Genomic DNA, 140,007 nt, shown 5'->3' with positions numbered 1-140,007 from the left:
CTAAAAAATTTACGTCGTATTTCAGGTCTGAGTTTGTCTAGCTTCAACTTCCAGCCATTGGACCGTGTTAGACCTTTCTTTGCTTGATTGATGAGCCCATTATTAAATATTTTCCGCCCTGTGTAAGTACTTATAGACTGGTTTCAGAATAGCAGTCGTGTTAGTCTGTATCCGTAAAAAGAAAAGGAGTACTTGTGGCATCTTAGAGACTAACCAATTTATTAGAGCATAAGCTTTCGTGAGCTACAGCTCACTTCATTGGATGCATACAATGGAAAATACAGTGGGGAGATTTTATATACACAGAGAACATGAAACAATGGGTGTTACCATACACACTGTAACGAGAGAGATCAGGTAAGGTGAGCTATTACCAGCAGGAGAAGGGAGGGCAGGGAACCTTTTGTACTGATAATCAAGGTGGGCCATTTCCAGCACTTTACAAGGACAGTAGGAGGGAAAAGAAACAAGGGGAAATAGTTTTACTTTGTGTAATGACCCATCCACTCCCAGTCTTTATTCAAGCCTAAGTTAATTGTATCCAGTTTGCAAATTAATTCCAATTCAGCAGTCTCTTGTTGGAGTCTGTTTTTGAAGTTTTTTTGTTGAAGAATTGCCACTTTTAGGTCTGTAATCCAATGACCAGAGAGATTGAAGTGTTCTCCAACTGGTTTTTGAATGTTACAATTCTTGACGTCAGATTTGTGTCCATTTATTCTTTTGCGTAGAGACCGTCCAGTCTGGCCAGTGTACGTGGCAGAGGGGCACTGCTGGCACATAACTTATAGACTGTGATCAAGTGACCCCTTAACCTGCTCTTTGTCAAGCTAAATAGATGGAGCTCCTTGAGTCTGTCACTACAAGGCCGGTTTTCTAACCCGTAATCATTCCTGAGGCTCTTCTCTGAACCCTCCCTGATTTATCACCGTCCTTTGTGCCTCGCAGGCAGCTGAGCAGGACACATTATTCCAGCAGCAGTCGCACCAGGGTCAATTCCAGAGGTAAAATCGCCTCTCTGCCCCTATTGGCGATTCCCCTGTTTGTGCCTCCCAGGATCGCATTAGTTCTTTCAAATAGCTGCACCTGTTGCCCAGTGCAGGATGCTCATGTACAGCAGCAAGTGGGAGGCTGATGTCAAAGCAGCCCAGAAGCAGCAGGGCTGTGTTAGATACATGTCCACGCTCAGTGCTAGAAAACCTTTCAAGCTTCATTGTCTTAGCCTGCTCCTAGCCGGCACGTCCCCCGATGGCCTTTCAGCTAAGGAGCGTCTGACGCTCGGGCTTTGGGCTGGGGTTGCCAACTTTCTACTCGCACAAAACCAAACACCCTTGCCCCGCCCCCTGCCCTGCCCCTTCTCTGAGGCCCTGCCCCTTCTCTGAGGGCCCCCCCTCACTCCACCTCCCCCCCTCACTCACTCTCCCCAGCCTCACTCACTTGCTTATTTTCACCGGGCTGGCTCAGGGGTTAGGGGTGCGGGAGGGGGAGGGGGTGAGGGCTCCGGCTGGGGGTGTGGGCTCTGGGGTGGGGCCAGAAATGAAGAGTTCAAGGTGTGGGAGGGGACTCCAGTTTGAGACAGTGGCTTGGGATGTGAGAGAGGGTGAGGGCTCCAGCTGGGGGTGTGGGCTCTGGGGTGGGGCTGGGGATGAGGGGTTTGGGGTGCAGGAGGGTGCTCCGGGCTGGGATCAAGGGGTTCGGAGGGCGGGAGGGGGATCAGGGCAGGGGGTTGAGGCGCAGAAGCGGGTGAAGAGAGCAGGCTCCAGGCAGCGCTGACCTCCAACAGCTCCTGGAAGCAGCGGCATGCCCCCCTCCGGCTCCTACATGGAGGTGCAGGGTGGGGGGGTACTGTCTTAGCCCCACTGCGCCGCTGATTGGACTTTTAACGGCCCGGGCAGCGGTGCTGACCGGACCTGCCAGGGTCCCTTTTTGACTGGGCGTTCCGGTCGAAAACCAGATGCCTGGCAGCCCAACGCCGGGCACAAAGTCTTCTTGAAGTGATCTCCCAGCCTCACGTTCATTTATCGATTATGCTTCATTGCGTAACTGGGCAGCTGCAAAATTTGGGGACTAGACTCGGTCTTGAGCTGCTGCAGCATTTGGCTTTGACTTTCCGGGCTCCTGGAGTTTGGCTGCGAGGCAAAAGGTGACATTTTGACGAGGCTCTGGGTTTGATTCCACTCTCCCCGCCTCTCTTGTGGCTCCCCTGGGTTTGGATTCTGGATACCCCCAATGTTTCTGGCTTCAGCAGGGACGTTTTGATTCCATCTCTGTCAGGAACAGATCAGGATCGGCCCTGGACACCGGAGCGAACCCAAGAAGCCAGTCGGGTACCTCCCGCACAGTCTGTGGAACCAGGCAGGATGATCAAAAGGCAGGGATCAGAGCCAGGGAACCAGTCCAGTTCAGAAGGCAGGGCCGGGGCAGCTGAGTTCAGCTGCTTCCAGAACCTCCACCCGCTCCTTCTTTGGGTCTTGGACCTTAGGAACATGCTTATCTTGGGCCTGATTCAGCCACACCCTGAAGCACATGTTGAAGGGAATTGCTGACTAGGAACCTGAGCTCTGTCTCCTTGTTTTTATCTTTAACTTGCAAAGCCCAGAGCTGGCTGAAAATCTGCAGCCGCTGGAGAGAAATATGTTTGTATCTTAAAAAAGAATCCTGGCATGAGTTTGTTTTGCGCTGCTGTTCCCAGCACTCGCCCGAGGAGACCCGAGACCTTGGCTGGCTCTGGCTTCATTGGACAGCTGTCAATTCAGGAGGAAGGTGGGGTATCTCCTCTGCCAATCCTCTTCTGTGCAGCGTTGTTGTAGCTGTGTGATCCTCTTCTAGTTTCTGACGCTGTGTTGAATAAACCATAAGCATCTCTCTCTCCTGCCTCCCTCCCTTCCCTCGTCCCACTGGGCATGGCTTGTGTGTGGCTAACAACTGTGCTTCAAAGAGAATGGGGCATCTCTGGGAAAATGGCTCCTAAGGCATGTGGATTTTGAAGGGAAAGAAGCAGGGAGGAAATTAATCTGTCCTTCTTTATGCAGCATCTAGGCCTGACCTCCCCTGCATCCTGGTCCTCATCTCAGCAAGAGCTAAGTAGCTCCGTTGGAGGGAAAGGATTTTTATCTTGCAGTTTTACTACTGTTACCCCATTTTGGCTTGGGAGGTTACTTAATTTTTAGGGTCTTCTGAGTTATTTCCCATTAAGAGGAGAAATTGATTACAGAGTATGACTTTGATGCAATCCTGTTTATTTACAAAGGATGAGTGCAAAGTCTGGTTTTGCTAAACACAGGAGGAATCAAGCTGCAGGAGTCCTTTTATTTTTGCTCACAGTCCCAAGTCTCTTTCTGGACAGTACTCTGCCCAAAAGCTCTCTCTTAGTTTTTCTCAGGGTCATGTCACACATGTCTCTCTGGTTGTGTCTTGGCTTCTTTGCTGCGATCTCTGTCTGATTCTGTGGTGTTTCTGCTGCTTCTCTCTCACACAGACGTGGTCCATACTTAAAATGTAGATCAACATAGGTATGTCATTTGTGAAAAATTCATACCTCTGAGTGCTGTAGCTATGCTGACCTCACCTCTGAGATAAGATGTGGCTAGATCAATACAAGAATGCTTCTGTTGACATAGCTACCACTTCTCAAAGAGTTGGATTACCTACAGCAATGGAAAAAGCCCTTCTGTTGTGGTACGAAACATATAAACAGCAGCACGATGGTGGCATAACCACAGCGCCCTAGCTGTACCAGTATAGCACCTGAAGTGTAGACATGGCCTTAGTCACACAGCTGCAATCCAAACAACACTCTGTCTCAGTGTTTGCAATCAGATGTCCTGGGAAACCCCATGGATCAGCCACTGCCCAGCCTTGCATGCGGTTTAGTCCTTGGGCGGTGGTTTTCCATTGTATCACCTCTCACTAAACAAAGGGGCAATTAATTGTTTCTGAATGGAAGGCAGTTATCACACGCAACAGCTGCAATGAGGGGGTGTGACTGCTGAACCCCCCAGCATAACTATGGTGCATGCAATCTGCTTCTTAAGAAGCTTGCATGAGGCCTGAACCCAGCCCAAGCCCAGTGAAGTCAGTGGAAAGATTCCCACAGACTTCCATAATCATTGGGACAGCCCCCTACCTTTGTAGGGCCTGATCCTCTGAGGTAAGAGCCTCCATCTTGGCTGAAGCCAGGGACCTCCAATGCAGAGACCCTGACTTGCCGGAGCTGGCGTTCTGTAGGTGGGGCTGTAACATTGGGACAGACAGGGGTGGGGACCCCACGCCGGCCAGTGGGTCACACAAAGTGCCCTCAACTCCCAATACCTTGAGAGGCTCTTTGTAAAGCACCACGTAAATTACAGTGTGGCCTCATGGTTAACCCAGGGAGCCCAGGGACCAATCCTGCCTTGGCTGGGGAGAAGAGAGGCAGCCAAAGGCACCTTCTGCTACATCCCATTCGTTCCTGGAAACTGTTTCACCTTTTCCTCTTTCTATGACGAGATAACTGGCTCTGTGGATATGGGGGTAGGGGTGGACAGGATATATCTTGACTTTAGCAAAGTTTTTGATATGGTCTCCCACAGTATTCTTGCTAGCAAGTTAAAGAAGTATGAGCTGGATGAATGGACTATAAGGTGGATAGAAAGCTGGCTAGATAATCGGGCTCAACAGGTAGTGATCAATGGCTCCATGTCTAACTGGCAGGCGGTATCAAGGGAGTGCCCCAAGGGTCAGTCCTGGGGCCGGTTTTGTTCAATATCTTCATTAATGATCTGGAGGATGGTGTGGATTGCACGATAAGCAAGTTTGCAGATGACACTAAACTGGGAAGAGAGGTAGATATGCTGGAGGGTAGGGATAGGATACAGAGGGACCTAGACAAATTAGGGTATTGGGCCAAAAGAAATCTGATGAGGTTCAACAAGGACAAGTGCAGAGTCCTGCACTTAGGACGGAAGAAATCCAATGCACCGCTACAGACTAGGGACAGAATGCCTAGGCAGCAGTTCTGCAGAAAAGGACCTAGGGGTTACAGTGGACGAGAAGCTGGATGTGAGTCAGCAGTGTGCCCTTGTTGCCAAGAAGGCCAATAGCATTTTGGGATGTATAAGTAGGGGCATTGCCAGCAGATGGAGGGACGTGATCGTTCCCCTCTATTCGACATTGCTGAGGCCTCATCTGGAGTACTGTGTCCAGTTTTGGGCCCCACACTACAAGAAGGATGTGGAAAAATTGGAAAGCGTCCAGCAGAGGGCAACAAAAATGATTAGGGGACTGGAACACATGACTTATGAGGAGAGGCTGAGGGAACTGGGATTGTTTAGTCTGCAGAAGAGAAGAATGAGGGGGGATTTGATAGCTGCTTTCAACTACCTGAAAGGGGGTTCCAAAGAGGATGGCTCTAGACTGTTCTCAGGGGTAGCAGATGACAGAACGAGGAGTAATGGTCTCAAGTTGCAGTGGGGGAGGGCTAGGTTAGATATTAGGAAAAACTTTTTCACTAGGAGGGTGGTGAAGCACTGGAATGGGTTACCTAGGGAGGTGGTGGAATCTCCTTCCTTGGAAGTTTTTAAGGTCAGGCTTGACAAAGCCCTGGCTGGGATGATTTAGTTGGGGATTGGTCCTGCTTTGAGCAGGGGGTTGGATTAGATGACCTCCTGAGGTCCCTTCCAACCCTGAGATTCTATGGTTCTATGATTCTATGGACAGGATGCTATTAAAAAAATATCAAAAGATGAGACTTTGGCCTCCCCCTTTCTCCCAGCGATTGGCCCGGAAACGCCGACGACAGCTAAAAACCTTGTTTGCAAATGCTTTTTGCCACTTCAACGGGGCGAGAACTGCTTCTTCGCCCTCCCAAGGTCTGTGCAGAGTGCCAGGGCGAGACTTTGAACTCCACGTCTGCACAGCTCTGCCCGTGGCCTCAGTCCTTTCCTACAGCCCCCTGTTATTCCAGCCCTGGGCTCCCCACTCAGCTCTGCCAATGACCTCAGTCCTGATGACAGCCCCCTGCTATTTCAGCCCAAGGACCCTAAGGGTACGTCTACACTGCAATAAAAGACCCACACCACGGCTGCAGCTGGCCCGGGTCAGCTGATGGGGGATCTTGAGGCTCAGGTGGTGGGGCTAAAAATCGCAGTGTAGACATTCCGGCTTGGGCTGGGAGCCTGGGATCTGAAACCCCGTGAGGGGGGTGGGTCTCAAGGCCTGGGCTCCAGCCCAAGCCCAAACGTCTGCACTGCAAGTTTTAGCCTCATGGCCTGAGCCAATGAACCCAGGCTCTGAGATGGTACCCGGGTTTTTCTTTGCAGTGTAGAAGTCCCCTAACATAGCTCGGCTGAGAAGTCCGGTCCAGCCCTGGGCTTTCTCCCCTGCATCAGCTCTGCCAGTGTCTCTTGCCCTTGACCTACATCCCTGCTAATCCAGTCCTAGACCCCCCTGTGATGAGATCCCCAGGGTGCAGCCTGGTATTGTGGGATCTCTGTGCCCCCTTAACTCTCCAGCCTGGGCTGTCTCTCACAGTGCTTTGCTAGTGACCAGCAGCAAACCCCTCCAGGCGCTGTGATCACTCAGCACAACCACATGTGGAGCCCCACAGCCAGCTGGATTGCATGAATGCTCCCGGAGCCACTCATGAATCACACAGAGAAAGGCACCAGCCAGATCCCCCCCAGCTCCCAGCTCTGTATCTCAGGAATATCTCGTCTTGCACTGCTCAAGGTGAGCAAGCTCCTCTCACAAGCTCCTCTCAGGCAACCTACTCTGATTGCTACTCCCTGCCCTGTGCTGCCCATCCGGTTCCCCCTGGACTTTAGCTAATGGCAGCTCAATCCCGAGCTGCAGCACCTCCTGCTGTGGATCCCAGGTCTCCCCTGGGCAGCTGCTGCCCATCCCCCAACTCTCCCCTGCAATCCAGCACCACTGATTAATGCCCCTTGGCCAGAAGCATCCATTCACACTCTGCATCCTGGTGGACCCAAGGCCAGGTGGGCTGTCTAAGCTCTCCTGTGGGCCAGATCCAGCCACCAGTGACATTAATGGAAAGATTCCCATTGGCTGCAATGGCTTTGGATCAGGTCCTGCCTTAGGAGGAACCAGAATGGGGGCTCAGGCCCATCTCTAGAAGTACACACAGCGCGTCAGCCACGGCCTCCACCGTCACCGCAATTCGCCCATGAAACCCCCCTCCCATGACTCCAGCCCGATGGGCCCTGAAGGCCACCGGACCTGGGCTCAGTGAGACCATGGGACACAGTTATCCCAGAGTGGAGACCTCTGACCAGCTCCCAGGGGCCAGGCTGTTAGCTCAGTGTCACCTGAAGAGAGGTGAGTCTCGTGTAGGTGATGCCTCTCTGGACAATGACGGCTTATGGCTGGATGGCGGCTCTGTCCTCAGACACTGGGAACAGCTTGGCCTGATATTGTCGGGCCTGATCCAAAGGCACTGGAGGTCCATGGGCTCTGGGTCAGCTCCGTAGTGAGGTGGTTGGTGGGACGGAAGGGGCAATCTCTTTCCAGGCAGGTGCTCCCCCATGCCAACTAGATGAGCACCATCCCAAAGTGACGACCAGGCATCGATGCAAGCTCAGGCTAAGGCCCATGGGGGTCCTGGGAGAGCAGAGGGACTGGGCCAAGGGGTTGCCAAGGGGCTGAGGAGCGAGTGGCTTGTGGGAGGAGAACGAGGGGTGGGGACATGGCCACAGCCTGAGTCTACCTAGGCACTTCACATCTGCCTTCAGGTTTTGTTACTGTTTTTTATTATTATGGTGAGCTCAGGTCCCCGCTGAGCCAGAGGCTGTAATACAATGTGAGTCCCTGCCGCAAAGAGCTTACAGCCTACCGCCAAAGCTTCACACTGTAGAGATGCAAGAAGCTACTTTAATGCCCTGCTAAAGCTGAGACCATAAATGCACAAACCCAGGAGATTCCAACACTGTGGTTCCCCCAGTGTTCACTGAGCCCTGTTGCAGCTATCTAGGATCCGCGTACTCTGGTTTGTGGTGTAAACAAAAGGGCAATGCTGATAATATTGTTGCCTTTCATCCTAAAGGGGTCTGAAAACTTTCACTGAAATAAGCAAAAAGAAAAGGAGTACTTGTGGCACCTTAGAGACTAACCAATTTATTTGAGCATAAGCTTTCGTGAGCTACAGCTCACTTCATCGGATGCATACCATGGAAACTGCAGCAGACTTTATATACACACAGAGAATATGAAACAATACCTCCTCCCACCCCACTGTCCTGCTGGTAATAGCTTATCTAAAGTGATCATCAGGTTGGGCCATTTCCAGCACAAATCCAGGTTTTCTCACCCTCCACCCGCTCACGAAAGCTCATGCTCAAATAAATTGGTTAGTCTCTAAGATGCCACAAGTACTCCTTTTCTTTTTGCGAATACAGACTAACATGGCTGTTACTCTGAAACTGAAATAAGCATGCACCTTTGAAATGCAGCCACCTCTGGGATGAAATGTAACAGCTCTTTAACAGTGCACATGCACGTTGCCATTTATGATGTGGAGCACGGTGTTTGAGTGACCTGTAGGCAGAATGTAACGTGTCTAAGTGAACCTTGCTGCGGGAACCTGAACAATCAAATTCCCTGACTTCGAGCACATCTTACCCTCAATGCCCTTGTTTGTACAGTTGGTCAAAATTCTTAGTTCAAAACTTATTTTGGCCAAAAAAAAAGACCCTTTTTTTTTTTTTAAAAAAAAGGCAGAATCTTTCTCAAAACACCTTTCTTTTCTATAATTTTCTGTTTATTTATTTTTGCCAAAACTAAAATCTTTCACAGTGTTTAAATGTTCTGATCATGGATATTCCCCTCCCCTTTCATAGAATCATAGACTATTGGGGTTGGAAGGGACCTGAGGAGGTCATGTAGTCCAACCCCCTGCTCAAAGCAGGACCAATCCCCAACTAAATCATCCCAGCCAGGGCTTTGTCAAGCCTGACCTTAAAAACCTCAAAGGAAGGAGATTCTACCACCTCCCTAGGTAACGCATTCCAGTGCTTCACCACCCTCCTAGTGAAAAAGTTTTTCCTAATATCCAACCTAGCCCTCCCCCACTGCAACTTGAGACCATTACTCCTTGTTCTGTCATCTGCTACCACTGAGAACAGTCTAGATCCATCCTCTTTGGAACCCCCTTTCAGGTAGTTGAAAGCCGCTATCAAATCCCCCCTCATCCTTCTCTTCCGCAGACTAAACAATCCCAGTTCCCTCAGCCTCTCCCCATAAGTCATGTGTTCCAGTCCCCTAATCATTTTTGTTGCCCTCCGCTGGACTCTGTCCAATTTTTCCACATCCTTCTTGTAGTGTGGGGCCCAAAACTGGACACAGCACTCCAGATGAGGCCTCACCAATGCTGAATAGAGGGGAACGATCACGTCCCTCGATCTGCTGGCAATGCCCCTACTTATACAGCCCAAAATGCCATTGGCCTTCTTGGCAACAAGGGCACACTGTTGACTCATATCCAGCTTCTCGTCCACTGTCACCCCTAGGCCCTTTTCTGCAGAACTGCTGCTGAGCCATTCGGTCCCTAGTCTGTAGCGGTGCATTGGATTCTTCCATCCTAAGTGCAGGACTCTGCACTTGTCCTTGTTGAACCTGATCAGATTTCTTTTAGCCCAATCCTCTAATTTGTCTAGGTCACTCTGGACCCTATCCCTACCCTCCAGCGTATCTACCTCTCCTCCCAGTTTAGTGTCATCTGCAGACTTGCTGAGGATGCAATCCACGCCATCCTCCAGATCATTAATGAATATATTGAACAAAACCGGCCCCTTTCTCCTCCTTTTTGCCACGGAATGGGATAGAATGGTGATAACTTGGCGAGGGTTCAGAGAAGAGCCACGAGAATGATCGAAGGGTTAGAAAACCTGCCTTTTTGTGATAGACTGAGGGCTTGTCTACATTTGAAATGCTTCAGCGGCACAGCTGTAGCTGCATTGCTGACATTATCACCACCACCAGGGAGGTTTCTTCCATTGGCATAGGGAATCCGTTCCCCTGACAGGCAATTGCTAGACTGATGGAAGAATTCTACACTTGGGATTAGGTCATTTTAACTACGCTGCTCAGGGAGGTAAATGTGCCCCCCCCACACACACACCAACGTAGTTGAAACGACCTCACTTTTTAGTGTCGAGCAGGTCTCACGGAGCTCAATCTATTTAGCGTAATAAAGAGATGGTTAAGGGGTGACTTGATCACAGTCAATAAGTACCTACACGGGGGACAAATATTTAATAACAGGCTCTTCAATCTAGCAGGGAAAGGTCTAACATGATCCAATGACTGGAGGTTAAAGCTAGACAAATTCAGACTGGAAATAAGGCATACATTTTTAACAGTGAGAGTAATTCACCATTAGAATAATTTACCAAGAGTCATGGTGGATACTCCGTCAGAGACAATTTTTAAATCAATTGGATTTTTTTCCCTAAAAGATCTGCTTTAGGAATTATTGCGGGGCAGTTTGCTGGCCTGCGTTATACAGGAGGTCAGGCAAGATGATCCCAATGATTGGCCCTTCAAGATTGAACCATATCTAGACCTTTTTCCCCCTGTTATTTTTCATTTTGTCACACTGCAGCTTTTCAAGACTTCCTCAACTTTGGAACAAGTCCCAAAGCAGTATTTTAAAATCAGTGACCCTGTAACTCTGCCACTCGGTGATTTGGGAGTTGGAAAGGTTTTGAGAAGTTACAGAGTAGCAAAAGAAATATGGAAAAGGGGGAAATTAAAGCATCATGAATTTTATAACAATCAGTGGCAAAAAAAAAAAAAAGTCAAGCAGCCATGGAAATTAAACATTCAAAACGTCTCCAGTAAATATGGGGCGGGGGGGATTTAAAAAAATTGTTACATGTTGAACTTTAAAAATTATGATTAGCTGTATTGTGAAAGCCAGGCATGGGCCAGGACCCCACTGCACTCAGACAAAAAGAGAGCCCTGCACCAAAGAGCTAAGTAAAATGGAAACCATTTTGAATTTTTTTGCAATTTTGTTTAGCCTGACCTAGTTGTTTTCATGGGATTTCCTTTTCTTTTTTTTAAGAAGAAAAGGGAAAATTAAAAGGCAAAAGAAAATAAAAATAGAAGCCTGGATTTAGGTACCCATTTCAGTGTGATTTGGGCTCCTGATTCCCCTAAACTCCTTCAAAAATGCCAGCCAAAGCGAAAACTCAGTTGATCTTGTCGGGACGATTGATCTGTAGTCTCAGCAGTGCACATGCCTGAAGCGAACATGCTGCCCATGTCTCTAATAATTTTCATGGCGTAATTGAACATTCTGAAAAATAAATTGCTTCTTGTTAAGCAAGGGCAGGAGTTGGGAGACAGCAAGGGTTGGCCGGGAGGAGCCAAAGGGTGGAGAGAGATTGAATGAACTGTCAGGAGATGGGAGAGTAAAATGCATATCACTGGAAATCCATTAGCAAGCAAGGGGACAGGAGCGATGGAGGGGATTGTGGGCGGATCCAAAATGTTCTGGGAATGCAACGGGGGCAACAGAATGGATCTATTTGTGTAGAATTTGTCATCCCAAAGCATTTGTAAGTGCTGATCTGCCTATCTATCCATCCTAGGGTTTTATCCTGCTGCCCATCCCTGGAGTATCTGGGCACCTTCTGTATCAAATCAAGAGCGATAGTGAAGTCCCTAGTGAACTTCATGGAGTCTCTGGCTCATCTCCCTTTTCAGGGTAAAAAGCAGGTTTGGGGGTTGGCTTTTATTCATTTCTTGTTTTTCAGATGGATAAGTTGTGCGTGGGCGCTTGGGGTTTCTTGACCAGCCCCGATGTCAGCATTGTGAGTGTCAGACCTACAATGGAAAGGCGGGAAACCTGCGTCCTATTCCTGGCTCTGCTGCTGGGCAACCTTGGCCAAGTCCCTTCATGCCTCTCTTTCTCCTGCCATCTTTGGTCTGTTTAGCTTGGAAGCTCTTTGGGGCAGGGACTGTCTCTTCTTCCGTGGTTGTGCAGTGCCTAACACAATGGGGTCCCAATCTGGGTGGAGCCTTCTAAGTGCTGCTATAATACAAATAATAGCAATAATTCCTGGCCTCCTGGTTAAATCGCATTCCAATTAAAGTCAACGGGAATTTGCCTGCCTAAGAACTATGTATAAATGTAACACCGCAGGGTCCAGCCAAGTGGGAGTTTCCCTGATTACACGCCATAAACTAGTGTAGTGTCTGGGGGGGGGGGGGGCTGACCCAGCTGCTGTCACAACCTGCTACTGATGAAGAAATGGCTCTGTTAATTCTGCCAGTGGGAGTGTGCGCTTTTGGCACTGGGCTTGACCTCTTCTGACCGAGGCGGTGACCTGATGCACACGGCCATGGTTTGTTCCCTAGGGCAACAAAAATGATTAGGGGACTGGAACACATGAGTTATGAGGAGAGGCTGAGGGAGCTGGGATTGTTTAGCCTGCAGAAGAGAAGAATGAGGGGGGATTTGATAGCTGCTTTCAACTACCTGAAAGGGGGTTCCAAAGAGGATGGCTCTAGACTGTTCTCAATGGTAGCAGATGACAGAACGAGGAGTAATGGTCTCAAGTTGCAGTGGGGGAGGTTTAGATTGGATATTAGGAAAAACTTTTTCACTAGGAGGGTGGTGAAACACTGGAATGCGTTACCTAGGGAGGTGGTAGAATCTCCTTCCTTAGAGGTTTTTAAGGTCAGGCTTGACAAAGCCCTGGCTGGGATGATTTAACTGGGAATTGGTCCTGCTTTGAACAGGGGGTAGGACTAGATGACCTTCTGGGGTCCCTTCCAACCCTGATATTCTATGATTCTATGATTCTATGATCTCAGGATCCGGCCCTATATATTCACAGCATCAATGAGCAGGTAGGCTGTGTGTGTGTGTGTGTGTGTCTGTGCATAAACACGATGGTGTGGGACATTTCAGCAAGGAGACTGGGGTACATCTCATTTCGGAACACTCCAGACCTCAGGGAAAGTGTGGCTCTGGGTCTGAGCGAAATCTTTTTGGGGTCCACCTGCCACAGCGAAGCAGGTATCCCAAGCCGACTGTGTTCCCTGACAGATCGTTGTCTTTTCCACAGCCAGGAGCTCCCCCTGCTATGTTGGGAGGGTGTAATGATTTCCGCTGCAGCGAGGAACTATCCAATAGGCAGGCTAATGCCCCAGGCAGGAAGGGAAGGGGAATCATGCTAATTGCAAGTGCTGATCTGTCTTTGTAAATATCAGCATGACCCTCATGAGGATAGCACGCAAGAGCGAGCAGGGTTAGAGGGGGTGGCAGGCTGGAGAACAAGCCAGACAGAGGATGCTGCATTCCAGGATCTTAGGCTGACATCATTGGGGTCCTGTGGCATTCATAATACAGTAATATCATAAGAGCTGACTAGGGAGGATTTGGCACCGGTGCCCTCTAGTGGATGGAATCAGAACAGCTCAGCTGTGTGTCATAAGCCCTATACTGATAATATTATTATTATTTAACATTTACATAGTGGTAATGCCTAAAGGCCACCACCAGGTGGTGTCCCATTGTGCTAGGTGCTGTACAAACACATAGTAAATGTCAGTTCCTGCCCCAACATGTTTACAGTCTGACAGAGATTCTCCTTTAGCCTAAATGATTAGGCCTTGGATTTGGAGCCAGGAGGATCTGGGCTCCAATGGAGTGACTCTGGATTACACCAGCACAAATGAGACCAGGATCGGACCCCAAACATCACTACCAAGAGAGGCCAAGTGGCCTTTCCTATCACACTGGCCCCAGCCTCCAAACGCGACAGCCGAAGAGGTGCCTATGTCCAGCAGTTCACACTGTCTGATCAGCCGAAGGAGAAGGATCGGGGGTCCCTGGACTCTATCCAACTGTGGACTGTGGGTCATTCTGACCACCTCCCCTCCCATTCATGAGCACGTCACGTCCCCAGGGAAACCGTATGGAAAACGCAGAGGACTGGGAAAGCTCATGTTGTCAAGGAACCAGCAGGCTCTGGTGACCAGCTGGCTCTCCTGGACCACCAGTAGGTGCTCCTCAGACCACAATAAATGGGCATTGGATCAGGCCTCAGTGGATGTCTTTCCTGTCTTCATCTGATGGGAAGGGAAACCTGGAAGACGTTACTTAGCTTCACCTTGGGCCCTTCATTCTGGGAGCCAGTCCCTATTGAGTGGAGGTAGGACTATTATACTGGGCCACATTTTTAAGCCAAGCCGAATACTGTCCAATTGGTCCTTCCCCCTCCCTGCCACAATCTGCACATGCCAAAGGGAGCTTTGGCAAAAATTCAAAAGTGAAATAATTCATGAAATATTCAGGCCATTTTGTGCAATGTTCAGGTTTGCTTCAGCAATGCCATGAATAATTCAAGGCAGCGCATTAAAATTGTATGGCCATGACACTTTGGCAGAGCAGACATGAGTCATGTTAGCACCCAATTTGCCAGTGGCTTGGCTACTGGAACTCCTTCTGCCCTGGGTTCAGAGGTATCATTTATGGACTGTCCGGAATAATAGCATGGAATTAAAGAGCATTGGGAATGCCTCTTCCAGGAGGAAGGCTATTCAAGGTAATCTAAGTAGGAACAATGGTCTAGTGGGGAGAGCATTGCCTGGCACTCAGAAGACCTCAGTTTAATTCCCACATCTGAGTAAGTCACTTAATCTACCCTATATATGTGCAGTACTTATCCAACGCCCATCATCAGAATATGTGAGCACTGTAGGGCAGGGCTGTTAATCCCCAGTGATGTGCCATGGGGAGTTCGTGGTGGAGCGTGGAATTGTACCTGGGTCTCCCAAGTCCCGAGCTAGTGGTCTAATGACTGAGCCTTCCTTCCTCTCTGCCCAGTGCCTCTGGTGCCGATCTGTGAAATGGGGAGAGCACTGCCCTACCTCGCCAGGGGAGATTACAAGGATACAATCCATCAATGATCTTCAGCCAGTACAGCGAGGAGGACCAGGTAAGAACCTAGATGGCTGGTGTAAATTATTGATTGCATTAATCCCTGTGCATTATTATGTGTATTCCAGTCATGGCCCAGGACCCCACTGTGCTAGGTGAGATACAAACCCTCTATGGGTGTCTCGCGCTTTTCACCCATAGAGCTCAAAGCTCTTTACAAAAGTGGGTAAGATATCGCTATGTCTGTTTCCAGGTGGAGTAACTGATGCATGCGAAAGGCCAAGTGACTTGCTCAAGGTCATACGGTGCAACCACTGACCCCCTAGCCCATCTGCTCCCCCCTCAGCCTTGGATAGAGCAAGTTTCATGCAGCTCGCTGTATCTGTCTTTTCCACCTCTGCAGACGCCATGGCGCATGGAGCAGGAGTGGAGAGGTTCATAGAATCAGAGAATGTCAGGGTGGGAAGGGACCTCAGGAGGTCACCTAGTCCAACCCCCTGCTCAAAGCAGGCCCAATTCCCAATTTTTGCCCCAAATCCCTAAATGGCCCCCTCAAGGATTGAGCTCACAACCCTGGGTTTAGCCGGCCGATGCTCAAACCACTGAGCTACCCCTCTCCCCCAAACCTCCTTGGCCAAAGTCCCCTGGCCCCCATTGCTGGGCAGCAGATCATGTGCCAGTTGCCAGCCAAGCACCCCCTGCCCCAGCGGCGCTGGCTGTATTCCGATGTGTGATTCCCGGCTCTGGGCTCCTCTGGGGCGGACAGGAGCTCTCTAAAGCGATGGTCTGATGGCTGCCCTGGCTAAGAGACGCCAGAGAGTCCTGCTCCTCGGCTCCCTGCCTGGGTGCCACATGCCAGCCAGGCCCCCCCACCCCAACTGTCAAGACGCATTAGGCCCCGCTGGCTGGCGGAGCGGAAGCACCCCTGCTGCTGTGCTGAACCACGTCAGACAAACGAGGAGGGAGCCTCTCCTCAAGCCAGCGGGCGTCAGAAGCGATCAGTTCATCCGGGGGAAACACGGAGGCCGCAGATCTGGCTGATAGATGCGGGTTGACAGCTCAGCTCAGCTCCCAAGCTCCGCTCGGTGGAGGGGAAGGGGCGTCGGGACGGGGGGCAGAGCTGGGGACAGAACTCAGCGGCCCAGCGCATACAGGCTGAGAAACCCACTCCCGCCAGTGGAGACGCTTGGGCCGGGAGAATGTTTTCCGGTGGACGGCTAGACACCCGAGCGGCCATCTTGCCGTGCGCAGGCATTTGGTCCTCGGAGGGAGGCTGGCTGCTATTTCTAAGTGCCGCTCGTTAGCCAAGAGACGAGAGGGGAAAAGCAGAGGGGATTGCAGTGGCCCTGGGGCCACTGTTCCCTCTAAGCTGTGCGCATGTGTGCGGTCACACAGATCCTAAACCCCGCGCACACGGGAAACACCGTGCGCACAAAAATTTGCACAGAAGAAATTTTTGGCGCACACGGCCTGTCAAAAATTTGCACAGAAGAAATTTTTGGCGCACACGGCCTGTCAAAAATTTGCACAGAAGAAATTTTTTGCGCACACGGCCTGTCAAAAGTTAGAGGGAACGTTGCCTGGGGCAGGCCCGCTTGGCCTAGCCGTATCACCGGGTCACCCCACCGCTGTGGGCAGAATGAACCAGCTTATTTTAATGTGACAACACCCATGCCAGGCGGAAAGAGCCAAAAGCTAGAAGAACAGCCGTGGTATCTGAGCCAGCGAGCAAGTTAAACAGGAGAGCGACTTTATAAAACATGGGATTGGAAGGAAGGACTCCTAGTTTCTGTCTCAGGCTCTGGGAGGGGAGTGGGGTCTAGTGGTTAGAGCAGGAGGACGGGGAGTCAGGACTCCTGGGTTCTGTTCCTAGCTCTCGGAGGAGGGGTCTAGTAGTTAAAGCTGGTTGGGGCTTGGAGTCAGGACTCCTGGGTTCTGTTCCTGACTCTATGAGGGGAGGGGAGTCTAGTGGTTAGAATAGGAGGACTTGAAGTCAGGACTCCTGGGTTTTGTCCCTGGCTCTGGGAAAGCAGGTAGTCTTGTGGTTCAAGCAGAGAGGGTGTAAGTCAGGATTCCTGGGTTGCATTCCTAGCTCTTCTGCTGACCAGCTGGGTTGAGAAGTGCCCAGCCAGGGCCTGGGGGAGTTATGTAGTTGGATTCCCAGCCAGCTTTGAACATTTCAACCAGGATCGCTCAGTGTTTCGGTTTCCCCAGCAGGTACCTGGGGATAAGACTCCCCCTTCCTCCGAGGCTTCCAGTGGGGGCTAAGCCTAAGTATCAGAAAAGCAGCCCAGGATCCTCGGAGGAGAGACATCCTAGACGTCCAATGCGGGGGGTGGGGTAAAAGCCCTGAATCATGTGGTCCCAGGTTGGACGTTTATGAACTTAGCCAGCGGAGGGAGGGAAGTATTTTAATGCTCCTGCTCAGAACAACCCTGGCCTTGGCTACCCCTGTGTAGCCCTCTTTGCTGATGTGGGGTGGCTGAGGGCAAACTCCCCTTCTCTGCCTCTTGCCTCTTGGAGTGATAGCGCATGGGGATGGTTGGCCCTGCACCCCAGAGGGTGGCACTGCCCATCTCCTGCCCCTAGCCAATGGAGTACGGAGCCCTTCACTGGAGGACAGAGGGGGGCTTCTGTCCCCCTGGCTGGAGTGGGGACTGGCGGTTCCTTTTGCCCGCACACTGTGTCTTGTGGGGCCTTGCTCTTTGGTCATCAGGATAAGGAGTTGTCTATTGCGCCCCATGATCTGGGCAACTTGTCAGGCCACTTTGATTTCAGAACCTCCCTGGGGTTTGGTGCCTAACGTCAGTCACCTAGATTTGAACACGATGGGCCTCGTTTATCATAGACATGTCGGGCTGAAAGGGACCTCGGGAGGTCCTCGCATCCAGCCCCCCGCGCTGAGGCAGGACCAAGTAACCCTAGACCAGCCCCGACAGGGGTTTGTCCAATCTGTTCTTAAAAACCTCCAATAACGGGGATTCCACAGCCTCCCTGGGGAGCCTGTTCCAGAGCTTAACTCCCCTGAGAGAATTTTTCCTAACATCGAACCTAAATCTCCCTTACTGCAGATGAAGCCCATTGCTTCTTGTCCTACTTTCATTGGACATGGCGAACAATTGATCACCATCCTCTTTATAACAGCCCTTAGCATACTTGAAGACTATCAGGTCCCCCTCTGTCTTCTTTTCTCAAGACTAGACAAGTCCAAGTTTTTTTAAACTTTTTCTCAGGGATCAGGTTTTCTAAACCTTTTATCATTTCTATTGCTGTCCTCTGGATTCTCTCCAGTTTGTCCACATCCTTCTTGAAGTGCATCCCCCAGAATTGGACACAGGACTCCAGCTGAGACCTCACCAGTGCCGAGCCAAGTAATTACCTCCCGTGCCGTACATACAACACTCCTGTTAATGTGCCCCAGGATGATATTAACCATTTTCACAACGGCATCACATTGTTGGCTCATATTCAAGTTGTGACCCACTATAACCCCCAGTGTGGTAGCTGTGTAACCCCCTGGTCAGTGCGTGTTGTGCGTCTCCCTTTCTGTGCCCAAGCCTATTACAGACCCTGCTAGTAAATCTTGTTGCTGGCTTCTCCTCTTAGCTCCGGAGGTGTCCAGTTCGGGTGTCACCCGAGGGGGCGGCCGTGACAGCTACACATTGCGAGAGGCCGTCTCTGCCCCCAGGAAGGGCTTAAACAATCAAAGGGCGAGAGGGGACGCCAGCTGCCCAAGATCACACAGTGAGCAGGGCAGGACCAGGACCGAGGTCTCCTGCCTCCCAGACCCTATTGCTGCTCTCTGAGGAATCTGATCTCCCTACTGACTCCCCCTCCAAAGCACAATGGGGAGATACTCACCCCACAGCCTGGGGGGAAGGGGGTGTCATTCTCAGCAACGTGGGGCTATTTACTCGCGCCGGCCTCGCTCCCATTGAAATCAAATACCTTTGAAGGGCTGAGCTTTGACCAGTGGTGGTGGTGGTGGTGGTGAGGGGCTCAGAAGTTTGCCAGGTCACTCCTGACTGGCAAAAATATGCATTGTCCTCCCCCTTCCCACACACACACAGGTGCCGTTTCTGTGTCTTCTGCAGAGTTGGGGAGCGAACTGGCCGGGGAGGAATAATGAGGCTAATTCGAGTCATTTGGGAAGATGAGGTTTTCAAGGTGCCCAGCGTCTTCCACCTCGTACATGTTGTCTCTAATCAGCCGCAATCTTGGATGGCCATTGATGGAGCTCGGTTGCTGTGGCAACGGATGAATAGCCCGGGGACTGTAACAGGCCAAAAAAAAAAAAAAAAGTGCCCGCCCTTCCATCGAAACAACAACAACAAACACAACTGTCGGCTGGGCCGGAAATTAAGCAGTTTGCAACCAAAGAATAGAGTCTGAAAGGGCTCCCGGGTCCCGAGCCTGCCTCTGCGACGCGAGGCTCGTCAACAACTGGGCCGGCGCCCGCAGGGGTCCTTTATGTGAGCCCGCAGGAAAGGAGGCTGTTTTTGCAAGGGGGATCTTCCCCGCTGAGTCTCTTAGTGTTTCAGGGAGAGGAATTTTAGCCCCCTTCTTGCCTTTATTTTTCTTAGAGATGTGTGTCACAGAGGCGGGGGGGCTGCAGGTATGACAGGGAGGCTGTGGGTTAATGTGTTAGCCACTGAAGACGGGAAGTTCAAGTCCTGGAGTAGGCCCCCAGTGTAAAGGGAGGCAGTGTTGTCCAGGGGTTAGAGGAGAGGAGCTGGGAGTTGGGACTCTTGGGTTCCGGGCTGATCCCTGGGGGGTAGTATTGTCCAGTGGTTCGAGCAGAAGATGGGAGTTGGGACTCCCAGGTTCTCCTCCTAGGCTTTGTTTCCACAGAAGTTTTTTTCAGTGTAACCTAAGGCATGAATTTAAACAGATATACTTTTACCACTGTATCACCCCATATGGTCATTCCTAGTCTGGAACAAGAGTGCGCTTTTTTGGTTTAGCTTATGTTGCTTGGAAAGAGTTTTAAATTAAACTCAGATCAAAATAAGAGTGTCTACATGGGCGTGGGGGGTTGGTGTGGGGGAAGGGGGTGTTACCAGTATAACTCACCAATCTAACGATACCAGGATCACTTCTATAACTGGTAACACTTTCCCATGTGGACAAGGCCCTAGCTCTGGGAGGCTGTGTTAGCTGGTGGTTACAGTTGGGGGATTCATGACTCCTAGCTGCTTTTCCTGGCTCTGCCTCTGACTTGCCATGTGACCACAGGAGGGACACTTTGCCTTTTTGTGCCTCAGTTCCCTGCATCTGTAAAAAGAGGGCTTGAATGCCCACCGGTGTGAAGATCTGTGGGTGCTGGTGGACTGTATGTTAGGGTGGAATGTGAAACTGTTGTGGGCTCTTGACTGTAGTGGGACGGTGGGATGGGAGAGTCTGATCTCCACATGGAGGGGAAGAGGTGAGAAGCTGGTAGAACTGGCTGAGTGAGGGATGTTGCGCTGATAAAGGGCCTGTGATCAGCTAGTTCACTCCGCTAGCCAGGGTGCTTCACCCGTGGCCGTCTACACTCCCTGAAGAAGAGCTCTTTGTTCTGCCAGGTGGGTGTGGCTCCCTGAGCTCCCAGACTGCACCAGGCTCTTGGTGGAGCTTCCAAGCTCCTTGGAGCAGAACTTTGGGGGTCAGGCTCCCCGCTAGGCCTCGTCTCCACTAGACTTCTTTGGGAAATCTGCTGGTGCAGGTAGGTGGAGACTAGCCCCTTGGCCTCTTCCTTGTGGAGCCTCGAGGTGAACGGGTCGGACGGCACGGACTCCAGAGCCAGCAACGTGCAGGTGACACCCAGATCCACCTGTTCTTCATCACATACCATCCCACTGCTACCACCATGCTGGCCCAGTGCTTCAGCGAGATCAGCTGCTGGGGGAAGGACAACAAGCTGAAGCTGAACCCAAGTGGAATTGTGCTCACCCTACACTTGCCCAGAAAGGGTTAATGTGGGTTAACTAATCCGATGGGCCACACCTGAGGGAGAGGTGGGTTGCCTTGTTCAGTTCAGCAGTAACCCTTCTGGCTGAGTGACACGTACCACTGATGGGCACCAAGGGGAGATGCAGCCAATGCTTCTGGAATGGGGGTGGGGTGGGGTGTGGAGGGGAATCTGAGGGGCTCTAGTTAGGATGCTGAGGACCTGACATATAATAATACTTTCCATCTAAACAGCAGTAGCCAGCCAAGGATCTCCAAGCAACTCCCCACACGTGACCATACCCAGCTTCACAACTCGCCCTGGGCAGTGCATAAATATTGCTAACTGGCTTTGATAGATGGGGAAACTGAGGCAGGAAACTGAGAGTGGGGTCACGACTTTCCCAAGGCAACAGAATAAGCCCCAATGTCCAGACTCCCAGGACCACTTATAAATCCATCCTATCATGTAATGGTCAAAATAAACAATTGTTCAGATTCTATTATCCCTGGGAAGGCCTGAGTTACAGAGAACCCAGCAGAGCTGGTGGCTAAGGATGTCTTAATCAAATGGTGGATAAGCTGTTGGTGATGGCATGACAACTGCTGCCTTCTTTTCCTCGCAGCAGGCATCACCCCACCACATGCACAGGGGCTCTTCAATATTATGGAGACAGACAGACAGACAGACAGATAGGTGTGTATGGGATAGGCTAGGTAGATAGATAGATTGATGATGTTAGGTAATGTATAGGGGGCTAGACTTATAGAAAGATGTGTATGGGGATGGATGGGTGTATATGGGGATGATGGATACATAGATAGCTCTAGTAATAAGTGTCTTATAAATGGCTCAAACAGCCTATTAAATTGTTTATTAATTAGATTAATATTTTGTGTTCATTTTTTAAAAACCTAAGTGCCATATGACAGCTGGATGTGACCCATGTCTAGGGCAGCATCAGCAAATGGGCTTCAAGTCTGAGCCCAGAAGTCATCAGACAAAGCCCCCATCAGCGTGGGGTCAATTGCCCCCGAGGGGATAGCAGAAGGGCGAGTGAGGCGACCAGGGTTTCAGAAACAGGCCAGCTACAATCCAGGCAGCAGCCAGCAAGGTGAACGCTGCCTCAGGTGAAACACGGGACCAAGAACACACCTCCCCTGGTTGGCTGGGATTACAAACAGCTTTTTAAACGGGGCCTGCTCCCATCCATGGTGAAGTCAGTGGTCTGGGCACTGGACTGGGAGCCAGGACTCCTGGGCTCTGCCACTGGTTTGCTTGAGCGAGTCACTCCCCCACCTGGTGCCTCATTTTCCCCATCTGTAAACCAGGGATAATGATGCCCACAGCCCCGGCATGTCCATAAAGCACTTTACAAAGGAGGCCCTGCTGCACCTTCCTGCCTACTGTTAGCACTGCAGTTCACTGCCAAATTGCAGATCCTGCAGGCAGAAGGGAAGCTCCCACCTGGGGACACCCCACCCCTCCCCAGCATAAAGGGAGGACCAACTGAAGGGAGAACATTTGTGATGGGTAAGTTCCTTCTGAAACTGCCTTTCCACATGGCTCCTAGGGGTGCACCCAGAGCACCCAGCACGGGCACTAACCCAGCTCTCAGCCCCACCGGGCCTCCCTCTGAATGTCACTTACTTTGGGGACTCAGATTTGCCACAATTATAACTCTAGGGTCCCACGTACCATCCTGCATCGCTCCATGCTAACTAGCCCCTCGGCAACGCTGGCATTACACCATCAGCCAGACAGTTCCCTACCCCCATCCTGTACTCGGCCACGGGCTAAGCCTGGTGCCCAGGCCTGTTGGCAGCTTGGAGAGGGAGGAGCAAGCTGGTGATGAGGGAGGCTTGGCAGTTAGGGGCTCACACACACTACCGTGGTGGCTCTGAGTGAGTCACCGAATTGTGCTTTTCCCATCTACCATACACAGTAGGGGCAAAGATTCCTAGACGTGGCTGCCCGGGACTTCACAGCTGTTACTCAGCTGCCCAGCCGCGGCCGAAGAACCCATCTCACTTGTGCTGAAGGAAAACACTTGTTGAAACCTCAGAGACACGAGGCAAACGTTGCCTGTCTCGGAAGGAGCCCGGGGTGGCGGGGGTGGGGGGGAGAGGGAGAATAATGCAATATCTTAGCGTTGAGCTATGCTGCCCTCTAGTGGCCAGATGGCAGAGAGGATAAGGAACCTAGTACTGCTAGCCGCCCGGCACCCCCTCCCGCAGCTCAGGTGGGGGAAGCCCACCGTGGTGTCATCTTAGCTGTAGGTGTAAACTGTCTAGAGCGCAGGGACGGAGCAGTATTGGACCTCTGACACAGTGGAGCAATTCTGAGTCCTCCCACTTGGGGGAAATAATACAGAAGCCTGCTTCAGCATGAGACTTCCCCCCAGGGAGGGAGGCCCATGTGTCTCAATGAACCTTGAGAAGAAGAGAAATGCCTCAAACTCCCCGAGGGCTCGGCTCGGCACGTCTTTAACCCTTGGCTCAAGCAATTGGCCATCACTGCGCTCGGCTGGATGTCCCTGATTGCGTCTATTGCATGCGGGGGGGGGGGGGGTTGAATCTGCAGAAAAAACAAGCTAATTAGCCCCAGCTGAGCTGTAACTGGAAGTGGTATGTGCGCGGGGGGGAGAGGTGAAATAAAGCCATCCACGTTAACAAACCCTCCGCTGCTGGCCTAGAAGATCCAGGCACCATAACGGAAAATTTCATCCTCTCCCTTTAATTGCGCTGCTTTGATAACTGTGGTAATTGGCGAGGAATCAATATTGTTTTGCTTTAGCTTCCCCTGCCCCCGTCTCATTCATCTAGGCCGCCTTGCTTCCTTAAGTAGAATGACATTTAGCTGTACTGTGATAGTCATTAGATAATCCAAAGCATGGGGGGAGGGAGGGATGCTCACAGAGGTTGATTGCCAATGGCTAGAGAGAGCGGTGGATTAGCTGTCTCTTCTTGGCTGGTTTTTGGCGTTCGGGGGCAGCAAGCGAAGATGGGAGCTCCGGAAATATTTCTCTATCCCATTGTCACAGCCACACCCTGTCCCAGGTGCAAGGTGGAGCAAAGAAGAGAGTAAATGAAGGTGTGGCCCCTTGGGAATGCCCGCCAGCTTTGGGTCCAAAAATAATACCACTCAAAGCATCGTGGGGAGACACCTACTGACCACCCAGCCCCTGGGCATCCCGTGCTGATTTGCATGGGTGGCCCACAATCCTGTGCACTGCCCAAGTGCGACACTCTCCCCCTATTGGAAATGTCTGTCTCCTCCTTTCAGCCTGAGGTCCCTTTGGGCATGGGGCATGGCTGTGTATACAGCAGCCTCTGGGAATCCTGTGCCTCTAGAGTGTCAGTTGTATGAGATGGAGACTCCCAAGGAGATGAGCCTTCTCACAGCAGATGGAGTTTCCCCAAGGGCAGTACTGCTAATTATTTCTATTATTTGTACCGCGGCCCCAACCAGCCCCACTGGGCTGGGTGATACACATACATATACCTAGAGACAGTCCCTGCCCCCAAAGATTTTACAGTGTAAATAAACAAAGGGTGTGAGGGGAAACTCAGGCACAGGGGGCATGACCTGCAAAAGGATACACAGCAGGTCAGAACCAGGATCCAGCTCTCTTAACTCCAACTCCAGTGCCCTAGCTACTAGAGCACTGCTGTTTTGATCCCCGAGTGTTCCAAAATCACAAGTCAGGCTCCCAAAATCATGAGCTTGGTTTTAAACATCAGGAAAAAAAATTTAAAATAGTGTATGTGGGGTTCTTGTTAATTTGCCTGCTGGTTTCTGGGCCAGTTTCAAGATTTGCTCTGCCACTGGGGGGCCTAGAAATGTAAAAAAATTGTAAACGAAAGCGGAGAGTCTCACACAATCACCTGACTCCAGCAGGTGGGGCTTGAAGAAAACCGTCAAATAATGGGCAAGTTTCCAAGACTGCCAGGGCCTTGCGGGACCATTCTGTTTCTGCCACCTGGGCCCTGGCTTTCCGGAGTGGGCTTTTCTGCAGGTTTGGATTCTAAATGCAGAGGGCTGTTTGCTGGAGGGCCAGGGACATGGGTTTCTTGCCTGTCAAGAGGTTTGGGCTCATTGGACGTTTAGGACAGAGTGTCCTGGAGGGAATCTCAGCTTCTAGCAAAATGTTTTAACAGTAACATCAACACCCCAGTGGACTGAGCCAGATTCAGCGTCCCATCAGACACAACCACTACACTGTCTATCCCTTCTGTCGCTGCAGAAAGTGTCTACACTACAGCCTTGAGCTTTGGGCAACTTCCGTTAGGCTACAGTGTCTGGTGGGTGGGGTGGAGGTGTCTCTTTCTCTTGCTACACTTCCTAGGACGGGGCAGGTGGGAACCCTGCGCTTTACCTCTCCACAGCTCCACTTGCATTCTCCCATTCCCAGCCCCTCCCATAGCCTCGCTCGTATCCTGACAGCTCCCTGCCTCTGGAAAGCTCTCCTCACTCGCCCCTTGTAACAAATCTGAGGCCATCTAGGACTTCACAGTTGTCAGTTTCAGGACCACCCACAACATCACAGCACTGGGCATGCACAGTCTGGAAGGCCAGGAGTGATGATCTAGTGTGATGTCCAGCATAGCACAGACCCCAGGACATCCCCGAATGAATTCCAGTTTGAACCAGAGCATAGGGTAGAATTCTGATCCTCCTTTCCAAGGACATAATCCCCACCAATAGAACTAAAGGGAAATTTCTTGCTAACAGTATGGGGCCTATGACACGCAATTGAGCAGTTCCGATCCCTTCCTGTAGAGGGCAGGGAGGCACATACACATTAGCCAATACCAGGCCTTCCTTATCTTTCCTAGGGTCCAGGCTAGCTAGAGGTGCATTCTCCAGGGACCAGTAAAAGCTTGTTGTCCATAGTGGGGCAAGCATGTGTTCACTCTGGTGGTTTAGGCACCAGGCTGGGTGCAAGAGATCTCGCTTCAGTGCCACAGATTCCCTGTGTGACTTTGGCAAGTCACTTAATCTCTCTGGTCATGATCCAGGGGCCCTGGGAAATCAACGGAAAGACACCCCCTAAATTCAGTGAGCAGGGGATCTGTGCATCAGTTCCCGTTTGCAGAATCGGGGCAATAATCCTCCCATTGCTAGTCTATGTTTGGAGCAAGGACTGGGTATAGCTACCAGAGCTGGGGGAGAAGAACAAGGAAACGGATCTTATTGTGCCTTTCGCAGTCTTTGGCTCTGGCTGAAATTCACCCACACGAAGCATGAGCCAGCACCTGCACCATAAGAACGGCCATACTGGGTCAGACAGCAGCCAATGCCAGGTGCCCCAGAGGGAATGATCAGAACAGGTAATCATCAAGTGATCCATCCCCTGTCACCCATTCCCAGCTTCTGGCAAACAGAGGCTAGGGACACCATCCCTGCTCATCCTGGCTAATAGCCATTGATGGACCTATCCTCCATGAACTCATCTAGTTCTTTTTAGAACCCTGTTATAGTCTTGGCCTTCACAACATTCTCTGGCAAGGAGTTCCACAGGTTGACTGTGCACTGTGTGAAAAAATACTTCCTTTAGTTTTAAACCTGCTGCCTATTAATTTCATTTGGTGACTCCTAGTTCTTGTGTTATGAGAAGGAGAAAATAACACTCCCTTGTTTACTTTCTCCACACCAGTCATGATTTTATAGACCTCAATCATATCCCCCTTTGGCATCTCTTTTCCAAGCTGAAAAGTCCCAGTTTTATTAATCTCTCCTCATATGGAAGCTGTTCCATCTCCCTAATCATTTTTGTTGCCCTTTTCTGAACCTTTTCCAATTCTAATATATCTTTTTTGAGATGCAGTAACCAGATCTGCACGCAGTATTCAAGATGTGGGCGTACCATGGATTTATATAGAGACAATATGATATTCTCTGTTATATTATCTATCCCTTTTTTAATGATTCCCAACCTTCTGTTTGCTTTTTTGACTGATGCCGCACATGGAGTGGATGATTTCAGAGAACTGTCCACAATGACTCCAAGCTCTCTTTCTTGAGTGGTAACAACTAATTTAGACCCCATCATTGTATATGTATAGGTGGGATTATGTTTTCCAACGTGCATTACTTTGCATCTATCAACACAGATAAACAGCAAAGGGACAACCCCAAGTGATGCCACCAGCTTCCAACATCTGGCACTGCCCTCCTCAAAACAAGAACAACCCCCCACGCCATCCCTGCCTGGGCACTTCTGCAACCCAAAGCGGTGCAAATCCTTGAAAGCAAAGCCAGCTACAAGCCAGGCTGCCTACAGAGCTCTGCTCCGTGAAGTTTCCCCAGTATCCGCTTTCGACCATGGGGACATGCTACATTTTGCAGTGCCAGCATGAATGCACCGGGAGCGCGCAAGGAGCTAGCTGCCTTCCCATAGCTGGGGGAGAAATGGAGAGGCCTTTGGTTTCCCTGACGCACTGCTGCCACCTGCTGGCCGGAGGGGAGAGGCGGCAGCGCCTGGAAAAGTGGGTACCTAAAGTGCCCCCTTCTGTATTGCTATCACAGGGGAACCCAAGATACAAAATTTGGACCCAGAGCCAAAGTTGCAAAATGTTTGCACCTGGGGGGGAGGGCGGGGGGGGGGGCTATATCTCCAGCTGGTCAGCTGGGGGAGGTTTAGGTTGGATATTAGGAAAAACTTTTTCACTAGGAGAGTGGTGAAGCACTGGAATGGGTTCCCTAGGGAGGTGGTGGAATCTCCATTCTTAGAGGTTTTTAAGGTCAGGCTTGACAAAGCCCGGGCTGGGGTGATTTAGTTGGGGATTGGTCCTGCTTTGAGCAGGGGGTTGGACTAAATGACCTCCTGAGGTCCCTTCCAACCCTAATATTCTATGGTTCTGTGATTTAAGATTTTAACCAGCCCAGCTGAGCTGAGCCCTAAAGAAATCTGATCTTTCAACCCCTAGGGCAAAGAGACCAAGGATGAAACGGATGAAGAGAAATAACTCACAAAGCCAGCTATACTGAGGAAGATGTTTTTCCTTTCAGAAGGAGCACAGGCTGTGTTTAAAAGCCAAGGCTGCTAGGAGCTCATTTACAGGAGGCCTTGCTAACCATAAATGGAGGCATTGTCAGTGTTCTCTCAAGCCCCCACCTGCAATCGGATCTGTTTGGGTGGCCCAGTAGGTCTCCGGAGAGGCACAAGGGTCCAGCCACATGAAGTGCCCTCCAGAATCAGACCCTAAAGCAGTTTCAATGGAAGAAAGGCTAAGGAGAGCAGATCGCCAGCCCCAAGCGGAAATCACGGGGCAGGTCCCTGGAAATACCTTCATTCACTGTAGCCCATTTGGTCTCCTGGCAAGTTATTCCAGAGCACCAGGTGAGTGGTCCAGAACCAGTCGTTATTACTGCGGTCCTACAGGCAACGCACACCTGCACAGTGATGCCACCGAGACAAGCTCAGCTGCCCGCCAGCCAGCAATCTCACCTACCTAGGAAAGAACATTTATCCGGACAAATTTAAGTTCCCCCATCCCTCTTCCCAAAACCAAGGCCTGGCAGCACCGAAATCAGCCAGTGCAGGTCCACTTTGATCTGCAACCCCAGTTGGTATTCCAGTGCTGGGCTCCCAGCATAGCTTTTTGCCTCAGTCCTGCTCATAGACTTGAAGGTCAGAAGGGACCATCACGATCATCTGATCTGATCTCCTGCACATCGCAGGCCACAGAAGCCCACCCACTCCTGAAATAGACCCCTGACCTCTGGCTGAGTTGCTGAAATCCTCAAATCACAGTTTAAAGACTTCAAGTTACAGAGGATTCACCATTTACACTTGTTTAAACCTGCAAGTGACCTTAGAGTAGCACCTATTGGCTGAGCAGTGTACACAGAAAGAGAGGCAGTCTCCTGCCTTGAATCCATACGATACAGATATGGGTGAGAGAGGGAAGGAAGAAGTGAAGTCACTTGCGCACGGCCAAAAAGCAGCTCAGTAGCAGAGATGGGGCTAGAACCCAGGCCTCCTGAGTTTTGGTCCAGGGCACTGCTAGACCATACTGCCTCTCATACTGTGGTTAAACAGCCACTAGGGAGTAAGATAAGACCAAGCTTTGTTTCACCCACCAACATCAGAAAGGGCCATTGACTCCTGGGAGCAGAAGCCTGTTCGCAGCACCAAACACCCTCACTGACAGGCACTGATGCCCTCATGTTTACTCCAGTAGGAAAAACCCTGCACGGTTCCATTGGACTGTATAACAGAGGCTTTCTGGATAGGTCAAGCAGGGACTGAACTTGCGTCCGCTAGCTCTGAGAGCAGGAGCAGCTACTGCCTGGGCCAAAGGACCAGGCGCATTGGCTCACAGGTGTAGCACACTCAGAAACTTCTCCCAGCCACCTGAAGGTGCCAGTGTGCCGCAGCGGGCTAGCCTGGGGTACCATTACTTTGCAGTTCATTGCCACAGCAGTATCAGTGCCCTGCTGTAAGAGATCATAACCCTCTTGGCGGCTGCACGTCTCAGAGCACATATAAGATAGTTCTTCAACCTTAACCCTAACGTCTGAATGCTGGGTGCACAGGGCAAAGCACCCCAACCAACCGCACAAAGGTTGGTGGAGTCACTTCAGGTAGCCTGCAAGCCTACTTTCCAAGACCTGTTCGTCAGAGCGTTTATGACGGTCACTGATATCACAGCATTAGCTTGTTGTACACAGCGTTGAGAGACGGACTGGGTGTTGGGATTTTTGTTTCCTATTCACTGGCATAAAGCTACAAAAGGTACATGAAACCTTAACTCTGCTCCTCCTGCATGTGAGTGCTCCTTATAATGCAGTTTCTCCTTCCATCCTCACACATTCATTTTCAGCTAATATACGCTAACAACATACATCTTCATTTACAACCTTAAATACAGTTGTTCTGTCTTGAAGCTGTGAGACTCCATCTACTAGACTAAGAGTACATTAAAGTAATTGATATGAAAAGCACCCAGTAAATCGTTCTTACACGGTGGACTGTGGATTAAGTATTACATCACAGAGCAAGCACAAAGATTTGCAGGTATATAACAGACCACCTGAGCTCTCAGATAAATTAGCTTAGTAATTAACTGCCTCATCCCTGAATGCATCCTCCCACCTCACAGGGTCCTAGAGCCCAGGTTCCTGCCCGAGTCCGAACATCTAAACCACAATTAAACAGTCCCTTAGCCAGAGCCTGAGCCAGATGAAACGGGCTAGCCGTGGGTTTTTAACTGCAGGTTAAACATACCCTGTATAAGCTTTGAGAGCTTGGCTCTCTTGCCAGCAGAAGATGGTCCCACCTTGTCTCTCATCCCCTAAGCAAGGTGTGAAACAATTGAAGAGGGTTCAGAGAAGAGGCACAAGAATGATTCACAGTCTGGAACATGCCTTACAGAGAGAGACTTCAAGCGCTTTACATCTATTTAGCTCATCAAAGAGATGACTACAAAGTGCCTTGATCATGGTCAGGGAGAAGATTTCTGATAGCAGAGGACACTGTCATCCAGCAAACAAATGCTTAATGAGATCCAATGGCTGGACATTGAAACCTGACAAATTCAGGATGGATATAAGATGAAAATAACAGATTTACCCTGGGGTGAGTGAGATCTATGCCATGCAAACAGATTGTCAGATCTTTGGAGCGGAGACGCTTTATTCTGTGTTTATACAGCGCCTAGCGCACTGGGGTCCTGGTTCATGAGGAGGGCTCCTAGGCATTACTACAGTACAAATAAAATAATAATAATGCAGGAGGCCAGGCTACATGATTACAATGGTCCCTTTGCCCTAGGCAATCACAATAACGAAGTGAACATAAGTATAAGAGAATGAAAAGAAATATTATCAGATGCTACACGTGTGTATTGACGGCTGTAGGAGAAATGATCTGCTATCATCTTGTACTGAGAATCAATATATGATCATGTAATTCAAGACTGTATCGTAATACATATGCACAAGGGGCAGGGTTTAGGTTACATAGGCAATTTTACTTTTGTCATTTCCTGGCTTCTGGGAGCTTAAAGTTACTTCTTTAATATTCTCTTAGCATAGTTTTCTGGATGGAGTTTCCTAGGGTGTTCTTAAGAACATAAGAAGGGCCATACTGGGTCAGACCAAAGGTCCATCTAGCCCAGTATCCTGTCTTCCGACAGTAGCCAGTGCCAGGTGCCCCAGAGGGAATAAACAGAACAGGTAATCACCAAGTGATCCATTCCCTGTTGCTCATTCCCAGCTTCTGGCAGAGGCTAGGTACACCATCCCTGCCCATCCTGGCTAATAGCCATTGATAGACCTATCCTCCAGGAACTCATCTAGTTCTTTTTTGAACCCTGTTATAGTCTTGGCCTTCACAACATCCTCTGGCAAGAAGTTCCACAGGTTGACTGTGCATTGTGAGAAAAAATACTTTCTTTTGTTTGTTTTAAACCTGCTGCCCATTTGTTTGTTCGTTTTAAGAAAGAGGAAATTCTCTAGCATGGAATGTGGCTGTAGGTGGAGATCTTCTCCTGCAACTTCCCGTCCCAAACAGCTGGCAAATCCCCTCTCTGGCTCACTGTAGGAGCTGGGAAGCTTTTTTTACCTTTGAAAGGAGTGCGGCAAATGACCCAACTCTCCTGCAGAGCCCCCATTCACTATGCCCCCAACTCAGCAACCTACCAAAGCATATGATTGAATCCCATCCAAATCAATGGGATTTAAGCACAGGCTTAAGTGCTTTGCTATTTCAGGGCCTGTTTTTTTGACTGTGCTGGTGAGCTAACCACACCTACATTCTCACTGCCGCTTTCCCTCAGCTCTGCCCCCTCTTGGCTGGGGTATCAGGCTTTTAATGGCTGGGTGGGGGTATCAGATCCTAGGCCACTCCCTTACCTGACTAGTGTGTGGGGAGGGGAAGGAATCAAATCCCAGCCCTCCTCCCAATATCTGCCTCAGAATGCAGGTATCAGATCCCTGCCTTCCCCCACCTCTGATGAGGGTGCGGGAGTGGGGGAGGATATCAGATCCCAATCCTCCACCTACAGCTGGGGAAGGGGGCAGGAAAGGTATCTGTTCCCCGTCCCAGGCATCCATAGCTGGAAAGAGGGTATCAGATCTCAGACCCTTCCCCCATGGCTGGGAGGATCTCACATCCCTCTCCCCTATGCCTGGGGGGGGAATCTCATATCTCCCCCCCGCCCCATGGCAGGGGTCGCAGATCCCTTTCCCCCTATGGCTGGGGGGGTATCACATCCCCCTCCCCTATGGCTGGGGGGGTATCAGATCTGTCCCCCATGGCTAGGGGGGGGTCTTACATCCCCCACCGCTATGGCGGGGGGGGTCTCATATGGCTAGGGGGGGTCTTACATCCCCCTCCCCTATGGCTGGGGGGGTATCAGATCTGTCCCCCATGGCTGGGGGGGGTCTTACATCCCCCACCCCTATGGCGGGGGGGGTCTCATATCTCTCCCCCCCCCCATGGCTAGGGGGGGTCTTACACCCCCTCCCCTATGGCTGGGGGGAGTATCAGATCTCTGTCCCTTTTGGCTGTGGGGGGGTGGTCTCATCTCCCCCTCCCCCATGGCGGGGGAGGGAGCCAGGGCGGTTCGGGGCTGCTCTCTGCCAATCGCCATGTTTCCCGGCCGCCCCCAGCCCGCCTTCCCCGGCGTGGGCCTGAGCTGGCCGGCAGCCGCCCCTGCGTGACCGCCTGTGCCGGGGTCGGGCCCCCCCCGCGCCCGCAGGTGTCTGGACTGAGCAGCCGCCGCTGGGCCGGGCCGGGCCGCTCCCGCTCGGCGACGGCGTGTGGGGCCGGCGGCCGGTGAGTGAGCGCGGCCGGGCCGGGCCGGGCCGGGCCGGGGCCTGGGAGGGCGCCGGGAAGAGCCGGGGGCCGGTCGCAGGTCGCAGGGCCTGGGCAATGCGGTGAGGTGCCTGAACCCCCTAGGCCCCGGGGGGCGGGTCCCAGGGCGGCGTGGGACCGGAGGCGCCTGAATCCCCTCAGCCCGGGGTCACGGAGCCGAGGCGAGGGGGTCCCAGGCAGGGGGGGGCCGGGGGGGCCTGAATACCCTAGGCCCGCGGCGGTCGTGGAGCCGGGGCGGGGAGGGGGTCCCAGGGCCTGGGGCACCGGGGGGATCCCTGAAGCCCGTAGGCTCGCAGGGCCGCGGGAGGTGCCTGAAGCCCCTAGTCCCGGGGAGGGCCCAAGGCGGGGGCTGGAATTAGGGCCGGATGACCCCCCCTCCCCCCGACACACCCACAAAGATGGGGGGGAGGGGGGGGCGTGCGTGGCCTGTCCCCGGCCCTGAGCCGGAGCGTGGCTACAAAACCAGTACAAGGCCGCGAAGCCTCGGGCTCTATTGGAAGCAAGGCGGCCCTCGGGTGCGGGGCGAGCGGAGCGATTTCGTCCCGCCCACCGGCGTGCAGGCGATGGCTGCCACGGGGCGGCTGTGGGTTGAGGCTAGCGGCGCGATTGGTGGAGGGACCTGTCAGTTAGGGGGCAGGGAGGTTGCCAGGTGCATTGTTTTGCAGACGGCCCGGGGTGAGGCTGTGGCGGGGGGGGCGGGGCGGGGCAGGGCAGGGACCTGAAGGGCAGAGTAATGACCCCCATGGGTGCCCACAGCCTGGATTGACAGCGCCTGGCTCTCCAGGTCCTTCACAGCCCTCTGGCAAGTCGGCTCCATTGTACACATGGGGACTAGCCACACACAATCTGGATTTCAATTCCCGTGCTGGAACCAGATCACGCTCCCGGAGCCAGGAATAAAACCCAGGAATCCTGACTCCTAGTTCCCCCATCCCCAGCGTTAACAATTACGCCACACTCCCATCCCAGAGCTGGGAATAGAAGCTAGGAGTCCGGACTCCCAGTTCCCCCAGCTCTGACCAACCACGCTCACTTTCCTGGGCTGGAAATAGATCCCAGGAGCCCTGAGTCCAGTCCCTTTGTCCTAACCATAAGACCACACTCTCTCCCAGAACCAGGAATAGAAGCCTAGAGTCCTGATACCCAGTCTCCCTGCCTTGACCACTAGATTACACTCACGCTCCTGCGCTAGTAATAAAAAGGCCTGGCTCCTACTCCCTGCTGCTTTAATTACAAGGCCATGCTTTACTCCCACATCTATGAACAGAACTCAGTAGTTCTGACTCCTCGTTGCTTTGTCTTTACCACTGGGCCACATGCCTCTCCCCAAAAATGGGAACAGGTGACTGAAAATAAACTGACATTGTTAATCAGCTCCTTTAAATGGGGCCATTTTAACCTCCCCAATGATGGATTGGCTTTAAAAGGTACAACGCCCCATCGGTTCCTCTTCTGTTTGCTGAGCACAGTGTTGATGCCTCCACGCCCCCCGTTGCCACCAAGCATTTCTATAGCCCCATAATTATACACTGTGTGTTACACAACCCAGAACAAAATGCACTGTGTGCCCCAGAGCTCTACAAAGGCATCATAGTCTCAGCCATGTGAGTAGCCTGTGGGGAATAAACTCTGGATCCGCAGATTAAAGTACTGATCTCTGCTGTCCGCCTGCCCCGCACACATGTCCACACACGCTGCTCTTTTTATCCATGGAAGGGCTTTTGCTAGTGATCCCCTTTGGTGTGTGCATTTTGTAACTTTAACTTTCATCCCTTATTTTTAGGTTGGTTTTTTGTTGCCCTGTTCTCCCTGCCAGAAGGCAGCTCGTGGTGGGGGTGACATCTTCCCCAGACAGGAAGCAACAGCTGGAGCAGTTCTTGAGCTAAGGTGACTTCCTCTGAAGGCTGGGTATAGGAATCTGAGAAAAATCCCAATTCTTTGGGTGGAGTAGGTTTAATCCAGGAAGCAGCATGGGAGAGAAGCACCAGCAAGCTGGGCAGTGGGTGAGGTTCATTCTGATGACTGGACCCTGACCTCTGCTAGGGAGTGATGCTTTTGGTGTACCCCTTCCTCAGTGACAGCAGCACGGGAGCTCCCCAGGGCTCCATGTGTCTCTTTGCACAAAGCTGCTGGCTTAGGACAAGATGGGGCATGGTGGCAAAGAGGGGCGAGGATTAGACCTGCTTTAAGGGATAGCAGCATCGTGCCAGGACTCAGCCTTTTGCTGAGGTGACTCTCCTACTGGGAAATTTGACCCCCTCTCCAAATCCATGCCAACACTCTCTGCTTGTGAATATACTTCTGTTGCAGTGACGTTTCCTGCTTTGATCACATTTGGTTCCTCAGTAGGACCCTCCATTTGGATCCTGCCACTTTATTTTTTTGCATTTGATCTGCTTTCATAGCATGAGTATTGTTTTCATTGTCACTTCTGTGTAATTCCCCCAAGTACCATTGGACAAAAGGATTTTATATTCAAAAGAGGCGGCTGTTGTCGGGGTGCCCAAAATTAGAGGCCACTTCCAAAAATGAGGGCGAAAAGGACTGTTGTTACATCCAGGTCCTCTCATATTCCAGGGTTTTGCTTCAGTATTCCCAGCGTGAGTTGAGTTAATCTCATCCACGGGGCAACATCTAGATAGTCAAGTGCGGAGGAGGTTTATCTGAACGTAAAGTTTACGTAGCGTAGCCTGCAGGGCATGGGGAACCCAATCCGTGCTGTGTTAAGGAAAGCTGCAGGGTAATATTAAAGGAACTCTAATCACCCATGTAAAAACAAAGAGGAGTGAGCTAGTAAGAATTGAATCATTCCCCTCCCACAGAAAACCTCAGGAGAGGGGAAATGTTCCTTGTTCCCAACACATTGTTCCCTCCAGGGGAAGGTTTTACAGGCACATGGCTCTTTCAGGGCTGCTGGGATCCTTCCATCAAGCTGAATGAAGCAGCAGTAACTCCTGTGGGGTGTGTTGAAGAAATGCCACGTGCTTGCTAAGGACAGTACTGTGTTGGAGCATTGGCTCTGCTCCCCTCCCACCAGCTGATCAACCCCTAAACCTACCCAGTTCTAACATGCACTATTCACATGGAGGGACATCTGTGGGCTTGGAGAGAGTTGCTTCCCGCCTCTCTCAGAAAGCTTTGCCAAGGGCAGAGTGGAATTTCCTGTTGCAATTTTTAAAGGCTTTGCTTCCACTGGATCAAAATTATTTTACTGTACTGTGTGTAGCTCGGCGCCAGATTCTGATCTGCCTTTTAACCAGTGTAAACCTGGAGTAATGACCCTGAGATTGGTGAATTTACTACAGATTTACAACACCGTAACCGACGCAGAATCTTGCCCACGCAACAGGAATAATTTATAATCTGTGCTGTAGGCTGTGTCGTATGTTTCTCATCTCTTTCCGTCTCACTGCTCTTTACTATCAGGAGCTGTTGCTTATGGCTTTTGCTTAAAATAATTCAGTACAGTTTGGGAACATAAATAATGCAGCACATTCGAATGTGAAAATGCACAGGTGCGAAAATAGTTTGAGGGTGTTTTTTTAAAACAACACAAGACTGGCCAAAAATTGCGTGTGTTAAGGGTTTTACAAAACCTAGTAATAATAGGAATTCTCTCTTATTTACTTTCATAGCCCACTCCCATCAAGGTTCAAAGCAGTTGATTAGAGAACACAGACATTTGTTTGGATTTAAACGTTCTCTTTTAATATTTTCCAGGTTAGTTATCACAGCCTTGGGCTAGTGCCTGAGAACCAGAAAGGAAAACCTGCTGTAAATGAAAACGAAAGCTGTAAAAGTGCAAAACGTAACTAACCCACCCTAGTATGGTCCGTTTAAATGCTTAGATTTAGTGATTGAGGGAGCTGCTGCTAACACACGTAAGGAAATTTCTGATTGCTATTTGGGACCTGATAGTGCAGCCTTTACTCTCACAAGTAGTCCTTACTCATGCAGGTATCCCATGACTTTAGTAGGCCTACTTGTATGAGGAGGGACTACTTACAATCCTGCTTCTTTTGACTTTAGTGATGCAGGACTAGGCCACTTGTGAATATGGGTTGCAGAGTTCGCAAGGGCCCTGATCTAGCAAACACTTGTGCATGAGCATAACTTTTGAGGGGGGAAAATTGCACAAGATCATGCCTCTCTTGGGGGCCTTTGTGCACCTCCTTGGTCAGCCACAATGTACAAGGAAATGTCATGCTGATATGTAACTGCTGTGTGTCTCTCTTGTTCCTGCTTTGTAGTTGGAGGAGTGACAATGGCCCAGGAGACTAATCAAACACAGGTGCCTATGCTGTGTACCACAGGCTGTGGATTCTACGGCAGCCCCCGGACCAATGGGATGTGTTCAGTTTGCTATAAGGAGTATCTACAGAGGCAACAGAGCAGCGGCCGGATAAGCCCCCCAGGTAGAGGAAAGTCCATTGATTGGAAATCTGGGTGCGTGATATTTTATGAAGCCAGGACAGAATGGATGAAATGTAGAGCTGCCTCTCAGCCGATCTGAGAGATCTCTGCCTGAGCATATAAACCAGGCTCTCACAATCCCTGCACTACCTTAATTGTATGCACCCTGATCCAAATTGTTTGTTAGACATGGCTCCCATTCATCACACTCCAGTATGTTGCATGTCCTGACAGTGAGACTCCATGCTGTTCTGCTGCTCCCTCAGCTCCCCAGTTACCACCAGAGACATCAGGCCAGATTCATCCCTGGTGCAAACCCACTGAAGTCAGTGAAATGGCACCAGGGATTAAATTGGCCACTTGGGTTGTCTAGTTTTCTCATCTCAATAGTGCTGACAATCAGAGCAGTGAAATTAAGGATCTGATCCTTGCTACTGAACACATTAGACATGTGACTGAACAGAGAGGCAGCTGTGAAGACAAACTCTGTTCTTCCCATCATTAGCAGGATTCACTCCTGCTGTGGGTTTATGCAGACACTGAGTGTACAGGTACTTAGATAGCAACGTGAGAGATGCCTGATAAATCCCTTGTATAATTTTTATCCCCAGCATAGCAATGCTGTACTTGATTTCACTGTGGGGGATGGTACGCTAAGGAGGTTGTTATTCCTTAAGGAGGATTAGAGAATTCACTAAAGAGTTTGGTTTAGATCCTCAGCCGGTGTAAATCGGTGTGTTTCTGTTTGACAGCAGCTGGGAATCTGGTCCTTTGGCTTTAAGCAGTGGCAAAATAACATTTGGGTTCAAGATAACGTAGGCGCCTGCAGCGTCCCTTTAAGGGCCCTTTCAAAGGGCATGTCTGTCTCGAGGTGGAGAATGGGGCAGGTTGGTTTCTCAGTACCAAGAAACTGAGAGGGGAACTCTCAAAGAAGCCTGATCCTGCAGGGAGCTGAGCAGCCTTCCATTGAAGCCAATGGGAGTTGAGGGTAGGTTCCTTTGGGGGTAGGTTCTCCTCATCATCCATCAAAGCCTCAGGAGCAGCTGAAACCTCAGTGGATGATCCCTTTGGCTCTTGTGGCAAAAACAGCTTGAGTTGGTGAGAAGGGTTTTGTGATCCTGGGTCTGAAGGACACCAAGTGAATCAGGAATTCATTTCTGAGCCTTGCTTGCTGTCCCTTGGCTATTGGTTAACGTCTGTGGAGCTTGCTGATATTTCTGATTGTTCACTGAGAATGTGGGGTTTTGTCTTAGCAGCAAATGGTCCCAGCAACAGCCCTGTGGCTTCAGATTCCATCCCAGGGCAGGGCACAGAGGGAGACCTGACGCCTGAAGATGTGAAAACCAGGTAGGGGCAAGAAACTCTATGCGGATCTACCAGCAATAGCTGTGGGACCAGGAGAGAGGTTTTTATTCTCTCCCTTACAGCTGATTAGCTTTTCTAAAACAGTCTGGGTCTAAAGAGATCACTGACTGTTCACCTCCCAGACACCAGGGCCAGCATCCAAGCTTCTAATGCCCCAAAGGTGACTAGCTGACATATGGGGCCAGGTATGAAAGGCACCTGTGAGTATCCTTCCACCTCCATGCAGGTGCTGCTTGGAGCTTTGCTGAGGTTAACCCTGTCTGATCCTTTTCCTCTCCACCTGCTTCATTTCAGAGGAGCATCCTGTCTGTACAGACAAGCCACAGGGCCTGACTCTTTACACCAGCCTGAGAGGAGAATAATTCCATTGAAGTCAGTGGAACTATAGGTGTAAAAATGCTGTGAATGAGAGGAACACAATACTTCGGGAGGTCCACAATAGACCTCCCTATGTGTGGCTAATGTACCGGTGCAGCACCTGGATACAGGAGTGATGTGTGTTCTAGAAAACCCCTGGAGGGCTGGAATGAGACATAGGAGAATCAGACCTATTGTCTCCAGTTCATTACTGTAAAGTTCAGCAGAGTTCTGTCCTTAATTTGATTGAGGGAGCTGACTGCCTGGGTGTGTTCACTTCAGCGGCTGAATGCAGGGGAGGCCAGCCCAGCTCCTCATTTGGAAGGGGCTGTTGATGAAAGAGAGAAACCGGCCTTGCCTCTTTTCTAGAGGGAATGAAAAACCCACCAGATCAAATCCATCCCCACTGTAATTCCATTGATGGCTGTTAACCCAGGGTTGAATTCTGCTCATAGCTTTCAAGGGCTCCAGATAGTATTAAATTCAAAACCAATGATACAGATGTGTCTGAAACAGACTTTAATAAATGGAAGGAAAAACATCCAGGGCTTAGACTCTTCGAGGGAGAAGAATCAGGTGGATTTCTGACCCAGAATACTAAGTTGTAGTACATAGAAATACCATGCCCATTTCTACACACACGGCTCTGCCTGTGCACCCTAGGCAGAATCCCAAAACCCGCTGTATTCAAATCCCATTGGTCTGTCCCAGCTGCTTCATCTCTCACACCACCCCTGCTGTTCTCACTCAGCTTTGCCATAGCTGTACAATCCTCACCAGAAGCTGTTCCAGTCCTGGACCTCTCTCTGTGGACTGTGAATCCTGTCCATGGCCTTGGGATTAGGGGGGAGGAGGAAGGCTGAGATCATCACAAATTCATTCCATTTGAGTCCTAAGAGAAACTTGACCCAAAGTCTCCAGAGAAGAAAGGTTAAATGATTGACCTACCGTGCCGCTGCACTTTCTGTGAATGTAATGAAGTTAATTTTATGAGCTGAAGATGCCTCTCACATAACTGCTCATCAGAGGAAAATATTTCTGTTTGCCCTGTGGTTTGTTTGTTGTTGTGAATACTCCCAGCACTCAGACTCCTGTGACCCATCAGATGACGGCCATGAGCATATCCAGAGAGGAAACCAGCAGCGAGACGGTCGGATACATTAGCACAGAAGAAACCTCATCAGCATCTTCCTCATCAGGTAGTCAGCTGATTAAGACGTGGCACGAGTATAAATGACAATCCAATTTTAAGCAGCAAATAAAATAGTAGCCAGGAACACAGGGAGGAGTCATACGTGTACGATCTGTAGCTAAGATCTAGGGGAAAGGGTTGGAAAGGCTTTTCCTCATTGCCTGAGGTTGAGGCCTAATAGATCACTCTGTGGGCTGAGAACTGACTAGCCACCAACCTTCAAATACCTGGCGGCCAGATAATCTTCCATGATTTCTGTCTTTTTAAATGTGAGAACACCTGGAAGCAACCCACTGCTGGGTGTGCCCCTCTCTGTGGTTGCATGCTGAGTTCTGTGCCATCTCTCTCGAGGAATGAGTGGCGATCGATCCAGTGCAGGTTAATGGCAGAGGACTAGGAAATAGGACTCCTGGGTTCTATTTCCGGCTATCCTGGTGACTCACTCTGTGACCACAGGCGAGTCACTGAGCAGTTGCGTTCCTCACTTAGCCATTTCACAGATCGGTAAGGTTCAAACCCACCTGCCTCACAGAGATGTTTGTAAAGAGGAGAAGTGCAAGAGTCAGTGCTAAGTAGGGAACGGCTTCTTTCTGGTCAGTTACAATTGGTTTGGAGCCCTAACAGCGCCACACACTGCCATGGAGACGCTCCCCTCCAGTCCGAAGCCATGGTTATTTAACCCACACCACCTGTTTGTTCCTGTGCAAACTTTTTTTAAAAAATGGAGTGTTGGTGGCCATTAAAGGAAGCAGATCCTGCTGCCGGATTCAACCATTGGCTCAATATAGTGACAGCTTTTCTTTTCTTTCGGGCACAGAGCAAGAACATGGGAAGAGTAGGTTAGGCTAGGGTGGGGGTGGGGGTGGTTTCTGGCAAGCGGTGCAAAGATGGAGGTAGCCTAGTCTGGTGGAAAAGGCAGTGGGCAGGGAGTTGGGAGACCTGGCTTCTCTTCCTGGCCACTGACTCATTGCGTGGTCATCACAGCAAGACACTGTTGGAGGTAGGTCTGCACTGCAGCGGGGGGGAGGGGTGTGTGGGATGCGCTGTGCCTCATTCATGCAGACGTACCTGCACTAACTGCGCTCTAGCTAGCTTGATAAAAACAGCCTTGAGGATGTGGCAGCATGGGCTGCACAAGTCCTCCTTACCCTCCGGGGTGTGTGCTCGCTTGTCCTGCCTGCACTGAAGCTCACTCCACTGCATCCTCCTGGCTGTTTTCAGTGAGCTAACAAGGTTACGGCTAGCATGGGTACATCTGCACGATCCACAGATCGCACCCCTGGCTACGGTGTAGATGTAGCCTTTGTCTTCAAGGGCTAGACTTTCTAAGGTGTTTAGTCACCTAAAGATGCAGATAGGTGCCTAGTGGGAGTTTCCAAAGTGCCTAGGCTGGTTAGGCGCCGAACTCCCATGGATCTCAACGGGAGACTGGTGCCAGCCTGCTTAGGTGCTTTTGGAAGTCCAACATGGCACCTAAATACCTTTGAAAACCTGGCCCTTAGAGCCTCAGGGTTCCCACAGGTAGAGTAGGGATAGTGGTGCTTACTTACCTGCATAAAGCATTTTATTTCACTAGGAGGGTGGTGAAGCACTGGAATGGGTTCTCTAGGGAGATGGTGGAATCTCCTTCCTTAGAGGTTTTTAAGCCCCATCTGGACAAAACCCTGGCTGGGATGATTTAGTTGGGGTTGGTCCTGCTTTGAGCAAGGGGTTGGATTAGATACCTCCTGAGGTCCCTTCCAACCCTGATATTCTATGAGTCTATGAGACCTACAGATGAAACATGCTGTGTAAGTGTGAACATTCATTATTTATTTAGCTAAGCTAAAGCCCTGAACTGGGACTTGGGAGATCTGGATCTCAGACAAGTCATGTGATCTCTTTACCTCGATTCTCCATCCGTAAAATGGAGATAATGTCTCTCACCTTTCTCTGTTGTCTAGATGATAAGCTCTTTGGGGCAGGTATTTTCTCTCGCTGTATGTATGTACAGCTCCTAGTCCCAATCTCCATTAGGGCCTCTAGGTGCTAGTGTAACAAAAACAATACATAGAAATGTTCCCTGGTGTGGAAGGGAGGTAAGGAAATTCTCCCCTCCTCTCTTTGTTCCAGAGACCCTCCTTGAAATATCCCAGAACTCTGCTGAGGGTGAGAAGACTTCAGAAAAACCCAAACCGAAAAAGAATCGCTGTTTCACTTGCCGGAAGAAGATCGGGCTAACTGGTAAGACGCAATGGGGAAAGTGGCCTCTGGCCAAGAACGGTACCTGCCTGCTTTAGGGAAAGCAGATTTTTGAATCCCTGAGGTGGTATCTATTTTCAGACATTATTGTAGAGTTTCATAAGCATACATCCATATCTCCTGGTTCTGTGATCCTCTCTGATTTCACAAGATAAGCAGAGTTGGGGTGAGTCAGTGTTTGGAGGTGAAATTTCCAAGGGATGTGTTGGCATCACAAGAAATGTGGGTGAATTGGTCGGTGGGATGCTGTCCTTTGAACAATACTGAACCCATAGCCTTAGCTTTCCCAAGCAGTGGCAGAGTGCAAGTGACACAATTCTCGTCTGTTTCCTTGCTGCTCTGAGCAGTCCAATAGCAAACTGAGCCGCGCCTCTCAGTTTCGCTCAGCTGCTGCTCGGCAAAGCCTCCTGCAGAAGAAAAGGCAAAGGAGCTGGCTGTCTGCAGAGTTCGGAAGACAGCTGGTGATTGTGGGTGCCTCAGTAGTTGGGTCCCCAATTTGAGACATCTTAAAAGGGTCTGGTCTTCAGAAAGTACCCACCCTCTGAAAATCAGGCCCTTTTAAGATCTCGCAAGTTGAAGGTACCTGAAATCTTAAGTCACTCTTGAAAATCTTGGTCTCTTTATTCACTGGAAAGCTAAAGTGATGCGCTAGACCCTGGCATACCAGAGAAGGAGGCGAGTACGTGTGTGGATTTTTTTAAGCCCTTTGTACTTTCTGCCTAATGCTGAGAGGCCACTGAGGAAATGTGAGCCTCTTGCAGATGTCGCTACGGACAGATAAGGCCCGGGCACAAGCTGAGCTCAGTTAAGACTGGCTATAGGGAAGCCTGGGTAATCTAAGAATGTATCTACACATTCATTTTGCAATAGGGATGTTTGGAATTCGTTCACTGGCAGTCCAGGTCTGGAACAGTCTTCCAAGGGGAATGATGGGGGCAAAAAAATCTTAACTGGCTTCAAGACTGAGCTTGCTAAGTCTCTGGAGGGGATAGTATGATGAGACTGCCTACAATGGCATGTAGCCGATCAGCAACTGCTAGCAGCAAATCTCTCCACTTGAAGGTTTAAACAAGGACGTCAGTAACTCACCTAGATGTGAGGACGTCAGTAAGTCACCCAGAGGTCAGGGGTCTATTACAGGAGTGGGTGGGTGAGGTTCCTGCAGCCTGCGATGTGCAGGAGATGATCATGATGGTCCTTCTGGCCGTAAAGTCTAGGAGTCTGAGGTCCAGTGAGAGACATTGTCAGAGGGGCAGGAGAAGGGAGGGCTTGCCCTGCTGGTACTGGTTCTTCACTCCCCAGGGCTGTCAATCCTGCACTGTTTCCTAGCACTCTGTTCACTTATATATATACAGCTGTTCCTTGGAAAGAGGGAACTTGACTTGCCAGCTGGCTGGGCCCTCTACCCTTCAGCCCAGGTATAGTCAGTCTTTTGTTGCAGACAAGGGTCCTATCTACCAGTGACTCCCGACATACCCCAGGGACTGTCTGCTACTCTGGGTTTCTATAGTGCTTAGTTCAATGGGGCTCCCTTTTTGGTTGGTCCTTAGCCACTACCATAATAACCATGATCAGCGTAACATGGGACCGGCGCTCTAGGCTGGGTTTTTCAAAAGCACTCGGTGTTGGCCTCGCTCTGTGGAAGTCAGCGGTCAAATCCCTACTGAGAGTAACAGGGGCAAAGTTAGGCCAGGAATGAGCACTTGAGAATTTGCCCCCCAAACCTCTGCCTGCCTCTGAAAATCAGTCGGACTCTGACTGTTCGATGAAAGCAAGATCAAGCTATTTGTTATGACCCCTTGGAGCTTAATGGTGAAAAAGTAACAGGGTTGTTCTAGGTAAGCAGCATTAATCAGGTCCTGTAAGATGTTACAGGCAAGAGAATGCACTAAGCAATTAACTTGGCTGAGTTTCCTTATCAAAAACAGTATTCCCCTCAAATTTCTCCACCATTTAATCTTTCCCTGGAAAAAGTGAACCCCTGAGCTGCGGAGGTCACGCTGTTTGAGCAGAGCTCTCTCCTCTTTAACCTAGTTATAGATTGTGATTAGCAACATGAAATTTACACATGAGCCTTTGCTTTAACCGGCATTAAGGTCCCATGCGCGAGATAAGCCCGAGGTCTTTCTGCAGTGCCTGGCACAACGAAGCCCTCATCTCGATTTGCAGCCTTTGAGCGCTATCATATAAATCTTATTAGCATGTCCACTTCCGGGTACTCAGAGGAGGGGAAATATACTCTTTGTGCAGGCTCTCCAGAGTGGGATGCCCTCCTGGAAGGGAAGCTGCTTTCTTAACTAGTATGTTTAAAGGTCGAACCCCCCGCCCCACACACACACCCACACACCACCACCACCACCACCACCCCCGTCTTATGGGAATATTGGGTAGCTCACAGAATTCCTGTGAATCAGGAGAAGCCAGGTCAGTACCTGTGTCCTTGGATTCTCAGGTGGGGATAAATTCATACATCACACCGGCATCTTGGAAATTGTTCCATAGCATGTCGCTTCCAGAAAGGTGCTCCAGGCTGCAGCATTGTCCAGTGGTTAAAGTGCTGGCCTCAAGCTAGGAGACCGGGGTTTTGCTCGGCTGCTGAACTGGAGCAGATTACTTCCCTGCTCTGTGCCTGGACTCCCCAGTCTAGAACACTGGGATCATGGTACCGGTTAAAACACCTTTGAAAAACATTGTCTGAGAGCTAAACTAAATGATTAAATGACAGACTTCCGAGGCTTAGGTAGCTGAGTAGTTCATGTGTGTAGTTGATTCCATCCAAAGGCACCAGAGGTATTAGCCATAAAACCCAGTTCTCTGGAAAATTTCCCAGGGGACCAATGATCAGATTTGGACATGGTTGTAGCTAGCACGGTTCTGTGGATAAAGCAGACCTAAAATGTCCAAGGAGTAACCAGTCTGTTACCTAGTATCTAGCGAAATCCATCAAAATACAGCACAACCTCAATTATCTGAGCTTCAGCAAACTGGTGTCTGAAACAGGGTCATTTCCCCATAGTCCATTATCTTTGGTTATTCAAACGCTTTCAGTGCTGCTGCTGCCTTCGGCCTGCCCTTTGAATGGGTTGTGCTGTAAATCTAACGTGGCACACTGTACTTTGAGCCACTCCTCCTGCCATCAGGGCACAAAAGAGCTGACTCCTGGTCAGCAGAAATTTGAGAACAGGAAGCCTGATCTTTACTGGAAGCCTGTTGACGTGCTGTGACCTCCAACCTTGGCTTCTGATTGGTTCACTAGCCCTCCTCATCTCCAGAGAATGTGGGAGCGCAGGGGCAGTAGGCCCTGTTAAAAACCTTTTCCCACCGTTCAGGACAGCTGGCCCAGTCACAGGAAACCAAATGACGTGATGGCCGAGTCACTGCCCCGTGGCAGCATCTGAGCTGCCCTGGATAACCAGGGGGATCCACGGGGGACTCGCAGGCAGCTAGGTGCCTACTCTGACCTTTTTTTAGGCATAAATGGGGTGTCACTGTGTGCTAAGAGCCAACCCTCTCGCCCTATTTGTGTCACCTCCCTGCCCTGATGGTTAATGATTAGCTCTGCTTTGTCTCTCTGGAATTCACCTATCCAGGTTTTGACTGCCGCTGCGGGAACCTGTTCTGTGCCATCCACCGGTACTCTGACATGCACAGCTGCCCGTATGACTACAAGGCGGAGGCAGCTGAGAAGATCCGCAAGGAGAACCCCATTATTGTGGCAGAGAAGATCCAGAAGTTGTGAAGGAAGCTGAGCATTGAGTACTGGAGCCTTGTGGTGTGGCACTCCTCCCACCCCCGCTCCCTTCCCCCCAAGGTGTCTGGGATCCTGCCAGGAGGTGAGGAGACTCAGCAGCCCCCTGGGGCTCCTTTCCCCCCACTTCTTTTCCTCTAACCGTCGCTCAGTTGACCTGTTTTTAACCCGTCTTCAACAAGAAAAGGGATCTGCACATACCCCGCCTGCCCCCGATGTTAAGAGCTTTGGACTTGTCTTCCAGCAGGGCTGCGCACACAGCTCACTCAGCGTGGAGTTCAGCAGCCCTTCCGTTCTGTCCACAGCCCTGTGCTTTGCAAACGGGAGCCTGCTGTGAGTGTGGTGAGTCACTGCAGCACCTCGCTCTCCACCCGGGTGACGCAAGGAAGCTCAGCAGCAGCAAACGTCATCTCCTCTCCCGCTGAGGCCTTTGGTCTCAGACACAGGGAAAGGATTCTGTCCCCATTACAGCTCTGAATTTTCTCCCTTCCTCTTAAGCAGCTGTTGGTGTCGCGGCAGAATATTAAGCAGTGACGGTTGGTACAGCATTATGAGCTCGCGGACGCTGCAGCCAAATGTGAGAGTCACACTCGTGAGCTAGGAACGTTAAGGAAAGACCCACAAATGCCTCTTTCCTTTCCCCAGGCTTTGTGGGATGCTGGGCTCAGCTGCGGGGGCTGCATTCAATGCTCCAGCTAGATGCACAGCACTAGCCTTGTGTTTCAGACTCGCCCATGCGCAGTTGTTGGCTGCTTACTGAGCAAGGCCAATTGTAGCCCCACTGAAGCCCACGCGCCAATTACCCCATTCACCCTTCCCACCCTTTACCTTCTGCCTTATTGTGTGATTCTCTCTTATCAGGGTTGTGCGCAAAACTCAGACCAGCAATCCTCCTCCTCCTCCCTTTGCTGCACGCATGCAAATCTCAGAGAGCTCTGTCCTCCCTCAAGGCCTCGCTGATATTCAGTGAGACTCTCTCTCGAGTGGGTGGATCTGGTGGGAAATCCCACTGAGCCGCCAACCTCTCCCAGCTCACTGCTTGTTTTCCAGGGTGCAGTGGTAGTGGCGGATCCTCGGCTGTTGTGAATCAGGGCCTCTCCATTGCCTTATAGCAGCTGAATATGCCTGCTTAGGAACTTCTACCGTTCTGAGCCATACGGGTCCTCCCAGGTGTGGTTCCAAAGGGGCTGAGTTTGGACACCTCTGCGTCCCAGATTGAGGTGCCAATCCTGGATTCGAGGAGGGAAAGGGAATGTTGGAAATTCACAGGATCTGGCCCTTGATTAGATTTGAAAAGAGGATTCGGGGGGGGGGGGGGGGGGGGAGTTGTGAAATCCACTTCTGTGCGGCGCGCCACCCCCACACCTGTGCGCCACCAAAATCCCACTTCCTTTTCTGTGCTGAGCAGGACTTGGTATGTAGGCGCTGGGCTGGCTCCCTGCAGAGGAGTGAATTTCACCCGGGCCACGCAGCAGCTCTCACCCCAGGAATCAGTCTGCCACTGCTGCTTTGAGGGATCCCTTAGATGGGAGCATTAGGAGATGGCTCGTTTCTGGCCTGTCTACAGGACCCAACAAACTGAACGAGCCACGAATTCCAGAAGCAAAGGAAGTGAAATGAGCCCCCGGAGAACAAAGCAACTAAAATGCCTCTGCCCCACTTTTAAACTATCCCACATGATAAACTGTTTCCTTAAACATCGACTTTGTAGTAAAAGTGCAAAGAGCAGTTCAATTCCCTGGGCCAGACCTGAGCTGCTGTAAAGCAATACTGAAATCCACGCGGCCTGGCCCATTCACACCAGCGGGGGATAAAGATTTTTAATTTTTCTACCTGGATCCAGCCAAATCAGTCTCTCCCCTCCTCGTCCTAGCAGCATTCCCTGCAGAAGGTACCAAGGGGAAAGAATTCAAGGGCTAAATTCTGGGCTCAGTAACACTGGTGTAAATCCAGAGTAACTACAGTGGCGATAGAGAGCCTGATTCGCTAGTGCCACCCTCTCCAGTCTTACACTGGTGTGACTCCATTGATCTGCATGGAGCTAGTGCATAAAACTAGAGTAACGCATTGGTGAATCTGTTCCGCTCTATGCAAATCCGGAGTAGCTCCATTGACTTCAGTGCAGACACGCCAGTGTGAACTGGCTGTTTTGCCATGAAGTCAGCGGTGCTTCTTGGGATTGGTGCTCTAGGCAGGCCCAGCTGAGGATCCAGCCTGGAGCACCAATCCCAAGGAGCACCGCTGACTTCATGGCAAAGTCTTGTTTTGGTTTCAGCAGAGGCACTCTAGGTGTGTGCCAAGGTAACACAGCAGTTAATCAGGGCTAGGCTGTAAACACAGCACCTGTGTTGTCGTCTATGCAGAAAGCTGGAATATCTCCGCTGGAGTCATTCTGGATATACACGGATGCTTCTGAGACCAGCATCGGGTCTCCAGCAGTTTGGGGCCGTATAACCAGTGTTGGGGGTTGGTTTCCTTCTGCGCCATCCTTTTGTTAGCCTATGTGGGCTCGTTTGGTCTTGTGTTTAATTCAAGCCAGGAGCGTGAACACTAGTGGTTTCTTCCTCCCATCAGACACTTGCTGGCTCCCACTTGTCTTGAGCCAAGCAGAAACCCCACTTTCTTTATAGAGAGAGATTTTTATTGGTGAAAAGGGTCTGCTGCACCATGGCTGGCTTGGTCCCCTAACCTGGCCCCTTCCAGCATGGCCATGGGAGCCCTGGAACCATTCTCTGATCACACACTTTCAGTAGCGTTCACATTAAGCCTGGGAATTCTTTACCGGGGGGAAGGGTGGTTCATTGTGGACGGAAGCCCAAGCAGTGATAAACCAGCCCTCTGTTTCTCCACCACTTCCTCTATTTATGTCTTCTTCCTAGAAAGTATGATACCAGATATGTAAATATTAATATATTCTAGTTTGCTTGGATGGTGTCAACTGCTCTTTGTGTTGCTGTGGCTCGAGAGCTCTCTGGCCACCCGCCATTTGAGCTGATGTCTTGCGAGTGAACTACTGACTACCCCAGGAATAGCTGCGTGATAACGTGTTCGTTCCCTTTCCCCGTTCAAGTGCCACTGTATTGTTCATCTCCAGTCAGCGTTGGCAGAGCGCTTTGAGATCTCCAGATGACAAGCGCCGTAGAAGAGCCGGGTACTATGATGAGTGGCTGGGTGGGGTTTTCCCCAAAACACATTGCATCTGTTTCTTATCTCGCTCGCCCCAAGATAAATCAGGAGTAGCTCCGATGGAATCAGCGGGCCTGATTCTTTGCCTTCTTCCTTGGGTCATTTAGAGCTGTCTAAAGGGAATGTTAAAACGGTGGCGTTCTGAATTGCCTGTGAATTTCTGTCCATTCCCTTTGGGGCACCTGGCATTGGCCACAGTCAGAAGACCGGATACTGGGCTAGATGGACCTTTGATCTGACCCAGTATGGCCGTTCTTATGTGTTTTACACACCCACTGCACTGATGTAAATGAAGGTGCAAGGGGTTGGGGGGCCAGCGGCATTAGACTGATGTGAGTTAGTTCAGATCAGGCCCTATCACATTCCTGCTTTATTAATCTCTTTCAGATGATCTGCAGGTCTGACTTGTCACAGGCGGCGGCTGGGGTTGGCTGCACTAAAGCAGCGTCTCAAGTCAAAGGGGCTTTGCTGCTACCGAGTGGGGCGTGATGAGTCTTGCCTTGCTAGCTGGCTTTTAAAGTGCCTGAGTTGCTGTCCGTCCCTGGCACATGCGTCCGACAAAGTGGATTCACAGCTTCTGCTCCAATACGTCTGTCAGTCTATAAGGTGCCCCAGGACGCTTTGCCGCTTGTTCTGTCCCCATCGCTCCTGTCCTGCAGTGCAGTTCCTCTTGGGTTGAACGTTAGGCTGGGTATGTGCTGTAGTCGGAGGGGAGATTGCAGACTGTGTGTAGACACACACATGCTAGTGTTCATCTAGCTAACGTGGGTGCTGGAGCAGTGAAGCCGCCATATCGTGGACTTCAGCCCAGGTGAGCTGTTGGAAGCCGTACCTAGGGTACCTGGTGGCCTTGTACAGGGCTCTGCTGGGGCTTTGCCGCTGTTTGTACCCGAGCTAGCTGGACTAAAGTGAGCTTGGGTGTGTCTGCCCATGCCGCGGTCACGCTCCGTGATTGCGGTGCAGACACACCCTGAGAGTCAGCTGGAGCCCAGGAACACAAAGCTACAAGGGGTCAGTGAAACTCCCATGCCCACCCTCCCCGATTTGTCCTGCCCAACCCTAACCAAGGCCTTTCCAGACAAGTGCCAGGCTGTCACTCGCCTTGCCGCTTTTCGGGGATGGTGCTCGGAGGTGCCCATCCTTGGTGCCTGATGGAAGCCATTGGAAGTATTGTGCATGACGACCCAAGGCAGCTGGTGCCCCTCTGCTGCCCCGGCACTGGGCAGGCTGGAGCTTCACAGCATGCTGCTGCCAGAGCCTGAGATCCATCTGCTGCTCCTCAGCTGTCAGCGAGGCTGCTATAACCTGTGACCCATAACTCCATGGGGGATGTGGAAGCAATGGCTGGGTCCCAGGGCAGGAAGGGGTTGGTGGCAATCACTTCACGTGGATGAAAAGGGCTGAAGGCCAAATCCTACCCTTGGACACAAGTGTTTGGCTCCTTTGGGAGCTTTGGCCCAGATCCTCAAAGGCATTTAGGCACCCAACTTCCATGGAAATCAGTGGGAGCTAGGAGCCACAGTACCTCTGGCAGGTTTCAGAGTAGCAGCCATGTTAGTCTGTATTCGCAAAAAGAAAAGGAGGACTTGTGGCACCTTAGAGACTAACCAATTTATTTGAGCATAAGCTTTCGTGAGCTACAGCTCACTTCGTCAGACCTGGGCCTGTGTGTGTCTGGTCACCAACCCAGGTGCTTCTGGAGCTGGGTCTAGGCCCAAGGCTTCACTCATACCTGCAGCTGGGGAGATGTTCGCTGCCGGGGAGCATGCGGGGGGAAGCAAAGAAAGGGGGAGTGTCCCGAGTGCTGCTGTGCCTAGAGCTGTTACCTGCAGCTGTCCAGACCAGCATTTCCCTGACACGACGAGATCCCTGGTTGAACCCTGACCAGGCTGCTCAATGGCTCCTGTGTCCTGTCACTAAAGCTGATAACCTGGCTCCAAACTCCCGGCATTAGTAAATCACGTGTAATAGAGGCAAATTACAATACAGCCTCTGTGAGCCCGCAGCTAAAAGACATCCCAGGGAGATGGCTTTGGTGGCCTTCGCTCCAGTGATCTCAGGATACCGGCCACATTTTATTTTTGTGCCTCAGCCTGCGAATGTGAATCTCTGCTTCTGGACATGCTGAAAACTAAGCAAGCTCCAGCTGGAGTGTTGGCAGGGGCTGGAAGGCCACATCCTTGGCTGGTGGAAGTCAGTGGAGTGACACCAATTCATGCCAGCTAAAGATCAGGCCCACGCGTTCTCAAACACACGCTCTGTCGCTGATGGCTTTCACAGGCAAAAGAAGAAGGGGAATTTCCCAGTGATGGAAGAGCTGGTCAGGTGAAAAGAAGATCTCCCAAGGGGTGTGCCCCCGTGGGGTATGGGCCAGCTTTTCAGAAAACCCAGCAACCAGGGTTTCAGTGCATGTGGTTGGGGGCGGGGGGCAATTCTCCATTGTTCTTGGTGCTCTGCTGGGTGCTGAGAAGTTTAGTAAACCTACCAGTTGCGTTTCGGGTGTGTGAACCCTGCATTCAAATTTGATTGCAGCACGTGTGAACATGCCCACTGGAGCTGTGATCTAGCTAGCTTTAGGACAGGCTCTATGGGCCCTCCCAGGACCCTAGGTAAGTACTCAGACAGCTGGCCCATGCTGCTATGACTTCACTACTACCGGTCCTTGAGCAAAGCTCACTCGGGTGTGTCTACACATGCTGCAGTTACACCAATTACCGTGCAGTTATCCTCTTAGGTGCCTATGGGTTTGTCTCGATCAGGAAAAGTCACGTTTAGGTTAGGGTTAGCCAGTGAGTGTGTAAGGTAAAGGAGAACTAACCTTGATGCCTTAGTATCATAGGGTTAGAAGGGACCACAAGGGTCATCTAGTCTAACCCCTGCCAAGATGCAGGATTCTCCTAGTCTCAGTAAACCGGAAGTATAGAATCATAGAATATCAGGGTTGGAAGGGACCCCAGAAGGTCATCTAGTCCAACCCCCTGCTCAAAGCAGGACCAATTCCCAGTTAAATCATCCCAGCCAGGGCTTTGTCAAGCCTGACCTTAAAAACCTCTAAGGAAGGAGATTCTACCACCTCCCTAGGTAACGCATTCCAGTGTTTCACCACCCTCTTAGTGAAAAAGTTTTTCCTAATATCCAATCTAAACCTCCCCCACTGCAACTTGAGACCATTACTCCTCGTTCTGTCATCTGCTACCATTGAGAACAGTCTAGAGCCATCCTCTTTGGAACCCCCTTTCAGGTAGTTGAAAGCAGCTATCAAATCCCCCCTCATTCTTCTCTTCTGCAGGCTAAACAATCCCAGCTCCCTCAGCCTCTCCTCATAACTCATGTGTTCCAGTCCCCTAATAATTTTTGTTGCCCTTCGCTGGACTCTCTCCAATTTATCCACATCCTTCTTGAAGTGTGGGGCCCAAAACTGGACACAGTACTCCAGATGAGGCCTCACCAATGTCGAATAGAGGGGAACGATCACGTCCCTCGATCTGCTCGCTATGCCCCTACTTATACATCCCAAAATGCCATTGGCCTTCTTGGCAACAAGAGCACACTGCTGACTCATATCCAGCTTCTCATCCACTGTCACCCCTAGGTCCTTTTCTGCAGAACTGCTGCCTAGCCATTCGGTCCCTAGTCTGTAGCTGTGCATTGGGTTCTTCCGTCCTAAGTGCAGGACCCTGCACTTATCCTTATTGAACCTCATCAGATTTCTTTTGGCCCAATCCTCCAATTTGTCTAGGTCTTTCTGTATCCTATCCCTCCCCTCCAGCGTATCTACCACTCCTCCCAGTTTAGTATCATCCGCAAATTTGCTGAGAGTGCAATCCACACCATCCTCCAGATCATTTATGAAGATATTGAACAAAACCGGCCCCAGGACCGACCCTTGGGGTACTCCACTTGATACCGGCTGCCAACTAGACATGGAGCCATTGATCACTACCCAAGTAGAACCAAGCGCTCTTGGAAATCTGGCCTATGAAGCTCATCTAGTGAAAGGGGAAAGGCAGCAGTTCCCCTGACTTGATTTTAGCTAGATGCAAATTCCAGGTGGCGAGTCTATGAGCAGCCACCTCCCCTAACCGGCACATGCTACAGCATCCCACTGATGCACAGATTCCTGCGGTTGCTGAGATTTCTCTCCTAATGGTTGGCCCTTTATTTCTAAATGTTCTTAGTTTAGTCTATATGCTGCCTGGACCCAGATAAGTTCACGTACCTTTACGGTGAGATGTGAGAGTTTCTTCATCTTGTGTATATTTCTCTTGCTTTCAATAAGTTGAAAACTATGATCAAAAGATCGTAATGAGACTTAATGAAAGATTGAACTATCACCTCAATGTTTTAATTTAACTCCCGAGAGACCACTTGTTTCTTCGTAAGGCTTTAAAGCAAGAGGGATGTCTTTATGCTCTACCGCCGCTCCTGGTTGTGGGTTTGATGCAGGAGTCTCGGGGCGAGGTTCTCTGGCCTGGCTGTGCGGGGTATCGGATTGGGGGGTCGTAAGGGTCCCTTCTAGCCTTAACATCTACGAATTAAGCAAATCTTAAGAGAGTCGCTTCATCTTATCCCCTAGTGAAAGTGGACGCCAGAGGTAACAGGATAGGGGCTCAATCCTGGGAAGTGCTGAACTCTTGGGAGCTCAGCACCTCATGGGATCAGGCCCAGTGTTTGTACTTTCTGGGTCCCCATTATATACTCTGGGACTGAGAGCCCTGGGGTCTGGGTTGCATCCCATGTCTGCCACTGACTCACTATGTGACCTATGGGCAAATCACTGAACCTTTCTGCCTTGGCCTCTCCAGCTGTAAAAAGGGGTTAGCTATGGAGTGGGGCAGAGTTAATTGATTGACAGTGAAGGGCCAGGAGCCAGGCACGGGATGAAAAGATCCAGCATGCCCCCACCTTCGCTAAAGCAAGGGGGATCCTCCCATGCTTAGGGGCAGTGAATTCCCATCAGCGACACTGCAGTTTAAAGGGGAGCGGATAAGAGGTCTGGATCGCGTGTTGTTCCGACCTCTGCCCTGCTCCAGACCATTGACTTCAGCCTGCCATTTGGCCAGGTGTCCTTCATGCAGGCCCTCACTCAGTGGAGCTGTCTGGGACAGGGATGGGGAAGGTCTCTGGGGTGGGCCGGATAGCATGTGATTTGGGAAGGCCAAACAGGAAACTGCCAAGAACCAATGGAAAGGCTGCATCACTAGCTAGCCCCAGAGCGCGGCTGGGGAAGAGCTAAAGCGGAGCAGAAACAGGAGGAGAGGAGCAGCTTTGGCATCTTCTCTGATCATCCGTTGCCTGCTATTTTCCAGGCTGAACGTTGGAGGAGTCCTCGCTTTGTAGTAGTGGCCCTTGTGCTAAGGCTGCCTAACATCTACCATTATACACATTTTTCCAACCGCTATTGGAAGCATTTTAGGACCAGCGTGATTGGCCGCAGGACTTTGAAATTCCTGGGTGGCAATGTGTGGTTCTTTCACCCCTGAGGGCTGCTCACCTCCTCCCCATACTGTGCTGCCCAATGCAGCAGTCTGGGAGCTGACCTGGTCTGTGAAGACCGAGGCAAAAAAAGCACTGAGTACTTCAGCTTTTTCCACATCATCTGTCACTAGGTTGCCTCCACCATTCAGTAAGGGGCCCACACTTTCCCTGACCTTCTTCTTGTTGCTAATATACCTGTAGAAACCCTTCTTGTTACCCTTCACATCCCTCTCTAGTTGCAACTCCAATTGTGCCTTGGTCTTCCTGATTACACCCCTGCATGCTCGAGCAATATTTTTATACTCCTCCCTAGTCATCTGTCCAGATTTCCACTTCTTGGACGCTTCCTTTTTGACATGCTCACAGCAAGTCATAGGTTCCCTGCTCTAACCACTACCTGACACTCCCAGTGGTGGAAATAGAACCCTGGAGTCCTGTGTGCCAGTGTCCCTGTCTCCATCGCTCTCCTCTATTTGTCCCCTGCACTCTGGTTTATTTCTACTCCTTACTAGACTCTAATCCCCTGTCAGAGTTAATTCTCATTCTGCCCTCCACTCGAGAGAAGCTCATTCTAAGTGGAAAGGACACAAAGGTGGGGCGGGGGTGGAGATTGTGAATCCTTCAAGAGGCTTACCCGGCACAGGTGCAGGAGGCCTGTGTCTCAGCTGGAGATGCAAGGTTAGAAGGGGGTTGGTTTTCTGCTCCTGGTTCATGAAAATGAATTTAGCTGGAGACAAGGGAAGGGGCGTGAGTCATAAACTGTAAGGCCAAAAGAGGCAGTGTGGCCTAAGGGCTAGTGCAGTGGCCTGAGACCTTGATTCTATTCCTGGCTGTGCCAATGGCATGCTGGGTGACCTTGGGCAAGTCACTTGGCCCCTCTGTGCCTCAGTTTCCCCATCTGTAAAATGGGGATAATGACACTGCTCTGTGAAGGGCTTTGAGATTTATGGGTGAAAAGTGCCAGGTATTTCTAGTCTGACCTCCTACATGTGAATGTCATCCAGTTACCTCTGCCTTGAGCCCAATAACGTGTGTTTGGCCAAGTGTCTCTCCCAGCAAGGCAGCCGGTCGGGGACTTGAAGAGAGCAAGACATGGAGAATCTTGGGAGTTTGTTCCCGTGGTTACTTCCCTCATGGTGACAAACGGGGGCCTGATTTCTAATCTGAATGTGTCTGACTTCAGCATCCAGCCATCGGTCCTTGGTCTGCCTCTCTGCTAGATTCACGAGCCCTTTGGGGCACGGGATTGTCTCCTAAACCCTCACATTGTGTTGCTCCAGAGCAGCGGCAGGAGTGATCAGTTAAAAGGCCTCGGAGCCTGGTTTTCTTTTCCTGGCTGCAGAAATCTGGCTAATGAGCCGCCCCTCCTTGGACAGCCCCAGGGTGTAACTCATTTTTCTGGGCATGGCTAGATACCATCCACAAATGACAAACGTGTTTCAACCAGTGTGGCTGAAGGGGGCCGGCTAACCAGGCGCTGACGGATGTGAGGGAGGAATGATTTTAGGGTGTTCGGAGGACATATCATTAGAGGCAATGGGATGAAAGGAAAAGGTAGGTGACATAGCAGGAAAAACTTCCTCCTGGTGCAGATCGAAGGGGGTGGGGGGAGTTGTCTCCCAGAGGAAGTGGTGGGAGCCCCAGGGCTTGAGTCATTTGAGTCGAACTAGACTAAAAAATGCCCAGAGTGATACGCTGCAGGGAATGATCCTGCACTGGCCTTGGGAGCTGGACTAACAGCTCAGACCCAGCTGCAGTTGCTGCACTATGCAAAACAGTGTAGCCTAGGGGATAAAGCACTGACCTGGGACAGAAGAAACTGGGTTTTATTTCTGGCTCTGCCAGGGTGACCGTGGGCAAATAATTTCCCCACTCTGTGCCTCGGTTTCCGCATCTGATACTGACCTCCTTGGTAAAATGCTTTGAGATCTATGGCTTAAAAGCCCTATATATCAGTTAGGCATGATTATTATTGTTGTTGTTGTTATCGTGCTTATTCTTAGCCCAGGAAGTGCCTTGAGCTAGACTGGGCTCAACACAATCTCCAGGCCGATTCCTGAACATGCTTTGCGGCAGGTCCAGCCAGCCACCGCCCTGTGGGGATGGGATCAGAGCTGGGGCGGGGGAAGTCACCTTTCCCTTGAGCTCCAGCTGGAAGGGATCTCCTGCCATCTGTGGTGCTGGGAGATTGGCTGAGGGATTAGGACGGGGTCATCTGACTCAGGCTGCGTGTCGCGTCTTCATGGCAGAGCCCAGGGCCAGGTTCCCAAGGGCTCAGCACCCACCTTTGGGGCCAGGTTTTTGAGCGAGCCGTGCACCCGGCAGCTCCTGTGGGCGTCACTTAGGGCCTCCTCTTTGAAGAGCCTGGCCCAGATAAATAGCTTAGGTCAGAGATGCCCAATAACCGCAAATAATAGCACTTGGACGTGTCAGCTCTTCCTTTGGCGCCCAAAGGCTGAGGGGGCCCTGCAGCCTCGGCTGTGTGCGTTCGGGTACCGCAGAGCGGGCGGTTGTGGGGCTCGTACAGGACGGGGGCATCAGCAGGGCTTCAAGGGCACCGGGTCACAAGGACCCCGGGAAATAACGTTTCTACAATTGGAGCTGGGTCACTGAGGGGTGCACACATCAGCCCAACCTGCAGGAAACCCCCCCTCTGATTGGCTGCCTTCACTACCGCCCCACCCCCTGGGGGAGAGCAGCCAATCAGAGGCAGGCGGTGCAGTCGCGAGCCCCCATCGTTCTCACAGGAGAGCCCAGCAGCGCAAAGTGGGTCGGCTCCCCCTTCCCCTCCTGGGAGCAATGGGGACCGGGTGGCTCCTCTCCTTGCAGCACCCGCCTGGGAAGGGCTGGGGGGTGGAGTCCCAGCAGCTGCCGGAGAAGCAGAGGTGCGGGGGGCACAGAACTGATGGGGGGCAGGCAGATGCAATGTCACTTCCCTTGCCGTAGACAATGATTCCCTCCACCCTCTGGACTATTTTTGGACCCCTTTAAGCCACGGGCGTCAGGACTCCTGGGTTCTGGTCCTAGCTCCACCATTGACTCGTGAGGTGACTTTATGTAAGTCACATCCCCTCTCCAGGCCCGGGTTGCCCCACGTCGAATGGGGCTAACGCTATGACCCAGCCCTGGGGCTGATTCGTTCCTGTTGGGGCGACTCTCTGAGCGCTTGTGGAAGGATGGTGCTGGAGACGGGCCAAGGGCTGTTGTTACTCCCTGAACCCCATCAGCGCAGGTGGCGTTTTACAGCCTCGGGCTCCTTCCCTCCTGGGGGACGGGGCTGTCTCCTCGTTCTGGAGCAGGGGAGGGATCCCAGCAGGGGAGGGATCCCAGAGACTAGACTCCAAAGCCCCTCCAGCCCCTTGTGTTGTACTCACCACCTGCTCACACCCTTTGCTGGTGCAAGGCTCTCGTCCTCTGAGGGCTCTGCCTTCTGCTCTCCTGGCAGCCAACCCGCCAGGCCTGACCAGGAACATGTCTGGGAGATGCCAACTGGGGTGTCGGCAAGGGCTGTGCCACTGGGGAACAATACGGGAGAGGAAATTGGACCTACCTATCCCCTCTCCCCACTGACCCTGCTTGGTACAGTTTGCAGCGGTAAGGGGGTGCACGGTCTTGTAGCACAGTCTGGGTGGCTGGAGAAGGGGCAGAACTGCTCTGACTAGCATGGCCCCACTCTCCGCTCTGAGTCACGGCTCTGCCAGGAGGGGTGTGCTCTGCCAGCTGAGTAAGGGGGAACCAGAGGCCGGTTCTCAGCCTGTCTTCACCCACCAGCCTCCCATCCAGCTTGGGTGGGGGTGAGGGAGAGCACGCTGAGATGCCTATGAGCCTCTGCAGCACTCCAAAGTTGGCCTCTCTGCCCTGGGTGGAAGTGAACGAATGTGCCGGAACTGGCTCGCTCCACGGGCCCCGATCCTGTACAGTGCTGCTTGCAGCAGGGAGCAGAAGGTGCTCAGGCCCTTAAGACTGTGGCCAAGCTGAGTAACACCACCCCACCACCGTCATGCACCCCCTCTAGGGTGGAGCGTGCCTGCCGGTGGACAACACTGCAAAATCTGAACCTGGAACCAACAGCTACCCTGGGGGGAGGGGTAGCTCAGTGGTTTGAGCATTGGCCTGCTAAACCCAGGATTGTGAGTTCAATCCTTGAGGGGGCCATTTAGGGATCTGGGGCAAAAATTGGGGATTGGTCCTGCTTTGAGCAGGGGGTTGGACTAGATGACCTCCTGAGGTCCCTTCCAACCTTGATACCTTTCATAATCTTTCATAACCACACAGACCAGGGAGCGTCTGTGTTTCATAAAGTCCCAGCCAGCCCAATGCAAGGGGGTGTTGGGAGACTCCATGAATGAATATTTACCAAGCACTTTGGCTGAGAGACTCCATGGCAAGGTGACGCCTTGTTTGTATTGATCCAAGGCTCCTCTGCTGTTTGCCAGGGTGTTTCCCCAGGCCAGGAGATCCCAACCCATTGTCAAAGTCTGGCGGGCTCCATGCTCCACCTCTAGGCGAGCCGCTTCCAGACTGAAGCTGCCAGGCCAGTTAATCCCCCTGGGTCAGCTGGGGCCACAGGTCTGATGTGACACATCTGCCTCGCTTAGACCGGCTGTGGGGCGCCCTGCATCGTCCTTATTGTCACCACCTTCATGGGGAAGAGGAGCTCTTCGGCCCAGTCTGTGCAGTCATTTGACCCCCCAACTGGTCATGGGGCTGGCTCCGGGTGTGGTGTGTGCCCCCCCCAGATAGTAATGGGGGAAGCTGGCAGGGGGTCAGCTGGGGGAGGGAGGGAAGCTGACGGGCATTTTATACCCAGACTGAATTCGCTACCCGAGGTAAATCAGATTCAGGCTTATAAACGGGGTTGAGGCTCCGAGTGAACAGAACAGAGAAGGGTGTAGACACGTCACTGAGCTGGGACCAGCAGGTGTGGGGGGTTTGCAAGCCTGGGCCAGCCCTAGAGGAGGAGGACAATAACCAGTTCTGCAGGCTTGTAGCTCTCCTTTCATCTGGGAGCATCAAAGCCCTTTGCAAACACTCAGCAGCCTCTGGGAGGCTGGTTAATTTCCAGGTGGATGCCACCCAGGAGGGAGGTTGTTCCCTGGGGCTTCCACTAGGGCGGGCTATGCTGGAAAAAGGGGTTTGGAACGATGCAGGGTGGGGCAGGTTGGCGCAGGGCACTGCCCCACCTCCTGACATGACGCCCTCCCTGACAGCTCCCTCAGCAGGCCAGCAGTGGGGAGGTGGGGCGAATCAGGTCAGGATTAAGGCTGAGGAGCAGTCAGAATGGGGGTGGTGGGTGAAGAGCCAGGAGGACAGAAGGGGGCTTGATGGGTGCACAGGGAGAACTTGGTCTTTTGGGCACACAGGGGAAGTGTGGGAAGGTGCTTGGAGGACTATCACACTCAGGTGGTTTACCCTGCATCCCCACTGCACACTGTGGGGTTACCAGCCCTAGTGAAAGCAGCACCCAGGTGTTAGCCTATCCCCTCCGCTGGGTCAGCTAGCCTGGGTTGAAAGCACCACTCCACTCAGGTCAGAGAGTTTTGTGTGTGGACGGGAGACGGGTTAAGGGCAGAGCCTTGCAGTGAAGATGCTCCCTTTTAAGGCTCACATATCTTGGCTGCACTTTGAGGCTCCAGGCTGGAGGCTGATTTCAGCCTTCTGAAGCCTGTGAATGATTTTTGCACTCTGTGCCCAAGACCCACCCTGTGTGCTCCTCACACCCGCAGGCCCAGCACCCCAGTCCCCTCGTCCCCTGTGCAATGCCCACTGGGTAACGGGCTCTGCCAGCGCTCACGATGTGGCTGCTGGGTGTGAAAGGCTGCCGCTGGAGGTGGTGGAAAGGGTGATTTTCAGGAAGGTCTGGACTCTGGTGCCCAGTCCGGTTGTCATGACAGCTGGAGCACTCCAAATATCCAACCCCTGGTTTTATAATGGGACATAGAAATGCTGCGAATCTGCACATTCAGGGCCCGGGTCTCAGTTCCTCCCTCACTGCATGTAAGGCAGGGACAGAAGGGTGGGGGAAAGGCAAACGTGACCTTACACCACCTTTGCACTCCCTGTATTCTGGGACCTGTTTGGCTTCTGGTGTAACTAGAGTAGCCCTCAGGCTGCTCTGACTTGTGCTCTACTGCTTATGGGCCACAGGGAGCCAAGAATAGCCACAGTGCAGAGCACTCTAGCCATGTCCCTGATATGCCCCTATGCTGGGGACTGGAGGCAGGGCTGGTTTAGTGTCCTGGGACCATATTCACCTACTTTAAAGCTCCTTTATACTTTGACATAACTGAGAATCAGGTTCTGAATATTTTAAACACCCGCACTTCCCGGTGTCAACATCTGAACCAGACGCTCGATGGTTTATTACGTGCAGTAACTTTTTTAAATGGTTCAGACACGTTGGGTTGTAGTAAGAGCTGGTCTGCAGGGGGAAGGTTCAGCAGTTAAACTACAGGGATGAATGTAAACTGATTTAGACTGGGGCAAACCCACAGTGGGGATGCCCCTATTTCAGTCTGAGTGGCTTATATAAGATTGAGCTTCTTATTAAATATTCGCAAAAAGAACAGGAGGACTTGTGGCACCTTAGAGACTAACAAATTTATCTGAGCATAAGCTTTCGTGAGCTACAGCTCACTTCATCGGATGCATTCAGACAGGAATTCTGATGAAGTGAGCTGTAGCTCACGAAAGCTTATGCTCAGATAAATTTGTTAGTCTCTAAGGTGCCACAAGTCCTCCTTTTCTTTTTGCGAATACAGACTAACACGGCTGCTACTCTGAAACCTGTCATTATTAAATATTATTGCCATTATTATTTGTAGGACCAGTGATGGAGCAGAATCCCACTGCGCTGGGTGCTGTACAAACACAGAACAAAGGGACAGTCCCTGCCCCCAAGGAGCTTACAATCTAAGTATAAGACAAGAGATAACTGCAGGCATGGGAGTTCAAGGACAATATTGCTTAGCATGATAGGCTGTGGTCTCAGCAGCATTGTCAAGTTTTCTGTACCAAGCTCTTATACAGGTTTTCATCAGTCGAGCTCAAAGCGCTTTAAAAACTAGGTCAGTATCATGACCCCCATTATACAGATGGGGAAACTGAGGCACAGAGAAGGGCAGTGACTTGCGCAAGGTCACCCAGCAGCAGAGCCGGGAATAGAACATAGGTCTCCTGTGTCCCAGTCTCTGTCCACCAGGCCACTGGGCCTCCCCAGTAAGCCGCCGTCAAACTGAAGTAAGAGCGTCCATACAGGGCTCTGCACCGATTTCACTACATTGGTTGTAAAACCCACTCTCGTGTAGCCACGTCCGAAGAATCCTAGCCGCATGCCCATGCAATGTGAGGCTATTTGATCCCAGGAAACGATGGGCCCCCATCCTGTTTGCACAGACCCCTGTGATGACATACCCTCAGTTTACAGCTCTGTTACTTTTACCAATGAGGCTTCCTCTCTGGGAGTTTTATGTTATTCCCTGCTCTGAAAACAGCCATCCAGGTGCAGAGCTGAGCGTACTCAACATCCCTGCTAAAATAACGGGACCTTTGCCGTCCGCTGCTGCTGTGCCATCCATGTGGCGCCCGCGTGGATCATGCTAAGGTCCCTGGAGCCTCTTTGGAGCCTGTAGATTAAAACGCCAAGATAGACTGACACGTTTAGTACAACTGGATCACTCCTGCTTGAGAGGCGAAGGCTGGGTAGGGCGCTAGCCTAGGAGGTGGGAGATCTGGGGTCAAGCTGCTGCTCTGCCACGGATTCTTTGCATGGCCCTTGGACACGTCACATCGTCTCCCTGCGTCTCAGCTCCTCCCAGCTGTACAATGCGGATTGTTGCCCTGCCTGGTGTATGGTAAAGACTGTGAGGTGCTCAGATATTAGGGTAACGTGGGGGCCAGTTAAACACCAGAGGTTACAACCTGTTATTGATCCGGTGTGTTATGAGATAGGGTACTGGACTGGGAGCAGGTGCGGCAGGTTTGTATAATTTTTGGTAGTGCCCAGAACGGGTCCAAGTCCTGCCCCCACCCCCGCATATTGTTGCACATAACAAAATTAATGGGGTGGATCCGAGGGGTTTGGAGCATGGGAGGGGGGTCAGGGCTGGGTCAGAGGGTGGGTGTGGGGGGGGGGCGGTGAAGGCTCTGGCTGGGGATGAGGGGTTTGGGGTGTGGGAGGGGCTCAGGACTAAGGCAGCGGGTTGGGGTGTGGGTTGGGACCGGGGATGAGGGGTTCACAGTACAGGAGGGGGTCAGGGCTGGGGTAGAGGGGGATGCTCGGGGCAGCAGGTGGGGCTGGGGGAGAGACCTGGCCCTGAACATTGGTGGGTCCAGGCCCCCATGCCCTGAATTTGTTGGAGCAAGGGCACCATGGGCCCATATAACTCGCCGCCCCTGATCGGGAGAGTTGTTATTGGTGTGATGGTAGTGCTTAGAGACCCGGTTGTACAGGGTGCCGTACATCCAGGTAACAAGAGACAGTACCTGTCCCCAAGAGCTCACCCCCGAAATAGACACAACATACAGGAGAGGCAGAGAAGTGACTGGTCCAAGGTTGCCCAGCAGAACCAGGAAGAGAACCCTGACTCCCGTCTGCATTGCCACCTGGATTCTAGCTCTGGCTCTGACACTCACCTGGGTGCCTCAGTTTCCCATTCTGTAAAGCGCTTTGAGATCCACCGTTGAAAAACTCAGGGAAGTTGCTCAGAGTTGTTGTTTGATCCCTGGTTCAGCAGGGACCCTTGGCTGGATAATGCCAGCCACGGCACAGGGGATGCAGCCGGTGCGCTCGGAATGGGACAGGTCCCCTGGCTTGCACACTCTGACCCCTCCCTGGTCACCTCCTGGGTTGAGTGGCCTCTTCTCGCTAATCCAAGGAGTTTTTAATGCAGCTTGAGAGAAACTCCGGCCTCTGTCCCCCATGTTCCTGTGCAAGAAGCCCCAACCTCCTGCCCAGCCTGCAAATAAGGAAGTGGGGATAGTGTCGCTACAGTATGTATGAAGTATGAATACCTCACCCCCCCGTTTTGCACAGCTTCCAGAGTAACTGGGCGCGGGGGGGGGGGGGGGATTCAAGCATAAAGCAGGCACCTAGCCTACCGGGAGATGGGGGGTTCGCTGCCGCAAATGAAGCAAACTCGGGCTTGCAAAGGGTGGGGTGAATAGTTCACCCAATTAAGCATGGAAATAGCAGCCATGCAAACCCTGCCGGGCGGGGGGGGAGGCGAGAGTAATTGCTGCAGCCTATGAATTATGCATCCGACATGCACGAAGCACTGAAGCATGCAGGCCTGGTGCACACATTGCAGGGAGGGATCATTGCAGCCTGTGGAGCACGGGGGTGGGGGGTGGTTGCAGCCCGGGGAGCAGGCAGCCCCTCCAGGCGGGGGTGGTTGCAGCCCGGGGAGCAGGCAGCCCCTCCAGGCGGGGGGAGGGGGGGTGGTTGCAGCCCGGGGAGCAGGCAGCCCCTCCAGGCGGGGGGAGGGGGGGTGGTTGCAGCCCGGGGAGCAGGCAGCCCCTCCAGGCGGGGGGAGGGGGGGTGGTTGCAGCCCGGGGAGCAGGCAGCCCCTCCAGGCGGGGGGAGGGGGGGTGGTTGCAGCCCGGGGAGCAGGCAGCCCCTCCAGGCGGGGGGAGGGGGTTGGTTGCAGCCCGGGGAGCAGGCAGCCCCTCCAGGCGGGGGGAGGGGGGGTGGTTGCAGCCCGGGGAGCAGGCAGCCCCACCAGGCGGGGGAAGGGGGGGTGGTTGCAGCCCGGGGAGCAGGCAGCCCCACCAGGCGGGGGAAGGGGGGGTGGTTGCAGCCCGGGGAGCAGGCAGCCCCTCCAGGCGGGGGAGGGGGGGTGGTTGCAGCCCGGGGAGCAGGCAGCCCCTCCAGGCGGGGGAAGGGGGGGTGGTTGCAGCCCGGGGAGCAGGCAGCCCCTCCAGAGTGGGGAGGGGGGGTTGCAGCCCGGGGAGCAGGCAGCCCCTCCAGAGTGGGGAGTGGGGGGTTGCAGCCCGGGGAGCAGGCAGCCCCTCCAGGCGGGGGAAGGGGGGGCTTGCAGCCCGGGGAGCAGGCAGCCCCTCCAGGCGGGGGGGCGGGTGGTTGCAGCCCGGGGAGCAGGCAGCCCCTCCAGGCGGGGGAAGGGGGGGTGGTTGCAGCCCGGGGAGCAGGCAGCCCCTCCAGGCGGGGGAAGGGGGGGTGGTTGCAGCCCGGGGAGCAGGCAGCCCCTCCAGAGTGGGGAGGGGGGGTTGCAGCCCGGGGAGCAGGCAGCCCCTCCAGAGTGGGGAGTGGGGGGTTGCAGCCCGGGGAGCAGGCAGCCCCTCCAGGCGGGGGAAGGGGGGGCTTGCAGCCCGGGGAGCAGGCAGCCCCTCCAGGCGGGGGGGCGGGTGGTTGCAGCCCGGGGAGCAGGCAGCCCCTCCAGGCGGGGGAAGGGGGGGTGGTTGCAGCCCGGGGAGCAGGCAGCCCCTCCAGGCGGGGGAAGGGGGGGTGGTTGCAGCCCGGGGAGCAGGCAGCCCCACCAGGCGGGGGAAGGGGGGGTGGTTGCAGCCCGGGGAGCAGGCAGCCCCTCCAGGCGGGGGAAGGGGGGGTGGTTGCAGCCCGGGGAGCAGGCAGCCCCTCCAGGCGGGGGAAGGGGGGGTGGTTGCAGCCCGGGGAGCAGGCAGCCCCTCCAGGCGGGGGAAGGGGGGGTGGTTGCAGCCCGGGGAGCAGGCAGCCCCCTTCCCTCCATGTCTTTGCACCAGGCTCCTGCTCCTCCTTCCCCGGGGGCCGTGCAGGGAGCAGGACTCAGGAGGAGGCGTCACTTCCAGTGCGGGCTGCGCTGCTGTCACATCCGCCGCCGGCCGCTCGGAGCGAGGGGACGAGGCGCTGGCTGCGCCGGCCAAGGAGCCTGGAGCGCCCGGGAGCCGCGCCGCGCGCCGGGCCCAGCCTGCAGGGCCCCCGGGGGGATGCGGGGGGCCGCGCCCGGCTCCAGTTGCTCAGCGCGCCAGCGGGCCCGGGCCCGGTTCGGAGCGGGGCTCGGAGCGGGCAGCAGCGGCCCGGTTCGGAGCGGGGCCCGGGACCGGCTCTGAGCCCGGATGCTCCCTGCTCCGGAGCTTGCAGCGGATAAGGGAGCAAAGGTGCCCTGCCTAGCAGCCCCCAGCCCGATCCCCTGCAGCCCCCAGCCCGATCCTCTGCAGCCCCCAGCCTGTCCCGGTGCAGCCCCCAGCCCGATCCCCTGCAGCCCCCAGCCCGTCCCGGTGCAGCCCCCAGCCCGATCCCCTGTAGTCCCCAGCCCGATCCCCTGCAGCCCCCAGCCCGATCCCCTGCAGCCCCCAGCCCGATCCCCTGCAGCCCCCAGCCTGTCCCGGTGCAGCCCCCAGCCCGATCCCCTGCAGCCCCCAGCCCGTCCCGGTGCAGCCCCCAGCCCGTCCCGGTGCAGCCCCCAGCCCGTCCCGGTGCAGCCCCCAGCCCGATCCCCTGCAGCCCCCAGCCCGATCCTCTGCAGCCCCCAGCCCGTCCCGGTGCAGCCCCCAGCCCGATCCCCTGCAGCCCCCAGCCCGATCCTCTGTAGTCCCCAGCCTGTCCCGGTGCAGCCCCCAGCCCGATCCCCTGCAGCCCCCAGCCCGTCCCGGTGCAGCCCCCAGCCCGATCCCCTGCAGCCCCCAGCCCGATCCCCTGCAGCCCCCAGCCCGTCCCGGTGCAGCCCCCAGCCCGATCCCCTGCAGCCCCCAGCCCGTCCCGGTGCAGCCCCCAGCCCATCTGGGAGCTGATTCAATCCCCCTGTATCGCTTCCCCCAGCTGCAATCACCTTCCCCCGCCCCCCAGTCCTATTAGAAGCTGATTTTCCCTGCGCCCCTTCTTTCCCTCTGCCCCAACTGCAGCCGTCCCCCCGCACCCCCCGCCCCGGCTGCTGGTGTCTTCCTCCCTCGGCTCCTTCAATATCTCCAGCTCCGAACTTGCCCTGCTCAGCGGGGCCCAAGGCGCCTGCAGGATGTGGGGGTGATTATGGGGGTGATTATCCCATTGTTCTAGCGTGCTGGGGCCCTTTCCCAGCATTGACTTCTGCAAGGGCAGGGTTGCAGCCTACTTGTGTAAATCCAAACGCTGCCCCCCCCCCAACCCCCCAGTTAAGTTTGGAGTTAGATCCTTGGAGAGAGGGGCTAGTTTTGGGCTAGTTTTGGTTTCTTTTAAGCAGTCGCAAGCCCCGGCGGTTGGTCCCTTCTTCTGCCCCCCCCAAATACTGTCTTCATACCGGGTGCTGGGAATAGAGATAAGTGTGTGTTTGTCGCATGGATACTTACGTGTATTTTGTAGCTCTGTCATGGTGCTGTGTTTGCAGTATAGATAAGTGTGTGTGTGTGGTGCCGATAAGTGTGCGTCTGGGCTGCACGAGTCTTGTGTGGGCCGGGGTGTGACACGAGTCTTGTGTGGGCCGGGGAGTGACTGTGTCTGTAAGAATCGGGGTTGGAAGGGACCTCGGGAGGTCACCTAGTCCCACCCCCTGCTCAAAGCAGGACCCACCCCAACTAAATCATCCCAGCCAGGGCTTTGTCAAGCTGTGGTATCGAAAAAGGTGTGTCTTCAGTGTAGACGGCGGGGGGGGTGTGTGTTTTCTAATCCGCGTGTCTGTAGAGTCGACGGGTGGGCGTGAGCCTGTGCTGCAAACGTGTGCGTGTGTTTCTACCCCGCATGTGTCTATAGCGCGCACAGGTGTGTGCCTGTAATATGGGTCATTGGGTGTGTGAGCGTGCCCTCTGGTGTGTCCGTGAAAAGCGAGCAAACATTCGCCTTTGTGTGTGCGTCTCTGTGTGTGCCTGTCATGCAGGCAGCGGGGTCGTGCGGCCACACGTGTGTCTAATGGCACACGTGTAGGGGGCATCTGCCATGTCTGCGTGGCAGACACCTGTCCAGTGTGGACAGGTGTGTTTCTCTGTGTGGTGTGTCTCTGATGTACCATTAGAGGGGAGCAGCTGTTCTGCTGAGTAGCTGCACAAAGCACAAATATCCCAGCCGGAGGGAAGAATGAAATGGAAGGAAGTGCGCCTCTGATCCTGGGACCTATTCTTTTTTTCGGGGGGGGGCTGAATAGATTATTTTCCATCTCCCTCCTGCCCCCCATCAGCTTGTGTTGGGAGGCAGGGGGAAGTCACAATCCTGCTTTTTCCTACACTGGCCTAAATCCCGAGGACCTCCATTGATTTGAGCACAGCTACTCAGGATTTACACTGGGGTGAGATCAGAATTTGGCCCTTAATGTAAAACAAGCCCCAGATTGGGGGGGGGAGGGAGGGTGTGTGTGTAATCCAGTTATTCTGGGAGTGGGGGGGATCCAGTTATTCGGGATAGAAATATTTCCATATAAGCCTTCTATTTCACAGGCCTCTCTTTCCTTCCACCCTTTCCTCTTCTTTCCCCGCCTGCGGAAGCAGCTGGAGTAGAATTCCTCGGGGTCTAGGCTAGTTTAACATTCCTCAGACGGGAGGCTCTGCCCAAACTTGCAGAAACCTCTTTGGTGTGTGTGTTAAATTCTGTCTCCTGGCTGTGAGCATATGCTGCAGAATTGCTGCCCCGTGCGTGGGGCGTTGTGTAATTTCTGGAGTGGATGTGGTGCTGTGTGACGATGCATAGGATGATAGCACACGCAACATGCTAGCCCCATGTCCGTCGTCTGAGCTCTGCGTGTGGGGGAGGGGGGGCAGGGAATCTGTCAACCGGATTGCAGGATCATGGCCATGGTGGGCATTGTGTCTTGTGTGTGGGGTTTGAGGCGCAGGAGGTGTGTCGCGTGTGTTGGTGATCCGTGTGCGTTGGTCAGAGTGTGGCTTTGGTAGGTGAGTGGTATGAGCTGCATGTGGTTTTCGGTGTGTTGTGCGGCTGTGCTGTGTGGGGGTTTTGGTGGCAGGCGTATGTTGGGTGGGTGAATTATGTGTCAGCAGAGTATGGCATGGGGGTGGTTTTTTTGTGGCTTTTAGTGATGGATGTGTGTTGTGTGGGCATACTGTGTGTGATTTATAGTGAGTGTTGTATGTTGCGTGGGTGGTTTGTGTGTGGTTTTCGATGAGGTGAATGTACTGTGTGGGTGTTCGTTTGTGTGGTTTTTGATGAGAGTATGTGTTGTGTGGGTGTGTATTGTGTGTTGTGTTTTGTGGGATTTGGAGTGAGGATGGTATATTTTGTGTGTGTCTATTGTGTATTTTCCAGCAAGGGGGTTGTATTGTGTAGGTATAAAGTGTGTATTTTCGGTGAGGTGATGGGTGTTATGTGTTTTTCAAAGAAGAGTGCGTATTGTGTGTGTTTTTCTGGGGAGGGGTGTTTATTGTTTGGTTATGCTGTGTGTGTTTTTCTGGGGCGGGGTGTGTGAATTGTGTGGTTGTGTGCTGAGTAGCTTTCGGAGCGTGGGCTGGGATGCTCTTTTTTGCCAGGTTGCACTACCCGTGGTTTCTCATCAACCCCTTGTCCATCCCCCTTCGGTCCTAGGGCGTTGCCGACCGGTGCGGACGGACAGAGGGTGGCCGACCTTACCTTGACCGGCGCCGGGGTGCGCAGCAGACACCTGGCCCGTTGGTCGTGACGGCCGCCATGGCGAGGGCAGGCTGAGGAGACGGGCGGTGACCAGGCCGGATCTGCTGGTTTTTTAAAAAAATTCCTTTTGATTTTGTTCGTTAAATCGAAAAATAAACTGAACTCCGCGCTCGGTGCTTTCTCCGCCGCCATGAACGGACTGTCGGTGAGTGAGCTGTGCTGTCTCTTCTGCTGCCCGCCCTGCCCCAGCCGGATAGCGGCCAAACTGGCCTTCCTCCCCCCGGAGCCTACTTACGCCATGGTCCCCGAGCCAGAGCCCGTGGGCAGCACCAGCTCTCTGAGAGGAGGCACCGCGGGGCGATGGAAGCTGCATTTGACGGACCGGGCGGATTTCCAGTACGCCCAGCGGGAGCTGGACACCATTGAGGTGTTCCTAACCAAGAGTGGCCGGGGGAACCGGGTCAGCTGCATGTATATCCGGTGTGTGCCTGGCGCTAGGTGAGTGGCAAGCTGCGGACGTGTCTGGGAGCTGAACCCGCTTTGCAGAGCAGGGGGTAGGATTCCCGACTCAGTTGGGCCAAGGGTCTGATCCCCTCCTGCAGGTCCTCTGTCCGTGACACCTTGTAGGGAGCGTGCCATCCTGCGCCAATGCAGCTCCTACATGGTGCCACTTCCTGGCCTGCAGCGACCCGGTGCCAGATCGGGCACCTTCCCAAGCGAGATGCCCAGTCACAGAGATTTGGAGACGCCCGGGCAAATGCTCACTGCGGGTTGGCTGTCAAAACCTGTTTTGCTCATACCTAGAATTGGGGATGGAATCAAACAAAAAGATCAAAGGGGAGGGAGGTAGTAAAGTCACAGTGCTTGGGGCATGGAATCCTGGGTACCATTCCCAGCCCTGCCGCTGACCCGGACACCTGGGTTCCGTTCCCAGCCCTGCTGCTGACCCGGGCACCTGGGTTCCGTTCTCAGCCTTGCTACTGACCTTGAGCAAGTTGCTTCCCCTGCTCTGTGACTCAGTTTCCCCCATCTGTAGAATGAGGGGAATGGCGCTATGCTGGGGGGTGGGTTGTGCCGCTTAATTAGCTGATAGTTGTGAAGTGCTGTGAGATCCACCAATGGATGCTGCTGGTGCAGGGCAGAGGGTTATGGAATAATAATGGCGAGGCTGAATGCAGGCGAATGGGTGAGGTGTGCTGCGCTGGGAGTGTCCAGGCTGCCTGTGGGGGCCCTGCCCCTTTGCCGGAGACATTCACAGCTCGTATGGGGGCCCTGGGGACTGCTCCCAGGCTCCCAAGGATGCGTTGCCAGGTGAGGCCTTGTTGCCCACCTCTGATTGGCCACTATTCCCTCACCTGAGCCTAGGGCCTGGGCTCCAGCTTGCTGGCACCTTGGTTCAGGTGGCAGAGCTGGGGGCAGTGAGGGGTGGGGTGAGTGGTAGCTTTATTTATGGACTGTGGACCAGCGCTGGCTCCTTTCTGTGTCTCTGCCCGCAACTGATCTTCAGCCCCACTCCCCTGCCCCACTCAGTGGGCTGGGCTCATTAGTCTCGTTAGCTGAGTCTGGGGTTTCTAGGCCCTGACTCGCACCTGGAACCCCAGCCGCTCTCCTGAGCTAGGAGTGCCAGTGGAATCACATCCCCTCCCCCGAGACCTCTGTGCCCCTCACACCCCCAACACCCCTCCCCAAGTCTCTGTGTCCCACATGCCATGATTTGTGAGACCCCACACTTGCTCAGGCATCTGCCCTGGTGTGTCTTCCTCCCCATTCTCACCCTGCTGCCAGAGGGCATCGGTCCATGAGCTGCTCAGGTTTCACGGTTCCTCCCAAGAGTGTGTGTCCCCAATCCAGCAGCCACGTCTCCCTCCCTTCCGTGCTGCCCCACTCCTTCCCGCTGCCTTCGGTGTGCGCGGGTTGGGCCTTGATAAACCAAAGCAGGGTCCCTCGCAGGTGCTGCGCTAGAATCACAGCTGTGGCAGGACGGGCATCGAGAAGACCCTCTCTGCTGAGAAGACCCTCTCTGCTACCAGCGGGGAGCATATAAGGAGGCCAATGAGCCCCACAGAATGTCAGTTTCAATTAACCCTTTCCCTTCCCTCTCCAGGCCCACCCTCACCCCACGGACACTACATAGCCTTTCCCTAGCCCTGGCGAAGGGCTGGGGTTGCCTTCTCCTCAGGGCAGGCGTCTGTTCGGTACCTCTCCATCCGCTGGATATGCGGGGGTGGGTCTCAGCCCAGTGGCTGGTTGGTGTCCATGACGGAAGAGCCATGATTGGATCACCTGGCCAACTGTGCCGCAGTTTGGCCAAGGACCGACCAGGCTGTGATCCCAGTGCTAGCCCTTGCAACTCAGTCCGGGCCCATGGCTGGGGTGGGCTGTGGATGTACTGTGCAGAGGGGCCGTTGCTCTCCAGCGCCGCTGACCTCAAAGAATCAATCCTGAAGCACTTGCATGAGAGGAAAGTGATCAGGAACAGCCAGCATGGATTCACCAAGGGAAGGTCATGCCTGACTAATCTAATCGCCTTTTATGATGAGATTACTGGTTCTGTGGGTGAAGGGAAAGCAGTGGATGTATTGTTTCTTGACTTTAGCAAAGCTTTTGACACGGTCTCCCACAGTATTCTTGTCAGCAAGTTAAGGAAGTATGGGCTGGATGAATGCACTATAAGGTGGGTAGAAAGCTGGCTAGATTGTCGGGCTCAACGGGTAGTGATCAATGGCTCCATGTCTAGTTGGCAGCCGGTGTCAAGTGGAGTGCCCCAGGGGTCGGTCCTGGGGCGGGTATTGTTCAATATCTTCATAAATGATCTGGAGGATGGTGTGGATTGCACTCTCAGCAAATTTGTGGATGATACTAAACTAGGAGGAGTGGTAGATACGCTGGAGGGGAGGGATAGGATACAGAAGGACCTAGACAAATTGGAGGATTGGGCCAAAAGAAATCTGATGAGGTTCAATAAGGATAAGTGCAAGGTCCTGCACTTAGGATGGAAGAATCCAATGCACCGCTACAGACTAGGGGCCGAATGGCTAGGCAGCAGTTCTGCGGAAAAGGACCTAGGGGTGACAGTGGACGAGAAGCTGGATATGAGTCAGCAGTGTGCCCTTGTTGCCAAGAAGGCCAATGGCATTTTGGGATGTATAAGTAGGGGTATAGCAAGCAGATTGAGGGACGTGATCGTTCCCCTCTATTCGACATTGGTGAGGCCTCATCTGGAGTACTGTGTCCAGTTTTGGGCCCCACACTACAAGAAGGATGTGGATAAATTGGAGAGAGTCCAGCGAAGGGCAACAAAAATGATTAGGGGTCTAGAACACATGACTTATGAGGAGAGGCTGAGGGAGCTGGGATTGTTTAGTCTGCAGAAGAGAAGAATGAGGGGGGATTTGATAGCTGCTTTCAACTACCTGAAAGGGGGTTCTAAAGAGGATGGCTCTAGACTGTTCACAATGGTAGCAGATGACAGAACGAGGAGTAATGGTCTCAAGTTGCAGTGGGGGAGGTTTAGATTGGATATTAGGAAAAACTTTTTCACTATGAGGGTGGTGAAACACTGGAATGCATTACCTAGGGAGGTGGTAGAATCTCCTTTCTTAGAGGTTTTTAAGGTCAGGCTTGACAAAGCCCTGGCTGGGATGATTTAACTGGGAATTGGTCCTGCTTCGAGCAGGGGGTTGGTCTAGATGACCTTCTGGGGTCCCTTCCAACCCTGATATTCTATGATTCTATGATAGTCCACGGGTGCTTCCCAACCTGTTCTGTCTCGGGGTCCCGCTCCCACTAAGCCAGGATTCCCTTCCCACGTAGCAATGCAGGGTGGGCAGGGGTATTGTGACCCTCAAGATGAGAACTCACGACTCAGGGCAACTGGTGGTTTCCATCTCCAGGTGCCCAGCCTGAGACGGCTGGGGAATGCTGGGCACCCAGGACCCCAGCTGGCGTCATTGAGCTCTGCGGCTGCTCACCACCTCTGAAAAGGACACCCATGGGCTGATGTCCTGGCCCTGCGGAAGCCAGTGGGAGTTTTGCCATCGACTTCAATTGAGCCGGGATATAGATTCATAGAGTTAAAGCCAGAAGGGACCATTAGAACATCTTGTCTGACCTCATGTGTATCACAGGCTAGAGAATTGCACCCAGTTACCCAAGTATTGAGCCAAATCACTCGTGTTTGGCTAAAGCAGTGGTTTTCAACCTGGGATCCATGGGACCCTGGGGATCCACAGACTATGGGGGTCTGCACCTCCATTCAAAATATTTTAGGGGCCCGCAACTGAAAAAAAGTTTAAAACCCCTGGGCTAAAGCTAGTCTTGCAGAATTCTAGATTTGGGTCTAGGGTCTAGATTTGAAGACAGCCAGAGGTGAGACTCCCTCCTCCTGATAGCTTGTTCCAGTGGTTGATCACTAGGCTTCCCTAGGTGTTTGAAGTTGTGATAATAGAAGCCAACAGAGTCAGGGGCTGCTTTGGCAAATTTGGGTCTAAAATGTTAGAGATTTTATTTCTAAATAGGAAAAAAACCAAAACAACAAAGACAGAAGAGATTTAAAGTCACAAATATGATATATTTATTTCCTACTTCACCCCTTCTATTTGATCTGCGATCATAGATTCAAGGCCAGTTGGGACCACTTTGGATTATCTACTCTGACCTCCTGCGTAACAGAGGCCAGGGAACTGCCCCAAAATAATTCCTAGAGCAGGTCTTGTAGAAAAAGATCCAATCTTGGTTTGAAAACTCAGTGATGGAAAATCCACCATGACTCTTGGTAAATTGTTCCAATTGTTAATTACGCTCACCGTTAAAAATGTATGCCTTATTTCCAGTTTGAGTTTGTCTAGCTTCAACTGCCATCCATTGGATCGGGTTGGACCTTTCTCTGTAGATTGAAGAGCCCATTATTAAATATTTGTTCCCTGTGAATAACATCTTAACACGTAGAGACCTAGATCTTTGCTCTCAACCCGCCTTGCAGGGCAGAATAATCCCGAGATGGATGGAGGGCGTCTCAAATACTTAACTTACCTTCTACATGCCCGGGCTAGCAACTATTTGTCATGGGCAAGTGAAATATCACTAGTTCCCCATCTGCCCCCCATGATTCTGTGCTTTTTAGGTTCTTATTCCTTGCCCATCACTTGCCTTTCTGATCATCTTGGAGAGCGTTTATTGTGTGTCTTACAAAGTGGCACCCAGAGACACAGTTGTGCCGGGTGCTGTTGATTTTGTGCCGGGGCAGGTACATTTTGCTAGGCTGCTTGGGGCTGATATTGTGCCACTCTTATCCAAGGCTCCATGCTCCCCCCTGTAGGCTGGGGTGGAACTTGTCTGGCCCACTCCTAAACCTCCAAAAAGTGGTGGCGGCTCCCAACACCCGGCAGTGACAGCTGGGGAAGGGCAGACCAGGGAGCAGCACCGAGGCCTCCTCACGTTGTGTGTGCCCTGCCCTAGAGTCTGCTGTTCATCCTGCCTGCGGTTAGGGCTTGCAGGGGCACGGCTGAGTTTGGGAACTGGCAGCTGCTACGTAAGCTCTCTGCACGGCCGGGGGCTTCGCAGCTGCCTTTGGAATTCTTGGGTCACTGTCTTTGTTCCTGGCAGCTGACATGTGGCGTGATGCCTGTTGCTTGGGCCACCGTGGGCATTGGGTCTCTCAAACTGGGTCGCTCTTTGGATCGGAGACCTCCAGAGGTCAGTGACTCAGCAGGGGGCACTCCCCTCCTTGGAGGCAGTGCTGCCTGATGCTGCGTGGGTGGAAGTGGGTCTTTCTGTCCATGTTAGACCTGGCTCCTGGCTAAGGTAGTGACCTTCTTCTGAAGCGAATCCTCCCTGCAGGGTTTTCCACACTTCCTGTCCTCAACGATTACATAAGCGTGCCAGCGCAGGGTTAAACAGCTGCTGTGTTCCCACTCCAGAGGTGGATGCCTCTTAGTGGTGGGTGAAAAGGTCCCTTATCGGTGTAGAGTTCCTGCTTGTCATGAAACTTAATGAAAGGGCGTTTGCGAAGGGCTTTGACAGCGTTAGCAGCGTGAGACCATGTCTACGCCAGTGTAGCATTGTCGTGCAGATGTTTCCTATAGCGGTGGAAGTTTAACCCACCTCTCCGAGCGGCAGTAGCTAGGTTGGTGGAAAAATTCTTCTTCAAGTAGTGTCCCTGTGGCTGCTCTGCTTAAGGTGCCCCTTGAGCCCTTGGTCGGAGAATTTCCCGCTAGCAGTGTCCGTTTGGGCGGCGCATGCGCCCTATGCCTCCTTATGCCAGACACCGAAGCCATATAGGGTCGAGCGGGCAAACCGCCCTCAGTTCCTTCTCTAGCGCCTTGGCCTGAGACGGAGCCCTGGTGTCCTCTTGGGTCTCTCCTCGGCCCCAAGGGTGTTCTCCGAGGTCCTGGCGGTAGTGGCTGCTGACCCCCGACAAGAGGCAATCCTGGATTATCTGCTGGATTTGAAGAAATTAGAGTTATCAGTTAACCCAGTTAAGGTCCACTTGTCTGCAATATCAGCCTTTCATCCGAATATAGAGGGATTTTCCATATTGGCTCATCCTGTATCTGGGTTTTTTATGGGTTTGGGGAATCTCTACCCCGAAAGTAGAGACCCGACCCCAACCTGGGACCTCAATCTGGTACTCAGTTACTTTATGAAACATTTGAATTTACGGCAACCTGTTCTCTACTCCATTTATCTATGAAGACAGCCTTTTTAGGAGCCATCACAACGCCAGTAGAGTTGGGGAGATTTGCACCTTGATGGCGGAACTCCCCTTTACAAGAATAACGTTTCTTTACACCCATGCCCTAAATTCTTACCTAAGGTTCTCTTGGAGTTCCACCTCAACCAATCTATTCATCTGCCATTGGTTTTCCCAGAGCCATAGACCTATGTAGGGGTTCTGTTTTCATACCCTGGATGTTTGAAGAGCACTGGCCTTCTACTTGGATGGGACCAAGTGATTTCAAAGGTCACCCAGGCTGTTCAGCTCCTCCATGGATATAGCCAAGGGATCTACGATTGCTGCTCAGAGATTGTCGAGGTGGATAGCTGGATGTATTGTCACTTGTTATGAGACCGCAAGCGTTCATCTTCCTCAAGGGGTGACAGCACATTCTACCAAGTCACAAGAAACATCCACAGCATTGCTTAAGAACATCTGATGTCTGAGATGTGTAGGGCTACCGTGTGGGCATCAGTACCTACATTTTCAGAGCACTGCGCCGTGATCCAGGCCATCCGATCTGATGTGGCTCAGGGTACAGGAGTACTATTTTCAATTCTGGACTCAGTTCTGAAGCTCCCTCCTGCCTGTGGGGAAATTGCTCAGAAGTCCCCTGAAGTGGAGCACCCACAGGGACATTACTTGAAGAAGAGATGACTCACCTTGTGCAGTGACTACAGTTCTTTGAGATGCGTGTCCCTGTGGTGCTCCCCTGCTCGTTCTGCTTTGCCTCTGCTTCAGACGGTTCTCTGCAGAGATGTTTGGGTGGAGAAGGCACGGAGGACGGTTCGCCGACACACCCCTATATAGTCTCGGGGTCCGGCACGACGAGGCTAAGGGCCATGCGCTGGCTGAACGGGCATTGCTATTGGAAAATCTCCAATCAAGGGTGCGAGACGCACACGCACATCTGAAGTGGAGCACCCCTGTGGACACACATCTTGAGGAACTGCCATTACAGCTCACGGGGAGGAACTTCTTCTTCAGTTGCCCTAGGCTCATCTGTGCTGGGGGTTAGGTTGACTTAACTCCTGCACTCAGGGGTCTGAACTTTTTACACCCCCCCCCCTCAAGTGACATGGCCAGGTCAGTCTAAATTGTAAGTGTACATAGCAGGGCCAGCAGAGAATGCTGGATGATACTATAAGGGTTTTCTCAGCCGGAGTTTGGAAAGCCCATTGCACAAGTCAGGTATATAGGGTATCCAATAAAGTCTACACCCCACTTCCAACCATCATGCAACCTGTTTATACCACGTGTCACAGGAGAAACTACAGCAGAACCTCAGAGTTCCAAACACCTCGGGAATGGAGGTTGTTCGTAACTCTGAAGTGTTCGGAACTGAACCAAACGTTACGATTGTTCTTTCAGAAGTTTACAGCTGAACATTAACTCAGTACAGCGTTGAAACTTTACCCTGCAGAAGAAAAACGCTGCTTCCCTTTATTGTTTTAGTAGTTTACATTTAACACAGTACTGTCCTGTATTTGCCCTTTTTTCTTTCTTTTTTTTTTTTTTGGTCTTGGCTGCTGCCTGATTGCGTCCTTTCGGTTCCAAATGAGGTGCGTGGCTGACTGGTCTGTTTGTAACTCTGAGGTTCTACTGTATGCTAGAAATGGATTTAGACATTTTAAGGGGACTTATCCCTCCACCTGTAAATCCCAGCCCCTGAGGCCCTGCTCAGCACACAGAAACTACAGTGATTTTAGCTAAAGTAGATTCTGAATCTGGTAACAAACCAAATTAAGCTTTTCCCAGGAGGAGGCCCTCACGAACACGATTTAAGTGTGTCCGCACCACAGGGCTGTTTGATCTAAATTTATTTAGAAACCGATTGACTTAAATCAGCCCAGTTTCTGTGTGTCTAGACTAAAAGCCCTTTGCTACCATGACCAAGATTTTTAAAAGCAGCTCAGCTTCCCATTTAGGCGTTAGGACCTGACTTTAAATGCTGTTTCCCATCCTCCCCCGTTCCCCTCTGAATCTTGGTCCTTGTGTCTAACTACAGCGCAGCTCAGAATGGGCCAGTCACACCCTTCCCCCCCTCACACACACCCCCACATCCCCTCACGCCCCAAAATAACCTCACATAGTTTGTCTGTGCATAAGCATTGTGGCTTTCATGTGCACGATTTTAGGCCCTTCTGAAGCGAGAAATGAGAGCTGTATTTTCACGTAGTATAAAACACCTGCTGAAGCAACATTGCCTAGTGGGTAGAGCACTATATTGGGTCTCAGGAGACCTGGGTGTTTCTGGCTCTGCCACTGACCTGTGGATGACCTTGGGCGAGTCCCTTCCCCTCCCACCTGTCTGCCTCCTCTGTTTAGGCTGCAAGTTTTTGGCACAGGGGCTGTCTCTTACTATGTGTCTGTTCTGTGCCTAGTATGATAGAGTCCTGATCTCACTTGGGGACCCCTAAGGGCTCCTTTAGTACAACTCATCAATAGTGACAGCAGTCAGACCTTAAACTGGAACTGGTGTAGGCCCAAGTTTACCCATCATGGGCATCTGGCCAGCGTAAATTGGGTATAGCAGTGGAATAATTTTGGGTATGGCTGCTCCAGAGGAATGAATAAGCTTTGGGGCAGGTTGGTTAATAATCCCTAGTTTGTACGCAGCACTTTCCCTCAGGAGATGTCAAAGCACTTTACAAAGGAGGTCAGTGTCATTCGTCCCATTTTACAGATGTGTAAACTGAGGCACAGAGAGAGGAAAGTGACTTACCCAAGGACTCCTGTCAGGCGTAGTGGCAAAGCTGGGAGTTGAACCCAAGGCTTGATCCAGAGTGCAGGTGAGGAGGGCAAAGGGCAGCGATAAGTGCAGTGTATTACATGTCTGTCCCCGCACCTTGCATGTGGGGCGATGTGTATCTGCATTGGCGTGGTGGCCTGCAGGGTCTGCAGGGCCGGTGCGGCGAGCTGGAGCCTGCCCCTTGGCACCTGACGTTGGCTCTGGGAAAGTCAAGGGCTCTCCCTGCCGCCCAGCGGAAGATGCTGCCCACAGCTGTCGCTGAGAGGAGCAGACGGCATCGTGGCCGAGGCACCTGGAGCACAGCTGAATTCGGCTGGGCCAGCCTAAGTTGCTGGTGGGGGGCGCGGGGGAGGAACCAACCCAGGTGATAGGGAGTGAGGCCTGAACCAGGGCAGGGGGCATGGGTGAGAGAGCCTGGAATCCAAGGGTCACCCAGACAGACCATACCAAAGGTCACCGAGCCAGATTGTACCAAGGGTCAGCCAGATCACACCAAGGGTTCCCCACCCAGACCATACCCAGCTGGACTGTACCAAGGGCCAGCCAGACCAGCCAGATCACACCAAGGGTCCCCCAGCCAGATCATACCCAGCTGGACTGTACCAAGGGCCAGCCAGACCAGCCAGATCACACCAAGGGTTCCCCACCCAGACTATACCCAGCTGGACCGTACCAAGGGCCAGCCAGACCAGCCAGATCACACCAAGGGTCCCCCAGCCAGATCATACCCAGCTGGACTGTACCAAGGGCCAGCCAGACCAGCCAGATCACACCAAGGGTTCCCCACCCAGACTATACCCAGCTGGACCGTACCAAGGGCCAGCCAGACCAGCCAGATCACACCAAGGGTCCCCCAGCCAGACCATACCCAGCTGGACTGTACCAAGGGCCAGCCAGACTAGCCAGATCACACCAAGGGTCCCCCACCCAGACCATACCCAGCTGGACCGTACCAAGGGACAGCCAGACTAGCCAGATCACACCAAGGGTCCCCCAGCCAGACCAGCCAGATCACACCAAGGGTCCCCCAGCCAGACCATACCAAGGTTCAGCCAGATCACACCAAGGGTCCCCCCAGCTGGACTGTACCAAAGGTCAGCTGTACCATACCACGGGTCAGCCAGACTGTACCAATGGCCAGACAGCTCATACCGAGGGTCAGCCAGAGCAGCTGGCCCATACCAAGACAGCAGCTGGGGGAGCGGGATGGGGACAAGAATTGAAGAGCTGAGCAAAGCAGAAATGGGAGGTTTTCGCGTAGTCCATTTCTGACCGTTAGAAGCCGTGGCCGAGGTCTGGGGTTGGAGGCTGCTCTGGGGGCCGCACTCCCAGCCAGGCCACCTGCTGCCCAGCCCCCTTCCCGTCCCATCCTCCGGCACGGTTGGCGCCGATGGGCAGTTCAGGCTCTCCGTGGCCGGCATGAGGTCACACTGCCGTCTGTCGGAGACACCAGCTCTGGCGGGGGGTCGTCCCGCCTTGCATCCAGGCTCACATGCCCCGGATTTTGGGATGTGTCTGCTGGGACCCTGGTGCCGTACGTCTGTCCTGTGGGGCTGTCCTCCTGCAGGCAGCGCTGGGACCTGGCGACCGAGCAGGCCGGGCGAGGGGGACTGGGGTTGGCAAAGAGGAACTGACTGCCCATGAGTGGGATTTCTGCCTCCAAACGTGCCAGCCGAACCAGGAGTGCCATGAAGAGCTGATCTAAGCACAGACCTGCCCCCGCTGTTCTTTGCAGGCGCCTGGATTTAGCACATGATGAGGACAGGCTGGGATTGCAGGGGATTTCTTTGCCTCTAAGCTGACGAAGTGTGTTAGCACCTGGTCTGGCTGCAGATGCCGCCAGCCAAGCCTCTCTGCCTTGTCAATTTTGGCGGCCTCATATACGCCGGCCCCGTCTGGCTGAAGGCGCGTGTGCCAGCTGCTCGGTCTCTGATCTCTCTGGCGGCTGGGATCCAAGGAGCATGTGGCTCCCTGCCCCTCCCTTCCCCCTGGGCTGCGGACTGCTCAGAAGCTGGTTTTCCCTGGTGCACTTTGAAGATCTGCTCTCCCCTCAGAGTAAGGCCGAGTCACATCCCCTGGCCTCGCTCTGAGCAGCATTCACACTTTGATGCTCACAACACGCCGAAGAGGGAGGAGTGCCCCCCATCTTACGAAGGCCCCCACACCCCGCAGCACAGCATGCCTGAGCACGTAACTGAGGTTAGCTCTGCCCCAGGGGAAAGAGAGACAAGATGGGCACAGTAATGCTTCTTACTGGACCAGCTTCGTTGGTGAGAGAGGCAAGCTTTCCAGCCACACAGAGCTTTTCTTCAGGTCTGGGAAAGGTCCTCCCAGCAAAATGCAAGGTGGAACAGTTTGTTTAGCATGAGTAGCAGCATATATTGTAAGTAAGGGGCCATTCAAGGCAGAGTTGTCCATTAACACCTCCACAGTCATAGGACAAAAAGAGGGGGTCAGTGGTTACGGATTGTTGTAACAGCCATAAAGCAGGTGTCTCCGTGCAGTTTGTGATTTTTAGTGTCTAGCAAAGTTATGAATTTAAGCTCCCAGACTCGTCTTTTGAAAGCATTGTGCAGGTTTCCTTTGAGGACGAGGACTGACAAGTCAGGTGTGGAGTGATCGCTTTGTGAAAAGTGTCCACCCACAGGGTGATAGGGTGTGTTTGGCTTTTATCATTTCCCTGTGTAAGTTCATTCGAGAGCGTAGTGATTGTCTGGTTTCACCCACACAGCTGTTATTGTGGCATTTAGTGTGCTGGATGAGGCCCACCACGGGCTGTGATAGGCACGTGGAGGACCCATGGATCTGGAAAGGTGTGTTGGGATGGGGGTGTTGATTGTTGTAGCGGTGGAGATGTGTATGCAGGTTTTGAATCTGTTGTTCTGGCAGGGTCTGGGGCCGCTTTGCGCTGGTGTGGCCTGGTCTGTGGAGAGTTTGCTTCTGATGAGCTTGGAGAGGTTGAGGGTTGAAGGCCAGAAATGGGGGTTCAGGAATGATTTCTTTCGGGATGGGCTCCCCATTGAGTATGGGTTGTAGTTGTTAGATGATACCCCGCATGGATTCCGGTATGAGGAGGTGGGTGACAACTAGGGGTGTGCTGTTGGAGGGGGTTTTATTTCTGTCCTGAAGCAGGTTCTCGTGGGGTTTTGGGTGGCCCGTTCCATGACGCAATCTACTTCTCTGGTGGCATGTCCTAGTTTGGTGAAGGCGGGTTTAAATGTGTTAAGGTGTGTATCCCGGACCTTCCCCTCGGAGCACATTCTGTGGTGCCTGAGTGCCAGGCTGTAGAGAACGGATTTCTTGGCGTGTTTGGGGCGGTTATTGGATCTGTGAAGGTGGGTGGGGAGATCCTGGGGTTTCTTGTATATGGTTGTCTTGTAGGGTTCCATTGTGGAAGCGGATCATAGTGTCCAGGAAGTTGACGCTAACGTGGGAGGGTTCCAGTAAAAGCTGGTCCCTCCTCCCGCATCTTGTCTCGCTGGTCTCCTGGGACCCACGCGGCTACAGCTACACTGCAAACAACCGGTGGGAAGAGTCACCCACTCCCCTCCCTCTAATGTGGTGTTTCTTAGCCCACACCATGGTGCCAGGCCGGTGTGAACTCAGAGGGGAGAGTGTCAGGCTCATCACCACTGCCCGCAGGTCTTCAGAGCCCACACCAGGCATGCCCCAGAGGCCGGCCTGTGGGGCAGTAACAACGATTCCTGCTGCTGTTGCTTCTGCTGCCGGCGGGCGGCGGAGCGGGGAAGGGGGGCAGCGGCTGCTTGAGAGACTTCGCTGTTCACTTCAGTGGAAGGTCGTTGCTCTCTGTGGGCGCTTGGTGGGCCCAGCCCCCTGCCCTCACTGGGTCTGCGCCGTCTGAGGCGTGCAGCCTCCGGCCTCTTGCCCCTCCCACTAGGAGCACGCGGGCCGGGGGGGCGGGGGGGCTAGAAGAACGTCAGTTAGACTGAGCTGGGGGGTGGTCAAGTTGGGGAGGGGGCTGGTGCTGGGGAGGGGTTGGGTTCCGTTCTGCTGGAGTTACCTTTCCATCTCCCGTCTCCTCCCATCCTGTTCTCCTCTGGAATGACATTGGCACCGGCCCTCCCCTGTACCTCCCCCTCCTTTGCCCCCCCCCAGGCTTCTCCGTGCCCCCTGATCTCCCCTGCATCCTCTTCCCTCCCAAATTCCCCTCCCCCATTCCCCCTCCTGTGGCTCCCCCAGCCCTTGGCTAGCGAGGCGCTCCCAGCGGCTCCCCAGTCCTGTGCTGGGTCCCTGTGGGGTCAGGACAGTTGGCAGGAGGCTGCAGAGCTCAGCAATGGCCCAGGGCCTCCGGCTGCCCCTCTCTGTGCATTAACCCGCAGCTCTGCCCCGGCAGGTTCACGGTGCTCTTCTCCCATGGCAACGCTGTGGACCTGGGCCAGATGAGCAGCTTCTACATCGGCCTGGGCACCCGCATCAATTGCAACATCTTCTCCTACGACTACTCGGGCTACGGCATGAGCACGGGGAAGCCCTCAGAGAAGAATCTCTACGCTGATATCGATGCGGCCTGGCAGGCCCTGAGAACGAGGTGAGCTCTGCCTGGGGCCGGCTAGCCTCCCCAATGGCCTCACAGGCCCAAGGCTGCTTGGGATGGGGAGTAAAGGGAAGTGGGTACAGGAAGATCTGGCCTTCCCGGAGTCCTGCTCAGGCAGTCAGTGCCTGGGGACCCCAGGCCTGGCATAGAGGGGCTACAGGCTGCGATTGAGGGGCATCACAGAGCTGTGGATAGGAAGGACCCCCACAGCCGAGATAGCAGGGGGCTGCAGGTCAGGACTGGAGGGCATCGGCAGAGTTGGGGGGGATCCCAGGGCTGGCATAGCCTGGGAGCTGTGGGTCAGGTTTGAGGGGCATGAGTGGAGCTCAGGGCCAGAAGAGCATGGGAGGGGGAGGGCTGCAGGTTAAGGTTGAGAGAGGCACCATGGCCCAGTGGATAGGCCTTTGGAGATCTGAGTCCCACTCTGTGACTTTGGGCATGTCTCCCCTCCATGCCTCAGTTTCCCCATATGTAGAACAGGGAGAATGATACTGACTTGCCTCATAGAAGATGTGATGAGGGGTTTTGCTTATTGTGTGTCAAGTTGTTTGAGAGCCTCATGTGCTAGAGCAGGGCCAAGGGTTATTTATGATCTGGATGACTGTCACCTGGTGGGACAGATTGCTCCTTCGGGACAGCTGTAGGGTGAGATTTCTGGGGCTTATCGGAGGGCAGCTTTCCTTGCGGTTGCAGAGCCCCTCTGCAGGGAGCCAGGGAGCACAGACGTGGCACAGAAATAATGGGGGCGATAGGAGGGAACCCACCACACCTTTGTGAACCTGGAAGAAGGTTCAGGTTTCAAAGCCTGAGAGTTGGGCTAAAAGTGGGGGAGTATTTTGGGGCAGATGGGCAGATTTCTCAGCTATCTACAGAGGAGAGACAGCCTTGTGGCTTAAACCTCAGAGAGCTAGGACTCCTGGGTTCTCTTTCTGTCTCTGCCACCGACTCAATGGATCATGTCACTTCCACCTTTCAGTGCCTCAGTTTCCCCATCTGTTCAACAGGGAGGACCCAGGCTTGGGTGGATAGATGTGCATAGGGAGCCATGTTCCAGGTGAAGGGAGGCGCCCAGGGACTCCTGACTCCCAACTCTGGAGCGCTCCACTGGGATGAACCGTCCGGTGTTGCTGGGAGATCTCATGTTTCTGTGGAGTCCCACCAGGCTCCATCCTCTCGCCCTGCGACATGAAGCTGTTGGGGGATCTGGCAAGGCAATGCTGGCTGCAGCACGTGGCCGCCACCCGGCTCTGTCCCTCCACCAACAAGGAGCCCCGTCCCCCAGTTCTCTCGTCAGCCTAGATCCACACCAGCGTGAAGGCAAGTGGCTGAGGCTGAGGCCAGACAATACAGGGTGAGGAGAGCTCTCCTAATCCCAGCATCCCCCGACCCAGGCCACGGCGGGAGACCACTGGTAGCACGTGTGTGACTCTCCCTCTCCGGGCCCGAGCCACAGATACTGCAAGGAGAGCCGGGGAAATATTTCCACTGAAACTTTTTCCAGCGAAAGAGGCAGATTCAGATTGACCAAAACGTTTTGCGAATTCACCGTAATTTCTGCAAATGGTTTGTAGCAAAAAGGTCAGAATCAAAACGTCAAAATCAGTGGCGCCCTGAGGAGGCCCAGCTGGCTCAGAACACAGCAATTTGGTGGCTCAGCATTTTAGGTGGCTGGGAACCCGTCACCCACAGTGAGATGCAGGCAGCCCAGCTCGAGGTCACCACAGAGAGTGCCGGGGGGGCGGGGAGGGCCAGGAAAGCCCTGTGGCCTGCACTGTGGAAAACAGGAAACCTCACCGGGCGAGACAGCCACTCGGAAGGGGCTCGCAGGGGAGGCCGCTGGTGGGGTGGGGGCAGGGCTGAGCTAATGCACGGGACGGTGCGGGTGGGCAGGCTCCGGGGGAACCATAGGGACGGAGCCTTCCCCTTGGGGTGGCCAGTGTGACCATGGTCCAGGGCTGGGTGCTGCCAGCATGCAGGGGGCTGGTGGGTCCCAGCTCAGCTCCCAGGGGACACGGCCAGTGGAGATGGTTGCTTTCACTGGCCACCACCTCAGTAGCCTCAGCGACGAGGCCAAGGGCTGCCCGGGCCCCAGAGGCTGAACCCCTCCTTTTTGGGCAGGTGGTGGTTAGGGACAGGGGACAGGTGGCAGAAGGAAGCATCCTGGAGAACCAACCATGATGCATGAGCCCCGCTGACTCAGCGCGAAGGGACGGGCCCGGATGCTTTCTCCTGCCACGCGTCGATCGGCGCCAAGGGGGCCTTTGTGGATTGGATGCCGGGGGCTGGCGGGTGCGTGGCTGGGAGTCTCAGAGGCTGCCCTGGAAGTGCCCAGCAAGGGGCTGTGGGGAGGTTTGTGCCCTTTTTGATATGGTAGGAAGAGGGTCTGGAAGGTTTGGTTTGTTCCACCTAGTTTTGTGTCTGGCGGGGGCGGCAGGTCTGGTTTAGCTGGAGCACTCCTTGGGTGACACTGGGATGTGCAGCAGGAGCTTTGAACTGGATGACAGGATCACTGAATCTTCTTTCCAGGGAGTGTTTCTCCTACAGGGAATAAGGCAATAAGGGAAGTGGTGTGAACAGCCTGAGTAGAAATCCCTTGACCAGGACTCCCCTGGGGGGCATGGTCTGCCCGTGTCTAACCCTGTTGACTCTGCTGTTGCTCAGCGTCTAACCGGGGCCAGGACGCCTGAGTTCCCAATGTGACAAACCACACCAGGAAACAAATAAAGCTTCAGGCCTTTTCTGCATGTCATTAGCACCACATTCCCCTCCCCCCACGCAGGTTCCCTTTATTACTAGTTGTATTAGAGCCAAGCTAAACCTGGGCCCATTGTCCCAGGTGCTGCGCAGACACAGAGTGAGACAGTCCCAGTCCCAGAGCACAGCCTAGCTAGACAACAGAGACAAAGGGCAGGCAGGGAAACTGAGGCACAGGATAGGGACTTGCCCAAGGCCATTCAGTGGCAGCACTAGGAACAGAACCCAGCTCTTCTGAGTCCCACTCTGCTGCGCTACCCACTCGGCTGCACTCCCGCTACTGAGCAGGGAGGCGGGTTCCTCCTGTGGTCTTCGGAGGAGGCCACTTGTCCCTCCTCTGACTGCCTAGTGCCTGTTCGGAGAGCCGCCGGCCCTGTCATCCGGGCAGTCACAGGCAGGGGCCGGCGTCTCTGCAGAGGGGGAAGCAGGAGGGAGAGGCCGGAGGCCGCGATTTATGTGGTGGTGCTAGACAGTCCCAGCCCACCCAGCTGCTTCGCTCTGGGGTGACTCATCGCCCGGTGCCGTGGGGAGCCTTCCGGTTTGGGTGACGTGGGCTGGGCTCTGTTAAAAGAGAGAAGCCACAGGGTGGGGCTGAGCACTCAGCAAAAGAATCCGCCTTCCCTCTCCAGGTTCAAGCTGAGCCCAAGGCAGAAATGACTAGTCTAGACAAGGCTCCCAGCCCTGAGTCCCCACTGGAGAGGGAAGGCTCATTGGCCAGTCCCTCAGTACCAGTATCCCTCTCCAGAGCAGGTGTATGTCTTCACTGGCACCGAGAAAACCGACTGGCAATTCAGTTGTATTTCACCCAGAGGGAAGGATCCAAACCGGGGGAAAGACCAAGCCCCCGCGGGGCTGACTGGGCCTTAGTAATTCAACCGGAGAGGTGTGTCCTTCCAGAGCTGGGGATGTGGGGGGAGGTAGTTTGCCCGGTTGTTGCCCAGGCTGTGGGTAAACAGAAGCCTCTATCCCCACGACTGCCAACGCGGCATGCGGCATCTTCCCCCAGCACCGAACGCCTTGGGGAAATGTACACTGGAGCCGCTGACGTTGCTAATTGCTCAGCGTCTGCCTGGGTCCTGCGCGCGGCCCTGCCTCCGCCCGCGGCGCTGTGCAGAAGTAGGTCACAGCCAGGTGGATAAGCGATCCTCGCCCTACAGGGCTCATGATCCAGAGAATCCCTGTGGCCTGGAGCAGGCCAGGGGGATGGCGTGTAGCTGCGGCCGTCTGCTGGGGAGGCTGTGCTGGGCCCGGGCCTGCTCGATGCCTTACTTAAATTGATCCTGGGTGGGTGACAATGAGACATGGAGCCCCCCAGACCCGACGGCTGCTCCCAGCCGTCAGTGGCCCCTGCACCCCACAGTCCCTCTGCTGGCTCCTGGCTGGGCCGCCCTCCTGCCCAGGGCCCTCCCTGCCTTGCTTCTGCCTCTGCTTCTGCTCCCAGCACTTCCCTCCACCACCACCCCCTGCCCTCAGCAGCTCCCCGGGCCCGGGCCCCCCGCTGGAGCAGCCGTCCCCTCCTCTGCCTCCCCCAGGTTTCCCTGCCCTACATCAGCCCCACAGGCCTGCACGGGACTCAGTCATGTTCCCTGTGGGGAACGGATCAGGACCCAGGGCAGCCCAGCCCTGAGGATCTTAGCGTGCCCAGGACCAAGGGGGGGGGGCACCTCAGGCTGGTCCGATTGAATCTGGGCTGGGGGGCAGCCAGCCACCTGTGGAAGGGGCGAGACCCGAAACCCAGAGGGGATAAGCCAGTCACCATGGCAACCTCTGCAGTGCATGTAGGTTGGCCCGGGGATGGGTGTTTGTTTCAGCTGATAGCGTTGGGGGGAGAGGCTAGGAGAAGGGGGGCCCTGCCCTTCGTGCACTGAGCTCCGTGGCAGCGGCCAGGAGGAGTAGGATCAGGCCCAAGGGCGGGGGGCCCCACGTCCTCCGTCCCCCCCCCAGGAGGTAAATCAGTGCCACAAGCCCGAGTCGGTGTTTTCGCTGCTGTGCAGGGTTCAGCTCCCTGCTGTGGCTCTCGGGGGGAAGCTCAGAGCCCCCCTGCAAGGGCTCCTTGGGAAGGATGGGAACAGGCTGCTGCGTGGCTGGGACTCAGCAGTCCGGGGTGCATGGCCCAGCTCTGCCTGTGTGAGCGTGGGTGGGTCACTCGGTCTCTGTGGTTGGGGGTGGTTAACCTGCCTTTTGCCCAGGTGGCCTGCAGGGAGACAGCCGGCTTGGGCTGCCCTTTGCATTGCCCTGTACTGGGGTCCCCAATGGGCTGGGGGGAATCCCACCACCTAGTGTCCTCTGCCCAGGGACCCTCACTCTCAGAGAGTCATAGGAGCCAGGCCTGTCGGACCTTCCAGCCCATCTCCTGGCCTGGGCGGGACAGTTCCTTGTTCGCCATCAACCTGTTGTGTTGGGATTTCCCTTCGGGGCTGCAGGGAGATGTCTCCCCCAGCTGGACAGCACCTGGGAATTAACCCCCCAGATTCCCTTCCTGCCCAGGTATGGGATCAGCCCGGAGAACATCATCCTGTACGGGCAGAGCATCGGCACGGTGCCCACCGTGGACCTGGCCTCCCGCTACGAGTGTGCCGCCGTGGTGCTGCACTCGCCCCTCACCTCGGGCATGAGAGTCGCCTTCCCTGACACTAAGAAGACGTACTGCTTTGACGCCTTCCCCAAGTGAGTGTTTCCCCCACACTGACCCCCCCCCCAGCTGGGGAGATTGCTCAGCTCAGGCTGCCAGGGGACGATGGCCCAGTGTCCACATGGACTCCAACTGCAACTCGCCCTTGCAGGGGTGGGGGGCAGCACATGAGATGGTGGGTAAAAGGTGAGCCTTGGGGCTGTTTTCTGTGCGGATGCCTTGGAAGGACATCTGATTATCCCCTGGGGAGGCGCCCGTCTCCACCGGGGTGCATGGATGTCCATTGGTGCTAGATGGCAGGATGCAGACAAACTGTTAAAGTGCCTGGGTCTGAAAATTGGGGCCCCTCTGGCTGCCAGCTGCCCTTCTGGAAATCCAGCCACCCCTGTAAGGGGACGGGGAGGCACCAGTTTAATCCCACCCTCCCACATTCTCGTGCTGCCGCCTCGCCTGCTGGGCCCCAAAGCCAGCCTGGGGACCAAAGGCAGATTCTCCTCCAGAAGTGGCCACGCATCCCCCAAAACAGCGAGATTACAGGGTGCCTGCATGGTGCTGCTTTGTACCCACAGCACCCCGCTTGCATTGGAACCTCAGCCTGGGGCCTTCGAAGTGCCTTGCAGACGTTAGTTGCCCAAATGGGCATGGGAGGCTTTTCCTGTTTGCGCAGCATCAGCAGAATGGGTTGTTAAGTTCCCGTCGGCGTCCCTGTGTAATCACAGTGACAGCCGTAGCTCTGGTTTGCCCTGCAGACCTCTACGTCTACACTGCAGTAAAACACCCGGAGCTGGTCTTGGTCCACTGATTCGGGCTGTGGGTCTATAAAATTGCAGAATAGATGTTTGGGCTGGAGTCTGAGCTCTGAGACCCCTTCAGCCTGAGCCAGAATATTTCCTGCAATTTGATGGCCCTGCGAGCCCGAGTCAGCTGACCCGGGCCAGCCACAGGTGTTCTGTAGCCGTGTACACATGCTGTCAGTTACAGGCAGCATTGATCACAGAATCATAGAAATGTCTGGCTGGAAGGGACCCGGGGAGGTTGTCTAGTCCAGCCCCCAGCGCTGAGCCAGGACTAAGTAAACCTAGACAGGTTTTTGTCCAACCTGTTCTTAAAACCCTCCAGGAACAGGGATGTACCGAAAGGAAAATCCCCAGGGAACTGTGCCAAGAGATATGGTGGATCCTCCATCACTTGGAATCTCTGACTGGCGATCAGTTGGCTCTTTCTAAAGGATGCGCTCAGGCTCCCTGAGTTCTGAGCTCATTGCAAGAAGCACTGGGGGAAATCCTCTGGCCCATGCGTGCAGGAGGTCGGAGCAGATGACCACACCGGTCTCTTCTGGCCTTGAAATCTAGGAGTTGACAGGGCTGGCTGGAAGCCCCCTGTTTTTACTTGTGGTCGGAGCACGGTGGAGCCAGAGTCCCTGGGGTCTGTCTTCGCAGCAGAAGAGGTGCGTTCTGAACTCAGGTTAGCGAACCAGGTGAAAACCCTAGTGAGGGCTTTGGACTGGGCTGAGCAGATGCAGATGGAGCCTGGACTGGATCTTGAGCTGCCATCTGAGCTGCCATGTGGTATTTCAACCCGAGTTCAGAACACGCCTCTTTGGGTCTGAGGGCCAATCCATGTGGAGGCCCTGCCCCCGATCTTGTGGCACCCCTAGCAAGCCCATTATTGTGGGCAAACACTGGTCTATGGGGTGTTAGACAAAGGACACACAGCCCCTGTCGTGAGGGGTTTGCAGTCTAGCTAGGGGAGGGGGGGGGGTTTGCTGCAAGTCCTTACCATAATTCCTCAGGCCCTCCACCCCCAACAGATTGTGCACGGGGCTGTGAGCTAGTTGGTTGCTTCCCCTCCTCCACCCCAGAGGCAGCTGCATTTCAGTGGTGGGGCCTGGGCTGCAGCGTGTTCTGGGGCGCCCCTCGTGGCTGGAGGTGCTCGATGCAGGGCAGGGTTTGCTCAGGGGTTGTTTGCTTCTCTCCTCCCGGCAGCATCGAGAAGGTGTCCAAGATCACTTCGCCCGTCCTCATCATCCATGGCACCGAAGATGAGGTCATCGACTTCTCTCACGGCCTGGCGCTGTATGAGCGCTGCCCCAAGGCCGTGGAGCCCCTGTGGGTGGAGGGGGCAGGCCACAATGACATTGAACTGTACAGCCAGTACCTCGAGCGCCTGCGGAAGTTCATCTCCCAGGAGCTGACCAGCCAACGCAACTGAGCCCCAGCTGCCACCCCTGACTCTGACCCAGAGGCAGGATCGGGCCGCGCTGCCCCCTGGAGGTGTAACAACTTGGGCAGCCTCAGCTCCAGCCCACACGGAGGCTGGCGAGCTGTCGGGACGTGGCCAGTCCTCAAGTCATTGGTGTTTCCAGGCACTGTGCTCCCAGCTCGGCCCACCCTCTGCCTCCCCGCCAGACACTACAGACGGGACATGCAGGATGGCTCCCATTTCAGCCTGGGCAGCCCCAGCCCATGCGGTGGGGAAAAGACCGGCTCCAGCTTCCCGACTCCTGCTCCAAGTGCTGAGGCCACTTTCGATCCATCTCTGGAGCTTGCTGTGGGTTCTGTCCCCCCATCCCCACTGCAGACAGCTCTCTTAGTTCCTTTCCCATCATGCAGCTGTTCTGCCATGAGCAATGAGATGTTTTGGAGTCCTGGCCCTGCCGCAGGTTTGAGGGGGTTAATTATCCCTGAAGAGCCCCATGCCTTTTCCTATCTGGGATCTGATCACTGCATGAGACACCCCCCACCCCTCCTTCTGCCTTACCCAGATCAGTAGCATCAGAATGGAGGAGCAGGGCTCTCTGGCCCTGAGCAAAGCTTCCCTTGGATCGAACACCAGTGAGGACCAGGAGGGCAGGGATGGAGGAGACCGAGTGGCGTTTGAGCTCCTTGCTGGGAAGGAACGGCCCCGACGTGCAACCCCTGCTCTCTGAAAAGGGTCGGGCAAAGATGGTTAAGAGACATGCGCTGTCCCCGATCTTCGGCATCCGTCCTGTTTTCTCTTTCCGCAAGACTCCCCTGTATTTGGGGCACCCCCTTTCTTTACTCCAAATATCTAGAGACAGATCCCTCGAGTCACGCTGGAAGGAGGGAATCGAAGAATAAAGATTTAAGATGTAAAATTTTACAACACTTCTCACCAGGTGCCCATCTGGGGCTTTTTTACACCTCTGGGCGTCCCAGATCGGGTGGTTCTAGAGTCCAGCACAAGGGACAATTTATGACACTTTACACAGTGTGATGTGTCACGCCAGCAGCCTGATTTCCCCCTTCCGCCCAAGTAGCACACAGCTGCAGGCCCGTGAGCCCAGCATGAGTTCACCAGCAGGGGCAACCTCCCTGTGCCCCCTCCCCCCCACTATCATGCCCCCCCGTCTAAGGTGGATGAAAACCACTGGGGAACCCTTCTCTTTGCCAGCTCCATTCTGGGATGTGCTGCTAGGGCAAGGGGGCACAGGAGATTTATGCCACTTCCATTGCCCTCTGGATTCTGGGGACTGAACCTGCCCCCGGGCTAAGTCAGAGCAGCCCCGGGCTGCTTGAAGTCTCTGGCTTTCTGTGCTCCTATTTCTGGCTCCCCTCCCCACAGTATCCGAGCCCCTCATGATTGCTAATGTATTTATCTTACCCTCCCTGGGAGGCAGGGCAGGGCTCATATCCCCATTTCACAGAGGGGAAACTGAGGCACCAAGCGACTGGGTCAGGCTGATTTTAGTGGGAGTTAGGCAAAGGTCCCCCAGTGAGTGTGTAGCCAAGCAGGGAAATGAATCAGCCACTGGACCAGCTGTCCTCTCCCCAGAAGGGTGGGCCAGTGCAGAATCTCTGATGCCATGTGCTCTGTGCTGGGCCTGTGCTAGGGAATTCATCTCCAGGGCCTTGCAACATAACGGCCCCTCTGTGACCCCAGAGCAGCGTATGGGGACCAGCAGAGGCTGGGCGGGGAGGGGGCAGACTAGCCCGAGGGGTGTAAATTACCCCAGTTTAGAATGCGACCCCCTGACCTAGTCTCCCCTTCCCCCCATTTATTAGGGTCCACAACAGAATCTCTGCCCCGGGTGAGTTCCTGACGTGCTGGGCGGGAGGTTTGGAGCCTCTCCAGAGCTCTGGCTGTGCTGGCATTTTCCCCCCATTGCTGGGCACGAGGCTGGTGCAAAGCCACCAGTGTTACGGGCAGCTGGGGCCCCTTGCCACATTCCTGCAGGTGAGCAACAGCACACGAGGAGCCAAGACAGACCAGGCCTCAGCCCCCTTGACCCCCCTCCCGATTCTGACCTGCATGTGCATCCCCTTCCCTGCAGGGCTGAGTTTTAACCCCAAATGCCACCAGGCCTGGGCAGAAAACGTGTGGGATAAACGTGGCTCTCGGGAGAACGAGTGGGAGCTAAGCTGGGAGGGCTGGTGTCCCTCAGTCCTGATCTGCACCCTGCTCTCCTACACCTGGGGTCTCCCCTGCCCCAGCTCTACCAGTCCCAACCCACAGCCCCCTGCCATTGCAGTCCCGGGCTCCCCCTACCAGCTTTGCTGATGACCAGCAACCTTGACCTGGCTGCAGGGCGGGGGGCGCGTGGGTCAGTGCAACAGGAGTGGGAGCTTGTAAAGGGGACCCAGTGCAGAGGAGTGGGGCTGGGAGAGTCGGGGGAAGGGAAGGAGACAAGCCCCACTAGCAGCCAACGAAAGCCTTGTGCCCCAGGTGCCCTGACGCCTGGCTCTGCCCGGTGGCTCTGAGTCCCGGCTCTGAGTCCCGGCGACACTGCTACTGGAGTGACATGTCCCCCGTGCACACGGGCATTCACCCCACCCCAGGGTCACACCTGCCCCCCCCATGTGCATACTCCCCATGCACCCTCCCCACGTGCACTCGTATACCTCCCCGTGGTCACACTCACCCATGCGCACACTTACATTTGCACATCCACACACAGAAGTACACACCCACCTACGCACTCCCACGTGCACTCCCAGCCATAAATATAAGAGCCCGCATCCCCCCCACAGACGTACTCACACCCACATCCATGTACGCCCACACCCAGCAGCACCCATGCATGCTCCTCCTGAGGGATGGGCTGGGAGCCCCAAGCCCTGAGACTGGTCAAAGCAACAGCAAATAGAGAGTGAGCAAGGCCTTTTCCAGCTGCCGCAGCCCCGATTGCTAGGCCAAGGGCTGCTGAGTTAACCCCATACCCGGGGGCGAAGGAACCTGATGTGTGTGTGTGGGTGGTGGTGGGGGGGTTTCTGAAATGGACCCACCCGGCTCTCTGGGACCACCTACAACCCCCTTCCTGGCTGGCCCGCGTGGAGCCCCTGCCTGGCTGCAGCCCCCACTCCCAGGAGCAATTAGCGGCTGTGCCAGGGAAGCTGTGAACGAATTGTCTCTTCGAGTCGGGCTGTGGGTGAAACAGGGACAATCAGTGACTCCACCCGGCCTGGCCCCTCTACACACCCCTGGCCCCTTTGCTTATGGCGGCCGTGCCAGCCAATGGGGGGGCTCACCATGCCCACCCTCCACCCCTCAGGACGGCCTGATGTGGGGGGGAGCACCAGAGACCTGGCACTGGGGTGTTGGGCACTCACCCACTGGCAGGGCTGGAGCTCGGGGGGGGTGTGGGTGGGCATTCGGTTTGGGGCCTGGCATGAGGAATGATCCGACTCCCTGCCTCGCTGACAAGGGTGCCCATGTGTCCCTAGCAGGGCAGGGGCATGGCCCATGTGGGGTGTGCTAGGGGGTCCCTTCTGACTCAAACCTGCTCACATCACAGCTGTCCATTGCCCCCCCACCACCACGCTGGGCGGGTCAGCCCCTGCTGGTGCCCTCAGTGCCCCCCCTCGCCAGGGACATTCTGGAGGGGCCCGGGGCTGGACTGGGGCAGATCACACACCGGGGGGGGGGCACTTTGCAGAAGGGCCCAAGCTTGAGCTCCAGAAGAGCTAATCAGACCCGCTCGGGGGTGCTGCTCTACCCCATCCCCCCCACTACAAGCCCCAACTGGGCTCCGTCTGTCCCAGGCACGCTCTGGCTGCTAGCCCTGCGGCCCGTTTGCCAGGCCTTCTCCGAGCAGCCCTGTCCCAGCACTGCCTGCCCCCCTCCCCCAGGCTGGTCTCAGAGTCCTGGTCCCTCCCCAGGCTGTGATTCCCTGTTGCCCTGCACGTCCCCTCCCAGGCCCGTGGCCTCCCGCAGCGTCAGGTGACACGTGCTAATCCCCTTCGGGGCCTGGCGGGGCTCGGGGGCAGTCATGTGCGTGGGCCACGCCGTGGGTCTGCTGCCCCGGTCTCTGCTGGGTGGACTCAAAGGAGCTCATTGTTCGGCCCGGGAGCAGAAACTGAGGTGGCAACAGCAGCAGGAGGCCGAAAACTCCGGCCCGGGGCCTCCATCCCAGCCCCACTCGCCCCATGGACAAGGCAGCCGCCCTGGCTGGCCATTCGGCTTTGGGCGGCTGCCATGGAGGGGCCGGCAGGGGCGCTGCCATTCAGGACAGGCTGCCCCATTCTCCTGCCTGGCCCCGCAACCCGGCTGCCCCAGCCTGGCCCCCTTCAATGCTCTGCTCGCTCTCCTGCGCCTCTCTCAGCCTTCTGGGCTCCTACGATGACCCGGGACTCTCGCCCTGCCCTGCTCCCCATGGTATCCACCCTCGGCGTCTCTCCCCAGCCGCCTGGATGCTCCGGCAGGTGGAGATGGAGCCTGCCATCGGGAGCTCCCTACATGTGGATGGGCTAGCAATACATCACACCCTCTGTCATAGCAGAGCCATGGACTGGTTAGAGCTGCGGGCTGAGGGGTCCAGACTCCTGGGTTCCCTTCCCAGCTCTGGGAGGGGAGTAGGGTCTAGTAGATAGAGCAGGGGTGTGTGTGTGTGTGTGTGTGGTTGGGGGGGTGCTAGAAGTCAGGACTCCTGGGTTTTGTTATCAGCTCTTGGGGGGGCGTGGGGGTCTAGTGGTTAGAGCAGGGGTGTGTGTGTCTGTGTGTACAGGAGCGGGGGGCTTGGAATTAGGACTCCGAGGGTCTAGCCTTGTAAATGTAACACGGTGCTACCTCCTCAGCTGCTCTTTCTCCGCCCCTCGGAGTTTTCCTCCAGTCCCTCTCCCCAGATTCACACGGCTCCTGCCTGCAGAGCGCCCACGGGGTCTGATGCACACAGACACCTGTGTCATTTAGGGACATCCTTGGACTTGAACTCAAACGTCCCTGATCCTATAGAAGCTCAGCCTCTGGCCCTGATTCCCCCTTGCTGCCCTCTGTCTGCAGCCACCACCCTCCCTGGCTCCAATGAGCCAGACCTAATCCTAACACAGAAACATTCTGTTTGCGCCAAATGTATTTTTATCCTCTTACTGCTGCCTGTTTCCTGTTTATAAAGACCCCTGAAGCACTGACGCGAGCCCGGCGGCCTGGAGGCTGGGCTCCAGAATTGTGTGCAGCAGGGCCGAGGCTTGGAGGTTTTACTTACTGTGTCTCAGGAGAGGGATGGTCCAGCCCACCAAAACTGATCCCCAAAATAGAAAGAAAGGAGGTGGTCTAACCCTACAGCGAAGAAGCTACTGTTTAGTAATCGAGTGCTTGGCACTTCATACATGTTACGGGGACCCCTGGGGTCTGGGTGTGGCACAGTGAAGGACAATCCCTGCCCTGACGGGTTAATGACCTATGGAGACCCAGGGCACACAGAGAAACAGAGAGGTGAAGCCACTTGCCCAAAGCCCCACTACGGATTAATGGTGAAACTGGGATTAGCATCTCCTGATTCCCATCCTAGTACCCTGTCCGCTAACCCATGAGCCTTTCTGTGCGTAATCCTGGGATGGGGGCGATAAGATGATTGATGAATTGGGTATTTGAGCTGAGCTGATTGCTGGACTATGACAAATGGTTTATATGAGATGATTGATATTTCAATTCTATAGCTAGATTAGAATACATTAGCTGTGAATATAGGGATTAGATGAATGAATTAGATGGAATGCGAGATTAAGTGATAGCTAGCTAGATGAGAGTTTAGACTGAATGACAGACAGAAGAGGGACAGATTAGATTAGCTAGATTAGATAAAGCGGCTGATGGATGACAGTAGAATAGATCAGAGCTGCAGATTAGATGACTGATAGATGAAAGACAGATTGATAGATTAGATAGAAGAGAGATTATATTAGAGTAGATGGCAGAGAGATAGATTAGAAGGATATTGGCTATAGCAGAGGTGGCCAAACTGTGGCTTGCAAGCCACATGCGGCTCTTTTACAGTTAAAGTGCCCCCCCTTGCCCTCCCCTCTTCTCGACCTGCCAGACTGGGGTGGGGGGAGCTCAGGACCTCTGCCTTGCAGTGGGTTGGTGGGGCTAGGGGCTTCTGCCCAGAAGGGAGGGGAGTCTTGGGGCTTCAGCCCCACAAGGTGGGCCTGCTAGAGCAGGAGCAGGGCTGGAGCCCCAAGCCCTGGCAGGCACCTCCCCAGGTGCTGAATCCCTGACTCCCGGCAGGCGTGCCCCGGCTCTCAAACTTCTGGCGATTGTCGTATGTGGCTCGGCGGGTCAGTACGTTTGGCCACCCCGGGCTATAGTACAGTACTGTAATTCGTAGATTCAACTAAATTATTGATAGATGAAAGTAATATTTAATATATTCGATGATACATAAACAGATTCAATACAGTGCTAAATTAGATGACTGAGAGACAATGATATCAGATGATAGATTCAATTAGATTATTATCTTTAGACATTTCTGACATGGCTGCTGTGATCCCTGACCGAAAAGTTGTGCTGGCAGGAGCCCCTAATCGAGGGACGGGTTCAACTAGCACAAAACGTTACAGGGGGGGCTTGGTTTGTTGGTGGGATGGAGGCTGGAATAAACTACACAGCTTTGTCTGTAGACGACGCAGCAGCAATGGGAACAGTTAACTGGCACATTGTACCGGGATCGCTGGATCGGTGAAGTGCTCCTAGTGTAGACACAGCCGCGGGCTGTGAGTTTCCCGACGAGGCAGAAATAATACTAGACGGGCAACATACAAGCAAAATATCACCAGCGAAAGAGAAAGTGGTCCAGCAAGCTGCGAGCAGGAGCTCCGTGCTTCTGTGTCTTCTCTGCCTGGCCCTGAGGTTATAGGGTTTAGGCCCCCTGTTGTCCCGCCGCGTCATGACGAGGTGACGTTGTGCCATGACCCTGCAGTGCCGCTCCCGAAGGAGGCCCAGGCCCGAGCAGTGAGCACTCAGCACCCACCTTGGGAGCCAGATTTCCAGAGTTCAGCACCTCAGGCGGGCTCGTCCCGTCCAGATTCCTGAGCAGCCTTTGAAATCGCTGCGGAGAAGGCGGGTCCCTAGCACACAACTCCCCCCCAGGGTTTTGTTCCATGCCGAGCCCGGTGCATGGTGGGAGCAGGCTTTGCTGGGTTCTGCACGCAGCTCAGCTGGGATTGGTGGAGCTCAGTGGGCCTGATTCTCCAGCCTGGGCAGCCCCTGACACCAGTGCAAAGTGAGTGTCAAATGCCACTGCCCCAGATGATGGTGATGCAGGAACGCTCTGCCCTGCGGTACATGGTGACACAAGCTGGCAGCGGTGAATGGGACCCATGGTCCATGCCCCTCTCTCTGGTATCTCTGAAACCTGGGAGGTAACAGGCACCCACACTTCCCTCCACAGCTGAAAAGCCCAGGGGGACTTTAAATCAGGATCCTGCCTAGAGTCTGGGAACTTTTGGGCCAGGTTCTGCACCGTATTTAGGCGCCTAACTCCCATTGCAGTGGGATTTCGAGGGGAGTCGATACCGGTGAGGAACTGGACCTTACCAGCCTGCCTCCAACTCCACACGGTGTTTATTGGTAAAGAGATGGAGTCTTCTGGTTAGGTCTGGACACGGGTGCTTCCTCCCCCATCTCAGTCCCCTGTGGTCCCATCCGGCCTCTGCTCTGCCTTAACTCAGCTAGCACGAGGGGGTTGTAACTTGCATGGCCTGGCTCATGTCTTCTCATGGTGAGCAGTGACGGCCCCAGTGCATGCGTTGGGGAGCGCAGAGGCAGGATTTGGGATCGCCGTAGCACGGCCCTTCCACCAACCACCTGATGTTGCAGGCCCAAGGAAGCCAGAGCCGCTGCCTGCAGGCAGTCGGGAATCTCGCACCCAGCTCCCCTAGCCTCCTGGTGCTCCGCTCATCCCCCACATGGCTGGGAGGAGCTGTCTCTCTGGAAAGCAGCCAGGCCTAAGCCATCAAGGGCCTGGTTTCAGACAGGTTGAGCAGCCTCAGCTCCCACTGGAGGGCGCTCAGCACCTCTGAAATGCCAGCCCATAAAGGATTAGAGGTTGGTGGCACATGGGAGAAGATGGGAAGCCAGCAGTGAATGGAGCTTGAATGGAGCTTGGCCTGGAAGCTCCCCCTCCAACCCGTTCCATTGAGCAGGGGTAGCGGCCACACTCCACTCCGGCGGAAGTGGTCTCCAGGGACGGCCTGTAGCTCAGCAGGGTGCAGGGGCCCAGCCTGGAGGAGAGAGAACATCGGGTCCAAGAACAAGGGGGAGCTCAATGACATGGCAAGGTGGCAAACTGAAACAGATCAAAGGAAAGGCTTTTACACATAATCTGTGGGATTTACTGCCACAAGCTGTCGTTGGGGCCAAGAATTTAGCAGGATTCAAAAAGGGATGGGACATTTCTGGGGAGAACGAGACCATCCGGAGCCAGAAGAGTAAATATTAAAAAATAAGCAGAATCTTTGGCAGGGAGATAAATCGAGATGCTTCAGGGCTTGGGCGGACCTGTAACTATTGGGTCAGGAGGAAACATTCCCTGTGGGCTTCTTAACCCATCCACTCCAGGGTTTCTTCCAGCTGCCTTGGAAGCGCTGGTGCGGGCCAGTGTTGGAGGTGGGATACGGGGATAGATGGGCCCTTGGTCCAATCCAGATTCGCCCGGATGACTGTGCTGAGCTCTGCAGCAATTAGGAAAAGCCGCAAGCTCTCAGTTAGCCCCACACAAGATGAGAGCTGACCAGCCAGCTGCCTCATGTCCCATCATAGCTACTGAGAGCAGCAGGACCAGGGATGCTGATCACCCCAACTTAGAGTCCTGAGCTGGGGGAGATGGGCCTTTTCCATCCAGGGCCCTGACTCTGGTATTCTCTCCTTGTGGTTAGGGGTCTGGGGCGCCTGGCGGTGACCCAAGGGGCTGCTTGCTTTGCTTGTGCAGCAGGCCAGTGGAGGCTGAATACATCTCATTCTCCCTGCCACTGCCACCCCCTGGGCGCCTCGCTCCCCCAGCCTGACTCAGTTTCCCCATCCAGACCAGGGTCCCATTTACCCTGCCTCTGCCCACTGCTGGCGCGGATGGTTTATGTGCGGGCCATTCACAGCTCAGAGTGTGGACATGCATGGCGTAGGCCTGGCCAGATGATGGGCAGCAATCATCTCCTAGCCACGTGGAATGCTCCCCAGGAGGCAAATGGACTGGTGCCGGCTGGGGTGGTGGTTCTGGAGGCGTGCAGTGTGCTTCGCCACGGCCAGTAAATGATCCAGCAATGGGGGGTTAATTCCTGGTTAGGTTAGCACAGGGCATAAATGAGCCCTTTGATGGCTTGGGTCTGCATGTCACAGTCATGAGACCCCGTTCACAGGCCGAGCCTGGTCATGGGACCCAGGAAAGTGAATTACGGCCTCTTAAGGAGCTTTCTTTCTTTCCCCGCTTGGTTTTCACGTGCTTGTCATATGAACAAAGAAGGTATAAAAGGGCCGGGGTGGGGAGGGATTCCAGCAGGGACTCAGGCTGCGGAGAGGAGACCCAGCCAAGGGGAGGAGGGGGACACCAAGGTGCTGGGCTCTGCAAAGTGCCAAGGGAAGATGGAGAGAAAAGAGAAAATCCGCCGGGCATGCTGGCGGATGAAGCTGGCGTGAGTCTGTCCCACCCCTGGGCTGTGGGTGAGGCCGTGGAGTCCAGGTTTGCATGTGGCTCAGTAAGTCCTGGGAGCGCCTGGGTGGACAGTGAACAGGGCCGCGGTGTTGGTTGGTTTTCCCAAGCTAGATGGCAGGGGGGTCAGCGTGGGAAGGCCAGGGCTGGGTGGAATATAATTCAGGGTGAGTGCAGCCCCCCCATTACTCCCCAGCCCCAGTGCGACACTCTCTGATTGTGTCACACAGATGGGTCAAGAGAAGCAATGTTGGCGTCGGGGGAGGAGGGAGGGGCTTTCGTAAACGGCTCGTCTGTTCGTCCTCCTGGGCATGCACCTGGGCGCCCAAGGCACACGGCAGTGTTTTTATCCTCTGATTGGCACTTCCCCGTGCGAATGGGAACCCAAAGGGCACGAGGTGGAGGAGCCACCCGGCCGATCGGAATTCCCCCAGCTCTACCGGCCCCAGCATACCTCTGCCACCAGCCGCCATCCCACCGCCGCCCTCCCTGCTGATGTACGGGGGGCCTGTCCCAGGAGAGAAGCCACTGGCTGAGGGCGGGGCTGTCTGGGATTGAACCAAGCAATGGCTAGTAGCCCAGAGCTGACTCCTGGCTCTGCAGCCACACGGCCAGGGAGAGCAGCGGGTGGAAGAGGGCAGCAGCTGACTGATCCGGGGCGGAGAGTGGAGCAGCCAGCTGGCCCTCGGCTACGAAGAGGAAGCCCTGTATATGCTGCAGAGATGCTCCAGCCGGGTCAGTACTGTCGCCTGGCCCATTGGGGTGGGAGTTATCTCCCGACGGGCTGAGGGCGTGGTAGAGAGGGGGCAGAGGCAGCCCATAAAGGTTTAGAGGTTGGTGGCACACGGGAGAAGATGAGAAGCCAGCAGTGCGCGGAGCTTGGCCTGGAAGCTCCCCCTCCAACCCGTTCCACTGAGCAGGGGTAGCAGCCACACTCCACCCCGGCGGAAGTGGTCTCCAGGGACGGCCCGTGGCTCAGCAGGGTGCAGGGGCCCAGCCTGGAGGAGAGAGCGCATCGGGTCCAAGAACAAAGGGAAGCTCAAATGACATGGCAAGGTGGCAAACTGAAACAGATCAAAGGAAAGGCTTTTACACATAATCTGTGGGACTCACTGCCACAAGCTGTCTCTGTGCTCGCCGGCTCAGCCGGGAGGGGATCACCTGCCCCGGGGCCCACGAGCTCTGCCCGTCCCTGTGTGGGGGATGGGGTGGTCCTGTGAAAGCAGGCGGAGGGTCCCCCAGGGCTCGCTGGACACGCAGCAACAGCTGGCTGCCCGTGAAGCCTGTGAGATGGGGCTGAGACTGGAAATAACTCGACATCTGCCCCCTCCTCAGCAGGTACCCCGCCTTCTGCCTCCCCACCAAGGCCTGGAGACTAGGGCAAAGGGAGCTGCTGGAATCCCCCCAGCCCAGCTTATGGCGTGTCTCAGGGACGCGGCCCCCACACAGCCCCGCCGCCTGCGGGAGGCTCCAGGCAGACGTGCGCTGCATGGAAGGGGTGACTGAGGGCAAGAGACCAGGCCGCGCCCTTTCCCCACCGCTGAGCCAGGCAGCAAGAGCTCCAGCTCCCCGCCCTGCTGCCACTGGCTCCTGTACCCCAGGATCCTGGCGTAGCACCGAGGAGGACACGCTGCTCAGGCCCCGGCAGACGGCCTCGCCAGGAGAGCAGGGAGCCAGTCCCAGCTCTGCCGCTGACTTGCTGTGAAGCAGCTCCCTGCTCCATGCCTCAGTTTCCCCCATCTGGAACAGAGTTAGTGATCTTTAATGGTACCTCACTGGCGCTGTGAGGTCCACAGAGGAAAGACCCTCTGGAAGGGCCAGCTAGTCACATAGGCTAGAAGGGAATGGTGTGGTTACATTCCCCAGATTGGTAATAAGGCTGATAAGAGGCTCTGTAGCACCTTCCACTTGTAGGTCACGGGTTCAAATCCAGCTCAGGTGAGATGCTGTTGTTGCCAGCTGCTGGCTATTGCCGTGTGAAAGGCAGTGGGAAGCGTTCCAGTCCCTCTGTTAGGGAGCTGCTGTTCATATCTCAACCTTTCCTTTCCTGGCAGCGTTGGCCAAGGAATAAATGAGTCATAGAGGCCAAATTCCTTTGTCTCACCCGTGGAGGGGGGGGCCTGGCAGGGCTGGGAAGCCTGCATACCCCGGTGCAGTCCCTCTGCCCCTGAGGTTATGGGGCGGCCTGCTGGGGAGGGGGATTTAATTCTTCAGCTCAAGATGGAGATCAGGGCTGGCCAAAACCAGGTACATATTATTCCATGGACAGTTCTGAAAGAGGTGGACCATTGTTTCCATTTGAAACGCTTTGTGAAATTTCCCGCTTTTTTGACAAACCGAAATGACACGAAATGAAATGAACATTTTTATTTTGTTTTATTTTATTTTGACAACCAAACACAGGTTGATTTTTTGTGGGGGGGTGGGGGAGAAAGGGGGGAACTCCCAAAAAATACAAAAAGAGAAAACTAGGAAAAGGAAAAGTTTCTTTTGCCTTTCAAAAACCAAAAAAGAAATGAACATTTCCAGTTTGCACTGAGACGAAACAATGCAATGTATTTTAGCCAAACAATGGAAAATTGACAAGGAAACCAAAAAAACTGCAGTCATTTTTGTTTCCTTCTCAAAACGTTTTCTTTTAAAATCAAAATAACTCTTCTGTGACAGAATTTTGCCTGGCGCCGCCGTAGCGGCTCAGAGCTCTAGATGCAACGACAGCCCTTCTCTTGCTGTTTCTCTCTGCAAACCGGACTCAGGGTCCTCAATCCCAGCCTGGCACATGTTGCCAGCACTAAATTCACTCCATGGGTTAAAAAAGTGAATAGACAAAACTCTGCTGCTCCGTGGTTCCTTCTAGGTACCCCTAGGCAGACCCGGGTTCGATTCCTGATTCTGCCACAGCTTTGCTGGGTGAGCTGGGGCAAGTCGCTTTGCCTGCCTGTGCCTCAGTTTCCTCAGTTGTGCAATGAACCTGGCCTTCGTAAAGTGCTTTGAGATCTATGGATGAAACGTGTTAAGAGCTAGAGATGGGCAGTTAGTTACGCTTGAAGGGTGCAGGGGAACACTGAGGGGAGCCAGATAAGAGAAGAGTGGGGAGCAGAGCAGGGTTGCAGTGGGAGGGGGTGGAGAGAAAAGGCCGCACAGGAAATGCCAGGATTTGGATGGGGTGGGGGATGATTACTGAAGCCCAGCTCTGCCTCTGGGCCTTACCCCCTTGCTCACCATACAAGGTGGTGGATCTGCACAATCTGGAGTGGGTGTGAACTGGTTGGTCACCATAGAAACCAGATAAACTCCTGATCTGTGATGGGAGCACGGTGGGCCTGGGGGAATTCCAATGAGTCTGGACAATTTCCATCCCCTCCTTTGCTCCCCCAGCCCCACTGCCAGGAGAGGGGCGGCTCTGGGTTGGTCTCGCAAGTCGGCAGCCTTGGGACTCTCACACCCAAGCCCAATCTTTGCAGAGACAGCACTTCCCCCCGCCCCCGGGAGCTCCGACAGTTTGGATCTGTGTCCGGACGGTGGCCAGAGACCCCCCTGCCTGTCACGAAGCACCGACAGAGCAGTAAGGACTAACAGGCATCACTGATAGGGTGACCTGATGTCCCGATATTAGCGACTTCAGTTTATTACACAACTATACCCCCCCTTCCGAAAAAACGTGTCCAGACTTTTCTCACACGCTCTCTGGTCACCCTAGATGTGTGGCGTCTGGGGCACCCGCTAGTGTTGGCTCTAATCACAGTATTACTTAGTACAGGAACGTGCCTGCTGAACGTGGCTTGGGGGGTCCTCGAGAGCACTAGGAAGGGGGGGCGGGGCTGGACACACCAGGCCCGTGCCGGGAGAGATGAGGGCCCTCTGTGGGAGACTTCTTCAGCCAGTGCTTTGCCAGGGGCAGATTCCTGCCAGTGGGACAAAGACTGGTCCTGCTGCCCCTTACGTTGGCACAGGGCTCCCCTCCACCCTTAACACTCACCCCCATGCCCCCCCCAGCCCTTTGCAGAGACATGCAGCTTTGAACGCCTGCATGCCTCCCCTTTGAACAGACACATCATCTTTGCACGCACACGCCTCTTTGCACGTGCACGTATACTCACGCACACGACTTGTCATTCTAACCACCTCGCTCAGGTGTTTTTTAAAGTGGCTCATTTCTAGGAAATAAGAGATTTATTGTCCTTTGTTTATTTTCTTTTGCAGCTGTGATGCTGAAGGGACTTCTCTCCCTTTCCCCCTTGCCTCTCCTCCCCCCTCCCTTGGGTCCTTTTCTTCTCCCCTTCCCCCACTGCCTTCCCACCTCTCTCCTCCCGCTTCTCCCTCCCTCGCTCCCACCCTGACTTTTGCCTTCCCCTGGCTTGGGACTCTGAATCCCTTCACTGCCTCGCCCCCCATCCCTGCCCCGGATCCGTGGAGCAAGCGAGGGCGATTTGAGGAAGGGCACCGAGTTCCCTCCACCAAGGGCCTCTCCGGTGCGCCCTGTGAGCTTCCCTTTGTCATCCTATGCCTGAGAGATGCCTGGAGGCTGGGACGGTGAAGGGAAGCCCACGTGGCTGCCCACAGCTCTCGCCAGAAAGGACCTGGCATGAAGCACATGGGAGCCTCCCTGAGAGCCAAGACCAGCCCTCTTGCGAAGGGCAGCATTAGGGGCCTCGCCTCCATCCTGGCCACTGGAGGGTTTGTCCTACCCAAGGGGGCTACCACAGGGAGATGGGGTAGGGGGAGCATTCGAGCCAGCCTGTGATGGCATCAGGCTTCAGGGGGCGCAGCGCTGTTCTGCTGACTCACCCTGGAGGCCAGATCAGGTGGGTCCCACTGGGGCCACTCAGGTGCAGAGAAGTCTGAGAGTTTCCCTGAGGTGAGAGAGGGCACGTCTGCACTGCAAACTGACCCGGGCGCTGAGACTCAGCCCCATGGGTTTTTCTTTGCAGTCTAGACGTACCTGGAGAGACAGAAGAAGGGGCAGAGGGTCCTGCTGGGTGACACCCCAGCCAGCTCGGGAAGGAGCTGGGGTGATAACGCTTCTGGTGGGAGTTTCAAAGGCGCGATGGGGAGTTATTTGTCCAGCTCCTCTTGGAACTCAATGGGAACCAGATGCTCCCTTTGAAGATCCCAGCCTGTGTTAGCACCGCCCTGCCCAGGAAATGGGTGAATCACTGGGCACCGTTTGATGTGGGGGAGGCTGCCCGATCACACAGCTGCTGCCAGGAAATGGCATCTCTCGGGGCTCTTCCCTCAGTACCCACCCGGGGAGAGCGCAGAGATCAGCCTTCTGCTGACTGGGCAGGGCGGGTGATGTGATCTGCCGCTCTGGGAGAGGAAGTCTCTGGGAGGATTTCCCCCCTCCACTGCATCAGGGGGATTTGACCCCATGCGAGAGGCAGTGAGGCCTTCCCCCAAGGGTCTGTGCTGATCCCGGGCACCAGCAATGCTCCAGGCTCACCCACCCGGGCTGTGCCCTGGGCCTGCTCGTAAGCTGAGCTGCCAGGAACACCCCTGCTGTGGCTGCCCCAGGCTGCCTGGAAGGTGAGGGCTGCCTGAAGATAAAGCCTCAAGCTGCTGCCCAGCCCACCCTGTCTCCCCACTGGACTCCAGAGCTGCAGCGAGGGGACTGGGGGGACAGGGGAAGACATAGAACCAAGGAGACAGCTGGGACAGCTGAGCCAGGCAGGCCACAGCAAGCCCCATGCAGAGCGGGCCTGCTCCCTGCCCCGATTGCCGGGCATACTCTGAGGTCCAGGGCTTTAGAGCCGATGCTGGGAGGAGCCCTTATGAGAAGGGAAGGAAGGTGAGTTTTCCAGTATTTGGGGCAAAACTGGAGGGAAGGGAGGTTAAATACTGATCCCCAGTGATGCCAGACCAATAAATGGTTTACAAAAGCCAGCTGCTTTCAGAGTAATTTTTAACCTCATGAGCCATTCAGGGTGTCATCCTCAGCATGCCTGAGGTAGATCCTACTGCTGGTCTTAGACCTCATCTGTGTTCCAAATTGCATCAGTTTAAGCCAAGGTAAGGTTTGATTTTTTTAAAAACTGATTTAGTTCAACAAGTGCCAGCCACAGTGTGAACATGTTAGATCTGAATTAAACCAGCCTTATATCAATTCAGCCTAATTTGAGCCTTTATCAATGAAACAAAAAAATGCATACGCCCGGCCTGAAGTCAATGAAGTGTGTCCACTCAGTGGCTGACACCTCGTTAACTAAACTGGTGTTTAACCTGATTTAAAATTAAACTGATAGTACTTTGAATAGAGACCAGGCCTTATGCCCATTGGATAGCACTTTGAAAGTAGTCCTGTTCATTCAATGGAGCAATGCTCAGAGAAAGAGACTACTCAGGGTGAGTAAAGATGGTGGGATCTGGCCTTCAGACTTTGTGTTAAAGGGGCATTTTGTAACAAGTAACTATGACTAGAAAACTTCTGTGCATTAAAAAAAATAACTGTCTCTTGCACTATTTGGTGTTTTTTTTCTTAGAGTCCCAGCTTCTGGAGTCATGGGATTATGTGAGAATCTCAGATTTTGTTTAAAAACAAAGTAAATTGCTAGTCATCATTGCTGCAGAGAAAAGCTTGACCACTTGATCCCTAACTCTCAAAACCCCAAAGCAAATACCCTCTCCCCATAACACTTTTTTTTAAATCATGATCTTTTTAAGTCAGTCTCATGGTTTTGAATGCTTGTGGTGATATCCTGGCCCCACTTTCCCTGCAGAAGGGGACAGCTTTGCTGAAGTGCCAGAGAATCAGGGAGTGAAACTGATGATAAACAGAAAGGGAAACTGACCAGGCTGCTTTGGCTGAAATGCAGAAAGCAAACAAACTGCATTGCTGGTGAAAATAACATTGACTTGTTACAATTACCATTTGTACTCTGGTAGCACATATCAGAGATCAGGACATCAGTGTATCAGGCACTGTAAATTTAAAAAGTCCTCACCCCCAACAAGTTCATGAGGTTTTTTTGCAATTGTGGTATTAATACTCTAAAGTAGGATAAGTAATGGCAATAAGTATTCTAAAATATAATGTCAGTGAGAGAATGGCCCTTTAAACATCTTTAAGTACATAGCCTGGGAGGGCTACAGTGGTCAAGATTGTTTGGTCAAAGTATATATTGTAATAAATCCATAACCACCTAAGCATGTCCCAGCACCACTGGGGAAAGAACCCAGGATACTTCTGCTCTAAAGGACCACTCCAGCTCCCATTGACTTCAATCAGGCCCCAAATGCACAAGCCTCTGCTGCTTGAATTAAAGGAAAATCTCCATTTGCTGCTGTCCCTGCAGGGCCTATGACACACACCTGAGCAGTACTGATTCCATCCAGTGGAGGGCAGTCATTACGACCTTTCATGGGCACTCTTGCTACCTTACTGAGAGACAGAGTTATCAATCTAACAGCACGCTGTTTCACCATTACATATTATAGTATATCCTCATTAGGCTGGACTATGAGGAGCTAAGCACCATGTGTCTATGCATTCCTGCTTCACCTCTAGGGGGCTGAGTTCAAATCCTGCCTCAGTGATCCGGGCTCGCTGCTCCACACACCCATTGAGCCTTTGATCAAGAAAGGTTGAGGAGCGAATAAGAAGTGAGTGCTACAGGTCAGGACAGAGGTGACTAGGGAGAAGCTGGTACCACTCCCGGCTGGCTATCACCCCTGCTTTTAGCCCCTTGCTGAATTCACTCTCAAGTTCTCCTTACCTGGCACCTTTCACTCAGAGATCTCAAGGTGTTTTACACAGCTGGTGCCTATTTTACAGATGGAGAAACTGAGGCAAAGGGAGGGGACGTGCCTTGCTCAAGATCACCCAGCAGGCCAGGGGAAGAGCCCAGGTGTCCTGAGTCCAAGTGGGTGCTCTAGCCACTGGGCCACACTGTCTTGGATAGTGCTGGTGAATAACACTGGCAGACCCGGCCTGTAGGATTCCCTATCTCTGTCGCTGCAGGGGGAGAACAAAGGTGACCAGCTGCAGGGTTTGCGGTGATCTTCTTTGCACGAAGGCCAGGAGCGCCTGGATTTCCCGGTGACACCATTTCTTCACTCAGCCAGGCCGGAACCCCGCAACCAGAGCCTGCTGCGGTTTGCAATTCCCCGGCAGCCCTGCCTTCCAAGCTGGTGATCGCTGCAGCCTCTCCCCAGGTCCGTGTGGGTGGCTGACACCCCAGGGATTGAACTGAGGGCGTCTAGCGCCAAAAGCAGGCGGGCCTAGACCAGACTCAGATCCTCCAAGGTCCCAGCACAGAGCAGCAGCTGTAACGCAGACAGTGGGCTCCACATACACAGACGTTCCTGGCTCTCCGATGGAGGATCTCTGCTCATCCATCAGGGAAGAGACAAGGGCAGGGCGGTGGGAGTTTAGTTTTAATGCAAATGTATATGTAAATTAGGGTACAAGCCTCAGGTTCCCTGCAAGTTTCCAACACAGCAGCTGGGGTGCATGCAGGTTCTTAAGCCCCTGAGATTTTTTGTTTCTTTTTAAAAGCCATTTGGGGTTCATTTTATTTTCCTTCAGGCTGCATCCTGATCCCATTGTCCACAGCCAGGACGGCTAGAAACCTAGGGGCAGATCCTCATCCCGTGTAAACTATTACAGCGCCACTGAAGCGGGGCAGGGACAACTTGCCCCAGCTGAGGATCTTCCCAAATGAAAGCTGAAATTCTCATGACTCCAGGAGCTGGGGCTTTAAGAAAACCCCCACATATCATGAGGGTTGGTGGTAGAATCACGAGGGTTGGTGACACCACTGTTGCCTTGTCCCCTGTGCAGTCAGTGAGGCCAGGGCAACGTAAGTGCACAAGGCAACAGTTCTGATCTAAAGGTGTTTGACACTCGCTTTGCCCTGGGGTCAATGGCTAACAAGGTGAAACTAGTCGCTCAAATCTGGTTTGGATTAAAGAACTGTCCTGGCTCTTTCCCACGCTGTCCAAAACTGGAACCATGGTGCGGGTTTACTCCAGATCCCCACAGCCATGGGCAAGGAAGACCCATGTTCTCCTTCATGGCCTGGGGCTTTGTTGGTGGGCACCTGTCAGTAACCTCATAGGTCCTGCTGCAGGGGAGAGCCAACACTATGGCCAGAACCTGCAGCAGCTAAACCCAACACCCTGTCCTAGTGCTCGATATGCAGGGCTTGGATCGACTGCTCTGCTCTGGTCCCGTCCCCGGACAGCCACAAAGCTCCAATGGACGCATCAGAGCCTGTTTAGGAAACCAGCCCCATCCCAGCTCTCCGCTTTGCCTTCTTGTGCCCTTGGTATACAGCCCTTCATTCTCTCTGCTTTCTGGACAAAGAGAGGATGCAAGTCTAGTGGTTAGAGCAGTGGCTTGGGAGTCAGGAGTCCTGGGTTCTGGCTATGGGTGGAGATGGGGGGCTAGCAGTTAGAGGAGTGGGCTGGGCGTCAGGACTCCTGGGTTCTATTTCTGACTCTGAGCCATTGTGGGACCTTGAGAAAATCCATGTGCCTCAGTTTATCCATCTGGAAAATGGTGGGCAATGATATTTACTGACTGCTCGGGTGTTGTCAAACTGCTGCTCCAGAGAAGCAGAGTCCCGCTCTCTTTTCCTGGCTCCTTATCTTTCGAGGGAGTTAGTGACGTCTCGGAGACATTCACATCTTGGGCCCTGGGACCTGCCTGAACTCTGCTTCCGGAGGCAGCCAGCCCTGATGAAAGCAGAGCGAGTGACTTCCCCTCCCAGCTGCAGCCTTTCCTGCCTGTGGGATGGTGAAGCACCGGGAGCGTGTGGGCTGGCAGGACACCCCTGTGTGGGATCATGCTGCGGGGGGCCCTGTCGCTTCTTAACTCATGGCAATTGCACCCAAGCTACAAACAGGGACTTGTCTGCAGACAGCAACATGGAAACTGAGGCAGGCTGGGGCTACACTAAAACTTTTGCCAGCAAAGCAATGCCGGTTGCGGGAGAGGAGGATTTTTAATGACATATTTATACCAGCAAAAGACCAAGTGCAGACACAATTATGCCAGCAAAATAGTCCTTTTACTAGTACAGCTAATTTCTACAGCTGGCTGGCAAACGCAATGTCCCAGCTGCAGAAAATGCTGTTTCCAAATTTGTTTTCATTCTGAATTGGAAAAAAAAAGCCAAAATTTTCCATGGGATGAAAATTCCAAAAAATGTCAATTCTGACCCATTTCATTCCGTTGAAACGTTTCGTTTCAATGGGGATAAAAGCATTTCCTTTCGATAAAGTGACTACAAACACCATAAGAGAAAATATTAAACAGCATGTCGAGGGCACAAAAGACAACACCATATCATCATTAGTAAGTCATTGTGTCAGTGTTGAGATGGTGAACATTAATATTAACAAAAAGAAGAGGAGGACTTCTGGCACCTTAGAGACTAACCAATTTATCCGATGAAGCGAGCTGTAGCTCACAAAAGCTCATGCTCAAATAAATTGGTTAGTCTCTAAGGTGCCACAAGTCCCCCTCTTCTTTTTGCGAATACAGACTAACACGGCTGCTACTCTGAAACCTGTCATTAATATTAACAGTTCATATCAAAACTGAAACAAAATGAAGCCAGACAATAAAGTTGAAATAAAACGTTTTTGCTGCATAGAAACAAAACATTTTGACATTATCAAAATGAGCTACTCGAAAGGGTTTGTTTAGTCCTTTTCATGTGGAAAATGTCTTCAAAATTGACACATTCCCGCAAAACATTGAGATTTTCATAGAATCATAGAACTGGTCATCTAATGCAGTCCCCTGCACTCAAGGCAGGACTCAGTATTATCTAGACCATCCCTGACAGGTGTTTGTCCAACCTGCTCTTAAAAATCCCCAATGGCGGAGATTCCACCACCTCCCTAGGCAATTTATTCCAGTGCTTCACCACCCGGACCGTTAGGAAGTTTTTCCCAATGTCCAACCTAAACCGCCCTTGCTGCAGTTTAAGCCCATTGCTTCTTGTCCTAGCCTCAGAGGTTAAGAAGAACAATTTTTCTCCCTCCTCCTGGTAAGAACCGTTTATGTACTTTTGACCGAACTCCATTTTCCAATGGCAGGACGGTCTGTCGAAGCATTTTCAACCAGCGCGAGCGATTGGGAAGCTGGTGTACGCGCCACACAAGCTAAAGGATGGTTTTGACGGGTTGCATGGTCCACTAGGGGGCGTTGTTCCACTACTGCCTCTACCGAACCTTCTCCCCCGGTGCCGAGGCCTGGCTGGAAGCTATTGAGGGGGGATCCCAGAGCCACAGCCGGCAGGGCTCATGCTGAACGAGCGCTCCTCTGCAGCGGCTATCCAGGCTTGCGGGATTCGTCAGTGCTCCCTTTGCAGCCCTAAGCCCCCACCTTGGGAACACCCTCAGGGTTAGGGGCGGCTCTGAGCAACATGTCCTGGAGGCCTGAGGACGCGTGGCCAGCATGTGACACTTCGGCTGTTTGTCCATGCTGCAAGGAACCACTGAGGCAGGGCACAAGTTAGGAGGAACCTCAGGGTTGCTCTAACTTGCCCTGGGTCTGAGCCAGCAGCCTCAGAAAAGGAGAGGACCATTCGAACCGTGATCCTTCTGTCAGGCTCTATGTTGTCTGGCTAACACCCATCCCCAGGGGAGGTGGGCAATCAGGCTACAGTCTCTCAACACCTTTTACTGATGTCACCCAGCTCGGGGGTGGGGAGCTTGCTATCAGCTTCCACAGCAAGGCTCTCTGTCCCCTTCTCGCTGGCCTGGCCTTGTCTACATGGGGCACTCAGGCGAGTCAATTCGAATTAACTTTTAAAATGGGTTAGTTAAACCACATTACATCCTGGTGTGGATGCTCTTATGCCTGGTCTGCACTTAAAATGTAAGTTGCCATAGTTATGTCCCAGTCATGTGGAAAATCTCCACCCCGGCGCGCTGTGGCTAGGCTGACCCAACCCCCAGTGAAGACGCAGGTCGGTTGACAGAAGACCGGTTCCCGTTTCAAAGCGCACTACGTCCAAGAGCACGAGGAACCGGCTGCTGGGTCCGCATGGAAGTTATTGCACGGCAGGCTAGTGTGTGGGAGACTCACGCCCCAGCTGGCTGGGTGCTGACTCCTTGTCTGGCCACGTCCTCCGACCGACGTGTGGGCAAACTCTGCACAAGCCAGGAGGCTCCCTGACTCCGAGGGGATCGCTCGTTGTGCAGGAGCTAAGCCCCGCAGTGCCTGACTCTAAGGGTCGGTCCTGCACCCATTCAAGTGAACCCTTTGACGTCAGTGGCGCAAGATCAGATCCTGAGGCCTTGCCCGCATACAGAATCAGTCCCACTTTAATTAGAGCAGTAGCATTAAGCAGCACAACCCATGTTGTGTGGACACAGTGTCTGCTGGTATAAGCACTCCCATACAGGAGGAGGAATAAGGCCCCTTTCTAGCAATATAACTGTGTCCACACTAGAGATTATACCAGTAGAATGATACTGGGGCTTGTCTAACATGGGGAAATTGACGAGAAGAGCAATTGTAGGATAAATGGAAGTGGACTGAGCTAAGCCAGAGAAGGGCACTCTTATTCTGGAATGGGAGTATCCACACCGGGAGCTGGTCGCCGTCAGGTGTGGATGGCCAGGAAGGATTCTTAGTAAGGCTGATGCCCCAGGAAATTCCACATCCAGGGATCTGACTTGCTGCATTCAGTCGATTCTGGGCCCCTCCTCCACTGGCTTGCCCCATTGCCAATCCTTTCCCATGGCAGCCACACGCCCACGTCTGCCCTGCCTCCCTCGCTGCCTAGCAACCTCCTTCCCGCCCCTTGCATACAGTGACACATTGTTTCATCCGTGGACTCTCACAGCGTCCCCCCCTCCCCCCCCCCCCCCGAGTGTGACAAGATTTTTTCACCCCACTCAAAGCCTGGTTGTGAGAGGTGCTGTGCACCAGCAGCTCCCCCCTTACAGCTCTTTTGTCTATAAAGATGAGGGGCAAGGCAAGCCCCTTGGTTGTCTGTCCCCTTCCCGGCTGCGTTAGGAGCCACGAAGAGGCTTCAAAGTTTGGTTTGGTTTCCTTTAATGGGCGGGTTGAGCACTAAAGTTTATTTGGGGTTTGAAGCGTCAGGTCCAGCTGAACTTTCTCTTGCAGGACTTTGGCAAGCAATGGAGGACTAAGGGAGGGACACAGAAAGCAGAAGGAGAGGAAGGCTGGTCCAGTGGCTGGAGTCCTCAATTCCCTGCTCTGCTGAGGACTTTCCCTGTGACCTGGGGCTAGTCAGGGTGGGACCCACGAATGGACTTAAGCATTGCAATGCTGGACGTCACAGCGCCTAGACAACCACAGCAATGCTCTGGGATTTGTAAAGCCGAGTTAGACACCGAGGCTCCCTATCCTATGGATGGGGAGAGACAGGTGCCCACAAAACCAGGGTGCTCGGTGGGAAGCCTAAGCTAGCCTGGGGCAGACGCCGATAAGGGGCGTGCGTGATAAGCCCTGCCCGCCCCGCTCTTGGAGATTGGCGCCTAAGTCTGAGCAGCAAGGAGGTGCCTAGATCTGTTAGCAATCCACAAACGGGACCCCCCTCTCCTGGCCTCTAATGGAGTAGGTGCCTCAGGTGTTTCTTGTGGCACCTGGCTCGTGCCACACAGAGAAGGCCGGGGCTGTCCTTAGGCATACGTGGCTGCGTAGGGCACCCGAAAAATTAGGGCACCACCGGGACCATAAGCACCGACTTCTCATCCGGCCGGGGGGGGGGAGGGGGTTGCTCGACACCCCCGCTCCACTCCAGGCCCCACCCCCACTCCACCCCTTCCTCCAAGTCCCCGCCCCACCTCTTCCCGCCCCAGCTCCACTCCCGCCCCACCTCTTCCCCCATCCCCGCTCCTCCCCCTCCCTCATGGAGCTTGAAAGCTGCGAATCAGCTGTTCGCGGCGCTCTGGAAGCGCTGGGAGGGAGCGGGAGAGGTTGGTAAGCGCGGGGCCGTCAGCGCACAAGAGGCGTGGCGGGAGGGGGGCAGAGGGAGGGAGCCTAGCGCCGGTGGGTGCTCTGCACCCATTAAATTTTCCCCGAGGGTGCTCCAGCCCCGGAGCACCCACCCACAGAGTCTGCGCCTATGACCAGGACAGCAGGTAAGAGCAGTCGGCTCCTTACTAGGCAGAAGGCAGGGGCCGTATTCAAAGAGCTGAATGCGCCAGCATAGGGGCACCAGTTTAATAATACTGCGTAGGGCCCCATAAATCCTAAGCATGGGCCTGGAGAAGGTGGTACCCACCTTTAGCCCAGTGGTTAGTGCACTCACCAGGGATGGGGGAGACCCAGATTCCATTTTCCCCTCTGCCAGAGAGAGAGAGAAAAAAGATTAGAGCAGGGATCTGCCCTGGCTCAGCAGGGTGCTCCAACCCCTGAGGATCAAAATATTTATCCACGGTGAAACCATCATCGGGCCAGAGCATGGGACTGACTCTAGCCCAGCGATTAGGGACCCCACTTGGCAAGTGGGAGACCCCAGGTCCACTTCCCCTGCTCCAATCGCTCTTTACCCACCATGGAACAGCTTCAACAGGAGCGTCTGAGGGAACCTCACCTGAGGGTGTCCCATCACCCAGTGGGTTGGCACATGCTGTGGTGAGGGGGGAGACCTCTAATGGAGAGGGGGGAGTTGAACCTGGGTCACCCACATGCCCCAACCCCTGGGCTTATAGTTAGGTATGGAATGGCACTAGGGTCTCCTCCTCTTCTGTTTGGAACAGGACCTGACTTGGGAAGCAGTGTCTAAGTGCACCTATCTCAGGGTCCTGATTTCCCATCGACCCTTCCCCTTTCTGTTGGTACTGGGAGCTAGCAACCAAAACACCCCCATTGGGTTTGAATAGAGACTGGGAGTGGCTGGGTCATTACACGTATTGAATCTATTTCCCCATGTTAAGTATCCTCCCCGCCTTCTTGTCAACTGTCTAAATGGGCCCTCTTGATGATCACTACAAAAGTTTTTTTCTCCTGCTCATAATAGCTCATCTTAACTAATTAGCCTCTTACAGTTTGTATGGCAACTTCCACCTTCTCTGTATGTGTGTATATCTATATATCTTCTTACTGTATGTTCCATTCTATGCATCCGATGAAGTGAGCTGTAGCCCACGAAAGCTTGTGCTCTAATAAATTGGTTAGTCTCTAAGGTGCCACAAGTACTCCTGTTCTTTTGGTGGCTACAGACTAACACGGCTGCTACTCTGGAACCTGTCCCTATGGGGACTGTTGTCCGCTTACACATGGATTAAGTTGGAACTAAATTTGGTCAGCTCAACAAGCGTAGCGGCGGGAAGAGGCTTTTCCTGGATGCACCAGCCCCATGCTTACCCCTTGTCTAGGGTGCTGGAAAGCTGGGGCTGGGCTGTGTGGCTGCAGCCTGGGGAGATGGTTATCGGGGAGTGGCTGGAGCCTGGCACTCCGGATGCTCATCCAGAATATTGCCCCTGTTTTCCCATGTGATGCCAAGGCCTGCCCTACAGATTGAGTTTCCCAGTGTCTGGGTGAGGTTATGTTACTGCCTGAGAGGCTGTACACAATCCTGGTCCAGCCGTGGGGCCATGGGTGACTGCCCTGGGAAGAAAGGTTAAAATGCAGCCCACCCTTCCGCTCAGGGAACAGAAATTGTCACTTTCACCTGTTTCCATGGCAGCTGTTACTGGCCCTAGTCACCCCGCAGGAGGGGAGCAGCCAGCTGCTGCCACTGCCGGGCTCTGCCTCGGGGAGTTTGTACAAGGCGTGTAACAAACGTGCCGGCTTTCTGGGGCACGACTGCCTGAGTCAGTGGCTTTCAATCTTTCCATACCAGGGCCGTCCCGTATCAGGTTACAACAGGAAAACGACCTGAGAGCCCCCTCCGATCGCGTTATAAACCAAGGGAGGGTGGTTGGGACCCCCTGACATCTGATTGTGCTCCCCAAGTTGAGAATACCTGGGCTGAGTCCCTGGTTCCCTTGCCCCAGAAAGTAAAACACCTGGGAAAGCCTCAGAGCCAAACCCAGATGGGGGTCGGGGGAGGGGGGTTGGAACGTAGCAGCCCATCCCTTAAGCCCATATCTGAACACCCCCGGGTTTGGTTCTGGATCCCGGCTTTACGACTCGGGCCCATCCTTCTGGTAGTGCGAACAGTGCTTGTGAGCTGGTGTGCTAGGGAGCGGGTGGATGTAAAATGAGCTGTCACGCACAGAAAATTGTGTCGATCCGGGATGCCTCTAGCTTCTTTCTTGCGTGAGAAACACAACAGGTAACAGTGATGACATTTAAATGATCACTGGGCATCTGAGTCAGCCACCCAGTGAGATGAAGGGGGCAGCTCACACCTCTCAGAGCCAGTGTTCCAGGCTCTGTGCAGCCTCATCTCCGCAGCAGTTAGCCTCACCCACGGGACCTGAGTGTTTCTCCACAGCCATAACAGCTACAGCCTTGCTTGAGATATTCAAATGAAAGCTGAGCTTCTGGAGAACCAGGCCTTGCCAGCGTGAGCGCGAAGCTGCTGTTCTCGAGTGCTGAGAAGAGGGGGCGTTTGTCATGCCTCTTCAGTTGACAGCGGCCCTTTAAACTTAGCTGTTTGCTTGTCACTAATTTGGCGTTGCATTTCTCTGGCCTTGGACAATGAGAATTGGCAAAATCTGTTTCACTTTCAGGTGCTTGTTTGGGCCGCAAATGCTGCTGGGGGATTGTGACGTTCCCCTCTGGAGTTGTCTGGACCGGTGATCTGCTAGGCCACTCCAGTCCTTGACTCTGGGAGCCAGCCTGACCCTGCTCTGCTGTGAGAACCCCCACTCCGGGGCTGTTCATGGACGGCCTCTGGCATGTCAGCTGCTCCCAGCTACTTGCAGGTGAATGACACTAGCCAATATCTCCAGTCTTAGAAACAACCCGAGGAACCTCTGTCTTGCAGTGTCCAGTTATGCCCACTGGACAGTGCAAGCTTATATAAATTCATCAATTTAACAAAGAAATTGATATGTACCAGGCTTGTTATCTCAAGGGGAGTCTCTGACACACTGCAAATCAAACGCATGGCTTTAGGTAGAATAAAGAAACAGATTTGTTAACTATAAAGATCAATTTTAAGTGATTATAAGTCAAAGCATAACAAGTCAGATTTAGTCAAATGAAATAAAAGCAAAACGCATTCTAAGCTGATCTTAACATTTCAATGTCCTTACAAACTTAGACGCTTCTCACCACAGGCTGGCTCTTCAGCCAGGCTCTCCCCTTTGATCAGCGTTTCAGTGGCTTGGTGGTGGTGTCTGTAGATGGAGGTGGAAGAGAGAGACCATGGCAAAATGTCTCTCCCTTTTATCATGTCCTTTCTTTCCTCTTGGCTTTGCCCCCCCCGCTTCAGAGTCAGGTGAGCGTTACCTCATCGCACTCCCAAACTGCCCAAAGGAAGGGGGTGACTCCCGCGAGGGTCTAACAGATTCTTTTGTTGTTGCCTAAGCCGGTGTCCATAGTTCCTGTGAGGCTGGCCTGGGTTTGTCCCATCCATGCCCTGAGGAGGTGTGAACTGCCTCTCTGCTCTTGGAGAGTTTTTGCATGGGCTTGCTTTAAGCCCTGAGGACACATTTTCAGCCTCATAACTATATACATGAAATTATAACCTATAACCTTACTATAACTTTACGGTAACAATCAATCACTATAACAATGCTCAGTGCATTATGAGCCTTCCGAAGACACCCAACATGACAAACTTTGCATTGGATAGCACACAATCATTTTATAAAGATGAACATGGGGGTGTAGGGTGTCCCCCCGAGGTATAGAGCATTTTTTAAAAAAACCTATTTTCGTTTATTACAAAGATGTGGAAAAAAGTCCGAACTTGGGGTTTGTAAAAGCTCACTTACACCAGCTTTAAATGTCTGAGGCCAAGTTAAAGGTCTTTAGCAGAGATGCCATTTGGCCTGGTGCAGTGCTGTCTGTCTTCCTGAGTCTGCAGACGGGCAGCGTGCCGCCTCTTCTGCTGCTGCTTTTCCCACGCAGCAGTGGTGGAATGACCACAAGACTCCAATTCTATGGTCAGCCATGAAGCTGATAATCATGGTGCAGGCACTGAGCTGGTCACAGTGGAGAAAGACCCAGGAAAACTAGACTTGGGGAGGGCTAGACAACCCTATCTCCAATATTCAGGGATAAACAGGAGCTGAATTGTTAATTGTTCTGAGTCTTGCATCCCCAAATCTGGTCAGTAAGTGTCTGGTAAGTTTTGCAAGGCCTCTGTGGTTTGCACAAACCTCTTGAGCAAGTATGTAGGGATCCTACCTGCTTCTGGAATGCAGCTGACGCTGGGTTTTAACTGCGGCTATTTAACAACCCCCAACACTACCAGCCAGGAGCGAGGACAGGAAGTAGAGGAAAGTGCCTTATCACCTTGTGTTCTATTGTTCTTGTGTGCTCAGTTCTATTCCCCTCCCCTGTCTAATACGCACATGCCAGACAATCTCACTTGGCAGCAAAACACCTGCTGTCTGAGACACCCTGCATAGACTGTTCCATGCTGGCTGCTGCAGTTTACTGCAAATCTGCCTCGGAATCGCTGCTCTCTCACCCCAGAACCCACGGGCTGCCTTCACTAAACCAGTAGCGGGTGCTAAAGTGCAATGAGCTGAGAACAGCTTGGCGGTGACCTTGTTAACCTTGGGTTATGGAAGCACCCAAATGCCCCTATAAGAATTGGGGGCCTCATTCTACAGATCCCTGCAGAGCATGGCTGGCATTCTGCTGCCCTTTAGCTACTCTGCCTAATGCCTATCGCTAGGTTTTCTGTCTGGCTCCGTTGTAACCAGTGATCCACAAAATGGAGGGGTCGTGTGTATGGGCTATTGGAGACACTGAGTAACTGCTAAGAGGACAGGTGAGCAGCAAGGGACAGGATGCCACGGTTCCTGAATACAGCACCCTGATGAGATGCCAAAGGTGACTCCCAGCTGGGGCAAGCTTGGCCTGCATCCTATTGGCCAGAGCAGGGGAATTCCAACTCAGAGTCCCTCTCCAGATGGCAACGAATCTCTGAGACTCTCACCCACAGGACGGTCCCACCTCTGGATATGAGATCGGGACGCCGGCTCTAACAAGCAGCCACCAAAGGGCCAGGCCCAGCAGTTAGTTATGAACAGCCCTCTCCAGGATGGCTTAATAACTGCCCCACGCCCTGTGTCTCTAAAGGGAACTAAAAATCTTAAGGAGGCAGCTTGAATGCGATAGGACCTGTTCCTTCACCCCATGCGCATGAATGCTCCTGTCAAACCCTGAAGGAAGTCTGAAGGATCTCTTAACCCAGGACTTGTATTGGGCTGAGTGAGTGACCCTCTTTGGAGGCTGCCATCGTGTCCTCCGAAGGCATGGCCAGACCGATCAGACCATCCTGCCTATCTCCAGCCGCCTGCCCCGCAAAAGGCAGAGGTTGGCTTCAGCCCAGGAGTAGGAGGGTTAGAATCTCAGCTTTCATTAGCGGGGGAAAAGCCCTATAATCATAAGGGTCACAGAGAAAGGCATGAACGTGTGAGTAACGAATGCAGTGAGGTCTGAGAGCCTGCGGCCCACCAGCCCGAAACAGGGCCTCTGAGAGTGTGATATGCCCCGTTCCTGTTACTCAGCTGCCCAAGTAATGAATCCTTGCATCTTAATGTTTTTAACTGCTTCACTGATGAAAGCACACGAAAAAGGAGGGTCACAGTCACAGATCTGCCCGGAGTGCGGTTTCATTTTGATGCCATGAGCTGGTGGCATTTAGGAGATACCCTGATGCTTCCCCCACTTCGACCCTGGGAGCCACAAGGCCAACGTGGGGACTGGGCATGAGCCTCACCAGAGGGGCAACACACCCTGAAGAGCTCAGGGGCATCCCCCACGGAGCAGGAGAACAATCCTGGTTTGGTCAGAACGGTGAGTTGGGCCCCAGGGCTGTTTCTCCACTCTGCCTGTGGCCGTTTGTGACTGTCCATGCCCAGTGAGGGTGCTGCAAACACAGGGCCTTAGCAGGTGCTGAACTGGGTGCTGGGTGAGCTGGCCTGGCACATATAACTAGACCAAGGGTGGATGGGGGAAACGCAGGGATCTCCCACTGTGTGCAGGGTATCCTGGATAACCCGGGGGGGGGGGGGGGGGGGATTGTGAATTTGTGACAGGAGCTGGGGGAGAGGTCCTGGGCCCCTTTGATCTGGGCAGCCAAGGGGAAAGAGGAAGGGCATGTGCCCCGTGGGCCTAGTCCAGAGGCCACAGGGATGGAGAATTGGAGACACACTCCACATCATGGTGATCAGAGGAGACCCATGTCCACGCGTGGGGGGCGAGGGGAGGCTCCAGGGTCTCCGGAGCTTGGCTGGTCCGAGAGGAGATCACAGGCTGTGCCGGCTTTAGGGGCGGGCTGGGAGGCCAGAAGCAGCATGGCACTGGTGGGAAGGGGTCGCACCCTGCTGCCGCTTGTGCCTGGGGGAGGGGGCTGCCGCCCGCCCTGTGCTGAGACGCGCGGAGTTGGGGGCGGGCCAGCAGCCGCCGCCGGCCCCTCTCCTCACCGGGGGCCATTACACCCCCCATGCGCTCCTCCCGCCGGCGTGTGGGCCGATGTGCCAAGAGGCGGAGCCTGGCGGAGAGTGGGGGGAGCCTTGGGCTGGGGGGCGGGGCCCGCCCCCCCCGCTTGCAGCCCACGCCCTGGGGCGGGCGGTGCGGTGCGTGCGCTCCCGGCGGGGCGGGGAAGGGTGTCCCGGTCTCTCTCCGTGCGCCAGGGCGCGGCGCAGCCACTCGGTGCGCTCGGAGGCGGAGCAGGGGCCACCCGAGCCTTAGCAGCCGCCGCTTTCTCGGCCGCCTGGAGACACAAAGGCTGCGGATCTCTCCCCGGAGCCGGGCGAGGCGAGTGGAGCAGCTCCGGGCCCCCCCTGTTCAGTCCCGCCGGGGCCCCCCTTGGAGAGCCATGTCCTGCCTGGATTACCTAGCTGCCGAGTGCCTGGTGTCTATCTCCAGCGGGGCTCTGATCCACCCCGCCGCCGCCTCCAGCCTCCCCAGCCCCGATCCCGCTAGCAGCGAGGACCGGGAGGTGCGGGACACGCTCCGGGGCGCAGCCCAGGCGGCGGCCGGCTGCAGGGCGCGCCCCGGTTCGGCGCACTCGGAGAGCAGCAACTCGTCCTCGTCGGCCGGAGGGGGGGACCTGGAGAGCGGCTACACCACCCTGTCCGACGGGGGCGGCGGACCCCAGCGCGCCCCGCTGCCCGGCCACAGCCCCAGCCTCTCCTCCCCGGGCAAGCGGCACCGCTGTCACTTCCAGGGCTGCTGCAAAGTTTATGGCAAATCGTCCCACCTGAAGGCGCATCTGAGGACGCACACAGGTGAGGCCGCCTCCCCCACTCTGCCCCTTCTCCCCGCGTGGGGACCCCACCTGCCCCCGACTCTGCCCCCTCCTTGCGCGGCCCCCCCCCCATCCTGCCTTCGCCGCTCTCCGCCGCCTCCGCTCTCACGCTCCTCCCCCGGCCCCACTTTCCTCCCCCCTGCTCCTGCGCGCGTGTTCTCCCTCCTCCCCCACCCACGAGGGGCCCCGCCTTTACCCACCTCCCCTTGCTCTTCCTGCACCCCCCTTTCCCTCCTGGGGTCCCGCCACCCCACTCCACCGCTCCAGTCCTTTCGCATCTCCCCGGTACCCCATGCCCCCCTCATGCCCATAGGTAGGACCCCCCCCCGTCGCTTTATCAGATGGTGGCTTTATCCTGCACCGATCTCCCTCCTTCGCCCCGGGGGCTGTGACCCCGCTTCCCAGGCACCCGCCCCCGTGACCTACCCCGGAGGCCTCCCTGTGGCTGGTGGGCGGGGGGGGGGGGCCACGGTGATGTCACTTCTTTTTGCTGGGGAGGGGGGGGGGGTTAAGCCGTCTGAAGTTGTGTCCAACCCCCGCCCCGCTGCGTGGAACAACGCCACTTAATTTCCATTGGCCTCAAATCCAAGAGTTGCAGCCCCAAAGGGTCATGGGGCTTGCCCAGGGCCCCAGTCTATTGCCCCTCCCCCCACCCTTCTGTGGGAAGGGCGGGGCTTGGGCTGTCAGGGGGGCGTGGCCCTGGCCTGTGACACGCTTCCCTTCCTTCTCTGCCATGCAACACTGTGCAGCTTTCTTTCTGTGTGCGTGGCGGGGGACTGGGACTGAAGTGTGTGCACACCAGGTCCTGGGGCCTGCTGCCCTGTGTGACCTGCTCCCCACGGATCTCTTCCATGGCCCCGGTTTCCGGGAGTAGCGCCCATCCCCGCTGACCTCTGGACGTGGCCGAAGCCCTTCGACTTTTGAAAGTGGCCCTGTGTGGCTTGTAGTCGGGGGCAGGGGGCCTGGCCTGCCCCCGAATCCCGGGGCTGGCGCTTCCTGCGCACTGAGTCTGTGGGGTGCAGCCGGCTCTCGGGGAGGCACAGGGTACGTCACAGGAATCCCTAGGGCAGCTCTCCCCTGGGCACGAGGTCGCCTGGTGCCTCTCTGCCTAAGGTGGTGGGTGGGGCTGGTGAGAGGCAGGAGGCAGAAATGGAAGTGAAGGGGGAGGGGGCAAAATCCCAGCACAGGGCGGAAGCTTCCTGGTTTCCTGCTTCTCTGTCTCGCCCTGGTGCACTGGGGAGGCTGCTGCACGTGCATTGGTGCCAGGCAAGGAGGGTGGAGCATTGGCACCGAACAGAGCAGAGGAGATCAGGGAGGGAGTGTGATTAATTCCCTCCCCCCCCTTGTTTCTAATTGGGCAGGGTGGCAGCATGGGGGAGGAAAGATAAGAGGCCCTTCATTAGTAAGCCTTGGTTCTAGCCACTGGGCGAACAGGGCAGGGGCTGAATGAGTGTCTGGGTTACTGTTCTTAAGCGTGGGTTCAGTGGGCCTTACCTGCGGATTCTTGGGGAGACGGAGGCCAGGTACTGGAGACCACCCCAGGGATGCGCTCTTCGTGCGGATGCAGCTTATATCCTCAACGCTGTGTGCTCCCTCAAGTGAAATAAGCTGGCCCGATAAAACTGCACTTCTTTGCGGCGATAACTGTGCCTATATGAGGGGCCCGCTGAGTCGGTCAGAGATCGCACCCCTGACCGACGTGGGGATGCTGGCGGAAGTCTGTTGTGTTGATCAGGCCTGCCTGGCCCCGAGCCGTGAGCTGGTCGTGTCACTGACCCCTTTTGCAGTGTTAAACTCACACCTAATGTAAACTGCACGGAAATATATGGTAGGGAGTGGCTTATTGTTAGGATGATCTTTACCGGCCCATTGTGGGGAGTCTTGCAATCCAGCGTTAGGAAGCGTTTGGATCCAGGACTTCTTTTTGGTCTTGGCAGGCATCATTCACAGAGTTCAGATCTGGACTGCTGCCAACCCAGAGGCCGTGAAAGTTTGGGGTTATACGGAGACCCAAAGCAATTGGGGCCCAACTCTCCTCTCTCTCCCCAGGGAATCGGTGGGGTCAGGTGGGTTTGTGGGAGATTGGGAGTGGGCCTGCAGTGTCTCTGCCCAACCTCAGGAGGAGCAGAGGGTCTCATGGAGTCGGCAGCTTCTTCCCACAGTTGCCACCATAGTTATCAGTCAGCAAGATGCCGAGGCGTGAAACCTGGCGTCCCCAGTGAGGATGCATTGAAAGCCATGGCTGGCTTCTTCACTCCAAGTGCTCCTAGGCACCATAACGATGGTGGCACCAGTTGGGAGCAACTGCCTGCAATTATCTGCTGTCCGACATGACCCATGAGCCTTGATCAATGGTGTGTATAATCAGTTGTGTTGGTGGGGGTGTTGGTTTAGCTTTGCTGAGAGCACATTGTTGTCCTTTGATTTCAGTGTGGAACTGCCATGCTGGTTCGCTGGCTCCCTGTTACCACGGAGGATGGGGGCTGGACCTTGGGAGTGACCTCTCCTGGTCTGCGTGGAGAGAGACCTGGTCAACGGGCCTCACCCTGACTGGGGTAGTTACACTGATGATGTGCACCAGTGCAGAGCCCTACTGTAGAAGTGCGGATGCACTGATGTATGGTGACCTGCCTGGGTTCACCATCCTCTGGCTTCAGATAAGGCCACAACAGCAGTGAGTTCTGAGGGCTGACCATATGCTGGATTAATTTAGGCAGGGTAGTAGCTGGCTAATGGTAATGTGCATATGTAAAGGGGGCCCTCCTGGGGTGTAATACTCATCCCCAGTGTGATAAAGTCTCTCCCAAATTAGAGCCTGGAAGAGATCTACTGGTGTGGCTTGAAAAATGCCCCAGCCCACAGTGAATAGGAAACTTGCCCTGCGGCGTCTGGAGTGGGGATGTGAAGCCATTGGTCCGTGCAGTATTCGAGGGCTGGACTATACGGTTTTTGCCCTGGTATAACTATGGGTATGTCTGCACTATGGGGACTATATTGGCATAGCTGTGCCAGCATAACCCCGTAGTGTAGACACAGCTGTACAGAACGGGGTTCTTCCGTCAGTGCAGGGACCCCACCTCTCCGAGTGACAGCAGCTTTCTCCCTTCACCTAGCTGTGTCTACTCCGGGAGATAGGGCTGTGTCGCTCAAGGTTGTGGATTTTGCACACCTCGAGAGACGTAGCTATATCGAGCTAGATTTTAGGTGTAGAACAGGCCCCAAATTGGGGTCCCGTGGTGCTAGGAGCTGTACGGACCCGAGGAGCGGACAGAAGATTGAGCAGTTTTACTAAAATTCCTCTGAAGCCCTTTGAAATCCCCATGGTGGGCAGGTTCTGCCTGGTTTTCCCTACTCCTTCCCTCATGTGTCCTTGGGGTGTGGCTTGCTCCCCTTGCACACGTGCATGCACACCCACTCCTTTTGCACGCTCACCGAATGCCCAGAGCAGTGTCAACATCCCCACTGTACCATTTCCACGATGTCTGTGCCCCAGATGCCTGCCACGATGTTTTTGGCCTAGCTATCTGCCAGTTTCTTCCTCCTGTTGGGGTTGTAAGACGGGGGGAGAGGAGCAAGAAGTATCCTTGGCTTGTCCTTCATCTCTCCTGTGTAGAGCCAGTGTCCCCGGGGCCTGCTCAGTGCTTGGCCCACTCTTGCTAAAATTGTAGCAATTAGGCACCCAACTGGTCTTTTACGACCCAAGGAAGCTGGTCACCTAGATCCTATGAGAGGGCTGAGGAAGGGGTCTGCCATGTCAAGATGCTGACTGCTCGTGACTCTGGTTGAGGTCAACGGGCGTTGTGGGTGCTCTGGAAACCAGGCTTTGTACTGGGTACCCTTCCGGTCGAGCGCTTCGGGTTCCAGACCTGATCCAAAATGGCCTTGCCTGAAGCGCTTCCCGGATGCCTCCCATGACGTGTGTTGCTTTCCCTTTTGTGCTTAGGTGGGGCCGCTCCAGTTTTCCGCTGGGAGGGCCGCCCCCTGCCTCTGCTGGCCGGCTACGCCTCACGGGGTCCTGTGTCGGGGCGGACTGTGTGTGTCTCGCTTACCCCAAGCTGGCATCCCGGGGGGCTTTGCTCCCCCGCAGATTGGCTCTGGTGTGCCCGCAGAGAGGCAGCCGGACTCGGGCCCGTGGCATTGTGTGCTGGGCACTGAGCTGTGGGGTCTGCTGTCGCCTCGTTGGGGACAAAAGGCCCCATTGTGGTGTGATGGCTGGACTCGGGACGGTTTGAACTTGAAGAGGCAGCGTGGTTTGAAATAGAGGCACTAGGAGCTGGGGCGCTGTGGGGGGGGAGGGGAGGGGGTGTCACTCAGGACGTCAGCGGAGCCTCCCCCCCCCTCTACAAAGGAGCAGCTAGAGTGTGGCTGGGCTAGAGGGTTCTTGTAACCTGAGCCTCTGGTGGGAGGGAGGTGGGGAAAAGCCAGGTCCCCTGGGGGTGGTGGGGGGTTGGAGCCAGGCTGCTGGCAAAACAACCTAGGAAGCCCCAGGAGAGAAACCTGATTTCCTCAGTGGCTCCGTCCTCCCTTTCCAAGGAAAGTGGCTGCTGGGGGAGCGAGTTCGGCCTTTGCAGAGGGCTGGACCCAGAGGGCGAACAGAGAGGGATGGGGCAGCCTAGGTGCAAAGCCTTGGTGGCAGGAGGGAGCGGAGGAGGGGAAGGCTGAGGCCCTTACGTGGATCAATGTCGGAGCCAGCCCTTTGCTAAGGCCTCTCCTCTGGTAGCACCCTAGTGAGTGGGAGATGCCCAGAGACAGGCGAGAACCTACAGAACAGCCGTCCCCAGTGTGGAGGGGGACAGAGACCGTCCAGCAGGAAGTCCTTACATTTGGTCCCTGGATGCCACGGTGTCTCCAGAGTCCCAGTCCACTAGGCCACCCTGCCCCCTGTTTTGAACACCTCGTTTCTCTCTTGGGGTCTCCACCGCTGCACCCCCTCTCCCCAGAAGCACAGCGTGGTTGGGTGACTCACCGAAGCTCGTGCTGTGAGTCAGTGGCAGAGCCGGGAATCGAACAGCAGCATTCTCGCTCCCAGCCCCCTGCCTTGTTGACTGTAGGTCCTGCAGGTAAACAGAGCTGCACGGGAGCTGCCTGGGATTTTCAGAGCCCCCGAGGGAGTTACTCTCGACTCCCCCCCCCGACCGTCAGGGCGATGTGGACGCCTGACTCCGGCAGCTCCTGTGCATGCCCCGGTCGCAGCAGGGGGGCAGCTGGTTCTTCCATGGCCTGGGGAGGGGGTGTGTGTGTGTTGGAAGCGTGTGGCAATTGGTGTGTGCTTGCCTGGAGGTGGCACGGTTGGTACCGAGCATGGAGAGTGCCCGATCGCAGCGTCCGAGGGGTGCGGAACCTGGGGTCTAAACTGCTTGACGCCGTCCCCTTTAAATCCCGGCTGTTAGGAAACCCCCTGAGTGGCGAGATTATCTCTGCACTGGGCTGAACTGCGGGGGCTGGAGCTGCCCTAAGATGCCTGGGTTGGGCCCTGACAGACCCCTCGCCCCTACTCCTTCTCCTCTGCCTTTGGACCATCCTGTGGGCACAGTCCCGGACGCCCTGGTTCTGGAGCAGGGCTTGAACCGCTGAACGAAAGCACAGGACGTGGAGGAGGGGGCAGCCTCCATGCTCCGGGAGGGCTTGCGGTGCCGCAGAGCTGGATGATCCCGTGCCGACGGAGCCTCTGTCCTCGTCTCACCCTGCTGCTGCGACGGAGCTGGCTCAGGGCTGGTGACACAGATGGTGTGTGAGATTCCCTGGCTGCACGCGGCGTCGGGAGCCCATGTCTCTTCTGGAGCGCAGGCGGGAGAGGGAGTCGCTTGCATGTGGCGTTAACCCATGGAGTTCCCAAAGCAGCTCCTGGCGCTGCCCCCCGCCCCTGCCCACAAATCCCCTGCCAGGAATTAACCGTGCCTCTGTGAACCCAGAGCCAGGGCTGGGACCTCCGTCACTGGCTCCCACCCCCAGAGCAGCGACCCGGAGCCAGGGCCTTGTCCTCGCTGCCCTTCCTGTGCTGAATTCTTGCCCTGCCGGTGTTTGGGCCTCCCCTCTCCTCCCCTTCTAGAGAGGATCAGCCTGAGCTGTAATGTCTGGCCTGGGGCTCGGTCCTTTGGTGGCTTGGGTGAGGTGTTTTGTTCCTGGCTTTAATGTTTGTTTTTGCTCCAAGACAAAAGGGTTTCCCAAACCCTGCTGAGCTGGGCTGGCAGGATGAGTCATGGGGCAGTCCCCATGCTGCCTGTCAGCAGCCCCTGAGAGCTGCGGGGGAGGAAGGGGCGTGCAATTACTCCTAGCGGGGAGGGTTGCATTGAATTAGTCGGGTGGGCCTGGTCTCACGCCCTCTGAAGTTCAAAGGTTAGGGCCTCCTCTCTGCCCCTCACCTGGGCCCCCTGGCATTGAACGATGCCGTGGCCGTAGCCAAGGGGAAACCCAAGTGTTTAGCTTGGCAAGCCGTGGGCAGCTTCGCTCACGTGGCAGCAGAGGCAGGCCGGGCATGCGCTCGGGGCAGCGAACCACGACTCAAGATGCCTTGGTCCCATTAGCAACTCTGCTGCCGGTGTCCGCTGTGACCTTGTGCGGGTGACCTCTGGGCCCCCCCTCCACCCTCCAGCTAAGTGTCAGTGGCATTTGCCCACCTGGGTGCAGTTCAGTGTCCATTCAGTGCCTTGCAGTGACCAGAAAGCGCTGTGGGTATGCTCTGTATGGGCTGGATGCGCTGGGAGGGGCCGTGGGCTTTATGCGGGTAGGGATGGTGAAATGAACAGGGATCAGAGCAGATCTTCCTGGATTTAGCCCCTTGCACAGGATGCTGGTTCTAAAAGCTGTCCAGGCCCAGCGCCGCCGGGGAGCACCCCTGCAAGGAGACCAGCCCACCCTGCTCTCTGTTGGCGGCTAGCCTAGCCTGTGTCCCCTTCGAGTCACAGCCCGCTGGCAAACCCAGCTGTAGCTGCTTTCCCCCACTGCTTGCTGTCCCCTGGCTTCCCCCTCCGTGCAGACAGCAGGCACAGCGTGGGAGGCAGGGGAGGGGCGGGAGGTTATGCCTGACCTGAGGAGCTTCTGACACTTATGCGGAGCGATGGGCCGGCTCCGACACCGCGCGGCTCTCTGGCCTCTTGTGTGACACAAGCTGTTCTCCAGGGCTGGGGGCTGGGCTGCAAATCCTGGGGCCTGAAGTGTGCGCTCCCATCCCCCGCTCTTGCCTCCTGCCCTGAGCGTCTGGCTCGCTCCGGTTCGAGGCAGGACAACCGAAGCAGCGGATGCATTTTGAGCAGGCGCCAGCTGGGGCCTGACGGTAGGCGTAAGTGGGCATAGATGGGCAGCGGGCATTTCTCTTCGTGTGCTGGGGAGGGGCGGCAGGGCTTGGCCTCCCTACCAAAGGGCTGGATCCAGGGGCAGGGACTCAAAGGGACGCTGACCAGTGTCTTAGGGCTGGTTTGCACTGAATACTTGCATTGGCGTAGCTACGTCTCTCCGGGTATGACAAATCCCCTCTCCCCCCACCCCCGGCCGTGCTGGGGCGATGGAAGAATTCTGCTGACCCCGCTACTGCCTCTCGGGGCGGGGGGTTAACCACAGGGACAGGAGAACCCCTCCCATTGCTGTCGCGAGTGTCTCTGCTGTCACGGTGTAAGAGTAGGCATACCATTGACTCGCACTGCGTGCTGCAGTCTTGGTGGGCACAGAGCAGCCGAACGCCTTTCCCGTCGAGTTACCAGGGTTTTCAGAGCACGTCCCGGACGTCAGGGAGCAAAGCTTTTCAAAACACAGAGGAAGTAGTGGTATCCCTGTTTCGCAGATGGGGAAACTGAGGCACAGGAGGGCCGTGACTTGCCCTGGGTGATGCTGTGGGTTGGTGGTAGAGCCAGGAATTCTTACAGCCCCTCACCCATCTAGCTGCTGCCCTGCGTCCCTCTTGTTTGTGCAGAATCTGAGCTGAGTAGAAGTATTTTAATGAAGAGGGCAAAGGAGGTGGGCCTTGAGAAGCGCAACGTGAAAGCGGCCAGTGGCTCGTGTGGGGATGCGAGCCTGGGAATACAGACAAGCAAACAAGACTTTCAAGGCATTCATTATTAATCGTCTGTGGAGGTGTTACTAATACAAAACTCCAGGCAGCAAAAACAAACCACATAATGCATCACAGGCGGGGCAGGGCCCTTCTCTTTCTGTGGTGGGGGCCTACTGCACGGGGGCCTCGCTAGGGTGACCAGATTTCCCTGAGTGAAAACAGGACTCTGTGCGAGGCCGGCCCAAGTCATCCTCGCCGCCCCCCCCGTCCCGCCCGCGTGGGACCAGCCCGACCTGCCTGGTGTTGCCACCTCCCCCGCCCCCCCCCCCGCAAACGTTCCTCCGTGCCCCCGTAGCAGGGCGGGCTCCACTCCTTTGGGCAAAACTGGGCATTGGTCCAGCTGATGATCAGTTGGTCAGAGCAAACCGGACCAGTGCCCAGTTTTGCCAAAAATGTCGGGACACCTGGGATGGGGCTTAAAAATGGGGATTGCCCCAGCCAAACCGGAACGTAGGGTCACCCTAGCCCGTGGCCCCTGATCGGAGCCGCCAGGTGCTACTGTAACGCTAATAAACATGCCTGTTAAATTCAGGTCAATGGTGGCCAATGATCTGTCAGATCTCCTAGGCACAGCTGCTATGACATGTGCTTAGCATGACTCTCTGAGAAGCCCTTCTGAAGTCCAAGGGAGCCCGGTTAAGCCTGCCAGGAGCGGTTTGCAGGGTTGGGGGGCTACAGGAATAAGCAAAGACTTTTGATTTTATTTTACCTTGAAAGGGTCCCCTGAACATCCCACGCTCCTCTGCCAAGCTTGGGCTGTGACTCACACTGGGGCTGGGAAAAAGCTCTTGAAATTGGAGCCGCTTCTGACGCCGCCCAACTCCTTTGCCCTGGGCTTACGCAAGTCAGGAGAAGCTATTTGTAACACCAGTGACGGGGGCTGTGTTTTCCTGTCGAAAACCGCTGTGTGAGATCGTGCCAACTGATGATTGTGCAGTCAGGGGAAAGCCTCTCGTGCGTGGGATTCACAGAGCAGGGTGATGTGGTTTAAATGTTTCATAGTCGTGTCGCTTACCAGGGACAAAGCTGTGAGTGGGGGAGGCTGGTCGCCCCAAATCTATGCTGACTTTAAAACCTTGACACTTGGCCACCTCATCATTCGACGACTGACAGATGGGTGAAGGAGCTTCTTTCTGGCCCGTGGAACTCCTTGCTACAAGGGATCACCAGGGTCAAGAGTTTTGCAGGATTAAAAAAAAGATCACCCAGAGTTCAACAGTGCGGTTTAAAGGTACAAGCATTTTGGCAGGGAGATAAACCCAACTCAGGGCATGAATTGGCTTCTGGCCATAGGGGTCAGGAGCCAGCTTTGCTGGGGGCAGATTACCCCATCACTGCTTGCTCCTCCTGCTGAAGCAGCTGGTGCTAACCACTGTTTGAGACAGGAGACTGGTCTAGAAGGGCCCCTGCTCTGATCCAGTCTGGCAGTTCCTCTGCAGTCCACCTGTGTCATACGTTGTGGAAAAAAAAAAACGTTTAAGGAAGTTTAACTTGGCCCTAGTCTCTGCCTCTGCACCTCTAGATGCAGGTGCTTCATTAACTGTCCAACTGCACAGTGGTAACCCGCTGATACGTGGCCTGGAGGGGTCAGTCAGGATCAGACCTGAAACAGCCATGGGTCCAGTGATCTTCCCCTCCTGGGCCTTGGGACCCTTCTGCTGGGGGCGAGGGGCTGGGTGGGTTAAACCGGAAGAAAGGACGCAAGTGGCAGATTGTGTTGGAATTTCGCTCACTGTTGATCCGGTGACGATCCTGTCACACTTGTGATTGCAGGAACCTGCTGTAGCCTGGAACGGAGCTTAGTGAGATTAAGCCCTGGGGTTCTCTCGGCGTCTCGCTGCAAGTGGCTCCCGGCTTTGTCAGCCCAACTGCCCCTTGTACAGGCCCCCAGGAACGCACGGCCCTTATGTCTCTAGTACTGACGCTCCTGGCCCCCTTGATCTCAATGGGGTGTCGGCTCTCTTCGAAATACCTTCAGTCCGGACAAGTTTGCGAGTCCAGGCATAGCCTACAGCTGACCAGCAGGGGGCGCCCTAGTAAGAGAGGCAGCAGTCACTGCGGGTGGAGCGAGATTGATGAACTGGGGTCTAGGCTGGAAGCCCTGTGCCCAGCATCTAATTAGTCTCTGGGGAGGCCGGAGCCGGCCGCATCTTAATTTGAGGTTTTAATTTTGCCTTCATCCTCTCTGGGTCTGTTTTTTTTAATTCTTGCTCAGGTCAGTTGCTTTGTGTCAGGATTAGGCAGATGGGGGCGGATTAGAACCAGCAAACGATCCCCAGGGGTTGGGTGGGCTTGAAACCCTTGGCTGAGCCTGTCTGCTGGGCACTTATAGAATCATAGAATATCAGGGTTGGAAGGGACCCCTGAAGGTCATCTAGTCCAACCCCCTGCTCGAAGCAGGACCAATTCCCAGTTAAATCACTTCCCACTTCTAGTCCCCGGGCCTGGCGTAGTCCTAGCTGTCCTCTCGGCTCGCCGGAGCGGGCTGCCCGTGGGCAGGGGGTGCATGCGGCATTTGTGTTTCCAGGGCTGTCTGTCCGGGGCGAGTGGGCATTGGGCCTGTCCCAGCACAGCGCCCCCTAGCCTCTCTCTTTCGCACAAGCCCTGCACCAGGGTCAGCCCAGAGCCGGGGGAGGTGGGTCTGTTGCAGGAGAACTGAACTGCCCCTTCCTGGGGAGAAAGGAGACTCCCCCCGATAGTCTGACCGGACCTGGTTTACCAGAGAATGGCTGTCGTGCCTGGTGCTATTCCCGATTTCTCCCTGCACCCAGCTCTGCTGCTGCCCCTCAGTCCTGCCCCACAGCCCCCGCTGCTGTTCCAGTTCAGTGCCTCCCGGCGTCCCAGTTCTGCTGCAGGGCGGTTCGGGGACACGGGGAGCAGAGCGAGGCGCACGCTCATGGTTCCCTGGTAACGCAACACATGAGACGCTGATCACAGCTGTCTGGGATCCGCTCTCTGACTCTGCGGGGGGGGAAAGACTCACATGGCAGAAGTATCCTCAAACCCAGGGAAATGTGGTGTGTGTCACCGTCCTTAATTAGAACAGGAGGACTTGTGGCACCTTAGAGACTAACAAATTTATTTGAGCATGAGCTTTTGTGAGCTACAGCTCACTTCATCGGATGCATACCGTGGAAAATACAGTGGGGAGATTTTATATACACAGAGAACATGAAACAATGGGTGTCACCATACACACTGTAATGAGAGTGATCACTTAAGGTGAGCTATTACCAGCAGGAGGCGGGCGGGAACGGACCTTTTGTAGTGATAATCAAGGTGGGCTATTTCCAGCAGTTCACAAGATCGTCTGAGGAACAGTGGGGGTGGGTGGGAGGGGAATAAACATGGGGAAATAGTTTTACTTTGTGTAATGACCCATCCACACCCAGTCAAGTTAATTGTATCCAGTTTGCAAATTAATTCCAATTCAGCAGTCTCTCCTTGGAGTCTGTTTCTGAAGTTTTTTTGTTCATGGATTATCAGGGTTGGAAGGGACCTCAGGAGGTCATCCAGTCCAACCCCCTGCTCAAAGCAGGACCAATCCCCAATTTTTGCCCCAGGTCCCTAAATGGCCCCCTCAAGGATTGAACTCACAATCCTGGGTTTAGCAGGCCAATGCTCAAACCACTGAGCTATCCCTCCCCCAAAGAATTGCAACTTTTAGGTCTGTAATCGAGTGACCAGAGAGATTGAAGTGTCCTTAATTAGCGTGCTGCCACCTAGCTGGGACACGGGAGATTGTTTTGGAGGGGTAGGAGCCAAAATGAATGATTAACTTTCCCTTTCTCTTTGCCTCGTTCTCCAAGCGGCATTGCTCTGAGCCCTTCCCCAGGTCAGTCCAGGGACTCGGAGCTCACACATGAGAGCTGCATGAGATCATGTCACTGGCCTGTCAAGCCAGCTGCCCCTGGCTAGAGCAAATGCCCAGAACTTGGAGCCTGCAACTCACAATGCACCTGGGTTGTTTGTCCAACACTGTTATTGGACCGGTGTGTGTAACACTGCCCTCCACTGGGTGGAATTGAAACTGCTCAGCTGTGTGTCATAGACCCTATAGGGTGAATGGCTAGTGGAGAGTCTCCTTGAGCTGAAGTGTTAAGAGCCTGTGCTGTTGGAGCAGGAGGACTGGGGGAGGCCAAAGGGGTCAGGGGTGGGGGGGGCACAGGGACCGTCTGGGGGAACCCAAAGGGGTGGGTTAGTGGTGGGGTGGGGGATATGGGAATTATGTGGAGGAGTCCAAAGGGGCCAGGGTGGGCCTGGGGACTGTCTGGGGGTCCTAAAGGGGTTGGGGTGGGGGGCACAGAGACTGCCTGGGGGAGTCCAAAGGGGTCGGGGCAGGGGGCACAGGGATGTCCCCCATGGGTTCCTTGCTGTGTCTCACCCTCTTCCCTTCCTTCCCCGCAGGTGAGAGGCCGTTCCCGTGCACCTGGCCCTACTGCTCCAAGAAGTTCGCGCGCTCGGACGAGCTGGCCCGCCACTACCGCACCCACACCGGGGAGAAGAAGTTCGCCTGCCCGCTCTGCGAGAAACGTTTCATGCGCAGTGACCACCTCACCAAGCATGCCCGCCGCCACCCCGCCTTCCACCCCTCCATGGTCAAGCGGCAGGGCTGCCCCAGCGTCTCCCCCAGCGACTCAGCGCCCGGCAGCCTGGCGGGGAGCCCCGTCGCCAGCCCTGCCCCCAGCCCAGCCAAGTTCCTGTAGGGGCTGGCGCTGCTCCGAGCGGGGAGCAAGTGGCACGGACCCCAAAAGGTGCCGCCTGGCCCAGGCCAGCCCAGGAAGCTGCTGAGAGGGCCCGGTGCCAAGGCTGCCCTTGGATCTGTCAGGGGAGTGAACCGTCCGCTCCTCCCTGATGGGGTCTTGCTTACGGGGCTCTTCCTCTCCGTGTTCTGGGTGTCTTCGAGCAGCGGCCTCTCCCCACCTGGCTTCGTGGTGACGTCCAGCGTCCCCCACCCCCGCCCTGCGTGGCACAACGGTCGGGCGTCCAGTCCCGCGGGCTGTGCTGTGCCCCCTTGATGGCTGTGGAAGGGGCTGATGGGAGGTGGCCACGACCTCGCCCCGGCTGCCGCCAGCCCCTTCCCGGGGCAGACTCCTGCATGGTGGTGGGACGTGGCACCTCTCCGGGAACCCCCGGCTACCACCGTGCCAGACTCTACCGGCTTGACTTGTTACGCCCTGGAGATGCTGAGGGGCAAATCAGGGCCCTTGCCGCCTCTCTGCAATGACACTTCCCCAGCAGGGGGCACCCTCGGGATGGTTCCAGCTTACACCTTGGGGGCCCCTTGACAAAGGCAGCTTAAACCAGGCCAGTTCTGCCCCCCGTCCGCAGAGGCCGTGACTGCTTCACTCTTGGGACAGAAGGCTGCTCAGGGAGGAGACGGCCAGTGGCCGAAGTCCCCTGCGTCTCCCTCTTCCCCTCCCCTTCTGGAAACCAGGACCTGCTCCCCTGAAATTCTCCCCTCTGCCTCTGCGGGAAGCCCAGCATATCTATATCTATATATAGATATCTCCCTCCCGCTCCCTCTCCCAGAGGGGAATTCTGAATATTTATTTATACGGACTGATGCCCCCCAGCTGCAACCTTCTGAGGCCTTTGCAAGCTGTGGGTGTCTGGCCAGTGGACACAGACTGAGTGACTGGCACTGGGTGGGTCATGTACCTTTCGAGTGACTCTCAGTCCAGTCCTTGCCATGGGGTGGGGCTGGGCTTTTTAGGCAGGAATCTATTTATGGACAGAATCGGTTTTTATAGCTGTGGAATCAGGGGGCGGGGGTAAAGAGGGAGGGTGTGACAGGCGCTTCAGCCAGCCTCTTTAAAGGGGGTGCGGGTTGAGAATTTGTCTACGCAGCATATTGCTGCTGGATCCTGGCCGTGTGCAGCTGTTTTAAGGGGAGCTTGGGCCTGCGTTTAGGTTCTTGGTGATTTGGGGGTTGCCACAGATTTTCCGCGCTCCACCGGAGACCTGAAAACTTGTAATTTAATTTTTTCCCCAAAGAGTGCTCAGCACTTTAAAGACACAGGGAGCCCCTTTGAGGTGGGTCAGGTGGGGTGCCCCAAAAATCAGTCAGTCACTGCTGGAAATATAGGGCTAAGTGACTGGAGTCCATCGAGAGCAGGCCTGTCCCAGAACTGCACTAGGTCAAGTGCATTGATCAGAGTGGACTAGTTTATTGGCCCAACAGTGGTTACATAGCAGCCTTTCTCAGCCAAGTGGGACGCTCCATTTGACTCTGCCGCAAGTAGCCGCACTGAAGTCCCTAAGAGTGTGTCTACACTCAACCTGCTGCAGCTGCATTGGTGGAACGCTTGGTGTAGACCCCACCTATGCCGAGGGGAGGGCTTCTCCCGTTGTTCTTGGCAGTCCACCTTCCCGAGAGGTGGAAGCTAGGTCGACGGATGAATTCTTCCATCGCCCGAGTGCTGACTGCACCAGGGGTTTGGTCGGCTTAACTACGCCGCTCGGGCGTGGATTTTTTCACGCCCGGCAGAGGCGTAGCTGTGCTGGTGTAAGTTCCCAGTGTAGACCCAGCCCGGAGGTAGGTCGGGGCTGCAGGGTGGGGTGCGGTAATGCCCCTGGTTGAGTCAGCTACGAGGATTGAACTTGGGACCTCTGGCTCTAAAACCAGTGAGTGTGTCGCCTGAGCTAAGCGCCCAGCTCCGTTCGTTCTGTCGCAGGAGCGGACTCTGGGGTCTGACCACTAGAGGGGGACAAGGAGCTGCCCCGCGTGATTTTGTAGACGCGGGTGTTCTGCCTGCACTGGGGATCGACCGGGCTGGAAGCTCGTGTGCCACTGGCCAGAAGGTTGAACATCAGCTATCCCCACGAAACCTGGAGCCTTCCAGGGCTTCAGCTTGAGCCCAGGCCGATTGGCCTTGGTGGAGCGAGTTTTTTGGGTCACAGGCAGTTCCCGGGGTCCCACCGCCTGGGTAACAAAGCCATCGGTGTAGCTGGCATGGCTCTCCCCTCCTGCGTTGGACCAAGGAGGGAACTGGCCCTACCAGTGCCCACACCGCACCTGTTCTGGGCATAGGCTGCTCTGCACCCACGCCTCTCTCAAGCATTACAATCCAGGCATGCTTTAGATCAGGAAGCAAACCCCCTCCCCCCAGTGCTTTCCCTGGGCTCTGTGGAGAGAATCTCGCCCCCGGGAACGTTTCAGAGACGTGTCTGGGATGGGTCTGCTGGGTGTTCCTCAAGCTTGGAACAGCTGGGAGTCGGACCCCTTTGCCCCAACTCCGTATTCCACGTGGCCCCTGGGTCCCAGCTCTGCAGGACCAATCTCCAGTGGCGTTGGACTGTCTCAAATGGCCCAGGTCGTTGGACTGTCTCGAAGAAGCCAGCAGCTTGCTGGGATTGGGGCCCGATCTTGCAGCGGCCAGGATTCCGGCGACAGAGCTCGAGGACTGTGCGGAGCTCCTCTGGCTGGACCTTGTCTCTGGCCTCCTGAACTGGGGCTGCCGGGAAGAGACGCCAGCCCAGCTGGAGGACCCTGGTTCTGGGAGCAGCGGCCGCCTCTCGGGGCGGCTCGCCAAAGGCCACCTTTAAAATACACTGAAACGTACTGCATTAGCCAGCATGTCCCTTCTCACGTCAGTGTTGTGCAATGGGACTTGGCATCCTTTCCTGTCCGTGCACATCAAGCCAGGCTTTGCAGCTCACAAATTGACTGGCCTTTTGGGAGCTGCCTGTCTGTCTCTCTCCTGCTTTCCGCTGATGCTTCAGGGGGGATCTGTTTCCAGCAAGAACTGTTGAAGGAGCCCAACCTTTCCCACCAGCTGTCTCATGCAAGGGTGTCGCTGGGTGACTATTCTCTGGGGCGGTCCCAGGGCCCCTGTGATGGGGATAGGGCGGGGGGGGGAGTGGCTTATGAATGGCTAAGTGGGTGGAGGAGGAGAGGAAAGGAGGGCACTTAATGGACCAGTGAGGAGAGGGCAAAAGCAGGTGATCTAGAAACAACCTTTCAGGAAGGGCTCCATGGCTGGGGCGTGAAGTGGTTAGTGGCCTGAGCTGGTGCGGGTGAGGCTGGCGTCTCCCCTCCCCAGATAAACCTGGCGCCGGGCTATCACTGGCTCTTTCCTCTGCAGCAGCCAGCGGTGTCTCCAGTTCGTAGCCCTGACCTGGAGCGATTCTGACCCAGCCCGCCTTAGCCGTCCTGCCCCAGTGCATGCTGGGTTCCCCGATGTTCCTGTCCTGTAGCGCTTGGCATCATTGCTGGCGTGGGGGGCGGGACTCAGGGGTAGGGGACCCTCGTAGGCTGGGCTGCTTTTGCTTAGTGTTGACGGCACCTGCGAAGGCAGATGTTGGTGACCCAAGGAAGCATCGCTGAAGCCTGCGGGCTGCCCTGGGTCCCTGCTGACCCATACGCAGCCAGTGACCTGCATGGCCTCAGTTTCCCCACCGTGGTGAGAGGTGGCCATAGCACTGAGCAGGGCCACTTGGCCCCCACCGAAGCTAGATCAGGAAGGGCCCTGTTATAACCTGGGCAGTGGGTGTGTGGTCCCTTCCAAGGAGAGGGACTGGCAGAACGCCGTGTTGTGGGGGAGGAGGGGGTCCAGTGAACTGGGGGTGGGGGGAGGGGCTACACTGCCTCCACCAGCTGAAATTCCCTTTGTGGCGTGTGGGGAGATTCTCTGTGGGGACTTGCCAGCTGGTTATTAAAGGCCGTTTGTGCAGCACGGGGCCACCTTGGCAGCCTGGAGATGCCAGCCCTCCCCTCCCCAGCTCCAAAGGGGTCCTCCCCCAGCCTCCATGCACTTATTTCCTCCTTATTTATTACTGATTTCTCCCTTTTCCCCCAAGGAGTTGAACTGGAATAGGCCCTTTAAGAATACAATGCAGTCGCCCCCCCCAGACGCTGCCGTAGGTTGCCACAAGCGGCGGTGTGTTTGCCCCTCTGGTAATGTAGGTTCTCTGTATTCTGCCCTCCGCCCCTGGCATTTCCTTGGGGGCAAGGGGCTGGTTGGCTTTCAGTGTCTTTATTAATCCGGTCCCTTTATCCCTGAAGGTTCAGAGCACCAGTATCGGGGTGGGGAATGGGGCAAACTCCGTTGTCACGGGGGCATAATCTCCCTGCAGTCGCTGTTCCTGGGAGCGTCCCTCGCTAGGGGTCCACCCCTGCGGTCCTTACTCATGCAAAGCTTCCATTAAGGTCTGGGCCCTAGATCTTCCCCCTCCCCCAGCTTTCCTTCCCCCCCGCTATTTCTCTGCCTATGCAGTTGGATTCTGATCTTGGTTGCATGGGGAGTAAATCTAGAACGCCCCTGGTTCCAGTGGAGTCGCTCTGGATTTACAGGGGTGTCGGGGATCCTTCTCCTGGGGGTTCTGCTCTCTTCTTGAACTGCTAAATGGAAAGAGGGGATGGGTCCCAGTTAAACTGGAGGGTGGTTCCCATATGGAAAAGACTGAGTCCCTTCACCTAGTGTAACCAAGATCCGTCTCAACCAAGAGCAATCGAAAGATGCAGGTTTATATCTGGGCTCCCCAGATTCCATGCAAAGTGGGTATTTTTCTGGCTTGTGATTTTTAATAAGTGTGGTGAGATGGTTTCTTTTCTTACAAGAGGGAATAACTTTATTCTGTGTGCGTGTGATATTTCTACAGAGTCTCCTCTATCAGAGCTGGAGTTATATAAATAGATCTCTATACAGTAAAATCAAATGCTGCTGCTTTTTTGCGGGGCGGGGGGACCCCTTACTTTTTTAGTGCGACTTTTATAGAGCGGTTTGGAACCAGGACTGACTGGGTGACGAGGAGCCGGCTGGCACGCGTGAGTGGGAGCTTGCGTTCCGTGCTCTCAGGGGGAGCTCCTATCCTGACCAACCCCCCCCCCCCAAATCACAGGCGGGAGAGGTCCAAAATCGGATCTGCTTGTCCCAGGGGCCCTTGCTAAGCAGATCTAATGAGAGGAGGCACCATTTTAGATGTGAAACTGACTCCTTAGGCAGAAGATCAACCATGTGGCTTAGGCTTAAACAGGACATAATTGGTATCTAGGCCTTCGGAGTCTTCAGTGGCTTGAAGGCGCAGGATTACTGGAGCCCTGACAAAGCTAGATCTTCCCCCGGCCCGGTCCACGCTTAATTTGGAGCTTCCTCTGTTTTCACCCCATCTGCCACCCTGCACAGTTCTGCCTATTGCAGCGCATGACTGGTAGTTGAGATCAATTCCCAGCTCCACTGCTGGCTTGCTGTGCAATCTCCGGCAAGCAGTGTCTCTCCGTGCCTCAGTTTCCCCTCAATAGACTGGCAGCAGGGTAACA

The 140,007-nt window shown here is 54.5% G+C and overlaps 3 protein-coding genes across 6 annotated transcripts; all 3 read left to right on the top strand.

The window, feature by feature from the left end:
• The first annotated feature begins 32,418 nt into the window (after positions 1-32,418).
• On the top strand, positions 32,419-48,883 carry LOC311512976 (AN1-type zinc finger protein 5-like). Of its 2 annotated transcripts, none has more exons than XM_084614482.1 (7): positions 32,419-32,601; positions 34,424-34,527; positions 36,891-37,055; positions 38,310-38,400; positions 39,856-39,974; positions 42,080-42,190; positions 45,799-48,883. In XM_084614482.1, the coding sequence occupies exons 3-7, from the start codon at positions 36,905-36,907 to the stop codon at positions 45,945-45,947; spliced, it is 621 nt and encodes a 206-aa protein (XP_084470608.1). In that variant the 5' UTR covers positions 32,419-32,601; positions 34,424-34,527; positions 36,891-36,904; the 3' UTR covers positions 45,948-48,883. The 2 variants fall into 2 exon arrangements, with proteins under 2 accessions (XP_084470608.1, XP_084470607.1); XM_084614481.1 differs by having other exon boundaries at positions 38,307-38,400.
• A 16,508-nt stretch (positions 48,884-65,391) lies between these two features.
• Positions 65,392-91,630, top strand: ABHD17A (abhydrolase domain containing 17A, depalmitoylase). 3 transcript variants are annotated; one of them, XM_084614352.1, is made up of 5 exons: positions 65,392-65,711; positions 69,052-69,594; positions 82,918-83,112; positions 88,360-88,539; positions 90,490-91,630. In XM_084614352.1, exons 2-5 carry the CDS (start codon positions 69,287-69,289, stop codon positions 90,713-90,715), a joined length of 909 nt encoding a protein of 302 aa, XP_084470478.1. In that variant the 5' UTR covers positions 65,392-65,711; positions 69,052-69,286; the 3' UTR covers positions 90,716-91,630. The 3 variants fall into 3 exon arrangements, with proteins under 3 accessions (XP_084470478.1, XP_084470480.1, XP_084470479.1); XM_084614354.1 differs by lacking the exon at positions 65,392-65,711 and adding an exon at positions 66,431-66,573; XM_084614353.1 differs by lacking the exon at positions 65,392-65,711 and adding an exon at positions 66,440-66,585.
• Positions 91,631-121,037: 29,407 nt separating this feature from the next.
• KLF16 (KLF transcription factor 16) lies at positions 121,038-138,292 on the top strand. Its single transcript, XM_084614436.1, has 2 exons — positions 121,038-121,679; positions 134,154-138,292. Exons 1-2 carry the CDS (start codon positions 121,268-121,270, stop codon positions 134,450-134,452), a joined length of 711 nt encoding a protein of 236 aa, XP_084470562.1. The 5' UTR covers positions 121,038-121,267; the 3' UTR covers positions 134,453-138,292.
• The last annotated feature ends 1,715 nt before the right edge of the window (positions 138,293-140,007 follow it).

The sequence above is a fragment of the Lepidochelys olivacea genome, assembly GCF_965140295.1.
Source record: "Lepidochelys olivacea isolate rLepOli2 genome assembly, chromosome: 25".
Classification (NCBI taxonomy): Eukaryota; Metazoa; Chordata; order Testudines; family Cheloniidae; genus Lepidochelys; species Lepidochelys olivacea.
The sequence above is the reverse complement of the archived record's forward strand: the minus strand, read 5'-3'. Positions and strand labels throughout refer to the sequence as shown.

Excerpts from the sequence above, each read along its gene's own strand:
- LOC311512976 (XM_084614481.1), top strand. The coding sequence starts at position 36,905 with ATGGCCCAGGAGACTAATCAAACACAGGTGCCTATGCTGTGTACCACA. Across the intron at positions 37,056-38,306 it reads CGGCCGGATAAGCCCCCCAG|CAGCAAATGGTCCCAGCAAC; the intron begins GTAGAGGAAAGT and ends GTTTTGTCTTAG. Across the intron at positions 42,191-45,798 it reads GAAGAAGATCGGGCTAACTG|GTTTTGACTGCCGCTGCGGG; the intron begins GTAAGACGCAAT and ends TCACCTATCCAG.
- ABHD17A (XM_084614352.1), top strand. The coding sequence starts at position 69,287 with ATGAACGGACTGTCGGTGAGTGAGCTGTGCTGTCTCTTCTGCTGCCCG. Across the intron at positions 69,595-82,917 it reads CGGTGTGTGCCTGGCGCTAG|GTTCACGGTGCTCTTCTCCC; the intron begins GTGAGTGGCAAG and ends CTGCCCCGGCAG. Across the intron at positions 88,540-90,489 it reads TGCTTTGACGCCTTCCCCAA|CATCGAGAAGGTGTCCAAGA; the intron begins GTGAGTGTTTCC and ends TCCTCCCGGCAG.
- KLF16 (XM_084614436.1), top strand. The coding sequence starts at position 121,268 with ATGTCCTGCCTGGATTACCTAGCTGCCGAGTGCCTGGTGTCTATCTCC. Across the intron at positions 121,680-134,153 it reads GCATCTGAGGACGCACACAG|GTGAGAGGCCGTTCCCGTGC; the intron begins GTGAGGCCGCCT and ends CCTTCCCCGCAG.